General features: G+C 41.2%; 5 protein-coding genes and 1 non-coding gene across 8 annotated transcripts in view; 4 read left to right on the plus strand and 2 right to left on the minus strand.

Moving 5' to 3' along the window:
- prex2 (phosphatidylinositol-3,4,5-trisphosphate-dependent Rac exchange factor 2) overlaps nucleotides 1–18,288 on the minus strand; it is a 94,206-nt gene extending 75,918 nt beyond the window's left edge. Inside the window, exons 1-2 of the mRNA XM_039617481.1 lie at nucleotides 17,949–18,288; nucleotides 461–532 (exon numbers count right to left, since the gene is read on the minus strand). Of these exons, the coding sequence (XP_039473415.1) occupies nucleotides 461–532; nucleotides 17,949–18,086 (210 nt within the window). The 5' untranslated portion in view covers nucleotides 18,087–18,288. The remainder of the gene's footprint in view (nucleotides 1–460; nucleotides 533–17,948) is intronic.
- Nucleotides 18,289–27,464: 9,176 nt separating this feature from the next.
- cpa6 (carboxypeptidase A6) lies at nucleotides 27,465–44,622 on the plus strand. 2 transcript variants are annotated; one of them, XM_031739180.2, is made up of 11 exons: nucleotides 27,465–27,831; nucleotides 30,165–30,240; nucleotides 34,589–34,713; nucleotides 38,264–38,378; nucleotides 38,812–38,913; nucleotides 38,994–39,098; nucleotides 40,983–41,093; nucleotides 41,405–41,495; nucleotides 42,954–43,156; nucleotides 43,337–43,421; nucleotides 43,654–44,622. In XM_031739180.2, exons 1-11 carry the CDS (start codon nucleotides 27,716–27,718, stop codon nucleotides 43,866–43,868), a joined length of 1,344 nt encoding a protein of 447 aa, XP_031595040.1. In that variant the 5' UTR covers nucleotides 27,465–27,715; the 3' UTR covers nucleotides 43,869–44,622. The 2 variants fall into 2 exon arrangements, with proteins under 2 accessions (XP_031595040.1, XP_039472891.1); XM_039616957.1 differs by lacking the exons at nucleotides 27,465–27,831; nucleotides 30,165–30,240; nucleotides 34,589–34,713 and adding an exon at nucleotides 37,339–37,437 and having other exon boundaries at nucleotides 38,286–38,378.
- On the plus strand, nucleotides 36,983–37,055 carry trnaa-agc. The gene has a single exon. It is a non-coding gene; the product is annotated as a tRNA-Ala (tRNA).
- Nucleotides 44,623–46,591: 1,969 nt separating the features above from the next.
- arfgef1 (ADP-ribosylation factor guanine nucleotide-exchange factor 1 (brefeldin A-inhibited)) lies at nucleotides 46,592–97,742 on the plus strand. 2 transcript variants are annotated; one of them, XM_039617397.1, is made up of 40 exons: nucleotides 46,592–46,900; nucleotides 63,509–63,539; nucleotides 67,372–67,528; nucleotides 67,737–67,883; nucleotides 69,410–69,589; nucleotides 69,996–70,049; nucleotides 72,092–72,449; nucleotides 73,347–73,472; nucleotides 74,066–74,313; nucleotides 74,705–74,838; nucleotides 78,374–78,608; nucleotides 80,070–80,169; nucleotides 80,444–80,583; nucleotides 80,671–80,779; nucleotides 83,026–83,227; nucleotides 83,322–83,433; nucleotides 84,750–84,955; nucleotides 85,065–85,149; nucleotides 85,290–85,455; nucleotides 85,704–85,855; nucleotides 85,957–86,085; nucleotides 86,181–86,339; nucleotides 86,659–86,803; nucleotides 86,895–86,985; nucleotides 87,154–87,194; nucleotides 87,337–87,506; nucleotides 87,934–88,085; nucleotides 90,267–90,439; nucleotides 90,587–90,747; nucleotides 91,174–91,304; nucleotides 91,522–91,651; nucleotides 91,806–91,941; nucleotides 92,161–92,299; nucleotides 92,667–92,739; nucleotides 92,916–93,075; nucleotides 93,188–93,327; nucleotides 93,425–93,596; nucleotides 93,769–93,907; nucleotides 95,088–95,205; nucleotides 96,349–97,742. In XM_039617397.1, exons 1-40 carry the CDS (start codon nucleotides 46,777–46,779, stop codon nucleotides 96,559–96,561), a joined length of 5,838 nt encoding a protein of 1,945 aa, XP_039473331.1. In that variant the 5' UTR covers nucleotides 46,592–46,776; the 3' UTR covers nucleotides 96,562–97,742. The 2 variants fall into 2 exon arrangements, with proteins under 2 accessions (XP_039473331.1, XP_031595030.1); XM_031739170.2 differs by lacking the exon at nucleotides 69,996–70,049 and having other exon boundaries at nucleotides 96,349–96,561.
- Nucleotides 97,743–97,824: 82 nt separating this feature from the next.
- On the minus strand, nucleotides 97,825–111,558 carry LOC116319767 (centrosome and spindle pole-associated protein 1). Its single transcript, XM_039617273.1, has 30 exons — nucleotides 111,513–111,558; nucleotides 110,762–110,837; nucleotides 110,581–110,664; nucleotides 110,369–110,466; nucleotides 108,701–108,781; nucleotides 108,059–108,160; nucleotides 107,479–107,822; nucleotides 107,284–107,361; nucleotides 106,580–106,665; nucleotides 106,381–106,477; nucleotides 105,876–105,915; nucleotides 105,334–105,662; nucleotides 105,124–105,248; nucleotides 104,407–104,494; nucleotides 104,060–104,171; nucleotides 103,823–103,970; nucleotides 103,617–103,718; nucleotides 103,448–103,506; nucleotides 103,146–103,292; nucleotides 102,887–103,027; nucleotides 102,706–102,804; nucleotides 102,564–102,621; nucleotides 102,347–102,473; nucleotides 101,446–101,579; nucleotides 99,839–99,980; nucleotides 99,667–99,757; nucleotides 99,472–99,535; nucleotides 98,857–98,948; nucleotides 98,663–98,774; nucleotides 97,825–98,336 (listed from the first exon to the last, which is right to left on the minus strand). Exons 3-30 carry the CDS (start codon nucleotides 110,624–110,626, stop codon nucleotides 98,209–98,211), a joined length of 3,270 nt encoding a protein of 1,089 aa, XP_039473207.1. The 5' UTR covers nucleotides 110,627–110,664; nucleotides 110,762–110,837; nucleotides 111,513–111,558; the 3' UTR covers nucleotides 97,825–98,208.
- Nucleotides 111,559–111,771: 213 nt separating this feature from the next.
- Nucleotides 111,772–117,112, plus strand: cops5 (COP9 signalosome subunit 5). The gene is made up of 8 exons (XM_031739184.2): nucleotides 111,772–112,069; nucleotides 112,295–112,529; nucleotides 113,267–113,395; nucleotides 113,798–113,863; nucleotides 114,124–114,209; nucleotides 114,350–114,461; nucleotides 115,160–115,308; nucleotides 116,822–117,112. The coding sequence occupies exons 1-8, from the start codon at nucleotides 111,933–111,935 to the stop codon at nucleotides 116,910–116,912; spliced, it is 1,005 nt and encodes a 334-aa protein (XP_031595044.1). The 5' UTR covers nucleotides 111,772–111,932; the 3' UTR covers nucleotides 116,913–117,112.
- Nucleotides 117,113–119,102: the final 1,990 nt, after the last annotated feature.

Below are 119,102 nucleotides of genomic sequence, written 5' to 3' on the forward strand. Positions count from 1 at the left end.
AAAAGAAAAAACATCTGGGCAAATCCGATCGTTGCGTTTCCATTTTGGAGCACTTGGTGGCATCGCAGCTGTCGGCCTTTGCAGCGATGACCCTTTTCGTTATCTAAAACCCCCGTCAGCATGTTCCCAAACAAATCAGAACATGAGGGGACGCGTTCCAAAAACACAGGACATTCAGTAAATATCCAGTGAATGCATGTTTACCTTCAAAAGTAAGCAAACTCAGAGAAGAAACGCTCCCACTGTGAGAGAGCATCCTTTATTATCCTCCAGCTGGGATAATTTAAAAATAGAATATATTTACAGCTGCTTCCTGGATCGCCCACTGCTTCTTCTACAGTCCAGAACTTTATGCTGTTTCAGGTTGAAAGAACCCCCACCCCCCCTCCAAAAAAAGCTTAATTTTTAAATGAAACTTTTGCTGCTGAGTGGAGTGTCAGAGCAAAAGACTGCTTCTCACCTTCACCGTTTCCTCTGTGACGTTCTTTTCGATTTTGGTGGCTGCGTACTGATTGAGACGATGCAGGAACACCTGAAGCAGAGCAGAAAAGGAAAACAACAGTTAACACTGTGGAACCGGTCCCACGGTAAATTGCTTTTTGGCATTTGATCTCTTGAACCTTAAACGGGCAGAATAGAAGACAAGATTTGAGGCTTTCTGTGTGCAGCTGCAACTCTTCACAGCCACAGTAAATTGGTAACCTTCACAATGGACACCTGATATTGGCGAAATACAATCTTTACACTAGATGGGGGGAGGAAAAAAAAAAAATTGCAGCTCATGGTATTTCAAAGGCAGCGTTAAGTGGCTTTGGATGTGAATTGTAAAGGCCAACAGTGTGTGAACTGAGATGGATGGAAAGTGCTCTTAACTTTCTTCAGTCTCCGAGGACGCTGGTTCCCAGGCTGCTTTGCTGCATAAGCGCCCGACAACCCATTTAATGCTTCAGGGAACTTTCTGAGAATGGCAAATTAAGAAGGTGTGCTTCAAATGTAGTGCTAAAAGGGGACTAAGGAGAAATTAGTCATTTTCTGAACTCTGCCTAAGGGAGAGCTTTTAAAGACGAAGACATCCATCAGTGGGTACCGGGTGAGAATCTTTACGTTTACTGCATGTGTGCAGTGCTTGGGATAGGGTTTGGCAGAAAGCGATCCACCTTCAATTTGCTGCATCGTTTTCATTTTGATGGATGCTCGTATACAGCTTTACTCCAGGGAAGCTGTGATGAAATCAGAAGCAAGGCTGAAAAATCTAAACTTTTATAAAATATTAAGAAGATGTGAAATTACTGTCAATAGCTAAAAATGTTACTTTTTTTTTTTTCAAAACCAAACTTTTTCTTGCTGAAAACTTTAAGAGTTAATTAAGCAGCACTCAAGAAATGTCATTGTTACAAAAATCATGAAACTGTATTCAAGATTCAAAGAGTTTATTGTCATGTGTGCAAAGAAAAAAAGCATTTCTAATAATATAAAATAAATGGAGGCAAAAAAACTGAAGTATTAAATAGATTTATGTGCAAAAGAGCTGAGCTTAATATGCTGGTTTGATATTATTACTGTTAAAATAGGTCAGATGTTCAGAGTCTGATAGCAGTGGGGAAGAAGGAGTTGTTGATACAGTTATATCAACTGTATATAAAAAAAACAACTTAATGCATCTTCTAAATGGTATTTAAGGCAGAAAGAACAGCACAGAATGAAAATGTTTGGCCTCTATTATATAGAGGTGAACAGATTTATGGACTGAAAGTACCTGATGTCTGTATTTGTATAGGAATCTGCTTTTGTTTGCTAAAGCAAAATGTGTCAGGTAGAGCTGCGTGTAGAGCAACTCGTTAACAGTTTATTTGTACCGTTTTTCAGTAGAAGAGCAGCTAATTTTCAGTTGTTTAAGGGTGATTTGTGTTTCCACCTGGGATCAAACCAGGGATTTTTCACTTGTTAGGCAAATTTGTAAAACAGTACAAAGGGAAAAAAAAGGATCTATATCTGATTTTTTAAATCCTCAAATGTCACTATCAGTATTAAAAATCCTATATCAGTCAGGCTCTACTATTACGCCTATTAAACTGTGGTAAGATTCATGAACATGAAGTCAAATTTACAAAGATGAAAGAAAGCTGACGCAAAAACAATTTGTTGAACCAGATCCATTCAAACCACATCCGCCGTGACAATATGATGAATTATAACTCAATCAATGGCCTGTCACACCAGTCCGAGCCAATGCGACATGACAGACGTGAGACTGAAGTACAATACAACAGACTGACACTGACATTTCAGCAACCCATTCATTGGACAGAAAGCAGCAACAGCAGTTCTGTAAACATCAACGTGATCAAACTCCACACTGACGCGCAGTCACTTCAAGCAACAAAAACTTACATCTGTCTTTGCAGTTAACCCTAACCATGGGCATCCGCTTACTGCCCCACTGAGGGCCATAATGCCATCTGTCGCCCACTGCAGCCACACAGCAGGCAGCCTGACCTGAGCAAGCTAACATAATACAACCACAAAGCATGTTAATAGGTTACTTTAATGAGCACACAAGCCAAGAGTTATTCCTTGCCACTGAGATCTAAGTGAGCGGCTGTGACTATAGTAAGCTTACTGAACAGTTTCACTTGATTAATTGTGAACAGATGGAAAGCGGGTGGCGCTAGATTGGTGGTAAAATCTACATTTCAAGCTAATTACAAAGCCAATGTTCTGTTAACCGTTGTAAGAAAACAAGCCGACGTGAAAAAAATTACTGAAATCTTTTTAATCACATAGTACTGACGTCAAGCTGCACTTCAAAAGGAAATGCACAAGCAAATGTACGAATCTAGATTTGTGGTTGGAACAGAAAAAAAAAATGCAACGAGTGGGGCTTAAATAATCAGCCTCTTTGTTGTAGGCCAACTTCATGCTGATTACCATTCTGTAGCTGCCTTGCCTCGCAACTCTGCCACTCACTAGCATTAACATCTGATTAGCAATTCTAATATGTACAAACACTAAGCAGAACCCGTCAGGCCTTCGCAAAGGCCCGCCGGGGCTTATAGTGTATGACCTCAGCTGAGCAATTTTCATCAAAACAGTGCTTCCTATCACCAAAGACAGCCTTTACAGAGTATCACTTCTAATAATGAAAGGTCTACTCAACAGGAAATAATCTCTATATCTGCAACTCGCTAATTATCCTGCATATCTGCAGTTAAGTAGAGCTCTGCTGCAGAACGTCAGGATACACCTCGAGATGCTTATCAGATTAAAAAAGCATGAGACACAACGTGTTAAGAAGCGAGGACATGCACGGCCTGAAATCCTTTCATTTTCTCAAAAGTTGACTGCGCGCCTTTTGTATGAATTCTGGTTGTGGCTTGATGACCGCGAAACCGATTTTATGTGATACACAGCGCTCAGCAATCTGTCAATAAATGTTTTAGTTCGATTTGGTAAGCTACGGAGATGCACCGCTTGATGGAAGCATTAACCGAAAAAAACTATGTTACTTAAGGAAAAATGTTCAGAGACAAAAGGTTTTGTCACCAGTTGAAAGGCTGAAATCTGTGTTATTATGCTCAAAAAACAAAGAAAGCACAAAAAAAAAAGCATTAGTCTGAACAATTAATCTGAGACATTATGGACGTTATTCCTCAGGCTTGATTTGTGGAAACGAACACATCTCTTCCGAACCGACTGCCAAAAGTGCCTTGTTGTTGTTGTTAAAGAGACTAGTTCTGGAACAGCTCCACGGACAGTGAATGGGAATTCGACTGGCTGAATATATGGACACAGTAACAGTACCCAGGGTGACCATTGCAACACCTAACAGCATGTATCTAAATCGAGCACCTATGCCATCCAAATCCAGTCTCATTTGGTTAGTGGAGTGTCTCTTCACTGCATCATAGAACAGAGCATCTGTTTTATGGCTTAAAGCTTTGGTTGTAATATTATTAACAGTTCTTGCCAATATGATAATAATTAGTAGCGTGAAACAAAGTTCATTGAAAATGGATTTTATAATAATTTTTGAAGGTCATTTTCTTTAAACCTCAGGTATAATTTGATCTGAGTTCATTAAAACAAAAACAACAACAAAAAGAAAAACACCTTCTTACTAATCTCCTTCTTACTTGCTATTCTGTCCTTGTGACAAGTGAAATGCATTTTTTTGCAGTATGTGTTTTCTTGCAGCAATGCACTGTGTCTGGGCGCTGACCACTGCTGAATCGCAAGCAGACTTCAGTGGCTGCAGAGCTCAATGGGAGCTGTTCATGGTCAATGTCATGGCTTCTGAGACCAAAGATGTAAAGAAACAAGGATAAAATACTGAACAACAAGTTGTGTTTCATTTATGGAAGGTCTTTATGGTTTAAATACTCTCTTCAATCACTACCGGATTTCTAAAAGATACGTAATTACAATTTTTAATCATTTACCAACATTTTTCTTCCTCTTTCATGAAAATGAAGGAAAAAAGTGGCCTTCAATACTCTGAAGTATGTTAGAGTATTTACTACTGCTGTCAATGTAACATTTATAGACCAATTTTGAACTCCAACTAAACAAGTTAAGAACTCAAACACAACCACACCCTCAATAAGAGTATTGTAGAGCGTCCGGTTATGTTAATGAAAGTTATGCATCTGCTATATTCTCAGTCTCAACCTGCCAGCACTAAATCCCATTGCCACTTAGCGCTATTTGGTCAGCTGTGTCATTTAATTTCAATATTCATATGAAATAATGTCAGATTTCAGGAGCACAAAATGTCATCAATTAAAAAAGAAAAAAAAAATCAGTCTGCTTTTATTACAAAGCGTGTCACCCCTCTTTTAGCCATATGTGCAAATCCCCATATAGGGAAAAAAAACAACTGTTACATTTGGTGCGATCAGCAGGAGACTTTCAGAGTTTTAGAATTAATATATGAGCATGATTTGGTTTTATAATGTGCTTTATGCCATCATGCACCACGGGTTCTAACTGTGACGTAGTGAATGATGGTCAGGTTAGTGTTGCTTTTTTCAGGAGTGGACTGTTCCTCCCTATCAGCACATTAAAGCAGCTGCAACATCAGTTGCAAAACCATCAAACTGTGGGAGAGAAATATCTTCAGAGGTGCCCTTCATAGCAAGACTTTCTAAATACTGGAGCTACTGTGGCAGACAGAACCTGCACAAGTTTACCTTTGCAGGGAGTTCTGATGTCAACGATCAGGCAAGCGACTGACAAAAAGTATTTGTAGGATTTATTTGAGTCTCCTGATGCTCTGAATCCAGTTAAATATTCTACATTTAGTTAACAACAGTTCTCACACTGAAAAAGTGGTGCTTAGTGTCTTAACGACAACTTAAAAAGGAATAGATCCATCACCCCCTTGCTACTCATTTTCACCTCTAGTGTTACAGAATCTCGAGGGCTGAGAGTGAAACTCTGTTTCTGACATGATTGTTGATGCAGTGCTAAATCAGAGGAGGTTAAAAAAAAATAACATGTTAGCAGATACAGTGAAATACAGACCTGAGGGTGGGTGTGGTGGTCTTGGTTGGGGTGTGGGGGTGAAAAAAACTCTACTCCTGTCTCAAATCACAGACTTCGGTACTTTTACTTGTGCAAAAGTGTGTTCAAATCGAATACATGCAATGCACTACAGAGTACATGGATGGGATACTATGTATACTTAGCAAAGGGTAGGTTGGTTATTGTTCTGGAGGTTTTAGCAATCAGTTTTCCCCAGCGTTCGCCATCAACCCCCAGCAACCACTCTCAACTGGACGTGGAATACTCATTTTTCCTTCACACCTGAAGGTTGCAAGATGACCATGGACTGGTCTCTAAGCCAATGTGACTGGGGCCTTATTCACATGATCCTAGATAATCACCATGATTGGCAAACGCCCAAAATAGCTGAGAAGTTAATGTCACATGGTTGGTGGTCACATGTCTGAAAAACCTCAATAGAAGTCTAAGGGAAAAGCACTTTTTGTTTTGACCACTGATAAATGCTTTCTTGCTTTGTTTATGGGCTCAGTCACTCATTTTGGGTGATACTGAATAAAAAAAAAAAAGTCTACTGTATTAATCTTGGTCCTATGTTTTAAAATCAAGAATTATCAGTGGTTTGAAGTCCTCATCACATCCAGATTTTTGCAGCCAATGACAACAATGAAAATACTCATATTGACACTTTAAACAGGACTCGAGAAACCAACAGGTGATGTCATGGCAGCTAGGTCCATATTTTATACCATCGCTAATACTGGCACAGTTTTTTCCACTCATTGATGTAACAGATGTAGCATTGTTTGGTATTTATTTGTGTTAAGCTGTCACCTTCAGTGTATAATTATTCAGCATTAAATGTGTGGTTGGAAGCGGCATTCGGTTTGAGACAGCACTACGCAGTTCAAGAAAGTGCATAGTGTACTACACGGAAATGCACCAATAGAAATATATTCAAGCAAAGGTTGCTATTAGGACATACAGTACAATCTTTCCAATCCATGAATTTCCATCAGCAGCATCCAACAAGAAAACGCTTAGAAATTGTGTTCCCTCGGGCCCAGGTATAATCACCTGGAATGTCACTTTGATGGCTGAGGGTGGGGACAGCACATTAAAACCCCATTAAAGTTTTCATTATTCTGCAGAGCAGATGGGTGTGATGAATAGTTCGGTGCAATCGCTGCATGTGGCCCTACATGCTATTAATCAGCAAAGGCCTACATGCTGTGGGCCGCAAAGGCACGGTAATGTAAATCGTTGCTTTGCTCTTGCATACAGTGTTGCTCTTATTTGAGAAGTTAAATAATCTGACACTAGGATTAGGAATAAGAAGCTGACATCAGGTTAAGCAAATAACAGAACTAACAACTAGACACTTAGACATGAGTGACAACTCGCTCAATATCTGCAGGAGTCGTGCAGCTCAGATTACACCCTGCGTCCTCTGGACTTCAGTGTCATATACAAAAGTAGAACAGCAGACAGGCTAGCCAAAGGACCAAAGTAGTTCAGGACATTTTGTGAATGGATATTATGCAACGCTGTCCCCGCAGCACCTCTCCACCAGACTGGAAAGATACAATCGGCGGAACTGGCCCCTCCCCTTGTTTATGTTCATCTCTTCGTCAATGAAACATGTATCAAGCAAAGGAGTTTGTCAAAAACGGAGGTCACTTGCTTCCTCAAATAAGTAAGCTAGCTATGACATGATAGGAGGACAATGACAGACATTCCTGCGCTCCAAAATAAAGGATGTGCACATGAATGCTGTATGTGCCGAGCCAGAGCACATGCTCGTGTCAGAGGCTGCAAAGAATGTGAAGTGCACGGATGTTCGGCATGCCCAGCAGAATGCGGTGGCAGGGGAGGAACCACAGAGAGAGGGGGAAAAAAAAAAAAAGAGTGCTTAAAAATAACCAAAAAAAAGAGCGAGACAATGCAAACAAGCTGCTCTGATTAGAAAAGCTGAAAAAGCTATGTAGCTGCTTCGATGGTGCAAAAATGACTTTGAATTGAGTACAAAGCTAGCCTCAAACATCTGTTAATCCATTCAAGTTTGAGCCATTTAAAGAGTGGGCAGGAACACAGGGTGTGTTTGATGTATCAAATGGAAAACAACCATTTTAAGTCCTTGAGGATCAATTGGTGCAACTGTAGAACAACAAGCTCTTCCTAAAATTAAAGTGGTGACGCAGCTTTATTAAACAGAGTAAAAATATTATGTGAAGTAACACATCTGTCAGCAAAACTAGTGCTCTTAACAGTATTACACTGCTTTTGCTGTAATGTGGGATCTGTTGCTCACTACTGAAAAAGGTCCAATGGAAGTTCATTGGCAGTGGTTCTTCTGCAGCGCTCCAGAAGAACAAATAGGCCTTTCTATGAGCCTATTAGAGAAACTGCCCCTTTTGTCCATGGACAATTGGCTGATCTGCTTTGTTGTGGTGACTGATAAATAAACGTACACATAAACATCCTGTGTGCACCCCCCCCCTGAAAATTTATAGGGACATCTCTATGCACTTGTTTTCATTCCATCACAATCTGTGATCTAGGGTGTCTCATCAGCAAATAACAAAGATGAGACAAAAGCCATTCAAAGCTGGAGACAGACACACAAGCATGAAAAAGCCCACTGGAGTGAATCACTAGACTGTGACGCTTTGCTCATTAACATAACTGTGTTTTAGAGTACAGTGTGTGTGCTTGTGTATATATATTGGACATATATTTCTGTCTACCACGGCAGTAGTCTAAAAAGTAAAGCAGAGTAATAAAGGAGAGCCGGTAACAATGGTGTGAGCTGTTCAGCACCCCTGGGCAAGCTTTGAAAGCACCTGAGTGTGTGAAGGTGCTGCAGTGGTGAGAAGTGAAGGGCAAAGATGGAAGGAAAGGCAGGAAGAGGCATTGAAAAAAAAAAAGAAGGAGAGAGCCTCTTTGACCTTCTTTTTAACATAACAACTCTGTAGGGAGGATATGAGTATACTGTGTATGCTGCCTTTACCATTTTTCCTGTGCAGAACAACTGCTTTTGAATTAAAACAGTATTAAGGGCTAAATTCAGAGTAAATCACCTACACACATGTCTGTGACACACACACACACGTATCCACACACCCCAAATTCCTGGCAAGCAAAAACTGAATTTCCTTCAAATACTGACTAGAGACAAACAGTCTCTGGTGCAGAGATCCCACTGGCACACTGGGAGACATCCGAAAAGAGAGAAAAGGCTCTTTGTAGCAATTCCCGCAATAAGCCAGGTCCCTTCCTGGCTTCAACAGGTTCTGATGACACCTCCAAGAGGCATCCTGTGCTTCCCATCTCATTAGTCCTCTTTCCCAAGCTGACTTTTCCCCCCTCCACTGGGAATGTATACAGGAAACACACGCTATAAATACAACAGGGAATGTTAATAATTCCAACTTGGAAGCGGCTATTAAAGCTCATCTGCACAACTCAATAAAAGCCTCTGGTTTTAATTTACAGCAGAGTACACAGTGAGAATTCATTTTACATGATCTTCTGGTAAACAAAAGTCCTTTTATCTGTATAATATGCGTTATTTTGGGAAGCTGTGTGTATGAGAACTGAGAAACAATTAAAATACTGTAAAAGCAGGAATTTGACATTCTCACAACAGCATATAAAATACAGTGGTGTGAAATATTTGCCCCCTTTCTGATTTCTTATTTTTTGCATATTTGTCACATATAAATGTTTCACATCATCAACCAAGTTTTAATATTAGCCAAAGGCAGACAGAATAAATACAAAAATGCAGTTTTTAAATGATTATTTCATTTTTTATGGGCAAAAAAGTTGTCTAAACCCGCCTGGCCCTATAGGAAAAAGTAATTAGCCCTATAGAAAAGTTAAAAAACACCACGATCTAACACAAAGAAATACCTGAGAAACAATATCGTTGACATCTATCAGTCTGGTAAGGGTTACAAAGCAATTTCTAAGGCTTTGGCACTCCGGTGAACCAAGGTGAGAGGCATTATCCACAAATGCAGAAGACTTTGAACAGTGATGAATCTTCCCAGGAGTGGCCAGCCTACCAAAATGACTCCAAAAGTACAGTTGGTAATCTTTAATGGCCTCCTCATTCAGGAAGCCATAAAAGAACCCAGAACATGATCTGAAGAAATGCAGGCCTCACTTGTCTCAGATAAGGTCAGTGTTCATGATTCAACAATAAGAAAGAGACCAGGTAAAAACTGCGTCCATGGGAGAGGCCCTAGAAGAAAAAGAACTCAAAGGCTCATCTCACATTTGCCAAAAAAAAAACATCTTGATGATTCCCAAGACCTTTTGAAAGTATTCTGTGGAGTAACGAGACAAAAGTTGAACTTTTTGGAACATTGGTTTTCTGATACATTTGACATACAAAGAACATCATATCATCACTCCAACACGGTGGCGGTAGTGTGATGGTCTGTGGCGGTTTTGCTGTGTTAGGACCTGGACAACTCGTCATAACTGATGGAATCATGAAGTCTGCTCTCTATCAAAAAATCCTAAAGGAGAATGTCTGGCCATCAATTCATAACCTGAAGCTCAAGCGCACTTTGGTTATGCAGCAGGACAGTGATACAAAACACACCAACAAGTCCTCCTTTGCATGGCTCAAAAAAGTCAAACGAAGGTTTTGGAGTGTCTTACTCAGAGTTTGGACTTAAATCTGATTGAGCTGGCATGACCTTAAATGCTCAAAAACCATCCAATGTAGCTGAATTACAACAATCGTGCAAAAAAAGAGTGGGGAAAAATTTCTCAAAAGCAACGTGAAAGACTGCAAATGCCTGATTGCAGTTCATACTGCCAAGGGTGGCATAACCATTTATTAGGGTTAGGGGGCAATGACTTTTTCACAGCACTGTATGACCATGTCACAAAAAAGCCCAGAACAAAGTTCTGGCTTGGAAAGAAAGTTTAGACCAATAAGCAATGTGCTTTGAGGCATCTCTAAGAACTCCCAATTGTCTGTAAAAGTTAGAAAAATTCTCCACTTTGATGTTATTGCTGTCCTTTCACTGACCCTGGCACCAAGTACATTCATAAACAGCTGGAATGAAGCAATTTATCTAATGAATATGTCTGTGTCCAATGTCTCTGCCTGACTCGGCGAGCTGCTTTCACAATCGACACTGAAGCGAAATGAGCACATGAGCATAAAATGATCCTTGCGGTCATGTCCGCAGAGCTTAATACCTGACAAGTTGTGGGTCTGTTTAATTTCACCCATCGTTGTACTCCAAGTGGTTAGCAAGTTTAACATGTTAGGAAGATCGTTTCATTTGTGAAATTGGATATTAGGTGGGGAGACTTGCCTCCAGTAGATGAGAGTACGTTTCCAGAGAGCAGGACTACAATCTCTATGTGCAGTCAAGCAAACCATCACCCACTGATTGCTGGCGATTCCCAGCAGAGCCGCACACACAGCACACTGTATTGATCTCCGAGATGACTAAACAGAATTGTCAGCCTCCTAATCTGTGGCGCGCTCCCAAGCATGACTGTCTCACAGCCCGATTGTTCATTTGATTACCATTCAAACCATCTGCAGGAGGCCCCCCTGCCACCCATTTCAGCAGCACTGGCAGGAAAAATGAAACCTGCAGCGTCAGCCTCTCTCACACATGACAGAACTGGACATTTTGTCAAAGGAGAACTGAACAACTACCCTGCCAGTTTCTCCCCAACTCTCATTCTGCCCAACCACAACTACTGAGCGTATTCCCACCCAAATCCAACCCCCCCAGCTCATCATTGTTGCTTTTTGGACTGTTAATGACCAGATCAGAAAGCACCACACTGAAGGAACTCCATTATTTATCATTATTGTTCATAATGTGGTGAAAGTTTTCTTGTCAGTACAGATACCAAGACTCTAGCCTTGACTACAAAAGGACAGTTTAACATCAACATGTCTAATATCGGGGCTAATTCATCCTTCATACAAAGTCCAGCAATTTTACATCTTCAAGAAAAAGAAAGCCACAGAAAGGATGTCTGCAGACAGAACTTGTTTAGAAACAGAGAGACACTTGTCTTACAGCAAATCTTATTCAACTGCTTAATTAAATAATTGACGCTAAACTGGAAATTCCCATCACGTCTGGCTAACTCTGGTTATGTACAGAGTCAGAGCTCTGAAGTGCAGGACGGACAGAGACATGAATGACATGGAAAGTGTGAGTTTGAACCACAGAGGAAATATGGAAGCCTGTCTAGACATATTCAGCAAACACTCCATCAAAAAAGAAAAAGACAAAATCAGATTTGAGAGTGTAGCAGCAAAGAGCCATAGCGTTTGTGAGATAATTGAAGACATGAAAACACATGGCTGGCAATTACTTTTTTTTTTTTTTTGATGGCAATCGTTTAATCCGGCTAATGAGCAACATATGAATATTTTGTTTAGTTTAGAAACATGCTTTCATTTTTTCCAGGGGTGTTATCCAAAAGGATGGTAATGCTACGGGTAGGTTCACAGCACTGTGTCTACCTTAGTCTCGCCCTTTTCTACTTGTCGCATGCAGGCACCGTGTGACAACGCAGCTGGCACAGGTCAAATCACATCCTTCCTTCTCCTCTGGGCTGAGGGATAGCACCCCCCCTCTGCCTTCTGAGCAAAGCCTACTCTATGGATTCAGCACAAAGGTTAATGCAGCCCTGACGCCTATGCAGTTAAGCCTTCTGGTTGCTAAGAGGCCGCGTGTACAGTAGCACAACACTGCTTTCCATGGCCAGTGAAGGCATCGGTGGGGGGATTGTATGTGTGCGCATGTGCGTTTAAGCAGGAAACATGCAGCACAATGTAAAGATGGGAAGGTCCAAGAAGGAAGGAAATCCTGCCTGAAAAAAAATGGCCTGAGACAAAAAGCAAAAAGTGCTTTCTGCTGTGTTAAAATCTGCTAGTGGGACTTTACACCAGGTCCTTTTGGAGAACCACAGAAACTTTTTCATTTTTGGATCTGCACTAAAAAATCGTCGCATTTTGAGCCTTTTTGCAGCAGAAGAGAAACTCTGAGTGCCCTTTGCAGACTGTGGTAAGTATATATTGATTGGTCAAACACAAAAATAAAAAAAATCCAATAAAACAACTGTAAAGGATTAGCTTTTATGGTTAGCCTTTAAAAAATGGACCAAGATACACAAGAATGAGCTGACACTGGAACCCAGGCTTTATGAAGTGCATATTTCCCCTCAGCTTGCAACTAGGCATTACAAAGCAAAGTAGAACAGAACAGGAAGAGACTGAAACAGGATTACAAGACAATATAAGTCCGCAGCAAGCAGTGACATTGCATTCAATTGGGCAGCCATTGCGTCACTTTCGCATTTCCTATTAGCAGTGCAAATTTAACACAGAAAAAAAGGCTTGGGCATATGTGATTCCCCAGTGGGTACTTATCCACATGTAACTCTCAAAACTGTTTGGTGGACTAATGACAGAGAGAAGGGAAGAGCACAACTGCAAAGAGACTTATCGAACGATTTGCTAAATCTAGAATGGAAAGGTGAATGCATGAAATGCTGCAATGCTTGCCAAAGACACTGATGCTACTCAACACAGCATTGCTCAGTAAAGAGAAGGATAAACCTACTCAGTGTTTTAATTGATCCAGGACTCGAGGCTAATCTTGGCTGGCTAAAAGGCAGATTTAGATTTAAGATATGCCGCTTAACATAATATATTATAATAAATATATTGTTTATACCATATATTGTAAAAACAAAATTACAAAAGGCACAAAAGGTGCCAGCTTGGAGTAGTTTACAGCCAATCAGAAAGAGAATCACTTAAATTCAGGAAGAGAACCTATGAAATTGTTCAGTAATGTGAGAGGTACATCCTTGCAAACACAGCATAAAATGTAGGCCGCTTGTGTAGTGCCAGCAGTGTTGCAATTAAAATGCAAGTGAGCCGCTCCGTCAGTTTGGGGGCCTCACAAGGGGGACACAAGAGAGAAGCTGCCTGTATTCTTGGAGAGGACAGCCTGACCAAATCCAATTAAAAAGAGTCAAGGAGAACCACGTCTCACCTCTCCCTCGCTTCACTTCTGTCTTCTAGTTACTCTCTCACAAGCATACGCATGTGTGTCTGCAAACCTGGATCATAGCTAAATGAAGAAAGTCTGAAGTTTAAAATTCTGCTCAGTGACGAGGAAACATGTGGGTCTAGCCAAACAGCGATCCATAAGTGGAAAAAACAAAACAAAACCCAAATACACTTCTTTAAAGGCTATCCACGGGTGGAACATGTGCAGCCACCACCTGCTCTGGGAGCAACGTTGAAAAAAAGGAATAACAGGGATTTGTGACATATGAAAGGGCAGAGTGTATAAGAGGCAGGTGTGGAAGCCATAACATTATGAGGCTATCATCCGCTCTGGAGAAAAAAAAAAGGAAGTAATTAAGGAATAAAGAGGGGAGCAGTCGGGGGAGATACAGCAGACTGCCTCTCTGTGGAATCGCTTATCACACACCACAGCCTATTATAGAGACAAACTGATGTAAGCAACAGTAAATGGCTATTGGCAGGCTCTCTGCGTGAAACACTCAGCCCCAGTCTCATAACTATACAATCCCAGTCTACCAGCATCATGCTGAATATGCCCCGTCTTGTGTTATGTTTCATACACAACTTTTGCTTTTGCACTCTTTGATCCAGCGTCTCCAGCAAGACAACGGCTTTTAACATTTCTGGCTTCTGATCCCTACCACATGCACCAATTAGCTTTTTAATGTCAATAAAACGTTCATCCTTAGTATGTATTCAATAAATAATACGTCTGACTTCATCTATTATTTAACAAAAAAGAAATAAATAAAAGGAACTGCTTAATTTACCTGCAGACTTCCATTAGAGCAAAATATACATGGCATTTTAATTCTTAAACATGGCGGCACTGAACTCTCAAACGCACACGTATACACACACGAGATTGCGCTTTCTCTGTTTACACGTTTGCTTTCTCATCTGATCAGGATGCACTGATCGGATCAACAGAATCTTCTCTTCCTGTTTCCATCATGCACAAGAGAGAGCTGAATTCTCAAATGACATCTACAGATTATCAGACAGGAAAGGGATGGGAACAGGAGGCTGTGACCTTCGGGGGTCATCTGCTGACTGTCGAGAGGCGACCAACCTCCTCCTCATTCGGCTGGTTATATGTTGCAGGCAAAAAGAAAGGAAAAAAAAAAATTCCTGGCCCAGCGGCACATGCCAGAGCAACTATCCCAACCATGTAAATAAATCCAAACCCAGAGGGACCGCAGTGGAGCCTTCAAATACAAATACACAGACAGAGTTTACTTGAATACCTGGGTTTTCTAGGAGCTAACAGCATTTTCCATTAGGCTTCATTTTCTAACTTCCTGCAGGCGTATTCACATGGAAGACACAAGTGATTTAAAGTGCGGACCAAAAACTGCTGCACGTCAAGTCCAGAGAGCACAAGAATAACCTCTATGTTGCCAGTGCACACGCATGCAATGTGAGGTTTTTCTTGAATTTCTTCCCTTGCTGATCAACAGTATCTAAGATAAAGGCAAAGGTACGAATTCTACAGCATTGCACGGTCTAAAAACCACATCTGTTCAATTTCAAGTTATTCAAAGGATTAAAAATGTTTTAAACATTACACTCATATTACTCGGGCTTTTGTTGGGTAAGGAAGGCAGCAGCTAAGGGACCACTTAATGCACTGCAAAGCTCTTTGGAATATATTAAGTTAACTTGTGATCTCCCTCCAGAATTGGGACATGAAAGGTTTCCCCCATTGTAGCTTCTTGCATGCTTCTTCTCTTAAGTGCTTATCATGCAAGCAAATGGCTTTCAGTGTCTCTCCATCAATGGCAAACATTGGCAGACTCTAAGTATTTTGTTTGACAGTGTGGCTAAAAAACTGCAGACAAGCAAAGACCTCATTAGAGTCGCTGTTTACATTATGCCTTGATTTGTTCCTCCCATTGAGGCTTTTCTAAGAATGACTATCATTTTATTGGCTCGTAGCTGTCCAAGATAAACACCACTGTCCACCACCACCCACTATCTCTTGCTATAATTGTTCATTATATAAGATAGGAAAGACATATTACGGACAGCTTCCCTGAAGCCTTCCTCTCACTGTCGGAATACTGGGGACGTTTGGTACATTAGGTGGAAAAGGTGGTGTTTTAATCCAGAACAATGCCCAATTTAAACTTTCCCAGTGGCTTTAAGATATAATCTACATATTTTCCCACAAGACGTCGGGTAGATCCACACAATAGGCGCATACTATCCTGGGACAAATTGCTCTAATCATCCTTGTTCTCCGTGCTGTTTTCCACTACCTTAAAAATGAAGTATGTGTGAGGTGCATTGTGTTTAGGTCCCACAGATCGGCAGCAACAATCTTTGCTCCTCAGTTCAACTTTGCCTACCGACCGGAGCCTCATTGTTCTCCAGCATTTCCTAACCTCAGAGGAATTCCTCCTCCAGGAAATATGCTTTACAAGAGAAGGCACCAAGCCCAGTTACTCACAGAGACCACCCCCCTCTACCCTTCACCCTCCTGGCAACATCTGCCCTGTGATCCGCTGTACCCTTTTCCCTCTCAACCCTTTAGCGATATCGTGCGTACGCATCTTCAAGGCCTCCGATGCCGCACAAACAGGGCACATCCACCCTGACCCGAGACACTTAGACTCTTGGCAGTGGAGTAAGAAAAAGACAAGTATGTGTTTGTGTGATCAGATGAAAGTCTTCAATGTGACCCTTTCTCCACAGGAGGGCTGTCTTTGATCATCCTGAGCATTTCTGACGATGCCCTCCAGGATCTCCCAGAAGATAAAACCGCTGATAAGCGCGAATCTTTGTCTTCTTCTTATTCTCCTATTTTTTTAATCATTATCACTCCACTAAACCAACTTAACTCTCACTGTTAAGACTCCGGTCTGATGCTTCCAGCATGGCATTCCCAGCCAGAACAGAAAGGCCTTGTAGGGATCAGTCACCTCTGAAATCAATCCCAGTTCCAGCACTACAGGGGAGATAAAGAAGGGGAAGGGGGAGGCTACATTCCCCAACCCCCCATCTTCAGGACTGAGGACACGTTCCCCTCATGTAATCACCTCCTCAATTTCTCCACTGATGTGCCACTTCTAAGAAAGGCTCCATCCCCTCTCTGGCTCCTCTGTCCTCCATTGGAAACATCTGGGCGTTGGCGGCGGTGGTGATGGAGGGGTCGGGATGTACACATTCATACATGTGGTCTGGGAAACTGCAGACCACAAAGTGCCCCCTCAACCTCTCTTCACAGCAAATTTCCCACCACACTGGGAATGTAAAAATATGGTGAAAGGCAAAAGGGCACAGGGCATCGCATTAAAGTGTTCACCGCCAGGATTAACGTCCTCCACGGCCACTTGGGCAAATTAAAACACTCGATAAGCAGCAGTGCACAATGACGACTTTTCACAGCTTTTTGGTTTCAGCAAAGTCGCCACATCCTCCTGTCTTTGAAGTCAGGCGTCACTTCATGTAATGCCATTAAGTTGACAGCCATGACTCCGCCGTGCAGAAACCAAAAGTGTTATGCTTTAGTGCAAAACTGGAGTTGTGCTGCCAGCTGAGTGCTAACTCCAGCGGTTTGCATTTGAGTCCACCTGTGCTGTCTTTGGCAGAACTGACTCCTGCTGGATTTAATGAGAAGCTGGCAAAGACGGTGACTAAAATGCCCTCTTCTGTACTTCTTATGAAGTGTGTGGCAAATTGGGTAATTACTGGACTGAACAGATGCTGTAGAGGGCACAAAATATAAAAAAAAGAAAATAAAGAAAATACACACTGAGTAGAGATACAGATGCCATTTAAACAAGTTTCCTCCATGAATTGCACTTCAGTGACTCTGAAGATGGCAAATAAACTTTAAAGTAAAGCTGTACACAACATAGAATGATGTACCTAAATTAGCGGGGAAAAGTCCTGGAAACATTTATTTTTTTGTCTTGGTTGACCTGCCATTTATCCTAATGGTTTATGAGGGCCAGACTAACCACTGTGAGCTTAGAGGAGCCCATGAGCAGACTGCGAAAAGGATTAAACATCACAGTGGCTGTGCAGGAACTAAAGCTGTGCCATGCCTCTTTGTGACTGCTCTTCCAATTTCACACTTGCATTTTCAAAGGTAAATGTCTCCATCAGTAGGATGGCGTCACACAGTATTACAGACAACTTTATGGCTCATGCTATGCTCACAGCGCAGCAGCATGCAGGGTTTGTACAGGAGAACGCGCAACACTTCTTGCCCTGCAGGCTGATGCACCGTGCATACTAAACAGGCTGGCTGGTTTGTGTTTACTGAGAGGCTTGTTTTGTTTTTCCCCATTAAAGTATGCAATCTGAGGGTTCTCTGTTTAAAACCATTCTCATCACTCACCGAGAGAAACTCGAGCGTCCCGACATAGTCCCGCTCAGTCTTTAAAAGTTCATTTAGGACGCACACTCGCAACCGCAGCTGTTTCTCCAGGTCCTTCCCGCTTTCTGCTCTGTGCTCACTTCTGCCTTCCTCAGTCATTGTGAGTATATATAAAGTTATTTCCTTCAGGAGTTCACAGCTTCACATCACACAGCGAGTTTTAATGGCAGAAGTGTAAAGTTTGCAGCATGGTCAAAAAAAAAAAAAAGTCAAGGAGCGACCGGTGTCTGTACTCTAAAATCCACAAAATGTAGGAGAAAAAGAGCGAAACGCAGTGTAAGAAAAAAAAAAAAATAGTTAAAATAAAGATTTAAAAAAAAAAAAAAAAAAAAACGAACTTGTGAAGCAGCTTCCAACAAATTGTGTGACTGAGCGTTGTACAACAACTGGACACCACTTAGTGCACCGAATCCATGTGACTCCTTAAATCTTCATCCTAATCCAGCCTCCCAGCAGCTTTTTACACGGAGGACCAGTGTAAAGGCACCAGCAACACTGGTCCTCTTGGTGCTGATTTCAAAATAAAACCACGGGCTTTGAGAAGCAGCTAAACGCCAGATCAGATAAAAATGACCTCACGGTCATGAAGATGCCCTAAAGTTGATCTAACTGCCAGCCAGAACTGCGGAAAGGATACTCACTGTACACCCCGGTGCTTAGTGTGACTCTTTTCGTGCTTTTAATTTGAAAGAACGGTTAGTATTTTGAAGCTATCTCCAGGTAACTTGACAATCCTTGAAGCATATAATCAAATACACTTAAGATATATTAGATCATGAATCTAAGCTACTAAACTGCAACTTAGGAGAAATCTGCATAATAGTGTATTTTTTATAAAAGGTGAAGGAACACACTTTTATTCCAGTGAAATTTACTGAGTGAAAAATAGTTTACAAATCCTCAGAAACTTCATGCACCCCCTCTGATACTGCTTCAAGCCAGTGGTCACTTCAGAATGTAACCATGCAATATATAATCATATAGTATTATTTAAATTACTCTCATTTTTCTACTTGTGATACAGCTCAGTAGTTGTTTAATGGCGTAATGAATTTCAGTCATAACCCTTTGACTTGTATCATTAAGTTTCAAATGAGCTCATCACTACTATCTGTGAGCTAATAGGAAACGTATTGCACAGCCTGCGTACACCATCAGTTCTTTAAATCAGTGGTAGTTTTTGGTGGCAAGAAGGACAGAGCTGTAAAGAGCAGCTACGTGGGACATGATAGCCCTGCACGCGCCATGTGTTTTAATGCATTTACACATTTATTATTCTTTAAGCTTTCTGCTTGAGCACATTCAGTTTAAGATAAATGCTTTACACCCAGTCTGAAATGTCCCTCAACTCTTAACCTCTTTACACAGACTTGTCTAATTCGTGCCAGCTGACATGTAGGGCAACCAGCAGGCTCTGATATGTGTCTGTGTCCAGTCAGTTTCTCAGTGATGCTCCAGCTGTGACTGAGAATCTTGAGCTTTGTTTCATATTCTTTTTAACATTATTGCGTGCACAAATATGGCTCTCATAAATATGGCTGGATTAATAGATAAAAGGTGTCTTTTAGTTTGAGGGATTTATGAAGGAGCTGTACAAGTGAAGAAGATATTTAGAATTTATCTGCCAAAATATAAAAACAACAGTAAATTTCACTTATTAGAGGCGTAGCTCATCACTTAAAACACACCATATAATCTATCTATCAAACATGTGTATGGCTATTTTACGGAATGTATGGCTGACCAGAGGGCTGGAACTTTGGCTGACAGAAGCACCAAAATGAATCGAGAGACAGGCAGGAGCATTTACTGGGCTCAGATTTAGCCAAATATATCAAAACGTATTGAATAACAACTCATGATTTAGCAGGACAACAGTCCTACACAGACTACCGGAGGAACCAACCAAAAACCAGAGACCTTTTCAGGGTTACTGGCCAAAGTCAGTCACCTGATCTCAGGGCGACTGAGCAGCATTACACAGAAGAGCAGACTAAAAGAGGCCACAGTGAAGGCCTCGGAGTCTCTGTGGATGTTTGTGATAGAGAATGAAATACGATGCATCGATTCACTCCTGAAATTTGGGCACACTAAGATACAAAACTGCAGGCAATGATAAAATATTAAGAAAGTGAAAAAACAAACAAAATAACAACACCAATAATAAAGAAATTAAAAAAAGATGTGTGTCTTCAGAGAAAGACACGCTTCCCCTTTGCTTTCATTCTCACGGGGCTTCCTTGAGCACAAATTGAAAAAAACACTTAGTTTCAGTGAAAGTGAGGCACAGGTGGCAAGAGAGGCTGACAGGAAATGTATTATCATCTGTCTCTGGAATTCTCAAGGAGGCAGTCCACAAACACTTAAATTACAGGCGTCCCAAACACCACACGAAGCTCTTCTCTCCAAAACATCGTTTGTGTGAGAGGATTTCATCTGGAGCACAATCAACAATTGCGGTTGTAGTCAGGTTGTTACGCCTTGTGAACCATTCAACTCCCTAAATACATGTGCATGTGCATGTACACACAATACATGTTTTATACGGGCAAAAGCAAACTAGAATGTTATCCAGGAAACAACAGCATCAACGTGCCTTGCTCAAGTGCTCCTGTCAGATGTTTGGTAATATTTGAGTGAAGAATTTCCTCTTGATTAAAGCTCCTCCTGTTACATTACACTCAAGTTAAAAACATGGACCTAGAAAGATGCATTATCATATTTAATTAATCAGACTCTTTATAATTAGGTCAGAACTTCCTCCTACAGGCAGGTAAGATGCGTCACCCCTCCCCTCCCTGCTCGCTGCTAACACTAAATTCACTGAAAAAAAGGCCTCTTGAGAAGCTGGTTAAGTGTCTTTATATTAAATTAGACACAGTCAGAGTCATTTTGTGCCTGGGTAAATATGAACGCGATCAACACTAAACCCGGCTTCGTTTCACCAGCTTCAAGGTCTTTTGAGAGGATTTTAGAGGAGCCATTTGCAACCTACAATAATGATTTAGGGATTAACATCTCAACAAGTAAGGATTCACTTAGCTCCCTTCTGTGGTCTATTTATAACCTTTCTTCCATATCATTTTTTTCATGCATCTGCAAACCTAACCTGAAGAGTAGTCTGTGAAGTTTAGTGGCCCACATTCACTGCAAGAGAAAAGGAATTTAACTGATGAAAATTGCCCTAATTTGTCAGGACCAGAGGGAGTCTTCCTTTATCGAGCTGTTTTACGTCTCAATTACAGGTTAGTGTCAGTTTTGTGAGGTGAGTCGAGGACGTGAAGCTTAAATCTTGGTATTTACTCTCCTCTGGTGCTCAAATGCGGTACTGCATGCATTCAGTGTGTTTCCAGATAAAGAAAGGACATCCTGCACTGTTTTCTTGTTGTCACCAGAGAGCAGTGTTGTGTTTTGTTTTGTTTTAAAAAATGAATAATGATCCTGATAATAATCAAAAGACTTTTACCATTACACAGATTTAGGTCACGGCTCATAATAACGGGTCGATTTATTAGCAAAGTCCTTGAAATTCCCAGTCTGAAAAAAGCCAAAAACCACTAGCAACAGACCAACTTAATTATGGTTTTATACGGGCCCTTTCAGCATAGGTACATTTCCAGACCATCTGATTTTATTACCCATGGCTTTAGTCTGTGGAATTACCTTCTATTATTTGTTATCCAGAGCTGCTGGTGCCTTGCTGAGTGCTGCCAGGAAGTGTTCTGTTCTTTCTATTGGAAAAGGAGGGTCAGACTGATACGAGGGCTGCTTTTACTCTGATTATTTTCACCTAACACTGAGCACGAGTGTTGACAATACTGTTAATTGACTGATATTAACCTTTATTTCCACCTATTTCCTTCTAGTTCCCTTTTGTGGAAGCCAAAACCAACGCTTACATGTCCTCTGCAGTGGTGTCACTTTCCCTTTCTGCTCATATGATGGAAAACACAAAGAGACAGAGAAGATAATTAAAGTCAAGGCTGGGTGAATTTTGAAATCAGATTTTAAAACACTGGTTTGAGACCAGGCTGTAGGTGTGTGCGCATCTAGATGCAGCATTTTCTAATCAAATAAAATCTTTTTTTTTCTGGGAGAATTTTAATGCACTTATGCAGCATGTGAAAAAGGACGCTTTCACAGGACTCTCTGCAGTCCTGTTTGAAAGGCTTTGCAGCTATATGGTCCAGATAAAAAGAAAGCACGCCCTGTTTCATATAAAAAAATCATCTGGTCCTTACCAACAACAATCTCAGTGCATTCATATTATTTCTGTATCACAAACTTAGGCCAAAAACAGAAGCAGTGCACTTCATGATTCAATAGCTTGTAGTACCACTTCTTGCAGCGATAGCTTGAAGTAACTGTTTTCTGGATGACTTTCAGGCTCTCACATTGTTATGGAGGAATTTGTCTTTACAACACTGCTTCAGTCCATTTGTTTATGCGCAGGTCTGTTACAGTCCTTCCACAGGATGTCAGTCGGGTTAAGATCTGGACTTTGACTGGGTCATTTCAACAACTTGATTCTTCTGTTGTAGATTTGCTGCTGTGTTTTGGATCATCGTTCTGCCGTATGACCCAATTTCAGGCATGATTTAGCTGTCAGACAGATGGCTTGACATTTGAATCATGAAAGTGGTACACAGAGGAGTTTGTGTGCGACTCAGTGACTCCGAAGTGCCCAGGTCCTGTGGCTGTAAAACAAACCCAAATCATCACCCCTCCACCACCCTGCTTGATAGCTGGTACGAGGTGTTTTTGCTGATGTGCTGTGTTTGGTTTCTGCCAAATGTGGTGCTGTGCATTAACCATTTTCACTTTGTCGAGAGGACATTCTTCTTGTGGTCTTGTGGTCTCATCAGATCCCACTTTGCAAACCTAAGCTGTGCTGTCATGTTCTTTTTAGAGAAAGGAGACTTTCTCCTGGAAAACCTTCCAAACAAGCCACGCTTGTTCATTCTGTTTGTACTGTGGTGAACTTTAACATTTAACATGCTAACTGTGGCCCCTCTTCAGGTTTTTTGTTTCTTTGTTTCTTTGTTTTTAACAATTTTTCGAGCATTACACAGTCTGACCTTGGGGTGAATTTGCTGTGACCTCCACTCCTGAGAAGACACCTGAATGCTGCTGAATCCAAACTGCCAAAACCTCTGCATTTAATGGTGACCAGTTAATCAAGTACATTATATTAGCAGCACCTGGATTCTACTCAGCCTCCTAATTTCTCTGAAAGCAGCAAAGCTTAGTGCAAAAAGTCCTGTGAAAACTTTCTGTTTGACATAACTGTAAGATTAACAGTTTAGAAAAGGAAAACTAAACATTTACAAAGAAAAATAAAAGAATGTGTGAGCTACATGTTTGAGAATATAAATTCATGTCACAAAATACTCAAATTCCAGTTGGAGTGAGTCACAATCACGGCATTGCAGTTGATTTGCACAAAGTCTTAATGCAACAAAAGGTCAAGATAAGTTGTCTAATGAAGTCTTGGCGTGTTGCTAACACAAGCCTACTTGTCTGTTAAAGTTCTTCAGTTCATGTTTCACCCAGCAAGGTGGCTGAACTGAAAAACGCGAGTCATATTTTCTGAGCGTTATCACCGAAGTCCCCGCAGCTATTAAAAATCCAGTAACATGTAGTAATATGATGCCGGGATAAAAAATGGTCAGTTTCCACCAGACATATAGAGATAACAATATAGAATAACAAAGGGAGGAGCAGTATCTAAGATTTAGATTACAATCAAACCTTGTGAAGGAATGCCTTCATCTCACTCTATAAATTCTGTTGTCCCTTATATGAATCCATTTAAAAAAGCTAAATCACCGAGAATAGTTTCTGAGCTGAAGTGGAACAAATTCATAAATTGGATTAATTCTGTATTCGTCTAGAATCTGGTGTGAAACACAGTTTAAAGTTTGTCACTGACACTGAATTATACCTTTAATATTAAGCAAGTTCAATCCCCAAGTGTTTGTAATAAATGTAAGTCATGCACTGTCTGATGTGTGTGTGTGTGTGTGTGTGTGTTCGTGTGCTTTAATTACATTTCCCAAGACACCATGAATCTGCCTTTCCCCCACATTATTTATAAAAAAGGCAGACCTACATAAATCTGAACACAAACTTTTGAGGAAACTCGTGTTGCCAGCACAAAACAGTGCAGGAAAGCCGAAAAACAAAACAAAACAAAATGGAGAAATAAGATACACTGAGCCAAAAACACAGAAAGGTAATTCGTAACGCTCTTGACAGCCTTTCCATTTCCATGCCGTGTAATGTAAGCAGACTTGACGGCTGTACCAACAAGCAGCACTCTGCAGAAATCCTCTTCCACTTTATTGACTCATCTCATATTCTCTAACCACTACACTCCTCTGCCAAGGTCTCCTGTAACGCACACTGATTTCTATTACTGTGAGCGAGACTTTGTGCTTTGTAATCAAACAGATGGAGATCTGTGAGCTGCAGATGTCTGAGCAAAGATTAGTGCATGCTTCATCAATGCATTTCTCTCATCATGATGGATGATGTTCTTGCTTTTTGATCTGTACACTGGGATCATTAATTAAAAGCAAGTCGTCGTCACTGAGATGATGTTTTTGTGGTAAATTCTTTATTCATTATGTAAGTGACAAATTTTTCTGGCTGTTAAATGCCCCACTTTGTGCTGCCTCTCAGTGTCTGCACCATCTTCAACCCCTGCTAACCTCTCTCTTTCATTTCTCCCTTTGGGGTCAAATGGTCATAGATGTGCACTCACAGCTCTGCTCGGGGTCAGCTACCACCTTTCAGATCCTGCAGAGGCCCCGTGGTTTCACCAGACCCCCACTCAGCGCCACCAACCCAGCAGACTGCACGCCTATCAAAGGGTTCTTTCACGCCCCTCAGCACAGTTTCGGGACTCAGGGATGAAAATGGAGATTTACTGGCCCTGGATTCCATGCTAAGATTGTACAGCTTTAGACTTATGGCTCTGAAAAAGAAGCTTGAGCCTCCACCTTCAGTCAGACCACAGCGTAAAGGACTGCTACACACCCAGGTCTGTGTTCCTGAGTATTAAAAATAACACCAAATTGAGTCTTGGCGGTGCCCTCTGTACCAAACATGTCACGCTTAAATGACCGGCCAGTGTAACTGCCTTTACACACCAGTGTTTTCACTCTGCCTACAAATCCCTGAACATGATATACGTAAAAGGTAAAGCAAGCATTTTATGAATAATCCTCCTGTGTGCAGCTGTCATGGTGCTCAGGCACTTTCATGGATTTTATGTTATTTCTTTAAGAAAATTAAAATTAAAAAAGTAGCCCTGTCAGACAAACATCGTGCAAGTAGTTGATTTAGTTTGAGATGTGAGGAAATTTTCCAGTGAAGAGCAGGATTTTTACATGGCATGGATATTCTGACCAAGTGCTCCTCACATGGAGTAAAGGCAAAAACCTCAGCTGTTAAAAAGAAGGTCAAGCTCCGTCTTGATTGAAAATATGTTGCAGCTGCAGAGCAACGTGTCATTTTCTGTTTTTTACTTCTGAAACATGTTGTTAGTACAAAATCACAGAGTAGAATAGAATAGAATAGAATAGAATAGGAAAAAGTCAACAAAGTCCTACATGGTTGAGGTTCAGAATGGATGTGCATGAGTCTGTGGACAAAACAGGCACTATCTCAATAATAGCTGAAGTCAACACCTTTATAATGAGTATGCTAGGACTGATTTTTGCGTGATCATGGCAGGATACAAAGTTAACAGCTTTGTGCAGTTGTCTTGAGGCACCCCTATTTTTTTCTCTCCAAGCATCCAGGCTCTTTTTGTAATGTTTTAAAGTGGCCTTGAGCAACAGTTCGTTGGGGTTTCTGAAAGTCTTTTTTTTTTAACTCATTTTTCAGTCTAGTCCTTGTACCTGATCATTTTCAGAGGAAAGCTTTTTCTTCACTTTAGAGCTGACCTCTGAATCATTCAAGCATAAAAAGGCACCTAATTCAAGGGATAAACCAGTGTTGTGTCTACACATAACACACAACTTAGCAAAGAACCTATTTTAAATGACATCATTCGGCACTCTGTTACTAGCAGCCTGTCTCCAAAAACACATAATTTGTTCCCATTTTTTAGTTGAATAACTGAAAGGTTTAACACAGTTTGACAGACATAAAATACTATTTTTATGCCAACAAGGTGACTCTTAAAGCGCTATTAGCTTAAAAAGTCAGCATATCCCCGCATGGTGTGCAGTGTCCCCTTAAAAAATTTGAGGAAACTGGACAAAAGAAAAATTGGCAGAACTAAAATCCATCTATTCACGGTGGCTCAGGACGTCTGCACAGTAATGTATATATTGATGTTATTATATAAATGTAGGCACAACAAAGAGCCTTAAAACAGTAATTATCAACCTAGAGTTTGTAACAAGCCAAATCTGAGCTCTTGGCTCCTGAAAATACCTTTATCTGAATGGTACAACTAAAACTATCCCATTTTTTTATGTTATTCATTTATATCTTCCCTGCCTAAAGTGAGTGCACACTTTATTCCTGTGTGTGTGCGTGTGTGTGTGTGTGTGTGTGTGTGTGTGTGTGTGTGTGTGTGTGTGTGTGTGTGTGTGTGTGTGTCCGGGGGGTGAAAAAGACAAGGGTGTGTTTTGGAGACTGTTGTAGAGTAATTGGTGTAGAACAGGTGGCGCGCTGTTGACACTGGAAAAAAAGTATGTGAAAAATGTGCTGCTGCCATGCAATCACAAAAGGAAAAGGCTGGCGGTTGACTTAGACATTTAATCACCGTGCTGGGTGATAAGTAGTGGATCAAAGGGAGGCACGAAAAAAGCCTAGAACAAGGAGAGTCATCTACGTCTCATCAGAGGAATTCCTCCATGGTGGAGTCAGGCCAAGGCACTGACAGAAATGCTAGCTGGTTATTATGACACTGGCTTCGGAGTACAGAGATGTAAGTAAACAGGAAAGCAGAAGGTTTAGGATCTCAGAAGGCTCTTCGGGTCTGAATGAGAGTTCTCTCATGTTGTTTTCCGGATTCAGCATTTTCTTGTTCTTCTCCTGGCTGAGACTTCTCTTTTTCATACCAAGTTCCAACTAAAGGTGCAGACTGTGGCACTGTAACAGGATTCTCACTATAGAATATAGACTCATCACAGTGCTGATGAAAATTACTTGTGAGAAGAGCATGTGCATGCGGTAGGATGTTTAATCGGCACCAAAAAAAAGCTTCCAGTGAGCTGAACACACTGGAAGAAAGTTGCTCTTAAAGTTTAAAGGTGATTTCAATCAGAACTTTATGCATCACTTAAAAATTAAAAACATATATAAATCTCCTTAAAAAAATAACCTAAGGCGGACACAGGTTAACGGCTGGCATTAAAGCTCATTATCCTCTCAGAGCACATTACGCACCGGAGAGGGATCCAGTTACCGGCTTCGCCCACACCGGAGCCACGCGATTCAGGTCCTCCTCATTTTAAAAAGAGCTGCTACCCTGCAGTTCCCTCCAGAGCTTCAAAGAGGTGGTAAAAGTATCTCTCGTGTCAGCGGACTGACTTTTTGCACCTTTTCCGTCAGTGGAAGAACTGAACGAGAGTGCACGCCAATACGCGACTTTGCCAATCTGCTGCTGCTGTTGCTGATGGTGGTGGGCTGGACCGAGAATCATTTAAGTTTCCATTTTTCTTTTAGTTTATTTGCACCCTTCAGAGTGTCTCCGTCTTTGATCAGAAATGGAACTGGACCACAGGGGAGCATTTCGCGCATCGGTTTTACTGACTTGTGTGATAATCTGCAATAACGTGCTGTGTCCCGTCCTCGGCTATCTCTACAACAACCGCTACGCAGGGTGAGTGAAAGCCCCCTCATTCATTTCTGGGGCTACTGGGATTCCCATTCACGTAAACACCGAGAGGGAGACAGAAGTGTTTAGAGTGAAGGAAAGGCGCACTTTGACAAGTCGTCTGCAGACACTACCATTTATCTTATGAGAAACTGAACAAAGACAGCCTTTGTGCTAGCCATCTCCACAATCCATGTGGGACATGTTTCCCGTTTGAGACATAATACCATGTTTAAGTTTGCTCTAAATTTTTCCCAGAGTGTTCTTGTTGACTGATGGCATTTGTATAAGACTGTGTCTGTTGTGTCCAGATTACTCAAAATACAGCACAGATGACAGTGGGGATTCTTGAAGCTGCACTGGCTTCCAGCGCAATGTTTTTCTAGTACTAATGCTATGAGGTGTTTTTTAATCAAAGGTCTTGGTTTATCAGTCTGTCTGCAGGTTCATGTGACTGAATGCAGGCAAAGCACCCCACCGCCTAAATGACTAAAATCACTCTTTGACCCCAGATTAAAAATTTGGGGAGCACTTGGACAACTAGATATTTCCTCTAAGGCTTATGTTTTGGTATGATATAGAAAAGGGAGGTTATCCCAGCTGGAAGCCTCCTCTTCCAAACCTTTCAGTTAATATCATGTAATTCATCAACAGAGCATTATCAGACACTGAAATTTGGATTCTCCAAATGGAGGAAGGCTCAGGGTAGTTTGTTTAAATATAAAATACTACTGAGAGCTTTTCGGTTTAAGGGCCTGAGCGTCTTAAAAACAAATTGCTTCCATCCCAGAAAGGGTTCTGCTGTGAGAATCAACAGACTGACAACTTAAGGACAGCTTTAGCCCCGTAGCTGGTAGAAACAAAGCAAAATGTCTTTGCCAGTCCAGCTTTGTAACAAAAACAGGCTGTCAGCTTTGAGAATCATTAAAACATGAAGGAATGATTTGGCCTAAAAAGCATTGGGATGCTAAAGGCTGTCTTTGGTACAGTAATATAAGCATGGCGTAAACACGGTCCTGTGAACCTTCTTCTAAACGCATGTTACTCTGATGTTGCAGGAACTGTGTTTCAGTATGTCTTCTGTCATTGCCCTTTTCATGGAAACAGGCTGGGTTTTTTTTAGCAGCGTGAAATGGGGCGGTCACTCATGTGGGACACTCAGACGCCTTTGTTGCTCAGACCTTTAGAATGGCCTACTCCCACCTTTGTTTAGGGGGGGGGCCCTAAACACTTCCTGTGTGACAAACCATTAAAAGACTTTTGAAAGAAGTGAAAGACGAAGATGCTCAAAGAGAAGGTTGAAAAGTGTGAAAACCAGGCAAACAGACAGGTTTCTCTGCAGATAAAATAGAGCCTATTGTAAAGAGAATGTAATGAAAATACTGCCGGCATGTTAACTTTAAGGTAAAGTGAAGATGCTGTGATCTGCAGATTAAAAGCAACATGATGTAAGATTCACACTGAGGAAAAAGAGAGCCTTTGTTTTGCTGCCAGGCATAAAAATGTGGTTTGCAGACTGGGTTAGGAGCACTCACAGGGTTCGCGGGGTTACAGTTTTTTATTCAATTATCTGTGAACACGTCAAGAATTATATGGGGGTGTAATGATTGCTGTCTCAGTGGTGTAATTTTTCACTTCTTTGCAGTCAGATGAAAAATTTATTCTTGTTTCTTGAGTTCACTCAGGTTTTGTTTTAAATCTCACTGAGTCCATTAATTCTAGTAAGATAAATCTCATTGTTAAATATCTATCTGTAGTTTTATCTGTGTGGATTTATCTAAAATTACACAACTGGAAAAAGGGTTTAACTATATTTTTAAAAGTAGGCAAACGCATTAAACTAATTGGTACTTCTAATTTAGAAACAAAAGATCATTATACTATGCTTGAACGGTAAATACATGACATCAGTCCATATTTACACTATGTACTGATTTGCAGTATGAAAATGTGAAGCAGCTGCCGCTGCTACTGTATGAAGGCTGCCAGGGACTCGTTCCAGGTGCAACCTGCAGAGCTGGAAACGATGAAATATAATCCTTTAATGACACCTCAGACAGATTGTTTGGCTGGGGTCTGATCCTTGTCATCTATAGCACTCTGAAAAAGGAACCACCTATTTCCCCCCATCTAAAATCTATGCTGCTTTTAGAAGTGGCACAAAAGCCAGTTTCATTACCTGACACAATGGCCCAGATGTTTTTTAAATGATGTGTTTTTTCCAAAACAAAAAAAAAATGGATCAAAGACCTGTTACAGAGCCATAAAAAAACACTTTAGGGTATTTAAAAAAAAATCCAGTTATAACTCAGTGCTTACAAAAGCTTTTCTCTTCACAGTGATCAGGTCTTCAAGATCACCCCGAGTAATGAGGAGGAGGTCCGAAACCTAAAGGAAATTCTCGCACACATGAAGGTTGGCACTTTATTTTTTTCATGTAACCTTTTATATCCATTCCTAGGTGTTATATATTTATGTAATGCCTTTTTTAACATGTTAAAAGTTTAATATCTGTTATTATTCAGCCCACACGAATGTCTGACAGCTGAACATCGGCCACAGACAAGTAGTTAGCCCCGATGCCGCTGGGATGGTGGGGCGACAAGGCGATGTGACAGTTTCACTGAGGCAGAAAGCAATCGAGTGTGTTCATCTGTCACAGTCAGGACACATTTGCAGTCTGAGAGACTGAGATACTGTCAGCGAGACACTCAGCAATCATTTTTAATATGAAACACCAAAAGAAAATTGGATAAAATACAAAGGAGTTTGTCATATTGGGCCAAACGCCAGGATGTCTCACAGCTTAAGAACTAAAGGAACATGTGTTTCAAAGATACTGAAATTAGAGGGGGGAACCCCCGCAGGACATATTCATTTGGAAGTAATTACCCATCAGCCTCAGAAACAGCATGGCCTTCATTGTACATTGTTTTAGTTTGCTAATGCAAAGCTAAATTGTTTGCGAATTTTAATTCATATCAGGACTCTCTATTTTGTAAGATTAAGACTTACAAAGAGACATCCAGTGATCCAGTCATCCTCTGTGAGCAGGAACTTAAAGTGGATCTATTATCCTTTTCCTTATTTTTTGGATATATGGCATATAGCTTGTTAGAATGGTGGATCTTCATATTAAATATGGTTTCAAATAATGAGGTCAAAGTATTTGTAAGTCATATGTGAGCCAAATGTTCAGTTTCTTCAGTTTTTTCTTCTGTCTCTCGCTGATGTCAGTGAGAGTGGGTGTCGTTAATACGCCATCCTCGGGCACGGTTGGTGAGAGATTAGAAGAAAGTTAGTTTACAGCGAGAAGGCAGGCAGCTTGTTTCAGACAGTGGATCAACTGCATCAAGGTCCAGCATCTCTAACAGAGTCAAAGGTGGCAAATGTGGAGTTGGAAAGGAATAATAACACTTTGTCCCTTTTAACAGCTGTCAAAAGGCCAAAAATACACTTAAATTTTAAGACAGGAGACTGGGTGCACCTTTTTCCCATGGCTATTCATGTTCATATCCTTGGGCAAGACACTTCACCCGTTGCCTACTGGTGGTGGTCAGAGGGTCCGGTGGCGCCAGTGTCCGGCAGCCTCGCCTCTGTCAGTGCGCCCCAGGGTGGCTGTGGCTACAACGTAGTTTGCCATCACCAGTGTGTGAATGTGTGTATGAATGGGTGAATGACTGGATATGTAAAGCGCTTTGGGGTCCCTTGGGACTAGTAAAGCGCTATATAAATACAGGCCATTTACCATTTACCATATATTCACAGATGTACAATCTGTGGGTTATTTTGTTTGACAGGTTTGTTATTACAGAATAATTACCTTGAAAGTCTGCTTGTAGAAATAATACCTGTAGAGTTTATTATAAAAAATCCACCCTTGGTGGTTCTAAAATCCTGGTTTTCAGACAGTGTGGTCAGTTTTAGCTTTCTTTGGTATACCATTCACCGCAAGTGGTCCAGGAACGCCAGGCCAGTACGACCCAAAACAGAAAAAGGATTGAAGAGAGACAAAAAAAGAAGTACTTAGTAAATGCTTTTTCATTTGTAGGGAGCGACACTAGGAGAGAGCCAGGCTCCTGGTCGGGACTTGGCCTCAGTTTTATGTATGAATGGGCAGTGGACAGGGTGCTTCAAGGCCACCCAACCAAAGCAGCAGCAGCCACTGTTTGGACAGCTGTGGACATGTGTTTTCAGTAGCTTGTTCACACTGCCATGCCTCCAGTGTCAAGTCAAACTTTTCATTTTCAGGGTAGGCATGAGGCCGAATACACTACAGGGTGCAGGTGAGTCAGAAATCGGACGCATCACAGGCAAAATATCATAATTATTTAGAGATCTCCTTTTACCTGGGCTCCTCATTTTGGAAAAAGCTTGGCAGTGTCTTCAACTAAGGATTTCTTTCCTCCCTAAAAAAAAAAAAAAAAGAAATATATATATATATATATATATATGTAGAAAAAAAATCAAGAACAAGCTCTTAAAGTTAATACTCTCATATTGCTTTTGTCCTCGGACCAACTATTTAAAGCTCGAGAACATTTAGTTTATTTTTACATAAGAAAAAGCCGGAAACCCTTTAGAACTGAGGAGATGGAAATGGGTATTACACTTATGATAGCTTTGCATGAAAACACGGGCTTTACGTGGTTACTGATAGTTTTCCTTTCAAACAACGGATAGAGTAAACCGCTAACAGTTCCAGCTGTAACAGCCGAGACTAAACCGAGATAAACAGAAACATTCAGGGCCTTGATGGGAGCTACAAAAAAGAATTAGCCACGGTTTCTTTCGGGGCTCATGTTAGATTTGTTTGAGACATTCACAAGCTAATATGAAACCGATATTCCTGTCATATTGAAATAATTTTTTATGTTTGTAGAGAACTTTCAGCATTTTCCTATAGAAGACATCATCATAAGTGGAAAATCTCTTTTCCACAGCAGGAGAGACAGTCTTTGTTAACAGGCTGTTGCTGATTTTGAGGATAAAACTGTCACAATCCATGTGGGCCTTACAGGTTTTCAGCATAAATGTTGATTTGCTCCAGGTATGACTGACCTCCAAACAGATTTAAGGCATTTAAGACGATATAGCTTGTCTAATTCAACTTAGACAGCCCCGTTAGCACTGTTGGCATTCTTATATTAAATCTACCTTGGCCAACTTGATTTCATTTACTTGATTTCACCTCATCTGGCCTAAGGAGAGCCAGCTCCTTTTTTATTGAACCGTAACTTTTTCTTTCTTGTTCTGCCCGTGTCTGTGCTACATCAACCAAAACAAAACAAATCCAATTTATGGCTACGCTGCAAATAAACAATCAAGAAATAAAAGATTTATAAGGCAGACGAAGAATGCCTCTTTGAGGCACATAAATACAGCTATAAAATGTTAACTTAAGGAATTGTATTATCTGATCAGGGACATTTGAGTGCCTTCTGGCATATGTGTTTTGGATCTGTTTTGCTAACAGACGAGCGGTGTTGAAACATTTGGGGTGCTTAACCATTTGGAAACACCATAAAAGTGCAGGAATAGAGAGGGGTTCGCACTCAGGGGCACCAAGCATTCCAGCTGAGGGTATTTGACCCTTCTGGCTCTAAACGTAGTTAAATTAATCTGGTATGCATTCTGTAAAGCATTAAACCAATTGACACATTAACAAGCGTGTGCATGTTTTGCCCCCATGCAGAAAATGAAAGCCAGCTGAGGGCGTACACATCTGCAAACATAGAAACAGCAATCTCTTTACAGTGACTACAGTGCTTTTATTGGTAGATCAGTTCCTTCCTGTTTGTTTTAAATCCTTTTAAATTTTCGTCTTCTCCGCTTTTTTCCACTGTTTTACTACTATAGTTACTATGTGGTTTATTATTTGTTTATTTGGTTGGCAAGGATATCTGGCTATTAGGACTCTGGCTATCACATCGTGATAAGTACTGAAAGACCTTGTTATCAAGGATATTTGAGGCCAAGTGAGATTTATTTACTCTGGATTGTGCATCGGTTTTTGCTCCATTGAATCATTCCCCAATTTCGCTTGATCACAGAAGCAGGACTGGTTCAATGTTTGGTTCTTAATAAAACCATTTGGTCATCAAATGTTTGAGGCTATTCCAAGCATACCTACAAATGTGATAAAGGTCTTTCTTTGGGTTGATTTCTTGACATTAAATCCATTTTGTATAATAAATGTTTATGTTTTCACTATGTGTTGTGTAGATTTGGTCATAGCAAGCCTGCAAACATACCAACATGAAAACTGTGTGTTTGCATTTGATAGAAAGTGTTTAAAGGTATAGAATAAAGTACTGTATGAATGAGTGAATATGGTTTGTGGCAAAGTGCTTTGAATGATTAGTTAGGTTAGAAGAGCACAATATAACGAAGCCTGAATGTGGTCCAATACTGTGGTCCAATATTTGGGTAGACAGCATTACACACACAAAAAAAACATATTTGTTTTTATCAAAGCAATTAAAATAATCCCATTAAAGTTGGGTGATAATAACTGTGATAGCCGGCATACAGTATGCTCAACTATAGCAACCGGTCAGCTAACAGAGTTTGTTTACTCTTTAGCACTCCTGGCACCTTTCATGGGAAAGTTTCTATCGATAAGCAGGGCTAGTGCATGGAAAATTTTATGCATTAAATTTGATACTTTTTAAGATAAAACTGTCGTTTTAGTGAGGCTGTTTTTGCCCAAGAACACTTTCACTGTCACTGTAACCCTAATATGTTCACTGTGCTCCATTAGGTGGATTTCTGGCAGCCCAACAGTGCTTCTCTAATCTGTCACAATGCCACAGTGGATGTCCATGTGAAACGTAACGACACACAAGGTTTACACACACGCTTAAAGCAGGAAAATATTGATTATCAGTAAGTATAAAAGCATGGACACTCATATTTACTCTCATGCATGCACCCTTTGACACATCTGTTATCCAAAGGTTGTTGAATTTACTCAGCTTTCTCATAACAGAATATGTGATTTGCACATGCAGAATAGGCCATAGTTTGCACGCAAAGGCCCTCATATTTCCACAAAGCTGGGACACACACACACGTACATCAGAGACACTCTATCAATCTGCTCCAAAAAGCAACGCTTTCATCTCTCGACACCATCCCTCATCAAAATTAGCGCTGAAATGATGGAGTTTTATCAAAGCAGCCACAGCTAGAAAAAATTCCATTGTCATCTCAGTCCTCGGGGAGGAACTGAAGCGCAGAGGAGGATTTTTTTTTCCACTGTCTGTTGACTGATTGAGGATTTTTCACAAAATGGTTTACACGGCAGGGGGGACAGGCTTTGGTGGGTGGTTAGGGGTTTCATTTTGTTCATCTCAGTATATTCACAGAATAATGATCCAATTTTTAGCATCGTTAAAGGAGTTGTGGATAGAAACTGTTATAGAAGGACCTTGTATTTTAGTCTGGCTGCTCACATACCTGCTATAAAAAAAGCTTTAAAAAAGATCACATGATGTGCTTTAGACTCAGGTGGGAGGTGAAGAAGGATCGTGTGTGTACAGGTGATGATGCTTATAATTGTGGTTTAACCTCAATTACACCATATTTCGTAATTCATAAAGAGTAGTAGCATAACTGCTATGATTCTTCCTACCAGCAGGGAGATTGATGAGGTGGAAAACTGGTTTAGATGTTGCAAGAGATGAGAGAGGGTGACCTTAGTTATATGCATGGTCTCATCAATGAGTCAACAATAAATCCAGGAGTCCTGATTTACTGCCTCATCCCACCACCCCCAAATACCTGTGTGCTTCATTCACAGTGGTAGTGCAGTCAACAGGGACAAAATTTATCAGGTATTTGTATATACAAAGATATTATCTCTACAGGCAACAACACATGAGAGAAGCAAAATTAAAAGACAAACTCATACAGACCCGCTTATCATTATTTGCATTATTTCCAGATTTGAAATGTGTTTTCCTGCATCTACCAGATCAAAAATTACTTTTGTCACTAATCACCTGTGTTATTTGTTCCATGTACAGTCCAACCCCCTGACAAGCCAACAACAGACATGGTGCAAGATTTATACAGATTTAGTCTCTTCAGAGGCTTACATATCCACAACCATGTTCGTTGTGGATATGTAAGGTTCGTTTAGACTAGAAGAAATAACCAAAATCAGCCAGTCAGTACCAATATGTACAACCCCAATTAAAAAAAAAACATGTAGACATGTCAAATGTAAATAAAAACATAATGTAATTTACAAATCTGGTAAACACGTATTTTATTCACAATAAAAAACAGAAAACGTGTCAAATATTTAAACTCAAATGCACTATTTTAAAAAAACAGTAAGGTCATTTTGAGTTTGATGACAGCAACACATTTCAAAAGGTTGGGACAGGGCCATGTTTGCCACTTTGAAGCGTCCCCTTTTCTTTTAATAGCAGTCTGTAAATGTGGGGGACTGTGGGAACTGATGAGACCAGCTGCTGGACTTTGGGGAGACGAATGTTGTCCCATTGCTGTCTCATATGAGATCCTTGGATTCTAGCTGCTCAACAGTCTTCTGTCTTCTTTGTTGTATTTTTCATTTCGTGATCATTTCATGTGTCAATGTTTTCAGTTAGTAAATGGTCTGGACTGCAGGTAAGCCTAGTCAAACGGGACCATTCTCTTATGAAGCCATTCTGTTGTAATAGATGCAGTGTGCAATTTAGCATTGTAGATCTATCATCTCTATAAGATAAGATAAGATAAGATAAAACTTTATTGATCCCACGACGGGGAAATTTTTGCGTTACCTCAGCTCAGGTACAGATATCAGAAGGAAAAATACAAAAAAATACAAATAAAGTACAAATAAAAAATAAGTATGATAATACACTATATACAACGCTAGCAAGCACAGTATGTGATTATGGATATCTATCTATCGATCTTAAATGAGCCCAGAGTAGATGGATCACGTTTACATATGGCTTCCTTCCTGTATGATAGCGCTTTAACCCCCATTTGTGGATGTCACGGAAAACCGTGTGTACAGTGATATCTGGAAGTGTTCCTGATCTCATGCAGTGATTTCCATGACATATTAAGCACATCTGTTTTTAATGCAGTGCTGCCTGAGAAGCTGATATGACAGCGGAGTTAGCTCGAGCTTAGCGGGGAATTAGCTCAAATGGTAGAGCGCTCGCTTAGCATGCGAGAGGTAGCGGGATCGATGCCCGCATTCTCCAGTGACATTTTGGGGTGGCTGTAGCTCAGGAGGTCGAGCCAATCTATTGATCGGACCCCAAATATCCTTGGGCAAGATGTCTGTGAAGGTTCTCAGTCATCCAGTTCATCGTAGTCAAAGGAGTTTGCAAAGAAAAGCGTCTGGACTTCTTTAAGTTGCTTGAAGACGTTTCACCTCTCCTCTTCAAGCAACTTAAAGAAGTCCAGACGCTTTTCTTTGCAAACTCCTGGGCAAGATATTCAACCAGAGTTGCTCTCCGATTCATCCATCGCAGTTTGAATGGTAGTCAGTAATCACTTAAAAGCAGAGAAGACTGTGAATGGGAGAATGTGGTATGTTGTATAGAGCGCTTTGAGTACTCCAGGAGAGTAAAAATGCGCTATGTAAGTATCAGTCCATTTACCATATCATTTTTGGCTTTGTCTTTTAGAGAGATTTCTCCAAAATATATGATAATAATTTATCATCAACTGTAGATGATGAGATATTCACAGAGATATTCACTTGTGAGAAACTGCCTCTCTAAGATGTCTTTTTTGACCCAGTCATATTACCGATGCATTGATAATTAACCTAATTAGTTTCAAAATGTCCCTTCACTTGTTTCTTTTTAGCACCGCTGGTTTTGCCAGCCTTTTGTTTGCCCCACCACTCCAACTGTTTTGAGACCTGTTGCTGCCATCAAATTAAAATTATCTTATTTTTTCTTAAAATTGCATTTTATCAATAGAATATTTTGTATTTTTTCTGTGTTCTATTGTGAATAAATGTGGGTTTATAAGATTTACAGAGCATTGCATTCTGTTTACATGGCATTCCAACCTTTTTGGAATTGGGGCTTTTAAACTTTTGAGGTGAGCTCACGAGTTCTTTCCTGAAGTTCTCCCATTTTACAGAATTGCAATCTCTAAATCCCAGCCTCCTATTTGGACTGAATTTGGATGGAAATTTAAAGTGTAGTGACTCATCACTTACAGTAAAATGCTCCCCAGTGCTTCATGATATGAATCTTCACACATTAGCTGCACAATGAGACGTAAGGCAGCTCTGTTTCTGTATTCTTTAGATTACATTACTTATGTTTCCCTTTGGCTAGTTCACACCCTCATCTATCTTTGTATTAACTGTCTAATAAACCATACACAAACATGCTACAGTGATTATAATGTGTACCATGTTTGTCTGCTTCACTCTCTTTCATTCACACAGGGTATTTATCTCCAATCTACAGAAGGAAATTGAAAAGCAGTCGGGATATCGCTCCTCTCGCAAGCGGAGGTCAGAGGCTCAGTATGACTACGAGGTTTACCACTCTCTGGAAGAGGTAGACATGAAGCCCAACATCTACCTACCTATCTGTCATTCCCCTCTGCTCTCTAATCTATTGCACCCACAAGGTAAACAGAAAACCTCTCTAAGGGTGCTTTCTCTCAATTACACAGTTCCACATGTGTCTTTCCCACGGCCTCGCGCTTTCACACACCGAGACGTGCGCTCCACTTCAGACACTTCACAGCTTTAGAGTGTTTATTTTCCCAGGTTGATCAGGCTCCTGGTTTGCAAATCTTTCAAGCCCTATGAAGCAGCGTAGCTCGGAGGACAAATCTTTTGTCCTCTGAGCTTTTATCCTCTCCCTCACTGTACAACACACGTTTACAAAGCACACAGATGTGCAATAATACATAGTAATTACTTCTGAAAATTATGTAAACAAGTCTTTTAAGATCCACTTCCCTACATTATTTCCTGTCCCTCAGATCCAGAGCTGGATGTTTATGATGAACACAACCCACCCCAATTTGGTTGACATGTTCTCTGTTGGGAAGTCATATGAAGGAAGACCGCTTTATGTGCTTCAGGTAGGAGAGGAGGCACATTAAAACTAAGAAACGCACTGTCTTGTCCTGATCTAAAGCTAACAATGCTCGTGTCCCGTCAGCTAGGAAAGAAACGTCGTCTCCAGAAGAAAGCTGTGTGGATCGACTGTGGTGTTCACGCCAGAGAGTGGATAGGACCGGCCTTCTGCCAGTGGTTTGTCAAAGAGGTGCTTATGAAGTCTGCAGATTGCTTTTAATTTATACAATTTTTTTTCTTTGATGTATGCGCGAAAAGTGCCTCGACAGGAACACAATGTATATCCCGCCGATTGCCTGCTGTAGATCATCATTCAGGCTATCTGTGACATATGGGCTCTTCATCAAAGCGCCAACATCTGTTCACTTGTCATTTACAGCTATCCAAATACTTAAGAAAATACTTTATAGCTAAAATGTTGGAAATAACACAGGCAAGTTCCTTTGCACCCTTAAAGTCTCCGTGCTCTCTGAAGTGAGGACGGTACCAGACCAGAGCCAGACATTAACTGCAAGAACATTTAATGGCTCATTTTATAATGCTTAAATGCCAGATGAGTGGGATTTTCAACACGCTCCAACACAATAAGTGCCAGAAAGTAAAGAAAATTAAAGGAAAATCTGTTATCTGTAAAGCTAGAGCGCTGACTTCAAGTGAATTCCAAAGGATTGTTTTGGGTGTTTTTTGAGTGATAATGTTACCTGTGAGGTGCATTAAAACCAGCTGTTTTAAAATCCTCTTATTTTGAGGTGTAAATAACTGCTTAAACATCAGCTAGCAAAAAGTGTATTACACTGAACCTTAGTGTTCACAGAACAATGATTTGTTGCATTGACATTCTCCGGTATGATGGTTCAGTTCAAATTTCTAGAAAGGCAAAAGTCAAATACACGACTGTTTCACCTTAAATGGAGTCAGGATGAACAGAAATACAAATGTGCTGTGGTGTAGTGACAGAGGTAGGCCACTGGAGGTCAGGGTGCCATCTTTGTTCAAGCCTTAAGCACATTAACCTTGGCCTCAGTCTGGTTAAAAGGCAGCATTAGCCCAGTGCCCAAGTCTCATAGCTCCAATCCTCTTATGCTGTCAGACTCAGATTATCTCAGCTGTTTGAATGTACAATAGATATGCATTCCAACAACTGAGATAATGAGCCTGAATACGATATAAAAAAGATACACTGCTCAGAAATAATTAAAGGAACACTTGATCATCACAGTGTAACATAAAGTCATTTAAATTTCAGGGATATCAGTCTATGCAGTCAGGCTGCAGAAACCTTTGTGAATCAATTTCAGTTGCTTTCATGCAAATGAAAGTGACAACAGGTGCACCGGGCAGGCAAAAACAAAGAACACCCCCCAAAAAGAACGAGTTTGCAGGTGGTAGTCAGAGACATTTGCTGTCTCCTTATCCCTAATGACTGATTTTTCTCCATTCTTGCTTTTTGCTAGCGTCCCTGCCACTAATGGTAGCATGAGACAGTACCTGCAGCCCATTCTGCTTGCACAGGTAATCTGGCTCCTCCAGAATGGCGCATTCACAAAAGAGGATTAGGGTCACCGGGGAAAAAAAGTGACATCTTTTTTTTCCCAGAATTTTGGAAAAGAAAACACCCCAAAAAGAGAACGAGTTTGCAGGTGGTAAGCACAGCCAAGCAAACACAGACAAACTGAGGCATCTCTAAGATGTGCTCACTGTGAGGCTGCTCTGGCAAATGCCAATCAAGCATCCTTATAAGTTTCATGGAGTTTGAATCTCAAAATTTGGTCAGATACACGGACGTGGAAGTCATTTTGTGAGGCGTTGGCAGTGCTCCTCGCGGCCCAAAGGAGCAGTTACTAATCCTGATGCCCTTCCACGCCCCTGTCCGGCTCTCCTGGTATCTTCTCCACATTGACACTGTGCTGGGAGACACAGCAAATGTTCTTGTGATGGTACGTATGGATGTGTCGCCCTGAGTGAGCTGGGCTATCTGTGCAACCAGAATGGGCTGCAAGTACCGTCTGGGGCTGCCTCTCCAGTTGAGTATGTTTTATAATTACACTGGACTTACATTATATTATTATTACAGGCTATCAGCTCATACCAATATGACTCTGTGATGACAAGACTACTGAACCAGCTCAACTTCTACATCATGCCTGTCTTTAATGTGGATGGATATCGTTTCAGCTGGACTACGGTACTGTAGGCTTTTCTGCTGGTCTTTCTATATGTGCATTTTTGAGGGGAAGCTTTTCTTAGAGGGGAAGCACATTTTACATGTAAATTTTATTGCATTTTTTGGGATTGCTTGCTGAAAACAAGGCAAAGAAGGGAAGCTGGAAACATGTTTTTTCCACCTACAGATTGTGGAAAAATTTTAAAGAAAGAAAAAAATGTCTAAGTGAAAAAAGGAGAAATAATAAGGCGATTTATGTTATTACATGTTATTACATGTTAATTATGCTGCTTTTATTTATGTTTAATTTTTTTTTTTTTTTTTGCCTGCAGGATCGGTTCTGGAGGAAGACACGGTCCAAAAATAACAAGTTCCACTGCAGAGGAGTGGACGCAAACAGAAACTGGAAAGTAAAATGGTGTGGTAGGTATAATAACACCTGACAAATCTGACTAAAAGTATATATGTGTCCATATGTGCGTAGGAACAACTACATCCATTTGTTCTCATTTAGTCTCTAGAGGGTGAGGACATAGGTCTAAAAATAGAATAAAGTTTTTTTTGTGATGCATACAGACACACAGGAGTGGAAGATTCCTTTATACATGATGAAGAACATCTCTTCAAGGGAACGCTCAGTCATACCATACCATGAATTCACAGCATTTAGAGTCCTGGCATATGACAATTTGAGAATATGTGCAAAATATATGATAAAAGTCTGGAAATGGTGTGAGAAATGTACCATAATTAAATGAATTATAGTCTATTTGATTAGTCAGTAATAGACGGCTGTAAAAAGGCATGAAACAGGACAGAATGAGCCCAAAGATAGCATTCAGCCTGATTGAAATTCATGGTTTTTCATTTGCCTCTGCTATTTATAGATATATTTAAGAAGGACTTTCAAGTGTAAATGAAAATCACGATAATTGAGCCTTAGAAAAAGTATCCCTGAAGATGCTGGTCAAATTTGCTTTTTTTTCTCCCACAATTTCTAAAGTAACAACACATTTCAGACTAATACTAGTCACCTTAGAAGCCCTTTTTACTACATAGTTTTAAAAATACGGCTTTAATTAAAACCAGCATGTGTTCAGATGCTTTTCTGTTTGCTTTTTTGGGTCAAGGTGAGTGAAATAAGGTTGTCTGTAAAAGATTATAATGTGATCATATATCAGTCTGTCTTTATTAGTTTCCTTTCACGCTGGCATTTAGTTTTCTAGTCTTTTCCAGTCTTACTGACCGCACAAAGAGCTTTACACAACAAACCCCATTCATCCATTTACACACACATTCACACAGCACTTTATTCTGTGCTCCTAATGCTCTCTAAAGCTCTTTTTTTCCCTCTCACTTGGCCACACGTGTGGCCGATTTAGAATCACCTATCAGCCTAACACACTTATCTTTGAACTGTGGGAGGAATGCACACATGCTCCACGCAGCAACGCCGCAGGAAAGCTTGTGGCAACAACGCAAACTACTGCGCTACTTCCATTTCTTTACGCGATGCTTGGTCACTTTTGCTGGATTAAGGATGCCACTTAACCTCCTAAGACCCGAACTCTTCCACGACATGCATTTTTAATTTCTCTTTGATATTTGGGCATATTGGGGCCCAATGAATGTAAAAACAAAGAATTTCCAGATTTTTTTTTTTTACCTTATTTTTGTTTTTAAGAAAAATAAGAGCCACAAATGATATTCATTTAAAAATTTGGTCAGTATAATGTCCTCGTGTGGATTAAGGATGCAAAATTAAGTATTTTGGTCTAAATAACCCAAAATGTGACGCCAGGTCCTAGGAGGTTAAAGCATCCTGGTATGACTAGAAGATATGATGATGTGATTTCATCCTTTCTCCCTTTGCTTCCCCAGATGAAGGTGCCTCTTCTCATCCGTGCGATGACACGTATTGCGGTCCCTTCCCCGAATCTGAACCTGAAGTCAAAGCTGTCGCTAAGTTCCTGCGCAAGCACAAGAAGCGCGTGGAAGCATACATATCCATTCATGCCTATGCACAAATGCTGCTTTACCCATATTCCTACAAGTATGCCACAATCCCCAACTTCAACTGTGTGGTAAGATATCTATTGCTTAACACTCAATGAGTTTTATTTTTTTAATTAATCTGAGAGAGCTGCTTATGACCTATCCTTTAATAGTGTTAAAGAAATTAACCTGGTAAAGCTGATTAAATCTTATTGTGAGTAAATATACAGTATGTGAGATGAGCTGGCCTTCTGCTTTCATGCATCCAGGAGTCAGCAGCTCACAATGCAGTGACAGCCTTGTACTCTGCCTATGGCGTGAGGTACAGATACGGACCTGCCTCCACAACTCTGTGTGAGTTCCTCGAAACCTTCTCATATTGCGGTCTGGCAATGGAAATGAGCTGTTATTCATTTTAAACTTAAGAGAAAAATGCCAATTTTCTAATTATACAAGATCAATTCAGAGTTGACCTGCAGGTGGCACCGCAACAGAAATGAAACACTTGTAAAATCAAAGCTACTTAACTTAAGGTATTCCTGTTTTAAGCTTTCCTTACCCTTGTTTATTTTGCACTTCCTTACAGATGTCAGCTCAGGAAGCTCTATCGACTGGGCATACAGGAACGGGATCCCCTACGCATTTGCGTTTGAGTTGAGGGATACGGGATATTTTGGTTTCCTTCTGCCCGAATCACTAATAAAGCCAACCTGCACTGAAACTATGAGAGCCGTGAAAGCCATCGCATCAGGTCTGCTGAAGAAGTGCAAGACAGATAGGGAGAAATTTCCATATATATGACCGCACCCTCCGAGTTACCTATCTCAGCACCTAATATTTTCCTGAGATTTCATATTCCGCTCAGATGTTATCAGGTGACGAACCGACAAAGATCCTCGGAGCGTGAATTTGAATTTGTCGTTCATCTTATTCTCCTTTTTCTGATAAGAGCTGATGGTGATGGATTTTTGTGTGCAAAAAAACAAACACTAAAAAAACTTGAACCCTACAGGGTCTTTTAAGTAATGCATCTTTAAAAAAAAGGGGTTTATTTTTTACAGTGAATAGTGGTCATGTGATCACTTATTATGCTACAGCAGCACTTTTATGGTAAAGATAAAGCTAATTTTTTTATGTCTTCCAAAATGTGCTTTATTAAATACAAGATTAAAAAAAACAACATCTTTAAGCCTGTTTTTATTCTGGTTGTTTTTTTTTTCTAGGAAATATTCTTACCAAGTGCCACTCTAGATTTTCATAAAATGCATAAAAACCTTTATTACTAATAATAAATATGCTCAAAGTGGTTACAAACTAGCACAAAGCATATGTATAAATTTCAGTGTAGATCTTTTTGATACCATTTTTCTCTCTCTTTCATTTGGTTCAGACTGACATTTAGAAAGAATGACCTGTGACCTCAGCAGCTTACTGTGTCATTACTCAGGCATGGAAAAAGACAGTGTCTGAAATGTTTACTTGTGCTCGGCTATGTTCTTATCATGAGATCTTTTTAAGTGTCTGACCTGAATAAACGTTGTTTTATAAAACAAAACATATTTTTTGTAATTTAATTTCTGTCTTCTTTGCCTTTCTGCTTGTCCGCTTTTACAGATGTACATTTTGATTTGGGCTGTTTCCATTTATTTTGGCCTCTGGCTGCAACTGACATCATTAGAAATAATTCATTCCTAATGGCTTTCACGCAAACATCTACAACAAGGTTAAAGGTCACGCTTTCAGCCCTCATTTGTGTTCTGTCAGTGTTTTGCACACATACTCCTCGCCATGTTTGATGATAAACATCATTGTAGTCAGCAGATGTTTATAATGAATAACTTTCTGACCTTTTTTGATTTAACTAGTAGCATTTAATGATCGATTCAAACATCTGCCTCTTATTTTAGTTTCTTCGTAGCCAGTCTGCAGATTCTGCAGCTCTGCTCTTATTTATGGATTCAGAAACGGTGGGACTGACACGCGGGACAGTCCGATCCGAGTGAAAGTGAACTATACCGCCCACAACTGCCAAATCTGTGTTGTCAAATTGCCAGATTTCCTGTATGTGTTGCACTCTGCTAAAGGCTGTAAAATGCAGTGTAGCACCATCTAAACGTGTGGATATGCACAGTTATGTATGAGGTAAGGCAATAAGCAAAATACCATAAATATACCACGCACAGGTTTGCTGTAGATCGTGTTCATGTCATGTCAGAGGAAAGTTATGTTTTATTCAACAAAAGACAGCAAACTCTTCTGCTTGGTGGTTTAAGGCACTGCGGCAATATGTTACATATTACATACATATTACACATAGGTTTAATACGACCATGAAGGCTTATATGCAAAGACAGTTTTGCCTCTGTATACCACCACAGTGAATTTTAAAATCAAACTATCAATATGTGACTGAAGTGCATTAATTACAGACATTCCTATACATTTAATATAAAATTATTTGGACAAACTAATATCATTTTATATATGATGCTTTTAATACTTAATACTCTATACTTTGCAGCCAATGAGTGACTGAAGCCTGGACCATTAGTGCTGTGTTTCCTCTCAAGCTGCTGCTTGTTTGTGGTGGAAATTAAGTGACTGAATTGGCCTTTAAAGAATATCCCATTTCTTTGATTTGAGAAACTCCTGGGTTGCTTTTGCAGTATGCTTTGGGTCATTATTCACTTGCTCTGTGAAGTTCTGTCTGATCAGTTTTGCAGTATTTGGCTGAAGCAGAGCAGAGAGCGAGATAGAGAGCCTTTTACACTTCAATTCATCCTGCTGCTTCTATGAGCAGTCACAATAAACAGTAGTAGCCCGGTTCTACTGACAGCCATACACGCCAACACCATGTTTGATAGATAATGTTGGTATACTTTTCTTTTTCCATTATTCTGGTACAAGTTCATGTTTAATCTATTTAAAGATTTTTTTTTCTGGACTATGCACTCTATTTTAGATGTTTTCTGGGAAAGTCTAATCTAGTCTTCCTGTTTTTGAGAACAACCTTTGGTTTGAACCTTGGTGTAAACACTCTGTATTCCTATTTATGAAGGCTTCTCTTGACTGTACAGCGTGACACCGGATACACCTTCCTCCTTGAGAGAGTTCTTGACTTGGTTGGATCTTAAATTGTCGTCTGTGGTCTTTCCTGTCTCACTTATGGGTTTATTTAGGTTCCCAGTCCAATGATAACCTCCAATACCTGCGCTGTAATCTCTTTGGGCCTCAAATGTGAAATTCTAGTGAAACTTGGCAAATATTTTTTTAAAATTGCTATAATTCCTAAACATTTAATGCAGTTTTTGTGTAAAAGCCCTTTAAATGAAGTCTGCTCCTCAGTGGCGGTGCACAGAACCAAAAGTACAGAAAAACTGTGAATTGGTCTAACAAATCGTGGATCTCAGGTGTACATGAATGTGCAGAGAAAGCTCGGGTGTAGGGCCACTTTCATCTCCGTCCTCACTCCCTACTGCCTCACTGCGGCCGTTCTAAAACGTACGTGACGTCGTTTCCTCTCTCCAACATGGCGCAGGAGGCAGGTCGTTAATGGCAATCTGAGGGATTTACCCCACCTTCTGTGTTTATTTATGTTTGTCTGTTAGGGGCTCTGCGGCTGACATTACTAAAGGAATTATATCTCTGTTCGAGGAGGCTGCAGCCCCCCTTGGGACCAGGCACACCTCGCTCCAAATTCCGGTGCGACATGTTTGAGGGCAAAAAGACGAAAAACATGTTCCTTACACGAGCTTTGGAAAAGATCCTGGCCGACAAGGAGGTGAAAAAGGCTCACCATTCCCAATTGCGCAAAGCCTGCGAGGTGGCACTGGGTGAGTTGTGTTGTTTTAGCGTCACGTTGTTGCTGTCTTGGACTCATTGATTTAGACACGTCATGCACCCTTTCACTTATTAACCGGTTATCCTGCAACAATGTCGCAGTGTTTGGCAAGGCACCGTGTGCTTTTCGTTTATTACAAGCTGGCTCTTACTGCGGTCTTATTGCCCTGCGTAAGATTTCAGTAAAACCTATGCATTTAATTGACGTGGCACGGGCTCCGTGGAAATGATTCCGTATAAAACACGGAAATGGTGCAGGAGGGGTGGGTGTTTGCAACGCCGAAGCGATGCTGCGAAACTAGTAGCGATGAGAGCACAGGCCGGACATCACAGGGGAAACAAAGTTGTTTAAGGCTGTGTTTCTCTTAGTCATCACCCTGACACACAAGCACACTCCATATATTCGTCGAACGTAAACTGTGTTTCTCTAAACTACATGATTTCACCCCATTAAGGTGAGATGTTTGCGTCTCTTCCTGGTACAAAGTGGCCGTGCCCCGGTCAGTACAGGAAGGGCTGAAGCCTTTTTTTTAATTCTTATTTTATTACATCTGTTATTTATTAACCTTTTTACTCGGGTGGCCTCGTCTTCTCTGTAAAACTAGACAATGAAGTCGACTTGGCGAGAAGCTTGAGGTTGACAGTTGTCAGTAGCACCTTTATGCTAGGAATGGTGTCATTTCTAGGGGTGGAGAAAAGATAATTTCCGGTTAGTGCAAAAATAAAATTACAATCAGAAGGATTTAAACGAATCAAAAGGGAACATGGTTAAATACAGCCTATTAATGCTTAATACACGTTATAGATTGTACTTTCTGTTCTTATAAACGTGTTTTTTCGCAATAAACCCAAGATTGATCGGCTTGCTATCTAATTAACTGCGCTTTTATTTTGAAATGAACATCACTGCACGTCTGTTTGACCTTCTACTACAGGCGTGAGCTTCACCAACGTTTGCTAGCAGGTGTATCTTGGGAAACGTGACCTTAGGGGTGATAATTAGTGGTAAATGTAAATTTTGTAAAACATTATTTGCAACAAGGAAATTCACCCCGTAAAATATATTTTTTTTTCTCACGTTGGAGTTAAAAATCCTAGCCTGCATAGAGCTAATTTTTTTGTTTTGTTTTTTTCCTGGTGAGTAATATGACACAGCTAGAGAAACAAAGAGTCCTGTTGTGAAGCAGCCAAACATCCTACCTGTCCCAACAGTGCTGCCTTTATCAACACGTGCAGCTGCTGAATGCTTTTGTAGTGGCCTATAGGCAAAATACATGCAGCATATTTGTTTAGACTCTGCTGTGGTGTTTTGTGAAGCTAAACCACCCACATGAATTATATAGCTTTTTGTGCACAGAGCAGCAACATGGTGTTAATTCAGAATAGGAATCTCTATGTAGCATGGTCTTAAAGCAGATGTACACAATTTGCATGGTGCTGTTTCTGTTATTAGTGGACAGTCGGTGTTGTTTCTTCATGTGGGGGGCTTAGGGACTTGATCTGGTGATGTCATCAGTTGGTACTGATTGTCCTTTGCTTCTGATTTTCCTGCTTACCTCGAGGGTTTGATTAAAATGTAGACATTACAGCTGTGAGACAGAAAACAAGCATAAACCATGTGTAGTTTACACAGGCTATGTTTATTCATAAACCATCAAAGTCACCATGGTTACTGGCTGGCATATAGCATTTGTTCACTACAATATGTTGTCATTCTGATTTAAAAATCGCTGGTTAATACTGAATTCTACTTAGCAGTCAGTGGCGGTGAATCTTCTCTAAAAAAGAAAAAAAATTAATAAAACCTTTTAACATCCCAGTGAAGCCGTACACGGGCGCTATGAAATACGAATCTCTGCAATAAGCGCAGTTGTAGCGGCGATGCAGTAGTGTATCAAAAACAACTGGGTGACCCAGTATACTGCTTGACTTACATAATCCCCTTTAGCTCTTGGAGCTCTGAGACATCTCTGAGAAAGTGGCTGTGCCACACTCTCCTCTCTGCTGTCACTGAAAGTCTTCCTGTTTCACATGGTCTCTGTTAAATACCCGTTATTTTCAGCGTTTTTCCGTCTGCAACACAAGGTATCAGGAACAAGCTAAAAAGAAGCTACCTTCGCCAAACAGTTCACCCTCATAACTCCCAAAATAAAGTTCCTCCTGCGTTATCAGTGTCACTCGGCAGTTCACAAAAACTATATCATCTCAGTTTCTCACACTCTCCAAAGTGCCGCTTTAGCAGGGCCCTATTATCTTTGGATCTCACTGTCGGCTTCTTTGAGAGGAGCTGTCTGGTGGCAAAGAACAGTTAACTCAAAATATCAAAGGCCCTTAGACCGTATATGCACACTACCTCCTTGAATTCGGCTCAGGCTTTGGTTCATTATTGTCACAAGTTTCTATTTTCATGTGATTGGATCTGGTTGGTCTCATTGTTTTGTAAAGCAAGCCTCCTCTTTTCCTCGAGTAGCTCTTGTGGCCTTTTGGCTGGTGAAAGATTGGTAATGTGAATGTACACAGCAGTCTAAACCAGGGGGGCTCTCTTCACGCCTCACTGCTAAGAAGAGGGAGCACTTGTTTCCACCTGAGCAGTTGAGTCCCGCTGAGCACAGTGCTCATTATCTCTCCCCTTAGGGGTGTATGATCTGAGGGTCAGCTGCAGAGGTCACAGGAAACCTGTTGCTGATGAAGTCCTATGGAGTTACCTGCCAGCCAAGGATGAGTGAGACGGAAACACTGTGACTGAGTCAGGGATGTAATTTTTTTGTGTTGTTGTCAAATTTGATTGTAAAGTAATACACAAGTCACTCCTTACCACAAAATCTTAGTACATGGTTATACCAACAGTGGGAATAGATGAGAATAGTGAACTGTGTTTGAGTAGAGCTCGATCAGTACTGAACCTTTGAGGGGGAACTGATTTTTACATATTGACCCATATGCTTTACATTGGGGCAAAGTTAAAGCAACTTATGGTGAACACCCTGCCACTTACTTAGCCTTTTTCATTGTGATGCTATCCTACTACATGTGCTTCAGACAGTGCTGAGGGCAATCCATGTTATAATATGGATACAGTTGAGATGTATCTAACATGTTTTATATATGATATATATGTATATAAATAACTGTTGTCAGCTTGGTTTCTGTAAAGTACTGATTGTTTGGGTGATATTCATTAAATATGAATGCAATATGGGGTGGATACTAAACAAATAATCAATAAACCATCATCTAGGTGCTATATTTACTCAGCCTGCAGACTTATGGAGTGCTAAAATGGTAAGTCCTGTTTTCATTGGTTGGTTCGGTAGAGCCCATCTCCTCCCTGGATTTCATTAATTCTTTAATACAGCGGAATAAATGTTGGTGGTTTTTGTTCTGTGTTTTGTCACTCTAGCTTTTCTAGTAGGGCACTGATGTTGTGACTGGCCAACCTTTGGCTGAGTCCATTTAAAAGAAAATTAAAGATATTTGGTCAACTGGTTCAGTCATGTTAAAAATGATGGTTTCTCTGTTAATATGTACTATCACTGAGAAAGACTTCTCAAAGGTGCCTGTACTTTGCTTAACTGCTCCTCTGGCACATAGTGGTTAATAATCATTTAATAGTCAAAATCTTGCAAGAGAAGCTTGTTTAATATTTAGCCAAAGTCCTGTGTTACTTAAAGACATCTAACATATATCAATATTTTTATTACTCCAACAATGACTCGTGAAGTCAACATGATTAGGAAATGTTTCCTGCTTATTGACTGAAGTTTTGCTCCACTACAAGGTTTAATTCGGACCAAACAAAAAACACATTTCCAGCCAATGCCACTTCACTTTGAGATTTACTGTGGCAAATATTTTCCCTGTCCAAGGTCAAAAGAACCTTGAATGAAGCTGTAAACAGAGACAAAATCAGCAAGAGTTTGCAGGGTGTACTTTTGCACAGAGCTCAAGGCCGCCGCTTGCATGGACTACCTTCTCTTTAGAGCTGACCGGGAAGCCAACGGGACAAATGTACCTCTGATCATTAAGATTGGTGGGCACGTGCTCCTCCGCGATAAGCTGCACCGTAGTCGCCACATGCTCAACCATGATAAGCACAAGGTTACGAATGGTGCCGTCTGCTAATTGGGGTTTTTAACCACAATGCGCAAAGATCCCACACAGCCTTCCCTGGATGTGAAGGCTCAAGGCTGCTGTCGGGGGCAAGCCTTCAACGTCTGTACTCCTGCAAAATAACAAACACTAACTTGGATGCTTGACAACCTTTTACTGGCGTCTTTCATTCTCCTTGTGAAAATTTAGCAGAAGGCAGCCAGTTTCCTTTTGATTTCTATGCAGCTGAGGCACACCAAGTAACCTGCTGATGACTCCACCAGACATTTGGGGGCATTGAGGCGTTGAGAAAGTGTAAATGAGGGAAGCAACAGCAGCTGTCAGCCTCCTTTTTTATGTCACTTCTATTTGCCAAGGTACTGTAAATGTTCGGGGCGGTTTGATCCTAACTAGAATCTGATTATACAGGTGCAGTTCAGGTCAAATTCTTATAAGTAAGAAAGGCATCAGTCGAAAAATAATCCATCTTGGAGCTCTGAAAGGTTTGATTTGACCTCGAGACTTGCATATATTATTTTTTTTCTTATTAGAGTCAAAAAATACTTTTGTAAATCTGTTAGAAATTTCCAGAACTCATGGCGACACCTTCAGATTGCTTGTTTTGTCCAAGCAACACTTTAAAGTCCAAGCATATTCAATTCAGAGTTATATACTGTATATTTATATACTACTTAATTTTAGATTGTAGCATATGTTTAAAAAAGTACAATAAGTTTATTAGGATAAATTGTTCTCCAATCATGTTTTCTCTTCTGTTTTCTTAAGGAAAAGGTCCCACGTCTGGTTTCTGTCTCATTTCCACCCCTCCAGACCAAGTGCAGACACAAAAGCTGCTTGTAACCCCAAAGGTTGACTGGTGTTCAGATAGCGAGCAGTGGAGTAGTTAACATGGCGGAGCCTATTCTAGCTCTGAAAGCATAAGTAATCCTTTTATCTGTGCAGTGGAGACTGTTTAGAATGTAGAAAGGAGACTGTGTTTTTGTCCTCCTCACACTTTGTTATGCTTACACTGATATGTCCATACATAATACATCATTTCTTTCCACTGATGCCTCCTTCAGTCCTGGGACAGGTGATAAATTAATTATAGTCTACTGCAAACAGATGAGGCACATGATGAGAAACCCTCCTCCCTCTGTGTTGCTTTCAGTTTCATCTTGCAGGACTTTATTTATCGGGGTCATCTATCTTGTATTCGTCTATTAGCTGTATTAATTTGTGTAAATTTGCTACTGAGCAAATTATGTGGCGCAGTTATATTTTTTTTATTCAGTTGTGGGGGGTTTTGGGTGGGGAGGGTTTGTTTTTTTGTTTTTTTGTTTTTTTTTGCACTTTGGAGCAATATAAGTGTTTATAGGTACTTTAATATGGTTCAACTTATAAATAAGTCCAATGTCAGCAGACATGCAGGCTGTTAACCAGCTGTGTGCCATTGTTTATCGTCCTGAAAGTCTGCGATTTGAGCTGTGTATTAATCTGAGTCTTAATTTAGATCAGAATGTAATGAATATTATGGTATTCTGAGCTTGTAGAGCTGTCAATACTTCAGTAGTCACATAGTGGAGACTGTAGAGATTGACTAGGAACATGCTGTGGAACAAAGGTCCCTTAACTGGATGAACTGGATGAGCTTTAACAAAGTGGTAACAAAGTTGAAAAATGAATTCAACTCATACTCTCGTGGCTACTTGAAACAGACTCCATCAGCAGAAATAGAAATATGTGCGGCCTGGTACAAAAAACAGCTTTGCTTTCTGTATCTAACTCATGCTTTCATGACAGTTGTGCATAGAGGGAGTTTATTTATTTAGTTTTTAAAACAAGTCAACCATCAAATTTTTATTGAGGCTAAAAGTTTGGGCATGGCAAAAGGTAGAGGCAGACACAGCAACTGCTGCCGCTAGCAGGTTTGTGCTTCACCTTTGCTAATTCAAGATACTGCAAAAGGGCCTCTGTGTATTTTGGAGAATTTATCTTTTATATGTTTGACAAATAACATTTCCTTTGTGTGGATAATAATTGACTGTCTGTGGATAAACATTGCTAGCTGAGCTTGCTGTTGCTAGCTGTGGTGCAGCTGGAGCTCGTCTTGAAGTGACAGGAATGAAACGTATTCATTGTTGATGGTTAGTCTAGCTCACAAGCTAGCACTTTCTGAGTAGAGTAAAGGGACAGTTGTATTAAATTGCACTACGATATGTTTTTTTTTCTATGGTACATAAATGCTGCCAAATAACTATGGCTGCAGATAAAGTAGTAGTGCACAATAAAATGTGAAATAACAGCTTGTGTTGATGTGCCATTCTCAAATGTCACAGGGTAGATGTCAGAGAATTTGAAACTTCAGTTTTTTAACAAATGTCCAACTTCTGCATAATACTTACACTATCAGTGTCAAAATAACAAAAGTCTCACACAGTGCTTCCACTTAGAAACAAAATATCCCCTAAACATAAATCTTAGTTTGTGAACAGACAAAAAAATGACTTTTGTCAGTATTTAAACTGAGAACTTCCTTAGGCTTAGTGTTTGTCTCCAGATTCTGTAGCCTGCACGCTGTTTAATAAGCATGTCTTTAGCAAAGCTATGGCATTCGGTGTCGCTATGTTTAGCTTTTTGTCAATGGTAAGACGCTGGAGAAGCCGACTCAATTGACTGTTACATGAGGATTCTCCTAGTTGTTTTCATGATGAATTAGCGCAGTCTCACGGAACTTCTGGCCCTTCCTTTCGACAATCTCCGGCATTGGAACCGTCATCTGTTACATAATGTGTCCAACCACAGTGGAATTATTAAAGATGCATTAATTTCAATAACAAAGCCAACAGCTGAGTAATCGAGACCTTGTGGAGGCAGAGCACTTTGGGACTTTTTGGCTACAAAATTAGAGCCTCGATTCAGCCATGGGAGTGAGACTGGTGATTAGAAGGGCTTAATGGATTGGCTGTTCTTTTTTTTTTTTAAGAGTGGGAGAGGTGGGACATCACACAGTTGCACTCGAGAAAAGTTAAATAATACATATCACATATCGCCCAGCTCTAGGGACAGTTGTATTAAAACGCATAAGTGCACATGTGATTAGGTAGCCCAGACAACCTCTGACAGTCTTTCCTTCTTCCACACCAAATGTAATTACTGCTGTGCAACCTTTCCTTTCATCGTGAACAACAGAAATGTCAGAGGTCTGATTTTTCTCAGGCTTTCTTCGCGTTCCCCTAAACATGGCAGGGCAGGTAGACGCCGACAGGTGCCTACAACAACAGTTTATTCTCAGATTGGCCAAATGTTTGTGCAGTTTCTGTAGCCTGAGCCTCTGTTTTAAAAGTGTGTGGATATGCTACATAATGGGTCCAACCAGGTAAATGCTACATAATGTGGATTATTAAAGATGCATTAATTTCAATAACAAAGCCAACAGCTGAGTAATCGAGACCTTGTTTGCACTTTGGGACTTTTTGATTACAAAGTATACCTGAGATCCAATCATGAAGTCTGGATACCGGGGTTGGAGTTTGTCACTGGTTCGCGAGCTGTGATCATGATTGTTTTTGGGGTAAAAGCAGTCTGACTGAGATGAATGATTAGCTGATCATGACAGTCTTATGGTCTTCCACACCAAATGTAATTACTGTGCCAACCTTTCCAGGATCCATGCCAAATGCAGATGGGCTCTAAAGTCTTTGAAATGGAAATAGTGCTGCAGAAGGCGGATGCCCTTTGTCGCTCTCCAGCTCCTTTCTCAGGTGATGGAAACTGAGTCAGAGATTAACCTCTAACCTCTTGCATATGTATATGCATGTGCATGGGTAGCGATTGCTGCGGTCCCATTGTGAAGAAGTGTTGTTATCATAGTGCAGATTTTTTTTACTCAACCAAGGTCCAGGAATTGATCAGGCTGCAGTGAAATCCTTCACATTGTCTCTCTTTCTTATATGTCTTATTTCTTCTGTGTTATAGATGAACAAAAACATGTCTGATTACAGTCTAGAAATGATTACTGTCCTCCTGCACTGTGGTGGTAGCTTTACAAAAACAGCAACACAATGCTTCTATTGCACATACAAAAACTAAACCCCATAATCTTAGAGCTAATAAAAAGGCAGGTTTATTAAGCTTATTTTCTTTGGAAAATAGCCTCGTCCTTGCCTCTGCTTCCTCTCGCTTTCTCCCTTTTCTCTCCTCCCTCTGAGTCTGAACCCAGTGTCCCCTCCCAGCGAGCTGTTTTCTAGCTGCTTGTCTTGTGACGTGTTGCGGAGCATCTCCAGAGAGCTGCCTGTTTATCTCTCTCCCTCCCACCAGTGTAGCAGCCGTGTGCATGCTCTGCTGTGTCTTAATTGATGAAATGTTCGAGGTCTCATGAGATTTTTTTTCTTTCTTCTTCTGGTGTGGGCGCATGCGCGTTTTTGATTGCATTTGATTGTTATTCCGCGCATGAACTTTACGCTGGCTAAAAATGTCTACTTATTGAATTAGTGTTGATCCAGCAGCTTTAGTCAGCTAAGATATATTTGCCCAGGTGAACGCATCCTCACAGGGCTGCCATTGAGTGCATTTACCTGCTGTGCACGCTGTTGTTGCCGTCAGTGATAATGAGCGAATCCTGCAACAAGACGACCGGACTGCAACATTTTGGAGAAGAATTGCACGCTGGATGGGTTATAGTTTTATTTCAGTTTGTTTTTGCTCCAAGCTTTCTCTCACAGATGTCCATGTAGAGTTTACTGGTAGTAGCAAAACACAAATGTCAAACATATCCTAACGAAATTTTACATTTGGTCTCACTGAGACGGAAAAATAGAGAAACACCTACTGATTTGCATAGCAGTAAAGCTAAACTGGCAAACAGAAATCGACAATTTGCGAGTTTACTGAGTCGCCAAAAGTTATTGAAATTCCAAGCAGATGTCTTTTTGTGTGTACTTTGTTTGCACCACCTGCTGCACCCTTCTTCCTTCTGACACTAGGTTGGTACTTGACCTTCTCGAGATGGGCAGCTTCATTGCCTTACAGCCTTTTAGCCCTGTTTAGATTTAATCTACAGAAATAAGTGAAAACTTGTCCGATTCTCGTCACCATGTCTACTTGCAGCAAAAGTAACCAACGACATTGTGCTTGCTGTTACACAATGCAAATTACACATGCATAAACACACATGAGGAGGCCTTAGGATGTGTGAATCCAGGGTTTACGGTCCTGGCGAGTTATTCCTGTGGCAGACACTCCTCGCAGATTGCTGTTGAGGCTGAGGAATGCTTCGTCATGGCACTCGGGCAGGGTGGCACACGGGAAGGGGGGAGACTCAACTTGATCTGCAAGTAGCTCCCGGCAGCAGTGGGAGACGAGAGGGAGCAGGTTGTTTTTGCGATGCTGCGTCTTGAAGCGGGACTTTGATATGTTGTATGTATGATGAAAGCAGGCTGTTGTTCTTGTGCTAGCGGACGTGGCGTTTTCAATTCATCACCACGTGTAGCCGAGGCGTCTCATAAATGTAGTACACCCTTAGCCTCGGTACAGACTTCCATGAATATTCAAGCACATCTTTTATCAACGCTGTTTACAATCTCAGAAGACAAACACTCCTTTTTGAGGAACGGGGTGTGAACTGTAGTGGTCAACAGCATATTTCTCATTCAGTCATTGCTACATTTTCTTCTCTCAGGGTTTTAAACTGGCAACCCTCCCACAATCCCACTGCTAACCTTTTGCTCAGGGCTTCCAAATACTTCTTGCTGATTCATCAGCCTTATGTACTATGGCTGCCTATTGGAATGCTAAGTGGCTAACTACACTGTTGTGTACTTCATATCTAAGCCATGATCAGCTTTTGCTGTAGCTCAGTGTAAGTGTGATTGAAGGGGATCACTGATAAGCCCCTGTGAAACACATATTATATAAAGCACTACAGGAACCTGTCTCAGTTCACTGTCAGGTTCAGCGATTGAGTGTGATGTTGGTGTCTCTCTCTTCACATCAGGCTGTGCTTATCCTAGCATCTCAGTCAGGCACTGTCTCTTACACGTATGAGGTTTTTGTGCTTTCATCTGTCAGATCATTGGCTATTAGTTGCTCATACTGTTATATCTGTGTTGTATATGGCTCTAATAACAAATCATTGTGCCTTACGTGCTCTTTTCAGATAAGTGCATTGTTTTAGTAGTGCTGTCATGCTGTCAGGGGTGGGATTTGGTTGTTTTGTGTGAGCCGACTTCAGGCTGAGGCACTAAAACTCGGGTCTCTTCACCATGTCATCATCTCATGTATTTTTCACAGGCGGCACTGATGTGTAGGTGTCACATAGCAGACTTTAGTTCACAGGCAGGGACACGAGCAAAAAGAAGCCGTGATCCGCTGCGAAACGTAAATAAAAACGATGTGGGGATATATGCGGTTATGAGTGAGATATAAATTACATTGTGATGTTTGGTAGCGCTGACTCAGCAGCTTGCATAGGTGTTGTGATACATAAGCTGGCTGGGGTTGCAGAAGTGAATGTTTTCTGAATATGAGGAAGTTTTTGTTTTGTTTTTTTACTTACCCATCAGGAGGCTGTTAATATAGCAGGTGCTGCAGTATGATTTTATTGTGGGGAGGTGCTTGATTAGAATGTGTGTGTCTGTGCCTGTGTGCTTGAAAGTATTAATGAATGCCCATTTATAGTCTTGCCAGCACTCAGAGGCCACACTCTACCCACTCTTGCCTTTATACAGGTGTGGAGACTGCATTCACTCCAGAGCAGAGCAGAGCAATGATTAGCCAGCTTTTCACTGACCCTCTCTGCAGCTTAGAGACAGTTTTATTGGGAAGGGGGCACTTCAGTAAATGACAGCCTCAGGGTATGTGGGCTCGCCCTAAAGTATCTGGGCTAAACTTTTTATAGGACTGGCAGGGTTAGCTGGAGTGTGTGGACACAGGTGCTCAATCTAACAACTAGCAGCTCATTTTAAGAAGTAGTCCTGTGTGATTATACACCAGAGAAAGACATAGTTCTATACGTAGTTGACCCACTTGTCCTTGGATGATGAAAAAAACGTGTACTGTAGGCCTAAAAAGACTCTCTCCAAGGGGCTCAGATTGGATGTGCAGACATTATTGCTCATTTAAGTCGTAGTGTTGGGATCTGGGTCAAAGTCAGGGTAAGAGTGAGGAGACAGAAAGTTGGGGGAGCTTTACAAGACTTTTTGTTGCTTTGTGATGTGGGTGATGGCTGATGAGCAGGATGGCTCCCTGTAATGTATCCTGTGAGTGTATGTAAGCCATAAGACACCTATAACAGATGCATTAAGACACCTGTTATGGATTAATCGGAGCAGTTTCCTGTCCGCCAGTCATTTAGCTGTAATCCTGGCACAGCAAAATCAACCCTGTAAGTAAGAAAGAACTTCAAGCAATTGATTGATAATGTTTCTAGTAGTTCTGTTTTGTGACTTTAGACAAATGAGCCAAATTTATTGGGATTTTTGTTCATTTTGAGAAATCTCTGGCTATGGGGCAGTCTGATTTTTGAAGTTTTAGTTACAAAGTTTCAAAGTTTTACCAGTTGGCCCACAAAAGCCCCTTCAGTGGACCCCTGCTCTTTTCCAAGTGTACTCATCGGACTGAAAAGTGGTGAGCAAATTGGCTTCATCTGCATCACTGTCACCCCATGTGACAGCCGTGTGGAGGAGGTCTTCCTGTCTTCTCCTGTTATTTCCTCTTTTATACCACAAACAAGTGTGCAGAAAGCTTTAGTTATGCAGCACTAACACTAAATACCTTGGTACACCTTGGTTTCTTTGTTGCTGACCTTGAAGATAAAGTAAATCAAGAATGAGGCTTGGTAAATAAATCACAAAGGGTTGACTTCTATCACCTTGTGATAACAAACTAAAGTTTGGAGATATTTATGTGGGAAGGCTCTTTCAGATAGTTTGGTTTATTGGACAAATACAGCCCAGTTTGATCTCTAGTGGGATAGACCATTCAAACCATTAAATAACCAGTAATCTTTTTCTTTTCTTTCTTTCTTTATTTTGCTACAAAAACAAAACCCAAAAGATCCTAAATATGTTTACAGTGATTAAAAAGTTTCCTCTGCTAAGTAAGAATATAAAGCTGTTAAGGCACACTTTTCAAACAGCTCTTTATCTTCTGTCATCATAGAAACACTAGTGTTCTTCTGCGGGGTGGGGCCGGTTTCCTTGTCGGTAAGAAGGCTGTAAAACTGGCAGGGAAACTGAAAGATCAGATAAGCACTCTCATAACAACTTTAATTTTAAATGGAGTGGAAAGTTTAAAATGATGCCCTCCTACCCTGCAGTTTTCACACTTTGCAAAGCCATCCATTGGGTCTAGATTGGACCCTTTGGCATTTTTTTGGCGTGTGCTTTTCTTTATTTCTTCCACTACATTGAACTTTTTAGTCATGTCTTCTGGCCAAAACTGTGCCTGTGAGTTTTCTGATTGAGACCATAGATCGCACTTTGGTAGCTCATTTGTGCTTCCTTGTCTTGTTTGTGACAAGTGCAGTGTTTTGGCTTTTATATGCCAACGTAATTCAGCTCGGTATCCAAGGAAGGAAACAATGACATCATGACTCAGTAAAAGTGGAGACAAATTAATAAGTGTCTAGGTTTCTGTGTGTGTTAATGCTACTCTCTCATCTTTGCCCACTTCCTGCTTTGCCTCACAACTCTGCATATGTTTTGCTTTGAAAACCACAACTGGCAAAGCGGTCATAATTTGCCATAACTTTAACATCCATCTCCAGTGTCCAGCACTGCTCCTCCTTATCATTATTACAACAAGCCACCGTTGCTATGGTTTCAGTGTTCAAATCCTGAGGTGACAGTTTCTCATCGATGCACGGAGCTAATTACTTGATGCTTACTTACACAGTCAACGTGACAGTCCCCACCCCTCCTGTCAAAATGACTGGTTTTGTGCCGGCTGCCCGTCTGCTTGTTTGACTTCTCTGTGCATTTGCATAAATCTGATAGCGGCCCAAGCAATCGCTTGACGTGAAGCTAATGCTGATAGCGGAATAGCCAGGGGTCAGCATGATTATAGTTTCACACATCCCGTAATAGAGGCCTCTAGAGTCTTATTGGAATTTTAGTGTCATGCAATACCGACAGTAAGCAGAGCAGGAGAGATGCAATTTTACACCATGTTTTCTTTCATTGTAACATGCAGTGCCTGCAGTGATGTAGCACTGATGTTCGACTGGGTCTTTTTCTATCATGTTTGCTTTTTTCCTGTTAAACTGAAGGGATAGATCTGAAAGATCGGACTGTAATAATTATTCACTTTGGAGACGATTTCTTAGGAGCTAATTGGTCAAGGTTTGGTCAAAACTGAAATGGTGTTCACCAAACGAGGTATCAACATGACTAAATTAACTCTAAAACTGACCCATTCAGAGTTGACATTACAGCTTCGGGGTGCCGGCGTTTTAAGTGCTCGTGCACTCCAGTAGTGCTGTTGTGGAAGGAAAGCTTGCACAATTTTTTTTTCTGTGAACCGCTTTCTATTTTCTTCCTTCCTCCTGTTTTGCCATTCGCGAACCAAGTTTTTCTTCGTTAGTACTAACTAAAGTCTTGGCAGGCGATATAGGCGATACTGCCCCCATAGCTTCCTGTAGTGTACTGCAGTTACAAAAACACATTTGCGTGATTTTAGAGTATGACACGTTGAGAATTTTTATAGTGGACGTCATCGATTATGCCGACCAATCGTTTCAGCCCTAACTTACACTTACCAGACACCTAATTCGGCACACCTTGCTAATACCATATTGGCCTTGAGAACTGCCTTAATCCTTTTGTAGCACAGATTCAACATGGGTGCTGGAAGAATTCCTCAGAGATTTTGGTCCATATCGACATGACAGCATCACACAGTTGCTGCAAATTTATCAACTGCACATCTATGATGTGAATCTGCTGTTCCACCCCATCTCAGAGGTCCTTTATGGAGTACATTGGAGTACAATGAACTCACTGCTCATGCTCAAGAAACCAGTTTGAGAATATTTGAGACTTTTGCATCTAAAACAAAGCAGCAGGAACCGTTTGTTGACACTGTGCATTGGGTTACATACAACTCCTGCACAAACACACACAGAGTGACAACAAACCAGGTGAAAACGACTAGGTGTGGAAGAAAGCTCAATCAGCCACAATGTTAAAACCCCTTTCTTGATATATGTGAGTCCTCCTTGTGTATCCAGGAGTGGATCCTTTGGGCCTGCATGGAGGCCATGGATTATCCTGCAGATGCCCATTCAGATCAGAGTTAGAGCACTTTGAACACTTGGGTTTCTTTGTTGTGTCTCTTGACTCGTTCCTGTGCGGTTTTATATGTGGCAGAGAACTTAATGTTGTTCGGAGATGTGCCGATTTACAGTCTTCTGTCTGTTGTTAAGCAACATCATGATAATCACTGTAATATGATCCGTTATCTCTGAAGGCACACATGATTTCCCACTCCTATGTAACCTCGAAATTATGTAACCAATTCAGATAACATACGTTAATACTTAATCTCTGTCCTTCTGAAGCCACCCTCCATTTCAGGTCAAATATCATTTGTGTTTACCGATTACATGTTTCATATTCAGAGCATATACTAGAAATATATGTTGAAAAATGGATGCTAGGCATAAGGTGAGAAAGATCCTCTGATGTCCTGTTGCAGTCCCGAAGAAGTGAAAATATCTGCATTAGTATCAGCTCAGCTTCTACAATCATGCTTTTTAACTGAATCAAGAGAATGAGGGGAAAAACTGTCACAGCCTTGTTATTTATTAAAACAGATGATTTGGCCACAGGAGTCGCAATCCTGTTCTGTCTGCTGTAGAATAAAGATGTTAAAAGATGATAATTGTTTTGATCTTATGTCAGATTTGAATCCACATGAAAAAAAAATCCTGTGGGCCGGTTGTGACTGCATGTAAACGGATGTATAAATTAGCATCAGACAGTTCGGAAAATCGTCCTCTCCTGAGTTGTGCAGTCAAACACGGTTGAAACCAGCTTTAATTTACTTCCACAGAGTGTTAAGAGCTAAATATTCTCACCAAGTGGATTTCTTTGAAAGGACCCGTTAGCCTTCCAGCGGTGAAATAATTGAGCTGTCATTGCATTACTGGGGTTTTTCCCAATCATCGCTCGGCTCGTGCAATTCTGTGAGGACTCTGCCGATTGACACTGTGTTTTTTTTAAAAGCTTCCTCATTGAAGGCTCCCTTTAATGTCTAGTACCAATTGGCCTCTCTTCCGCTCTCTCTAGCTCTATTTCTGTCTCAGCTTCTCCATCTCTCTCTCTCATCCCTCCCTCTGTGTGTCTGCCTCTCTTGTTTTTCTGCTCTTCTGTGTCAGTGCTCAGCAAGTTCATACAACTGCTTTCATGCCTGGAGATCTGTGAAATAAACACAAATGTTGGCCTGGCTCGCGGACACGGCGCACACTGAATAATGATTACATTTTGGGGACTGAGTGCTGCAGCTGAGGCAATACACAAACCAGTCTCCTCTCTGGTTTGTGTATTAGGGACGCAAACAAGACCGTCACCATGACGAAACAAGTGCATTCAGGCGGAACCCCACCCCAACAAGCTGTACAGTGAACGCATCAACTTAAAGCATCTTAGATATTTTTAATACAGATGTGTTTGAAAATTCACTATGTTGATGCACTAAGACTGCAGATATGTTCGATGTGTGCAGCTGTATTGTAACTTGGGGGGGGTCCTCACTCTGAATCAGCCTTTGGGAGCCGTGAATGCACACATGAACAGGATTTGTTGGTGTCAGTAAAGGCACCATGTGTGTAAACTTTCCTTGGCAGAAACCGAAACGTTTTGCTGTCATTTATGAATATTTGCTAAACCATAAACATCTATTGTCCAGAAATTAATTAATTTTCCTTTGGCTCCGGCTAAAACCTTATTGAAGGGTGCCAACAGTTCCTCTGGGAAGGAAATTGGTGGCTGCACATAGACGTCAGTTTCCAGATTGGTTCTGAGTAACCCTTTGGTTTTTATTCTGATCATTCAAACTTAGAGCAGACCTGTTGTTCTAATTTCCAGTTCCATATTTTTATTCTTGGACTCTGCAAGAGTAATTTACCATGATACACAATTCAAAAAAATCCTTTTGTATCTTTTACTGGGCCTCTCTTCATCCTGAAACAGGCCTTTTAGCTCTTTTTCCTTGAAGGGCATTCTCTTTAAGCCAGCTTTCCTCTGATTGGCTACCACTTGTAAACAGAAGGTTTCAACAGTGTTAGCCTATTTTTGTTCATAGCCCATGTGGGGCTATATAAAATAATTAAAAACAGTGAAAACTGAGCACTTAGAGCAGTTTACTGCTTCTGCATACATTGACCTGATCATTTGAAACTTTTGGCCATGCATAATATGGGCTTTCAGTTATTAAAAAATATGTTAAATACTGCCCACAAATTCCTATATTTGACTCGTTTAACATGTTGTCCCTTTTTTTCTGTCTTTCAGAGGAAATCAAAGAAGAATCTGAAAAGTTAAGGTAAGCAGTTGATGAATGAAGTCACACAATAAGGCAGCAAAGGTCATTTCACGGGTTTTGTCACTCCATGCGTGTTCAGGCACTGTAAAATTCATGACTCACTTGCAAGTCTTTCTGCTGCTTTTGCCTGTTTGCCTGTGTTCAGGTGTGTGTGTGTGTGTGTGTGTGTGTGTGTGTGTGTGTGGATTAAAACTGTGTGTGTGTGTGTGTGTGTGTGTGTGTGTGTGTGTGTGTGTGTGTGTGTGTGTGCATGTCTCTGGTGTGTTTTTGTTTGTGGCTCTCTGCCTGGCTTGTTCCCAACAGTGCCTTGCCTTCTCATTAATGGATTTCTTTATGAAGCTCTGCCTAATGCCTGTGTGTGTGAATGTGTGGGGTGCTCATGAATGGGCTTCGAAGTAACATGGGCTTTGGAATGAAATGTAGCATGAATGCCACCTCGCCTCTTTCCCATCCTTTCTTCCTCACGCCAGCTCATTTTTATTTCCCACTTACATTTCTGTCCCTCATCATTTTCCCCTTCGCACACAATCCTTCCCTATTATTTCACTCACTTCTCTCCAAATTAGATTTACCAGTAACTTAAAATTCATCAGAATTTTAAGGTTAGGGATTCTGTGCAGCCAGCACCAGGCTTAAAGAAGTATTGCTGCTTGTGTTTTCACCTCAGGTGCTTCACAACTCTTTTTGGATAGATGCAATACTCTAGCTTTGCTACTTATGAATACAAACACCCTGGTTGAGCCTGCAGCCCAGTTTAAATAGGTTTTCTCTGTGCATTCATTCTGTAATGTAATTGCAATAGTAGGCATGGGCAGTGTCTAACTAAGTACATTTCAAATCACTGTTTAAAATCAAATCTTGTTACAATAGCTAAATGTATGCAAAGGAAACAGGTACTAAGCATTACTGGCTAATCTAATCACTGTGATATTTAAACAAAGCAGCCACATAAAGCTCATGTTGTATGAAAACCATTAATGGTGTTTTAGGGAATTATTCCAGAATCATTTCATAATCTTAAAAAAATGCTCTTATCAGTTAACCACAACACCACATAAAGGCATGAAAGATAAAACATTTAAGCTCTACAAAGCGACCTGCACTCAGTTTACATGAGTTTACATGAATTAGGTTTTCTCAGTTTTCTGGGACCAATAAACATTGAAACTTTCCAATATTCTCAGGACTTGTTCTGTATCTTGGTTTAAAATAAGTGACTTTAAAATTGCATTCTTGCCAAAAGTTAAAGCGTCGATAACGCACTAATCTGCAAGACTAGATCCAGCTTTTGGTCTTCCAATAAACCCGTCAGCTATACTTTGATAACATACACTGTAATGAGCCATCTACAGTTAACACCTCCAAGCTGCTCAGCCATGGTAACCCATGCTATGAAGCTCCCAGTACACAGCTTTTGTGCTGATGTTAATGTCAGAGGAGGACTGGAGCTCTGTGGGTATAGAGTCAGCAGGGGGTTGGCGACATTATGTGTCTCAGTACGCAGCGACCCAGCTTTGTAACTTTGAGCTGCTGTGTTCCTAATGCCTTTCACTTTGTAATAATACCACTTGCAGTTGAACTAGTCGGAAAGAAATTGCACAAACTGCCTTTTTGCAACAGTAGCATCCTGTTACACTAATGTGATCATTAGAGCGACCCATTCTTTACAAGTGCTTGTGAAGGCAGACTGCATGGCGAATTGCTTGATTGTTATTTTAATTTTTTTATAAACCTGTGGCAACGAGCTGTGTCCTAATACTTTTGTCTATATGGGGTAGCATCTAGAAACAACAACCAGCATTCTGACGCTTTAAGACTTCCTGTTTTGTGCACTGGTCATTCTTTAATAATGTCGATACATTTTTAAAAAAGCTCTTAAAGTTAAATTGTCATCAGGAAACGGACACTGGTTTGGAGTCGGTGTGAAAAGCAAAATGGGGATTGCGTTTGCCAAAACACAGACTGTTTACCTGCATACAGGCCAAAGCCTGCTGTATGATCGGCCAACACAACACGTAATGCAAACAGACTGAAAGCTTCCAGCAGCCGATTTTCTGTCCCTTGTCTGAGGACTGTGCTTATTTAAATGCTGATGTATCTTTGCAGAGATTAGCTCAGGATAAAGATGGAGGAAACGCTCTGGTTCTGTCCAAAGGTGACAGATTTGACCAACCGGCAGCCCTGAAGTCCTGAAGTAGTACACAATAAGATACATTCTATGGATTCTTTTTGTTTTCTTTGCAAGGAAATTAGATAAACTTTCTGTGAAACTAAAAGCAAAGTGCAACTGCTAATGAAAGCACACGATTGAGAGCTTGTAAGGAAACATGGCTCCAGTAAGGATTTTTAAGCGCTTGTTTCCAAGATAAAGATGAACCTTTGACTTCAGCATTTAATCTAATGCAGTATTCAGTTACATGTAATAACACTGATATTAAATCATGCTTTGCCACACACATTTGTTGTCTCTTGCCAGACCAGTTACATGCTGTTAGCTTCAGTCGATGCAGGATGTGCTGGCTGTGCTGTCTGACTAGAACTCAGTTTTATAGTGTTTATGTTTTATAAGCAGCCTGAGCCTGACATTGGGCTTATAATAAAGGGCTGAGCAGGCTAGGTGACATTAAGCAGGGAGTTCAGGAATAAACCAGCGGAGACGAGCTCCCTGCAGATCCACAACATAATAGCTGAGAGAGAAATGGAGACTGGGTCAGACCAGTAATAAGCTGACAGAGTGGATGCTCTTTGCTGAATCATAGCAAAGATCTTTTTAATCATTTTAATGTTGTTGTCCACAACGTTTTTGAAGAAGACTGTAAGCCTGGTAAACGGGTTCATGTTTTCCATTTTTATACTCGTATATTTGTAGCTCCTTCCCTGTCCAATCATCTTTAATTTGTGATAATTAATACCCATTTCCTCGGCTGCTTTCAGACAACTTATATTATATTTCTCTCCAGCCCTCTAAGCGTTCTCCCTTCTTCTGCTCCTCTCTGAGCACCCTCATTTTCCTGGTGAATTCATGCTGCTTGATGCCTCTTTCGTTTTTAACTGGCTCTGAATCATTTTTCCCCTCTTCTCTTCTTGTACAAGCAATCCATCCTCGCTTCTTTCGGTCTCTGATTGTGCCCTTCTTTGCTCGACGTGGTCGTCCTTCTAAAAAAAGAGCTGAACTCGTCCTTTTTCCGTTGCCAAGACATAAACAATGCAGCCCCCTCCACCGCTAGCCGTCTCCCTCCCTTTCTCTGTTCTTCTCCTCTTCCAGCTTGTGCAGTCTGGGTGTGGTGGTAGTGCTTAGGGATGCTGTAAAGACATGGCTGCTGAAAGCGATGGTCTATATTTTAAGGCTGTCTCCGGTCTTTTAAAAATTCCAAAAAAATAGCAGTGTAGTTACCAGTCGTGCAGGAGGAGATGCTTTGTCAGCATGGACCCATGGCAAAGCTTGAATTACAAAACCTCTGGGATTACTACCCCAGGCACTACATTAGATTCAGTGTAATAAAAAATGTTCTTACTATTCATTTCCCCCCTCAGGAACAGGATAAAGCACGGGGTATTCTTTGGTTTAGCTTGTTTGATGTCCTGCTCCAGCTGTGGAGCAAGCAGAGGTTGTTCTTTACAGTGAAGCACGCCATCCCCGGCGCTTTTTCGTGTTTGTTTCAGGCTTGGATGTCAACAAAAGTGTTAGTGTGTCATGCTGATTTTTCTGCCCCGTTTCTTTTCTTGTGACTCCAGATGACAGACAGGACCACAGAGTCACAGTGTTTATCTCACGGTCTCTGTCCCTTTCTTTCTCTTTTTAAAAATTTATTTATTTTCCTTCCCTCCCCAGTCCACCCGGTGGAGACGGCAAATCAGGTTCCAGCACTTTACCGCCAATCAAATCAAAGACCAACTTCATCGAAGCCGACAAGTACTTCTTGCCGTTTGAGCTGGCATGTCAATCCAAATGTCCCCGCATCGTCATCACCTCGCTCGACTGTTTACAGGTCAGTGGCGGGACAAGTCACACCGCAGACCCCCGAATGCTTGCACGAGTGTTACTTTATGGCAGCGACCTGTGTGCTGGGCTCTGCCTTTACTGTATCTTTGGATGTCTTTGAAGAAAAATAAGTTCTTTTAATTCCATGCTACCAGGTCGTTTCGTTGTGTTTTTGCATATGTGTGTTTACGTCTGCATATTCGTGTGACTTTTAGAAGCTGATAGCGTATGGCCACCTGACGGGCAGCGCCCCGGACAGCACGGCTCCGGGCAAGAAGCTCATCGACAGGATCATCGAGACCATCTGCGCTTGTTTTCAAGGACCTCAGACTGACGAGGGCGTGCAGCTACAGATTATTAAGGTGTGCTGCCTTCCCCGTCTTCTGACATATCGCAGCTTGTCGCAGACACGCTCAATACACACTTCAGAGAATTTAATTAGCCGACAGTCATTCCTTAAAAGACCACATCTGTGTCTTTATGTGGCTTTGATCTGCAGTAATCTTTAATGATACCTGCTGTTTGTGGCTGCAGCAGATAATCCTGCTGGACTGTTTAATAACACAAATATTATTTTACCTTATTAATATGTATGTCATTTGAAAAACAATCTGTAATTATATTGTAAATATGATTACTTGGATTTTTTTCGTTTTGTCTCGGAGACTTTTACCTGACAAAGTCAATGATAGTAGCAACTATTTAAGTTTCAATATTAGTTGTGAATCTGTTTTATATTTATTGTTAATAACTTGCTGTCCCTGCTTTGTGGTGTATTGTGTTGTTCTCCTGATAGACTATATAAAAATGGACAAAGCCACGGTGACTTTGCTTTTAAAGACTTTCACTTAGCTTCATGGCTGCTCCCCTTTTTTTACACCTGCGAGTGACCCTGTTTGGGTCTGTGAGCGGGGATTCCTCCCTCGTAGCTGTGAGGTTATGAGTTTATTTGAAGTTTGTGTATCAGAAAAAGTTCAATAAACTACATTTTCTAACATACTGTTGTAGGGCTGTTCGATATAACGATATATATCGGATGACGATATAAAAACGTCTATCGTTTCCTATCACGCTATCGTTTGTTTCGTGGTGTTGCAAAATAAACTGTTTACAGCAATATTTTTTCATCGTTTTGATCGTCACTGTAGTGGCTATATTAATTTCTTAAGGTTCTCTCTTTCTGTTATATTTAATGTAACCACACTACGGACAGACAAGCAGCTGTTTTTACGTGTTGTCGTTAGCAACAATGATGGTAAAACCATCGCGTGGCTCCGCTGTCCGCTTGTTTGTTTTCCACGTAAACCTTTCACAATAAAGCTCAAGATCCTGTTGAAACTTTTCAAAATAAACTGAATCATGTGAATGAGTACGCAGAGAGTTTACGGATGAGAAGCAAAACAGAGCCGTCAGGTGCTAAAAAATAAACCTTAGACTCAAACGTTAGAACAGGCTTTTCCCCGCAGCACGCCGTGAAATAAATACTCACAAAGAAAACGGCGGCCGTTACAACCTATGTCTAAAAATGTGTAGTTTCATTCATCGGTTAAAACATTCGACTCCAGGTACACGACGCCCAGCTGGAAACACTAAACGCAAGTCGAGCTGCCCGAGATTCACAGAATTTACAGAAAAATGTTTTTATTTTTGTGATTTATATCGTTGTCAGGACGATAAATGCTTATATGAGATTTTGGTCATATCGCACAGCCCTATACTTTTGAGAGATATTTGCATTTAAGATTTCAAATGCTGGAAGTTTGCTGAAATGTCCAGCTGTTCTTGACTGCATCAGTGTTTGGCTTTTGGTTTTTTGCGCAGCTGCGATTCTCGGCTTTTTCTCATCCTGCCTCAACAGTTAATGGTAGTTTTCGGTCTTTCCTTTCAGGCTCTCTTGACAGCGGTGACGTCTCAGCATATAGAAATCCACGAGGGTACTGTCCTGCAGGCCGTCCGCACCTGTTACAACATCTACCTGGCCAGCAAGAACCTCATCAATCAGACCACAGCCAAGGCCACGCTCACACAGATGCTCAACGTTATCTTCGCACGCATGGAGAACCAAGCAGTATGTTCGAAGCCTCTGTAAACACTGAATCGCACAGAATTCTGTTTATGTAGAGAAACCTATGACAGCTCATCTTTGGAGCGGCTGTCTGAATCACTAATGCTGTCACTAATGCATAAAAGCCAGTGAAGCTAATATGAGTATTAAATAAATTATAGCACTAGCCTAAACAAATCTATGCTGCAGTCAAATCTGGAGTCAGAGTGGATTGGAAATAATGTCTTTGCTTTCTGTGGCTGGTTTACTCCAGCCACCAGATTTAATTAAAATCTGTTTGCTTTGTGTCCAGAGGGACATTTTAGTTATTGGGAAAAAAAAAGCTTGCTCTAATGTCATCTTTTTCTTTTTGAATGACACTTTTTCCCCCTTCCTCACCTGCCTCCCTCCTTTCCTTTTGGACACATAGCTTACAAATCACAGGCTATCTTGGTCTCTGGCCTCCAGAAAGCGTGACCGCCAGGTAAAGCGTGCAGGACTGCCGTGACATGCCTGATCCGACCTCTTCTAAACTCTTCTCTGTGCATCTGTGTTTGCGCATTAGAGCTTTTTTTTTTTTCTTCCTTCCCTCACTCATCCATTCATGCACTCATCCGTTCTCTCCTCCTTTTTGCTCCTGCACCGCACAGGAGCAGGTATGCTGTGCATTTCTTCCACCGTATGCTTGCTGTGGCTTCTGTTGACTTGCCTACAAATCATCTCGCTTTCCTCCCGCACCAGTTTACATTTTAGTTTACAGTCGCACCTGGGCGCGGTAAACGCTGTACAGGCAGGTCAGCTGCGCCCGTCTCATTCCTGACGAGTTTTCTTATGCTTTGCTTCTTGAGAGGCCTTTCAGAACAATGAGCCATTGATACCGAGTCAGACGGAGAAATGCGAGGCAGGAGTCGGGAGACGAGGCAGACTTTGAGGCAGAGGCCTATTGTTGTGCTGTCACTGCCTGCGTAGTGTTGTGCTGCTGCTGCTGCTGCTGCTGCACAGGGAGAGCCACTTTGTGTGTCTGTGTGTAGAAGTACTCTGCACGCTGTGATCACAGGCACGCAAACGCGCTCATGTGCAGCCTTCACTATCCGACTGAGGTGGCATTTAAATAATGAGCTTAGTTTGTCCCAGTCGAGGCGCCTTCGTCCTGTCCCGTCATTCGTATTCAATACTAATCGTTTCATTCGCAATGCCGTGTCACTGAATCTATTCGATTACATTTAATGCGAGAAGATCAGCAGTCTGGTTTAATTGTCGAGTGTTGATTTGAGAGTAAGACACTACGAGTTTAATGAGAGGAGTCAGTTTTTGGTTTGCTTTGTAAGAATTCAAAAAAATCAAATGATTGAATGTCATAATACTGATAGTGTAATTATGTCTTATGGCTAGTAATGGATACGAGACAGGCTAATTAATTGAAACAAATTCATTTTGGCTCATTTGTTCTTCTAATTAAAGCTCTGAATTTGAAAGAGAGCCCGCCGTCGCTCGAAAGATCACCATTGTTTGGTAAATGTGTCACACTGTTTGTATTTTCATCTGTAACCCACCGTCCCCCCCCTTCAAGCTGCTGCGCCTCTCCTCTTTGACTCTTGAGTCTGTAATTTGCCTTTTAACCTTTATTGTCGGCAAATCTTCGCACGCACGCTCAGATGGCAAGATGCAGCGTTGGGTTGTTGTTAATTTAGCTCGGCTGAGAGAATCTCCGCTGCTCGTAGTTTTGTTTTTTTCCTCGTACGGATCGATGTTTGCTGTCAAGCAGTGAAGTGTTAAACTGTTTTTTTCCTTAAATATCTCTTTGTTTTCTCAGAAGCCTTTTCCAGGATGCAATCAGCACAACTTTCACAAACATGTAATGTTTTTTTTTATTACATTATGAGCATGTGCAAATGATTTATGACCCACTTTTGGCCTGTGCCCTGCCCGGCTAAAGCATGGCAACACTTTGCGGCGCTCCCCACAGAAGCAGCGGTTGCACATGTCAGCTGTGACATATCAGCCGGGACAGGCATTTTTCCACCAGAAATACTTTGCAGCACCGGCGGGTTAGAGTAGACCCCGTTCACACGGGCCAGCATGAACTGATTCCTCGAAGTTTGTCTCATTGCTGTTTTTTTTAATGGCATGTCTTTCTTCTTAGTGCGTGCATTTTCATGCGCATCTCCATATGAACACACATCTGATGTATGCTGGCAAACTGTACTGCTTTTTTTGTACTTAAAAAAAAAAACTACAATCTGTAGTCATCTTTTGTTCTCTGTTTTGACATCTGGGAGTGTTGTGGCTCAGTGAGTCCTCAGGGAATGTAGACAGGCTGATCAGACTTGTAATTGTTGATGAGTTTGTTTATATGCTTAACCTTTCCTTTTTTTCTGTGTGTCTGTGTGTTGCATGCGTCTGTCTTCTGTGATGCTTTTGCTGTTCTTTGCATGCTTTGTCTGTCTGTGTGTGCTTTGCTGCTTTGTTTTGTGTGTGTGTGTGCGTATGTGTGTGTGTGTGTGTGGGCCCCACCCCTGCTTACAGCTGCAAGAAGCAAAACAGCTGGAGAGAGAGCGGCACAGGCAGCACTCCCCAGTCACTCAGCACACCGAGCCAGACTCCGCCCAGCACCAGACCCACATTCACTCACCGGCGAAGGGTCCGACACGGGAGGCCAACGGGCCCCTCACCCCTCCGACTCCCAGCATCACCACCCCGTCCACCCCATCGACGCCCTCGACACCGGCCCCGGAGAGCAGCGGCAGGTCTGCCCCCAAAGAGCAGGAGGAGCAGAGGGAGCAGGAGGAGAAGGGAGAGAACCCAGACCCAGAAAACGGTTCAGAGTTCTGCGTGGCTGAAAGTGAACAAACCGAGGCAGACCAAGCCACTGCAGCGGCAGAAAGTAAGGCTGCACACAGAGGTTTTTTTTTTTTCCATTTCCTTTTTTTCTGTCAGTAGACACGGACAATCACAAAATATCTCTTCCCTGATTATGAACCCATTATCTTGCTTTTATGTTTTTTTTTTAAGTTTAATCTCTCCCTGTGCCACTAAATACCATGTTTGGCCACTAAAGCGATCAACTCTCTGACAGCTAAGTGCTGTTTAACTGCCGCTTTAAATATATCAGGCACACAGCGTAACGTTCAAGAGCACGTTGCATGTCGTTTGAGTTGTACCAACTTGCCCAGAGTCAACAGCACCTTGAATGCACACTGTAAAAGCCTCGTGCTTAAAATGCTTTGCAATTTGGTGTAATAATTTTAAAAAACTGCAAGAACCAGCCTGTTTTTGTTGCAGATATTTGATACTACAAACAGTGTTGCAGAAGCTCCTTTAAAGAGGGAACTACTGTAGAATCTGAAGAGGAGAATAAAAACTGTTTTTTAGTGACATTGTAACTTTTTGCATGCTGGCCCCTTTTACTGCACTCCACACGCAGTTTTAAAAGATCTCTAGGCAGTCCTGTGGCTGCCTATGATTTGGGTGCAGCAGCAAATCTACAACAAAATGACCGAAGAAGAAAAGAATCAAGGTGTCCAGACCTCAGCCTGACTCACATGCTGTGGTGAGACCTTCAGAGAGCTGTGCATAAACAAATTCCTGCAAACCTCCATAAACTGAAGCAATGTTGTTAAAAGAGTGGGCCAAATTCTTCCACAATACCGTGAGAGACTAATAAAGCCATTTTTTCCAGCCTCTAGCTTTTCACAGGACTCTATACAGAACTTTCTTTTTCACAGGACTGCATGTACAACGTATCAAGGCGTACACTCAGACTTTACATGTTTTTATTTAGGCGCAGCAGCCCAGAAGCATGCAGAGGCAGCTGAGGACGAGGACAGGGAGACCCCAAACTATGAGGAGAAAGCCCAGGAAATTGTCCAGAGTATTCTTCAAGAGGTGGTCAATACTGTTGCAGGAGGTAAGATTTCTTTTTCGCTTGTTTGCTTAAGTCGGTGTTTTATTTTTAAAGGCAGTGACTAATTACGTCATGAGAAAAATGGCTGACTGAAGAGTAAATTCAAGCACTGCAACCAGCTGCTCTTTATTCAGGCCGACTCCTGAAAGTAGATTTCAGTTTGCTGTCGGAGTAGGAGATCTTTAAATTCTCAAAAACCTGTGCAGATTTGCAGCCGTTATGCAAAGCTTACCTCAGACTTAGCGAGTAAGAAGAGTGTTATCTTATAATTTCTCCTCCCAACACTTCCACGGTTCATTCGTGGAGGTGTATGGAAAAAGCAAAGAGCTCTTTCTTTGTGGGCAAAAGCTTTAAAAACCTAAAAAAATTCTTTGAGCACAGAAGAATAGTTCTTTGCTTTGCTAACCTCAGATGAAAGATGGCGTTAATGTTCCAGAGCCGTCTTCTTCCTTTGTAATTCATCAGGTCGTCAAACTAAATCTAGAATGCTTTTCTCGTCATAAAAAACAAATTGTGTGCTTTTTGTAGATCATTTTAAGGTGTTTAAAGATTACAGATTAGTGTATCACCCCTGTCGATTCAACTCCACCCTGCAGGCCACTGCCTGGACCCAGCAAACCTGTGCTCTGACACCAAGGAGTCTGGTGGCGAGGGGGAGCCAGCAGAGTCAGAGCCTGCTGAAGCAGCAACAGAGGGCACCCAGAGCTCCCTGGAGGATGAGGGCACTGTGGGTAGCGACAGCGAGCACGTCCATGCCAACGGCATCCCCGGCACACCTATTTCTGCCAGCTTCACCCCCTCCCTGCCTGATGACAGACTCTCCGTCTCATCCAACGACACTCAGGTATCAGGAAACGCAGCTTGCTCACTTTATGTCAAATTAGCATCACCTGCAAATGATCTGAGCTTTGACTGTGAACCTTTATGTTACCCTATTTGAATCAAAAGCATGATGAAAGACATGTCACACACACTTTGAATACCTGTTTTGTTTTTTTTAATTAAGCTAAAATAGCTATTTTCTACAATTCTTATGTAGTTACAATTTTTCCATTCAGCTGTATGTGACCTCTGCAATTATGCAGGATTGCACTCCTCAGTGATTGCTGTTAAAGAAATCTAATAGATTTGGAAGCTCATAATCACACACAGTTTATGTTAAGCACTCAACAGGATATAAAGAGTGAAAGTGGCATTTTTTAAAAAGTATTTTTGTCTCTCTGGTTTGTCTGCAGGAATCAGGAGCAGCACCGGGCCAGCCGCCAGGTGCTAAATTCTCCCACATCCTCCAGAAAGATGCCTTTCTTGTCTTTCGCTCGCTCTGCAAGCTGTCAATGAAACCGCTATCAGATGGGCCACCTGATCCGAAGTAAGGATACAAATTAAACATAATGACTGCTCTTGTGTGTTATTTGGTTCGTCTGTTTCTGGTTAATATTTTCGACTCCTTTGACTTATGCAAAAAAAGTGAGAGAAATATGCTGTGTTAGGAGGGAAAGGTACGAAATAATGCTGAGTTTTAGACACAGCGGTAAAAAATACATAAAATGACTTCTGTTTGGTTTCATGCCTGTGAAAACCAATCAAGCAGACTCTCTTAAATTATGTCGAGAAGGCATTTGAGGTTTCACTTTCTTGAAGTCAGGTTTAATAACTGAGGATCGGCAAAGCGCTCCACCTCGGTCCACATAGCATCAAACCCCTTCAGCCCCTCCTGTCGGTTGGACGGCTGGGCCTTGTGGCACCGCACTTCCTAGGTGAGGTGTTTGGGGTATGTCCTGCCAGGAAGAGACCTCAGGACAGTATGGAAGCCCATTTCCGCCACTTAAAAAACAAAAACAAAAAAACAAGTATCCATAACTCGAAATTTCGAGTTATTTTTCTTGAAATTTCGAGTTAGCTCTGCCAATCAGTAATCTACGTGAATGAGATCACTTTCTTGTTACCTGGAAGCATATGGCGCAGAGTAACGCACACTCAAAACCGGATTGCAACAAATTGGCGCTTTCATGAGTACGTTTGCTGATAGTAACGCCATGTGATTCAGCTTATAACACAAGGATTTCATCATTTTTGAAGCCACGCTGAAAACACTCAGCAATCTGTGCATTCATGACTGGATGTAATACTGGTAGCTTAGCTGTAGCATTTCTACCTGAGGCCTTCAGCTTCCGGGTAACAAAGAAAGCGTCATTCAATGCCAATCGTAATTCACTTAGATTACTGATTCGAGTTACTTTTTCTCAAAATTTCGAGTTACTTTTTCTCAAAATTTCAAGTTACGGATCCTTTTTTTTTTTTCTCCATAGGACAGAGCCAGCACACTTGAGAGAATATCTTCGAGTTTAATAAGGTGGTCAGTTTGAGGAAAATTTTGGGTCTTTGTTAGACTTTGCATGGTGGATGGAACATATTACTGACATTTATTGACAAATGAATTATGAAAGTTTTTAACCTATGTTTATCTATCCCAAAGAATGTGGAAAATCTGTTTTATTTGTTTATCTAAAAGAATGTGGAAAATCTGTTTTATTTGGATGCTTTACAGCTGACATTCTCCTTCGAAAACCTTTGCTTGTTAATAAAATGAATTAGTGATGTATTGTGCTTCTAGTAAAGCCCCCAATGAAAAGCCTCGGTTTTTATTTTGTTTCATCTTTGGGATAGACATGCACAAACGTGAGTCATGGTTTAAAATGAGGATCGCTCCCATGATAAACTGCAGTGTTCTGATACATGATGATAGGGCAGACAATGAGCCATCACTCAGCATTTTCTGAATCACTTCCTGGTTTCATCCCATTTTAACTGCTTCCCTTTTTTAACAGCAGAAAAGTATAATTAGATTTGTGCCTTCATGTAATATTTCTTCTGACCCATCTCTGGTTTTCCAAAAAGAGGCATGTGTTTGGCTTGACCTGATGGCTATAGCTTTTGAGAAACTGGATTTCCCGCATCTGCTTTCTTTGTGAAACTCAATTCAGGCTCTGCTGGCTGGTTTGTTTACTGTTCCCTTTATTTAATCATCTGTCACTTTTATTTTACTTTAAACCGGTGAAATGAACTGCAATCTCAGTCCTTTGTTCAATAGCTTTTTAATGAAAATGTTGAAAATTCAGAAGAAAGACTGGTGTTTGTGTGTTTGTGCCCATTTGTGTGTGTGTGTCTAATGAAGGCCACGTCAGTTACCTCAGCACTGATGTGCCATGGCAGTGCCAGACAGAAACCTTTTACCTTCCTAGCAAGGCTGTTCTGCCTCATGAGTCACACTTTGTCACTCTGTCATGAGGGAGCACACAGGCGAAAGTGTTGCTTTATTATTATCATTATCACCATCGGAAACTACTTTATTATTTTGTAAATTTGAAGAAATACTTGATTTTTATTCTAGATTTGCTAACCACCAATGTGCTAACTACTCTTTTCTGGATATCCTAAGGGGGATAAACTTAAAATAAAGGCAGATGTAGTCTTTGGGTATGAAAAGGGAGGCCAGCTGTCTTAACCCTGCATTTTTTCAAATGGCCACCAGGGCGGGGCGACGCTTGTTGCCAAAAACGAGGTTACTTGAATAGAAGTCAGTGAGAAAAAAGATACAACTTCTCACTCGAGTTATGACCTCGGTAAATACTTTGCTCTTGAGTTAATAGTCTCAGTTGGTTACTTAAGGGCTTATTTCGAGTAAAGCAGATGCTAAAGCAGGGTAAGTATAAGGATGCAGGCCTCTGTTTCTCGAAAGATTAAGTCTCTTGAGCTCTGGCTTCAAAAAAATGACAAGATGACAACAGCTAAAAGGCTTCAGAGTTCAAGAAGCAATCACACACAAAAACCTGCCTACATCCATCTTTTATATACAGTTTATGTCAAAGAGCCTGATGTAAGCAAGTGTTTGCCAGCCAACCTGCTAAATCTGAGGACATCCAGTTGAAATTAAACCCTCTAAGACTGTCCCCTGATTATCTTTTTAATTTATCCCATTGAGATCAAACTCGTTATTTTGTTGTTTGTTTTGTTTCTGCTGTATTTCATCTGTTTCTTATTTTAATGCTTTTAATGTTGTAGTTTTCTTGCATTGTACACTAACATTGCATTTGTTTCTTCACAACAGTCTGGTTGGCGATAAAGCAGTATGTTTTCCTTTGCTCCATATTTTTTGGCTCTTGAAAAAGAAGTAGAGGCACCCTGTTGTTGTGCCACATAAATCCTAATTTGTCTGCTTGCCAGAGATGGAAGACATTGCACAGAAGCAGCCAAACCCAGAATATAAAGTAGCTGAAAGTGTGATTTTTGAGTCGTTTCGTCCTGCTGCTGCAGAATAACAGTTCAGACGGGCTGAGGCTATACGCGCAGGGGCTCTTTGATTTGGTTGCCCGAGCATTTCTTTGATGGCTGTTGAAGTTTTTAACTCTCTGATGCAGAGATACGGCATGATTTAGTTTTACTGTGCGTTACACTTTTCCCACTTTGTGGAATAACTTTGCTTGAAGGACAGATCATGTCACTTATAGGTACTTTGTTTTAGTGAGATTTTTTTTTCTATTGGTTGCCAAGAGCATTTTGTGACAAAAACATTTCATGGTTAAAAGCCTTGGGCAGATGATTAGATACATTTTTTGGTTGTTTTATGCAGCGCTGAGCCTTATTGCAGATTTGGATCTATAAAATGGTATATGGAGGTTAAGCTTCACACATCGATATGTGCACACAAACAAACCACTGCACAGCGTATCTTTCTGTGTTTTAATTTAAGCCCTCTTTTCTATTCAAAGGAGACAGTCAATTCATGATAACAAGCTTATGTTATTGTTGTGGATTAATTTGATTTTGTAACTTTCCGAAGGGGAATCAATTGTTCCCCTTGCTTTCATCAAACTTTAACTTCCTCTTTTCTCTCCTCGTCTCAGGTCCCACGAGTTGCGGTCGAAGGTCTTGTCTCTCCAGCTGCTGTTGTCCATCCTGCAAAACGCCGGGCCCATCTTTAAGACCAACGAGATGTTCATAAACGCCATCAAGCAGTACCTGTGTGTGGCTCTGTCCAAGAATGGGGTCTCCTCTGTGCCTGAGGTCTTCGAACTGTCTCTCTCCATTTTCCTCACTCTCCTCTCTCACTTCAAGACACACCTCAAGATGCAAATCGAGGTAAAGCATTTGCTTTAAGTTTGGACAATAGCGCTGGGTCTCCTACACAAGAGCTGTCGGCCTTAGAAACCCACGAAGCTCCCGGCACACAGTTCCTGTGCTGATGTTAATGCCAGAGGAGCTCTGCAGTTATTGAGTCAGCAGAGACGGCACTCGGGGACCTTTACATGGTCTGCCACTTCATGGCTGTGTTGCTGTGGTTCCTTTCTGTCACGGCATCAGTCGTATTCAGTTGTGTTTGTAAAGGCACACTGCATGGCTAACAGTAGGTGTGACCCAGTGCTTTTGTCCATATAGTTTATGAAAGTATTGACCATAAACTGTATATAAAAGGTGATTGTGGTAACACATATAAGTGACAGAAGAAGAGTTTTCAGTTGATATCTCCTTTCTTTGTTAGCAGGCTTCATCCATAGACCTTAGAGGTTCATCACAAAGACATACAGCCCCTCTTATTTGGGGTCTTACTTACTATTAAACTTGTAAGCTGCGTTATTGTCTGATAACTGTATTAAAAATGCAATCATGAAGTCCAGCTCAGTGATCCGAGGTAACATCTAGGAAGGCAGCGCCCTGTGTCGGCACACTTAAATCCTTATTAGGTGTAAATGTGTGAGTAATAAAAGAAATCCTCCTTGTACATTAGAGATGAAGGGAAAATTAGCTTTTAGAGACCCAAATCGTTTTGTGCCCGGCTATAAATGTTTATTTCTGCTTTAACATCTGTGAGCATTGTCTCACTTTTGGAGTTCAAAGAAGTGCCGTTTATAGCAAAAAGGTATCGACAGAAAGGATCGCCATAGAAGCAGCAGTTTCTGCGCTAACAGCCTCTGGAACGTAGTACAAAGAAATGTTTTGAACCCAGAAGTCATTCAATTTTTTTTCCCGTGGTGAGTAGAGCTAGGATTTTTTTTTCTCTTTTATTTTTACTTAGATGTGCAGGGAAAACCCGATGAACTAGTTGGCTAGTTCATCAGCCAACTAGTTCATCTGGCAGCTGGTTCACTGTGCAGGAAACACAGGAAATGAACAATTGAGGTGTTAAACGATGAGGGGAAACTAAGGACAAATATGTTTAATTGCGCCACATTTAAAAGAGAAAATGATTTTGGTCGACTTGTTTTTACAGTGAAGAACTGTCTGTATATATGTGTATCTTTCATGTTTAAATCTAGCATCTTTCAGTGGTACGAGATATTGACGGGCTGTTACCATATCTGCTGTAACGTTCTTCCTCCTCTGCCTGCAGTTTATTCTTCTGAGTGTAACTGTTGAACATTTGACATCCACCTGCTATATTTGTTGTATCCACTCGAGGGGAATCGTGTTTTGCTTCTGGAGGGTTGCATGTGGGCTTTCTTTCTTTTCTTTTTTTTGGTTATGCAGGCAACTGAAGGTTGTTTTTACCTCTCCTTGTGTGTGTGATTCATGTTTACACTGTCACATGAACTCTCTCAACAGGTGTTCTTCAAGGAGATTTTCCTGTATATTCTTGAGACGTCCACAAGCTCCTATGACCACAAATGGATGGTCATACAAACCCTCACTAGAATATGTGCAGGTTGGCTTCTCTCTCTATTTTCACTTCTCTTTGTGTCATTTAGAAAATAGAAAATAGAAGTACCTATATGGGGGCTTTAGATGTGGTGCAGATACATCTGCTATTTGTCAAATGAGTTTTTAGCTGTACAGAAATGCTTAATAATACCTCATATAAACTACTTTCTTTTTCATGTGACTGTCCTAGCAAAGTTCCAGTTTCATCTAATGATTAATTATTATTTTTATATGTATGCCTATTGATTTCTCCATCTGGCTCCCATCTGTCCCATCAGACGCCCAGAGTGTGGTGGACATCTACGTGAACTATGACTGTGACTTGAATGCTGCTAACATATTTGAACGGCTGGTCAACGACCTCTCGAAAATTGCACAAGGTCGTGGAGGCCATGAGCTTGGGATAACCCCCCAGCAGGTGATTTTATTTATTTATTTAATTTAAAGTTATTATTGCTATTATTCACAATCTTGGGCTGAAACATTTTTTGGGATGCTTTTCTAGGAGCTGACCCTGAGAAAGAAAGGCCTTGAGTGTCTAGTGTCAATCCTGAAGTGTATGGTGGAGTGGAGTAAAGACCAATACGTCAACCCCAATTCCCAGACCAGCCTCGGTGAGACACTCGTGTCTTCTATCAAAACTGTCTGGCAGTCATCAGACCTGATCTGAATACAAGGCTTAACCTTTCTCTTCATTGTTATTCCGCACACTGATCAGTGTTTGGCTGGTAGTTTGAAACAATCCAAGACAGGCTAGCTGTACACAAAGCTATGTGTTACTGCAGGGGAGGGTGTAGTAGTTCCTTAAAAATAACAGTGAAGACTGTTTGGTTAAATTGCAGAATACAGAACGTATAACACGAATGAATACATCAGGACACAAGATTGTAATATTACTGAAATTTTCAGAATGAGCTTTGAATGTATGATTAAAGCTTAAATAAAAGGAAGTGTATGGGTACCTTTATTTTATTTTTTGCCTTGTAGCCTCCATCTTTTTCAATCCTCCACCTGATGTAGGAAATATGATGCTAATTAAACACTCATATGCTAATTAATATTGAATATTTTTTATTTTGTTTGCCAGATGGTTTGATAAACGCTCCTATTTCCAAAATTTAGACATTTCTAGCAATTGTTTAATAGTTTGGGCTTTTAAAGGTTTTTACTGGTTTGCGATAAAGCTCCGTCAGCATAGTTGCAATCAGAGGCAGGGTGGACGGCTGGCATTCATCTGGGAGAGCTACAACTCTTAAGAAGAAATGCAAACGTTCGTCAGCTCGGTTCCCACCGCTCGAACCAGCGGGATAATGCCCAGAGGCCAGCGCAGACGGGCTAATCCAGGAGGTTTAATCCTGAAAAGAACGATACCTTAGGCCGAGCCATGATTGAGGCGGGGGGAACAAAAAAAACCCTCCATGACATACTGAGCATATCTTCAGTGTCAGACTGGCCCTTGGGTCTTCAGCGCATCGGAGGATTTCTGTTGTTTGCTCAAACTAAGGAAGAGTACAGCTGCGTGAAAGCACTGGAAAGATATCCCAGAAGCCCTCTGGAACAGCCCATAGGCTAGCCTCAGGCTGGGCTGTCAGGGCTAACCAGCATAGGCAGCTGTGTTCGCTCACAGTGGCGCTATTTCTATTTCAATCTATGCTATTGCAATCTAGCAGAAACTCATAGGTTAGTATTTGAATTTTGAATGTTAAGTTTGCCCTGCAGGCTGCCACTAAATTTCAGACAGAGAAGTTTTCACTGTTTTCTTTCTTTTTTTTTTACAATGTGGAATATGAATTGTGGTTACAAAGCATTGGATTGTGTAGTGTCATAGCAGTACAATATACACATCCACTGTTTTTAAACTGTCCCCTGTCTCTCCTTTGTGAACGACTTCAAAGCAAGAGCAGGTAACAGTAGAGCAGTATGGAGTGTTTGCTGGAACGTGTTTGTGTCGCTCGTTTTACACCCGTTGTGTCCGTGGGGAGTTTTCTACTAATGTTGCGTTACATAGCTTGTGTTTGAGAGTTTCCTGTTGCCCAGCTACACCCTAGATTTGTAACAGAAACCGTGTTTGAATTTAACCACAACTACTAATAGGTGAAAATGCTGCTGGTTAGTTTTGATGGAAACGTTATAAAGTAGTTCCCCGACACACAGCTTGTGTTCCCCCATTGTTTTCCCTCCGTTCTGTAAGCCAGGGAGTGGACACAGACTGCCAGCTCACATTACTGCGGCTTTGTCCTGAATGTTTTAAAGAGTTTCCGATAGGTAATCAGACCCCCTCCGTCTTACAGCGTGGTCTCGCTCCAGCAGCAGCAGCAGCAGATCCCTGAGCTTACTCCAGCAGGCTTAAGAAAGCAACCTCTGTTGGTGTCTAAGTTCTGGCTGCTTTCCCTTTGACGACCTGGAGCTTTTCAGATAACCCACCTTTTATAATACCCCTCCCCTCCCTCCTGCCTTGCACCTGCTCCGAATGTCAGTGTGAATAAATGTGTGTTTCTGGAATTCTTTAAGCTGCGATTGTGCACGCATGCGAGTAACGCTTGCATTCATACCCTCCCTGCCAAAAAAACCCCCATTAAGTAGACCTTGGAGTCATTTTCTTTGGTCCAGGTTTCCCCCTTTTAAACAACTGAAGTTTGTCTCCTGCAGTACTAGCTTTAAGTTAGCTCTTTTTTTAGCCTTGAGGCCATGCTTGTGCCAGAGTTTCAATTAAAGGCCTCACTTGTGTGATGTTTGCTGGGAGTTGCAACGATAGAGTCTGGTTTTTTTTTTCTGTTATTATCATATATTTCCACTTATCTGTCGTCCCTTCTGCGTTGTCTTATCTGGCGTATTTTTTTCGTTCTTTTTTGCTCCTCAGGCCAAGAGAAACCATCAGAACAAGAGAGCACAGAGTCCAAGGCTCCGGAGACCATAAACCGCTATGGGAGCATTAACTCTCTGGACTCCACAGCCTCATCCGGTATCGGAAGCTACAGCACGCAGATGTCTGGTACTGACAACCCAGAGCAGTTTGAAGTGCTCAAGCAGCAAAAGGAGATCATCGAGCAGGGCATCGACCTGTAAGGGGGGCAGCTTTCACGGAGTAATCATTTTATCCTCTGGATAACTGTGGCATTAGCTTCATTAAGTTGTCCTTCTCTGGGTCTTCCATAGGTTTAACAAGAAACCAAAGAGAGGAATCCAGTACCTTCAGGAGCAAGGCATGCTGGGTACAACCCCAGAGGACCTTGCTCAGTTTTTGCACCAGGAGGAGAGGCTCGATTCGGTAAGAAGTCATGTGGTTCCTACTTTCAGCTAAAACCGAGTACAGATCTGCTTCTGTGCTCACACCACAACACAAACTTGGGTCCAGACTTTTGGCATGTTGAAGTGAAGAAGCACAAACCGCACAGTGATCTCAGAGCAGGTGTAACGATTACAGGGTTATCCCAAGACCAGGTTAAGCGAATACGATACTCAGTCACCGACGGCTGATGGTGCCAGAACAGTTGCTGTATGTGTCAGACGGGGGTGTTATTAAAAATAGTACAAATGAGATTTACTCAAGCGAAGTTATAGCAGGGAGGAAAATGGCTCATTCTAGTAGCATGGAGTGAGTTCCCCACACAAACATCTGGGGATCAGAATCGTTAACAAAAGCTGAGATATGAAATTAAGAAATATGTCTAATATTGTAAATATGATTGCAACAGATGGCATATGAGATGGCATGCAGGGACTGTTTTTCTTCTGTTGCCTGCATCCGCCCGTCAGAACAAGGGTGCAGCAAGCTAACGCTACAGCCTGTCCTATGAAGCAGGAGTTGGCTAATCTATCTTAACTTCAGGATTAACCCTGAGTTTTCTGGACTATCAAGGTTGTTCACGTCTTGCTGGGTTACATCGCCATGGTAACATGTTGCCAACCTAACCTGCTCTGGAACATGATAGGTTTGAGATTAAAGATGAGCAGCTATGAAATCACCACTTACTGACCAATCAGATCAGCTACAGTAGGATACTATTAAAGTCTACATCCTGTCCTGCTGTCGCTAGCATGCGCCTCTGCAAAGTGATGCAATTGGCATTTGTAGCCCAGTAGAATGTCGTTTGCATAAAACTGGTCACACCCCCTTCTTTTTTGTGCAACCAGATCATTATTTCTGCAAAGAAATGTTGGTGCTGAGTTTGTCAGATGTATTTTTGGTGCTTCGTGCATCACAAGGGGAGTGCCATTTAGCTCCATTATATTCAAGAGCAGGCAGACGTTTCTGCAGCGCAAACTCCCACCAAATGCATCTAGCTTGATAAATAGCACTACAAAAGAACATGTATAGTTAATACAGTTAGACCTATAAGTTTTTGCACAGTTGCACATTTGTTGAAAAGCAATACAAACACATAGGGACCCCAGCTAATGACTAAGAAATTTCCCAGAGAAAGACAAACTTTGGCACATTTACGGTCATTCCATCTCATTAGAAAAGAAATCTCATCTCAGAACTTCACTCTATTTCAGACACTCTCCCACAGATATATGCTAAGTATGTGTTTTACGTTGCGGTACGTTTCACATAGCCTCTGCTTTCTTTTGCTCTGTCAGACTCAAGTGGGAGAATTCCTCGGGGATAATGACCGTTTCAATAAAGAGGTGATGTACGCCTACGTGGATCAAATGGACTTCCAGGGCAAAGACTTTGTCTCTGCGCTGAGGATGTTCCTGGAGGGCTTTCGGCTGCCCGGAGAGGCCCAGAAAATCGACCGGCTCATGGAGAAATTTGCGGCGAGATATCTTGAATGCAACCAGGGGTGAGTTTATGACTCTGGAAATGCTTGCGTTCGGTTCTCTGTGGTCAGTACACACCGTGCTGTTAAATTAATCTGCTCTCCTACCCTTGCTTTCCTGTCCATTTCCCAGGCAAACTCTCTTTGCCAGCGCTGACACTGCGTATGTCCTCGCCTACTCAATCATTATGTTGACAACAGACCTTCACAGTCCACAGGTGAGCGCTCCACCTCAGTGAGGCAGCGGCCTTCGGGGATGTGTTTAGACAGCAGTCCTTCCCTTAAATATCCGTTCAGCATAAATCACAGAAGTTAAATAAGCAGCTTTTGACCCGAATCCTTGTTGTTATCTGCAAAGGTTAAGAATAAAATGACAAAAGAGCAATACATCAAGATGAACCGGGGCATCAATGACAGCAAAGACCTACCTGAGGAATATCTCTCAGCTATCTACGACGAGATCGCGGGAAAAAAGATCGCCATGAAGGAGACAAAAGAGCTCACCATGAAATCCAACAAGCAAAGTGAGTCTCAGTGCTGGAAGAGTTCTCAAAGGTGTAAAGAAAAAGGAGATTGTAGATATTATCCAGAGTCATTTACTTGATATCTTTGTTGCTGGAATGGTTTTGGATGAGGCTTGGAGCTCTCAGAAATCAGTTATTCTATGAAAAACACTTCTGAGTTACACTTTGCGGCAGCTGCTAAAAGAAAAGCTGCAGTTGTTTTTAATCTCTGTTTAAAAAAAATAAACTGTCTGGGGTTTATTGCTCAGGTGTGGCCAGCGAGAAGCAGAGGCGCCTGCTGTACAACCTGGAGATGGAGCAGATGGCCAAGACGGCCAAAGCTCTGATGGAGGCCGTCAGCCACGTGCAGGCTCCCTTCACCAGTGCCACACATCTGGAGCATGTCAGACCCATGTTCAAGGTAATAACGCCAGCGCATCCGCACATGCTTCAGACACAGCTGGGCACAAACACAGCTGCAAACAAATCCTCCTTGTCGTTGTTGTTTGTTTGTGTCCTCAGCTGGCATGGACGCCCTTCCTGGCCGCCTTCAGCGTGGGGCTTCAGGACTGCGACGACACCGAGGTGGCCTCGCTGTGTCTTGAAGGAATCCGCTGTGCCATCAGGATCGCGTGCATCTTCTCCATACAGGTACTGCAGTCTGTTTTGGAGGATTAGTGCCTTACCGTATTACCGACCTGGCAGCGCGTTGACCCAAAGCATTGTTGTTATTTTGCCTCTCACAGTTGGAGAGGGATGCATATGTGCAGGCTCTGGCCAGGTTCACCCTGCTCACAGCCACCTCAGGCATTGCAGAAATGAAGCAGAAGAACATTGACACTATCAAGACCCTCATCACTGTGGCCCACACAGATGGAAACTATCTGGGAAACTCCTGGCTTGAGGTTCGCTCCACTTATGTCACATGAAACTGGCGTTTGTGTTGGCTCGCAGGAACCAATGTTGTTATAATTCATCTCATGTTTAAATGATCATCTTTCCCGAGCCTCAGATTCCTCTGGGATATCAATTTGTATATCTAGAACAGAGCAGAGACCTGTCTTTACTTTGTTTATAGCTCACATTTTGTAGAATTTTGGTGTTACCCTTTTCCCACTTTATTCTATATATGATAGTCTGCTGGGCTTGCTTGTTTTTTAACTTCTTTCTACATTTCTGCATCTGTTTTTTCCCCAAATATCTCACTGTTGTTTCTCTTTGCAGATCTTGAAGTGCATCAGTCAGCTGGAGCTGGCTCAGCTGATTGGTACCGGGGTCAAGGCACGCTACATCTCAGGGACGGTGCGAGGCAAAGAGGGCTTCATTGCGAGCACGAAGGAGCAGAGCAACGATGAGTACCTGGGTCTAGGTCAGCGATCATCATTTGAATGCATCGTGCACACAAAGACCAACGTTAAAGCCTAAATCAGCCTAACAACCATCTGTGTTTTGCTCTGCAGTTGGAGGGACTGTGGACCGTAAGCAGATTGCCAGCATTCAGGAGTCCATCGGAGAGACCAGCTCTCAGAGTGTGGTGGTGGCTGTGGACAGGTATGCACCTGCTGCTGTTGTTTGTTTATTTGTAGACTTTAACGTCCTTAAACTGAGCATGCAGTAAATGAACGTAGCAAGGATCACATCCTCTTATCTACCTTTATTTTGGACTAAAAAGAAATGAAAACACAGCGCAGCTCTTAAGTAATTTGTGTTTCTGTACAGGATATTCACAGGTTCTACCAGACTGGACGGTAATGCAATAGGTGAGTCCAGCTGATCCAGCAATATACATGTAATTTCCTTATTGCTTAGAAGCAGAGGTACATGCTAGCTATTTTTGATTGGCGTGAATCACAGCCTGCACAAACCGCTTTTCATTGCCAACGTTTTCTGTCCGTTCATCAGTTGATTTCGTGCGCTGGCTGTGCGCCGTGTCCATGGATGAGCTGGCCTCGCCCACACACCCACGTATGTTCAGCCTGCAGAAGATAGTGGAGATCTCCTACTACAACATGGGTCGCATCAGGCTGCAGTGGTCCAGGATCTGGGAGGTTATTGGAGACCACTTTAACAAGGTGAGCGAGAACTAGATAACTCAGATAACTTTTTGGAAGCTTTGGTCCTCCAGAAACTTGGTTTGAAAATCTATCCCAAAGGTCTGCAGGAACTGAGCTACAAAGGCTTGTTTTCCTTCTCTCTCCCACTTTCTGTTTTGCAATGATAAACACCGATTGTTGCCAAATTCTGGCATTTTGATATTCAAAGACTCGTCTCTCACCAAGATTCGAGTCTCACGGCGCTGCTACAACCTGGATTTTGGCGAAGGAGTGCCTGTTATGTGAAAAGTGTATGCAAGAAATGTTAGAGGCTTACTTCTCAGTTCCAAGCTTCACTAAAGGAACAGTGTGATCGCAGAGAGCCGCACATCATGCGCTGAACTTAGGAGAAAAATAAATGTGAAAAATAATACAGTGTTAACAATATTGTTCTGTCTTTGTGTAGGTTGGGTGCAATCCCAATGAAGATGTGGCCATTTTTGCGGTGGATTCTCTTCGGCAGCTGTCCATGAAGTTTTTGGAAAAGGGGGAGCTGGCTAACTTCAGATTCCAGAAAGACTTTCTGAGGCCTTTTGAGCACATCATGAAGAAGAACAGGTACAGAGGGAGGGCAATCATGTGTGAGTGAGTGCTCACGTTAACTCTGCAAGTGGAAATCTGTAGTTCCTGGTGGTGCAAAGACAAGTTGGGAATCACCCTTGTTCCTGGATGCCCACACAGAATGAAGTAACGCTCCCAATCCCCTCCCTTTAACCTCATCTGCAGCTCTGTTCCTCCCTTCCTTTCTCCCTTGCTCTCTGTGTCTTGCTTCCTCCCTGTAGCAGTGAGTTGGCATATTGTTTGCTTTCTCACGTGGGGACGAGTAGCAACCCAGCATTTCAGCTGACCCATTTCAGTCTCTTTGCATTACCCTTTCAGTGAATTCGCGTAAAAGCCTCTCTTTCCTCGTTTGCTCTGAATCGGTCTCGGCTGGAATTTAAGCAGCTATCATTTATAAATGAGACCGATTTTCCCGTAAAGGCTGCTGCGCGGCACGTCAAAGAGGAAAGCTATTTCGCTACAGCACACGTTTCATTGATATGAAATAGGAGTAGCAGTTTAAGTATAAATCCACCCACAGATTGAACAGCCTGAGAGCTTCAACAGAGAGGAGATGGCAGGCAGCCACGTAAACCCTGCAGCGCAGTGTGTCTCGCTCATGCTCGTTCATGCTGCCTTCCTCTGTGTTGGTGTGTGTAATGGTGAGTGGAGGCAGAGCTCCTCTCTCATTCATAGCCACGGAGCAATTAGGATTGCTCTTCACTGAGGCCACAACTCTAGCCAAAGCTGGAATAATCATTCTCTCTGAAAACAGGGCTGTGGATGTCATCAAGAGCCTTTAAAGCTAATTGAAATCAATGAAGGGATTCATTTTCTTCTCTGTAAAAGGGACAATTATGCAGGCACCAGCTCCATGTTTTTCTTCTTTGACTCTACTCGAGTAGCTTTACTGTGATGCACAGTTCAAAATAATGCTTATTTAGTTTATACTGTGCCTCGATGCATTCTGTCAGAAAGTCTCCTTATATTTCAGTTTCATTGTTATAGTTTGCTGGGTGATGATGTCACATGCTTTTACGACAGTCTGGCCGTAAGAGTCCGAGGAGCGCTAAGCACGGGGGAATAGCGATTTCCAGCCGTGTGCGTTCCTGCACAAACGGGATTCAGAACCTCTCTAGCTCTAAGGATCAATTCCCAAATTAAAAGGATGGATATAACTCTGCCGTTAATTTTGGGAAGTTGTTAGAAAGCTGTGGTATTATGTTGCTAAAGTATACATCGCCACTGAGGCTATCTAGGAGGAGACGGATCTATACTTTGACATATTGTTTACATCCTTCAGGGGTTTTAGGTTAGGAGGTAGCGCATTATAAGACATGTACCTGATATGGAGTATGTTAGGAGATTCCACTGATATTGGCAGAAGCATGTGACTTTCCACCGTAGCCTTTGACTCGGGTCGGATCGTGTATAGCAGTTATTTGGCCACTAGAGGGCTGTGATGGCCACCTAATTGCTGATCTTTACTAATATTGAGATATTAGGCCTTTCTGTTGTTTGGGATGTGCAGATATTCCTGCCAATGTGAGATTTCATTAAGCCAGAGCATTTAGTTATTGGTGTATGATGTTGAAAAGTAATGATTGTTATATTTGTCATGTAATTATTCTCCCTGTTTTCTTGTTATTTAGAACCACAGCAGGCCAGTTGCTGTACTACTGGCTTGCTGCTCAATCAGTTAATGTTCATTAAAGCACTCTCTGTGCCCCACTCTCTGACTGGAGTCCTTGTCCTGAGGGAGCTATCACACCGGCATCCCAGAGATAACTCTCTAACACATTCACTGCCTGAAACGAGCTATGTTGGCTTTTATTCCTTTAAGGCCATCCTCTCCTTAAGAGTGTTTCTTTATGGCGTGAATGTGATCCAACCAAACTATCACGTGCATCTTACAGGCTGAAGTTAAAAGTAGTCACATACTGTATGCTTAGCATTCTGGGATGCATCAGGGGTAGCATGTTCTCCAGCAGTCCAGAGCACAGCACCTTCTTCCTGTACTTTTGTTGCTCTCACCCCAGACACATCTGGCCAATACACTTCAAGTACATTTGTAGGTTTTTTGCGTGTGTATGTGTTAAGAAGCCAAACCAAAGAAAAGCTACAGGTTTATAAACTCTTTGTTTTGACCCCTTCTCCTTCTGCTTCATCACTCACCTCTTTACTCCGTCTCCCCTTCAGGTCTCCCACCATCCGAGACATGGTGGTGCGCTGTATCGCCCAGATGGTTAACTCCCAGGCAGCGAACATCCGTTCAGGATGGAAAAACATCTTCTCTGTCTTCCACCTGGCTGCCTCTGACCAAGATGAGAGCATCGTGGAGCTGGCCTTCCAGACCACTGGCCATATCGTCAGTAAGTCCAACAACCTCCCCAACTTATTTTATCGTTAACCACTTCCGTTTTCCTTGTAGTCAGCAGACTGATTTAATTTGTGTTTCCCTTGTACCCGCACCACTCTTCTAATTTTGCTTTAATCCCCATCCTCTTTCTGCCTCCTAGCGAATGTATTTGAAAAGCACTTTGCTGCTACAATCGACTCCTTCCAGGATGCCGTGAAGTGTCTGTCAGAGTTTGCCTGCAATGCCTCATTCCCGGACACCAGCATGGAAGCCATCCGCCTCATCCGACACTGCGCCAAATACGTCTCAGATAGGCCACAGGTCAATACGAGTCCTCGTCTTATACAGATCGCTTAATTTAATACTGTATGTGAGGCGTGTTGTGATTGATTATGATGCAAAATGCACCGACTTGTGCATCAGCTCAGATAGTCTGAATATAAATGGTTGGTTGAAGCAGCAAAAATTCAAGTCATATAAAAGACATGAATACAGAGACACTATTAAAGATAATGCATTTAAGATATATATTCATAATGCTAATGTCATGTATGAGTTCTGTAATCTATCCTACATTTACTACTGTCTGCAAAAAAACACCTTCTTCTTGTGCTTGACGTAATAACTGGAGAACATGTGCAGTGAGAACCAGGGGCATGAACAGTATGTATGGATGTGTGGGAGGATTAATTGTCTCCTGAGGCAGAAATGGTGCAGTGGTGAACATGGCTCTTATTTCTCTGGCAGGCCTTCAAAGACTACACCAGTGATGATATGAATGTGGCGCCTGAGGACCGTGTGTGGGTGCGGGGTTGGTTCCCTATTCTCTTTGAGCTCTCCTGCATCATCAACAGGTGTAAACTGGATGTCAGGACCAGGTAGGCGGGATTTACCTTTTAGCTTGCTGTTTAGAGGCTTATAGGGCGGGTATCTTTATGCACAAGTGTGCTTTTAAAACGCTTTCACATTTCAGCTGATTGGAAATAGAGAATTGCAGGGGTTCTGCATAGTCCTGCTGCACATCTGGAGTTAAAGACTTAAAAACACATCATCTATAGCAATAAGAAAAGTCAAATGTGTCTGCGTATTTCCCAGGGGGCTTACAGTGATGTTTGAAGTGATGAAGACCTATGGGCACACCTTTGAAAAACACTGGTGGCAGGATCTGTTCAGAATCGTCTTCAGGATCTTTGACAACATGAAGCTGCCCGAGCAACAGACTGAGGTACACGATAGCGCTTTCGTCCACAAACTCTGCTTCACATCCTGTGTTTGAACGGCTCAGCCAGATGCACTCGGAAAATGTCAGAACACAATCTTTAATCTCTCGGTATATTTGTTTTTGTTCTCGTGCTGAAACGTTCTCACTGCGCCCTCAGAAAGCAGAGTGGATGACGACTACCTGCAACCACGCACTTTACGCCATCTGCGATGTCTTCACCCAATACTTTGAGTCCCTCAATGGCGTCCTGCTGGATGACATCCTTGCTCAGCTCTACTGGTGTGTGCAGCAAGGTGAGTGCACATCCCTCTTTTTGGTTAATGTTTACAGGCAGAATTATCTAAAAAGGGGCAGAATAAAGGGGCAGAGAGGTGTACAGCTCACTTAGGTGGGCCAGACCAGTGAAAATCCCCTTTCTGTCAGTGTCAAGTAGTTTAGCTGCACAGTTAGTCCCTTAGGTATTGCAATATAAGGAAACATCTCTCTTCTCTCTTCTTCTTCTTCTTCTGCAGATAATGAGCAGCTTGCCCGTTCAGGCACCAACTGTCTAGAGAATGTGGTCATCCTTAATGGAGAGAAGTTTTCCCCAGAAACCTGGGACAAGACATGTAACTGCATGCTAGACATCTTCAAGACCACAATCCCACACGCGTAAGCTGCTGCCAAAAACACACCCATGCTTTTGAATGCAGCATTTAATCCCTGCGGTTATTCTTATAGCAGTGCTTAGTTGCAAAATTAAAGCGGCAGATCGAATTAAAGAATAAAAGTCTTAATTTTTCATTTTGTGCATCTAGATTTTAATGTTTCACTCTCAATTCAGTGTAATTACATTCTTTCAGATTATGTATAATTAAGTTAAAAATCATAATGGATTTTAAATTAAGACCTTGGTTGGTTTAATCAGCCGTCCGTCTCTGGTACTTTTCTATAATGAAAGCTGGATGTTGTTTATTACCCTGCATGAAAAGATGAATGTGTTGGGTTTTATTGAGTGACTAATTCTCCTGTCTCAAAGGCTTTTAACATGGAGACCAGCAGGGGCAGAGGGAGAGCACTTATCAACACAGAGCCTGCCTGATAAACAGCTGGTATTTTTCATTTATATCACTAATTATTTCTTTCCTGTGCTTGTTGCAGGTGATAAAATTGTTACATTTTTGCTTTCCTTTTTTGCACGAGAACACAAGTTAGATTTTCTGTAACTGATTGATTTACATGTACAGCTCTTGCATTATAGCAGTGCCTCTGTTTACTTTGCTCCCAGGACTCCGTTTCCCAGAAGTCATTGGACATCCAGTCCCGCTCTGATGACCAGCATTCCATCAGCAGCTCCGACAGAGCTGCGATGGAGAATCGTCGGCAGAGTCAGTACAGCTCGGGCTCAGGCGTGACCGAGGACGGTCCAAGGAGCAGGACCCAAACAAGTCAGTCCGCCGCTTCACTCGGAGATTTTTGACCCCTGTGTGTTTTTTGCCTGCGTACATTTTCTGATTAACTTCTTTTTTATTTTTATTTTCTTTCCTGCGTATCCCACAGAGATCCAGGAGCAGCGTTTATTCTCGGCTTTGCTCATAAAGTGCGTCGTGCAGCTGGAGCTGATCCAGACCATCGACAACATCGTCTTTTTCCCCGCCACCAGTAAGAAGGAAGATGCCGAGAACTTTGCAGCTGCTCAGGTACAAACAGCTGTTTTCTCCCACTCCCGCGTAGAAATGCGGCTGTGTTTTGTCTTTGTGTTACTCAGTAATGCATCATTCATTTGTCTTTTCGCAGCGGGATGCTGTGTGTTCAGCAGACGTCTCCGTGGAGACCCAGGACCAGGGAATGTATCGCTACCTGACCTCTGAGCAGCTTTTTAAGTTGCTGGATTGCCTGCTGGACTCGCACCACTTTGCCAAGGCTTTCAACTCCAACAACGAGCAAAGAACCTTGCTGTGGAAAGCAGGTAGGGCAAGAGGACATGTCCTCCATCTTTTCTCCTTTGCTTTTGATCATGTAGTCAAAAATTACAGTAACACCAAGTCGGTTGTGGAGTCTCTTTAGGTTTGACAGACAAAAACTCAAAAACTTTAATATGCTGAGCTGTAAACACTTGCTTGTGTGTGTTCATTTTGAAGGTTTCAAAGGAAAGTCGAAGCCAAATCTCCTGAAGCAGGAGACCAGCAGCCTGGCATGTGGGCTGCGCATCCTGTTTCGCATGTACACAGATGAGAGCCGCCGGGACGCCTGGGAGGAGGTCCAGAGACGACTGCTCAAGTAAGGACTGCATGCTGTGCATAGTGTATCACTGATGGGCAGCGGTAACGTTGCATCTACTGAGGCAGTCAGTGGAGCTGAGTGTAAACATCCCAAATCTTATTATTGGCTCAATATTATTATAGTAATCTATAAGAGACTGTAAGGAAAAGGACTGGCTTAACCCCTCGTCTAAGTGTATGTGAGTCTATTTGCATTTATTCTGTAGTTATAAACTATTTTATTGGTCAAATGAAGCCCAAGACGTCTGAAGGAAAGGGTTGTTCTGTTGTCGTTCTGTTGTCACTATGACATTAGGGAGGGTTGCTGAGATGTCGGTAACTGTAATTGGTTACTTGTGGCGAAGGCCCAGCATGTTAGCAGCTTTGAGGTTGTCTGAAGTGGATGCTGTGTGATGTTTGAATCCAAAGGAATCAGCGCATAAGATGTTTCATTGTTCAGTCAGCACTGCTGTCATCACACTGTCTTTATTCAACGGCTCACACACTGCTGTCATCCCATTTCTCTCCCTGCCTCGCCTTCATATTGATGATGATGTCAAGATGAAGCAGAATCATTGCTCGTCTCTCCTAGTTGCATTCATTATTAGAGAGGAGATAAGAAGGGATGCGGGTGGAGGAGGCTAGTGCCTGCATGCAGATCCTAATTCACTGAAATGCTGCTGTGTGTCATTTAAAACACCACATCAGCAGCACAGGCTTATTTGTGAACTCCACAGAAGCACTTTTTCTGTTTACCAGAGGCCACGCAGCACACATGCTAGTTTGATTAGCGCAGGGACCAAAGCAGATTTGGGTGGCGATTAGGCCACAGAGGCTGGAGAGCTGTGAGTATGAAGGAGGGAGGAGAGGAGGAAGAGGATGTTGTCAGGCAGCTGCAGGATCAGAGACGAAAGGTCAGAGGTGGCTTCAGTTTTCCTCGAGCTTAAACTGTGGAGAAAAACGTCCAATTGTTTTCATACCAGCCTCAGTCGGGGGCTTTAATTAGCAGTCGCTGAGCTAGAGCAACCTTCATCATCCTCACTGCAGCAATTTTTCATGTGACAAGTGAGGCGGGGATGCAGATGCTGCCTTGCTACAGTATGTTAGAAAACAACACGGGAATCAGAAGCACTTTTCTATGTTTGACTTCCAGGCTTGTTCTGTTCACTAATCCAGATTTCTTCTTCTCTTTCGTGTAGCGTGTGCAGCGAGGCTGTAGCATACTTCTTGGCCCTGACCTCAGAAAGCCACAGAGAGGCGTGGACCAACCTGCTGCTGCTCTTCCTCACCAAGGTGCTAAAGATCAGTGATGAAAGGGTAAGAAGCCAAAACACCCACTGATGCTCTTCCTCGCTGCTGCGCGCACACAGACAAGACCTTTTAAGGCTGTAGCTTAATACTTTAGACTGCATTTATAATTTTTTTTGTATTTTATTGGTGTCAGAGGCAAAACAAGCATATTTTTGGCCATGTGTGCTGCTACATATGCTTGCACATATCCTGTTAGGCATACAACATAGTGCAGAAGAGGAGGGACAAAACTGAGCAGGCTAAACCTTAATCCCACTACATTCATCATCATGTTTTCCTTGAGTATTATGGTATGGGAAAACAGTGGTTGAAGATAGCAGCAGCAAAATTATTACAATCGAGTGAAATGAACTCATCTTATTGCCTTTGAAATAGATGCTTCAAAGATGCAGTCAGTTGCTGTATTCAAAGCAACCTTGGTGCATCAAGATGATAATAAAATGAAAATGAGACAGAATTAGGTCTGTTTGCAAGTAAATGGGGTCAAATTGGTATTTACATGCAATGTGTTAGTGATAACTTGGCAATTAACTGTGATAAATCGGGGGAAAGATCTGTTGTCATCTTATGCTCAGTCCAACCAGAACCTCAGAAAGTCCTCCACAAAAATTGATGCAATTTGACTGCAAAAGAACACAAACACTTTGTAACCTTGCTTTCATATATAAATATATAACCAGATTACAACCAACTGGCAGCCAGTCAAGTCAAGTTCCCTAATGCAAAGAGATTGCAGACAAGTCGCATTCATCAGCAGCATGTTGGCAGTCTGTGCATTTATGAATGAGGCGGCATTTATTTACAAACCTTTGCAAATTTGTGAGTGATTATTTCTCTGCTGCCTCCCACAAGACAACCTGTCAAATCACCTTGTGAACAAAACTAGTCACTGAAAAAACCTGGAATTAGTCACCCAACGCAAAAAAATTAAATTCAGTCCCAGTGAGTTGTTTTTTTTATTTATTTATTTTTTCTAGTCACAGTGAGGTTGTCATCCTGTTTTCACTCTAGTGTGACTGGGCCATTACAGATTTCTCTTTGTAGATTTTTGTGTGCATCAAAAAGAATATGAGCATGTGCTTAAAGATCTAACTTCTCATTGTCTTCCTCTGTCTCTTCCCTGCTGTCTCATCTCACCTCCACTTGTAGTTCAAAGCTCATGCATCCAGATACTACCCTCTCCTGTGTGAGATCATGCAGTTCGACCTGATCCCCGAGCTCCGAGCTATCCTAAGAAAGTTTTACCTGCGTATCGGCATCGTGTTTAACATTGCACAGCTGCCTGAGCCAGAGCCTCAGCAGGCCCGTGAGCCAGAGACTGACATGGAGGTTGGGGAGGAGGCTGGGGAGGAGGCCCAGTGACACTGCACCGCAAACAGCCTGGAGCACGAAGCTCTACCGAGGCCTCCGTCGTAGATTTGCGTGGCCGTGCCGGTGCTCTGTGCTGCCTCAGGGGCCTCGGTGTGTTTTTATGCCGAACACTTGATTTAAAAAGGCTGATTGTCAGTCAGCTATCTGTTAACATCCACCCGCTCCCTTAACCCTGTCACCACACACACAGACACGCCTGTACACACAAACAGCCCAGACGGAGTCCTTGCTAACACTATAAAAACATGTCTTGTACCAGGTGTAGCGATGCCTCTACTGGATAAAACTACTGATAACCAACTGACAGTTATCCATATCTCTGATCTGCTCAGAAGGAAGATATAAAAAAAAAAAGTGTGCTTCTTACTGTATATTTAAAAGAAAGAATGAATGGTTTCAGCAACATGCAAAAAGACATTCTGCAACTATGACAGTGACGTTTGTCACACGTTGATAGTAATGATCTCTCTGTCTGCACTGCAGATGGCTAACATTAGTATGGATAGCCTCTTGGATGATACTAGTTGTACAGATCTGATCTGCCGCTGTGTAATATAATCTTATAACACTAAATTTCTTTTATTTTTGTTTAATTTTTTTTTTTCTCTGAATTTGCTGCACTTGATCTGTTTTGTTTTTGTTTTTCAAATGCACTGGAGATTTTACTTTTGTGATAATTTATTTGACTGTACCACCTCCTGCAGATTGTCCTAAACAGTACGATTTGTAATTAAACTAAGACCGCGGAAAGTGATGGGTTAAATTATTCCATTTTATATGTTATGAGGTTTTTAACCGAAATAGACGATAACGGGGCTTCTATAACTGGAAGACGACAGCAAACTGATTCTAGCTGCTTTTTTGAGTCACTAGTCTGTTTTCATGTGAGTTTAGTTTTCACTCTTGTGTACAAAAATCAGAAGTTAATAATATATTTAATGGTTTTTTTTCTTTGGTCTGGGGGAAAGATATATGTATAGAGAAAATGACAAATGTTAGCTGTGCTTTAAGTATGACTGGGGTGCATTCCTGCTCATGGATGTAGAAAACAAAATGTATATGATACAGCAATGTAAAGTTTTCTATGTTGCAAAAGAATATGTACAACTTTCTGTACAATACATCATCTGGCATTCTAATCAGGTTCTAGGTCAATAAAGTTTTTGAACTTGGTTGATTTGAAATGCTGAATCACTGAATTACAGTCGCTGCCAGCTGTTTAATAATGATCAGCCAGGACAACATTACAGTAACATTTTTATTGCTCAAAAACATCATGACTTTATTCATTAACTGAATCCCACCTTTACAAAATTTTAATGTGCTAAATGTAGAAGGTAAAGAGGAATTGGCCACAGTGAGTTTTGTATTAACTGTTTCTTCTGTGATCTAATAGTATTAATGTTTTTACAGACTCTGGTCTCCAATGAGAGCAAATAGAAACAGCACACAAGTAAAGTGTAAGTCCGTAAAGCACTGCACAGGGAGGACATCAGTTCTCATGAGAACCCCCACCTGCATTTGCAGAAAAGGTGGCTGTGCATTTCCAGTTTAGAGAGCCACCAATGGGAGCTGTGCAATGCAGTGTTTAAGTCTGTGTGGAGCTCCCATCCGGCTGTTTATCCTGTCGCTACAGCCTCACTGCTTTACAGCGTCTGACGTTCCGGGCCGCAGCCACAGTTCCGTGGCAACAGTGTCCACAGAGCTGCGCCTCCCCATGGCAGAGCCCAGCGACGACACGTCCGCTTCATCACCGGGCAGCCAGTCTGTAGAGTACAGGGGCCTATCCATCACATCTTTTTCTTTCTTTTTTTTAAGGATACTAAAAAACGCTTAAAATTTGGCGCATGTCCATTTTTGTTTATGTATTTTTATTTCTACATTTTGGTTTAGCACCGTCTCAATTTGGCTGAGGCAGCAAAGGTTTAGGTGGAGACTTCTACACATGTTGCTAAAAGCCAACAAGTATATAAAGTGGCACACTTTTTATGTGTCACTAATTTATAAGGTGTTTAAGATTAGCTCCCACTTGCTATACTAGTTATAAGCCTGATTATTTAAATGCTTCCTGTAGTGAATTCTTTCGTCTTACCTTTTATGCTGTGATCACCAGAGTGGGAGTCTGGCCTCGTAATCTGGCGTTTGTTCTGGTTGTTGAGACTGGGTACTGCTGGCAGATTATCACCCCCCTTGTCAGCCACCTCCTGTAAATATATGCAGAGCTTTGATATCTTAATGATGGTGATCCTTTTGATCTTAGTAAAACACGATGCATATCAGACATACATCATAGTTAAGTCTCCTCCTTGGGACCGTCCTCTCCTGGTGCTCTGCTGATGGTTGAGGGGATCTCTGCTCACGTGCCTCACCACTGTAATCTGACAAAAACCCAATAGCCATGTATCATTAATTGCAAATGTCCTTACAGCTAAACAGATGTTAGGGACCTAAACTTTATTCCGTTTATGCATGCATAATATGAAAATGGTGGGAAAACTCTGAGCTTGAGGAAAAGTATTCAAAAGCCATTAGGCTTTTTTTTTCTCTAATGTACCAATTCCCTGTGCTCTGGGAGTCTGCTATCACCACCCTGCAGCTGGCGTAGTCACCTTGCATCCAGCACTGGCACCAGCTGCAACACAGACAGCTGGCTGGCATGCACCACAGTTAGCCTGGCAGAGAAACCAAGAGCTAAATTGGCCTGGCACACAGAGTGTTGTAGAAAGGTATTATGAGGTTGTATGTAGTGGACTTCCCAAACCGTGTCACCTTTATGTAAAACATCTGGTGCTTTTGGGATTTTTTTTCAAAATCTATTGTGTCCCCAGTCATGTGAACACAAGAAGGGAAATAAATGAGAAAGACTGTTTTTACAGACAGACCATGTTCTGCCAAACTCACCAATAAAAGAACTCTCTGATGGCAATATGGGGTTTCTGTGAGTGGCACGTCCAGGGTTCTTGATCTGGGAGGAGACACAAATGCAGACAGAAAACAAAATCTCTACAATTAACAAAACTAAGCCATGCAAGACTGAATTATCTGCCAGGGTGAAAGTGCAGAATATAGTTACTGTGTAATGTGCTGATCACTTACAGGATAATAATGACCTAGTTGATGGCCCAAGAAGATCTCTACCCAAATTCTTCTGGGAGGAAGACGCGGTGACCGCGCGTTTGCTGGAGGTCTTATGGAGTTAGAGGACAAACATTTGAGGTGAAACTGAACTACTTTTATATCTTATGATTGTGGTTTTATAATTGCTCACTGACTACCATCTTCCGGTCTCTTCATTAGCCTGATTTTGTGCTGTTGTTCACGTAAAAGGGCCTGCTGCTGGATGTCCAGACTTTGCGCGTCAGCGGGAGGGTCAGGGTACAGGGTTCGAACCTCCTCACGAGATGTCGTATCTGCCGGATAAAAGCAAGCTACGTCACATCAGGGATTGTTACTATAGGGCAGCTCTAGGACAAGCAATTGACTAATAAATTAAATAATTGCATCAGTACAATAATAAACACAAAGCAAAAAAAAGTGTTTAGTGAAGCCAAAAAAACCCATCTAGTCCTTTAACTGTCCGTCACTGACCGATGCCTCTCATGAGATGAAAGTTTTGGTTTAGGTAAAGGGAGATAGAGCACCAATTAAAAGTCTAAACCATTTGGCATCCTCCACACTTATAAGAACACTGACTTCCTCTACGTAATTTAGTATTGAGCATAAAAGAAGCATTATTAGACGTATTTGTGCTTCTTCTTTCCGTTGCTCCCTTTAGAGGTCGCCACAGTGGATCTGCCTCGATCTCCCTATTTCTAGCATCCTCCTGTGTCACAGCAACCCCCTGCATGTCCTCCTTCACTTCATCCATGAATCTTTTCTGTGGTCGTCTGCAAACATCATCATCCACAGACTCTTGCCTGATCTCATCTGTCAGCCTCTCTGTCACCAGTGCAAACAAGAAGGGGCTCAGAGCCTATCTCTGATGTAATCTCACCCCCAACTGTCACTCCCACCGCACACTTCACCATTGTCTTGTTGTCCTATATGCCCTGCACCACCATCACATACTTCTCCGCCCTTCAGGACTTCCTCATGCAGCACCAGAGTTCCTGTCTTGGCACCCTATGATATCCACAAAGACAGTGCAACTCAATCTGACCTTCTCTACACTTCTCCATCTTATTCCTTTGTAGTTACTCTCTTCACATCAACCCCGTTCTTTAAAAGTGGTATGGTTACACTTCATCTCCATTCCTCAGAAATCCTCTCACTCTCCAAGATTGTGCTAAACACTCTGGTTCAAAAGTCTACAGCCCTCACTCCTAGACCTCTCGATGCCTCCCATCTCCTTCCTCTTCAGAGTTGCCCTCACTTTCTCCTTGCTGATTCTCTGCACTTCCTGATTCTCTAACTCCATTTTCATCCACATTCTGTCATTAACTTCATTCATGAGCTCCTCGAAGTACTTCTTCCATCTTTTCAACACACTCTCTTCACATTAGCACATTTCCATCTCTATACTTCATCACTCTAATCCGGTGGACATCTCTTCCAGCACAATTTCTCTGCCTAGTCATTCATTACAAGTCATTTTCTCCTTAGTGTCCAGCCTCACATACAACTGACTACAAGCCTTTTCCTTTACCAGGGTCACCTCTCTCTTTGCTGTGCACTTAGCCTTCCACTACTCTTTTCTTCAGCTCTCTGACTATCCCACTTTTTCTTTGCCAGCCTCTTCCCGTGAATACATTCCTGAATCTATTATTGTTTGTGCAATGAAAATTAAATCAGACTTACTGTAGGTTGGAACATTGTAAGAATGCCTGTGGTTCAAAGAAGCATTAAAAGCTGTGTCAAAGCCATGTCTTTTATTACCTCTGTGTTTAAGCTGGATGAACTCCCTGATGTTTTGCCTGTTAGCATGTGCGTCAGCTGGAGAAGGACTCCTAGCTGAAGACAGGACAGCTTCTCTATGTGCAGATTTAAGGGCATCCGCCCTTGGTCGTCTTCTACACATGAGCAAAGGAGGAAAATTCCAAATTAAACAGAACAACTACCTCTAATAACAAACAAATGTCTCTCTGAAAACTTGCCAGCAGTTCACTATGCAAAATGCTTTCTAGTTGTGCACAGTAACTATAACATTAGCTCCACCTGCTGCACTGTCCTGCAGTGACATAAATTAATTCAGCATTGCTATAAAACAATGAGGGCATTACACTTGACCCGTACTTGCTAATACATTCCAACGCTTTTATGTTCCCTAAAGCACTGGTCCTTCTGTGTGAGCAGTCTGTGACAAAAGAAAAGCCCAGAAACTGGCACCATTTCTCAGATGATTTGCTGTAAACTTGAATACAAGCACAGATTAACAAGTGGCTTGTAAAACATTCCTGTAATTTAGCAGGGAGGGATGCAGTTACTCGACATATCATGCTGGGCCTGGTAATAATGGGTTGAGAATATTATAAGTAGCAACATTGCTACTGTAGAGCTCCACAGCAATTCACTGAGCAAAGACATGGGTCACTTCATTTTTTCCGAGCACAGTAATACATATTTCACTACAAATATCAAATCAAGATCACACTTTAACAGCCCAGAGTTAGTATTGTGTACCTCACAACATCTGGGGGTTAATTGGGTTAAATTCAACATAGCAGCGTCTCTAAATGACTGATTGTAAGCCTGGCACAAAAATAGAAATCCCTGTTATTTTGGCTCTGTTGTACCTGCACACATCCCCCTGCTGTTCAGTGCTGCCTGACTGCAGTACCTGTTTACCAGATTGTAGTGGGTCTCGCGTGAATCTGTGCGACCCATCTGAACCTCCAGTTGTCGCTGCTCTTTCCTCAGATAACTACAGAGGGCTGACAGCTTTCTGATCACTTCCTGTTGATCATCTGAAGCACGACAGGGGAGTGAAGGCAGAGCAAGGATCGGAAAAATAAATGTTTATGATTTGCACGCACAGAGGTTAAGACAAATCTTACCCTGCTGGCTGGGAATTTTATCGGGTGGTCGGTGGTGCGGTGCTGACACCGAGCGATTCTGTGAATGCATTTTTTTTATTATAGAGTTATCATAAAGGGCAAAATGTGAACATATTTTCAGCCTTTGTGATGAGTTACTCACAGTTCTGGATGAGCGCTGGCTCAAAACAGAGGAGGGCCTAGATGGCGCAAGATTTGCCAGCTTTTTCTGCAAGGTTGGGACAGGCGGAGAGGGCTGCCTCTGCAGGACAACAAGTAAAATGTCATTCTTTGACAAAGACACAGCAAGCTAAAGCACTCCTGTCTTTTCGTGCTCACCGTACCTCATAATTCAACCGTGAGTCTTTCTCCACCCTGGTGGTCTGAGGTACCTTCTTAGTCTCTCTTTCCTGCCTCACCACCTTTTCTTGCTTCTCACGATGTGTTTCAGCTTCATGGATCCAGCCTTGGTTTTTCAGCTTATGCTGCAGAGAGTAGATAAAACTATTTCTCAAAGTCCACTCCATTGTAACGGAACCCACTCTTAACTATAAAGAAGGAGAAATGATGAAGGACTCTTTATAAAAGAAACAAGCTCGTCACCTCAGTCCTCCTTTTCTCTTTCCTTTGCTCCTCCTCATATTCCTCCTGTAAGCGTGCCCTCTCCATGGCCAGCCTCTTCTCTTCTTTCTCCTCCTCAATCCTAATCCGTTCTCTTTCCTCTTCCTGTTTTCTCTTGTTTCCTTCTATCTGTTTGAAATGCATAGTTACAGTTAATTTACAACTTTTTTTAAAAAGTGCTAAGGAATACAGGTTGTTGTAAGTCTAAAAGCATTTCATTTCATCCTGCAGTTGATCAGTACCCTCTTCTATCATCCATCTACAGACTGAGGGCCCGGGCCTACCTGCTGTTTCAGGGCTGCTCTGTAACTGTCCTGCTGTTGAAGTGTCTCATCCTTGAAACCTATAAAGGTGAAAAACAATTTAAAACAGAAAAGACAGAAAGCCATAAGCTATAGATCTACAAAGCATATAAAATGCACAGCCACTGAAATATGAGGAAGATAACATTACCTGTTAGTCGATGGGAAATGGGAGAACTAGTTTCAGTGCCAGGAGTGGGCACAGGATTCCTATATGATGCCTCATTGATCCTGTGCATCTGATTCAGGTCACCTAAAGGCAGCAAAACATTCATTAAAACATGTTACATTGATAGCCGTTGATCAAACATATTAAATTATCTTACCTCCAGTGAACACCATTACAATAAAACTTACTAACAAGGTTGCCTTTTTGGTCTCTAATCGGAGCGCCTCCTCCACTTCTCCCCCAGGGGTTGTATGCCTTCATCTCAGCCTCTATCTTGGCATTGAGTCGTGCTGCTTCTTCTTTCTCTATTCTTCTGTGCTCCTCTCTTTCTTTAATCTGGGCCCCAGACACAATTTTAAAAGGATGAAACCATGACACAGCTACAATAGAACATGTGCTCTCTTCATGGAGCTATAACAATGCACCTGCTGTCTGAGTGTCTCTTGGTAGCTCAGTACACTCTCTCTCCTCTGCTTTGACTTTTCTGCATGAAGTTCTCCAAAAACCAGAGCAGATGCTCCATGTTGATGAGTTTCTCTGGAAGCAGATAGAGTAGCAAATGGCAAGGAGATATAAGTACAGAAGGTAGTGATAGGCATTCAGTTTGTGAAGACCCTCTTCCGGAAGACAGAAAAGATCTACTGGGTTGCTCCTAACAGAGATGAGGGCATTTAACGCAGATTTACTGAATAAAATCTATATTAACATCAACATGCTGAAAAAAATTAACATGTTTTACAAAAAAAACAAAGGTGCTGGGAAGGTCACTGACTCATTGTGGCCACTGGATCTGAGAGGACGTGTTCTCTGAGACAGAATCTTGGAATTCTCAGACTGCCGATTCCCCCCGGGCAGACCATCTGATGTAGAAAGTACAAAAATATAAGATAAAGAATGCACACGATTCAAGAGCTTCATTAACTATCTGCTGCCACTGACTGCCACAAACAAAGCTCAAATAAAGGGCAGGAATTTGGCAGTAATATTAAAATAGAAAAGAAATAACTGTAACCAAAAACGCCACTCGTATATAGTATTATCATTAATGTTGCCTTAAGCCTTAGAAAAGGATAAACAGAAATGTTATATTTAACATTACTGTTTTCATGAATGTTGCTTTAAGCTTTTCTAAAGCTTAAAGCAACATTCTTGTGATTTGCAAGGAGGTGACAGTTGCGTTAAGTGCAGCAGGTCATCTATCACAGTAAATATAAGGGCTTATTTTAATTTTGTCAATAGGTTGTTGCAGTTTTTTTGTAATGCTGACTTCACACAAACTGGATAGCAACACGTTTTTCAACTCCAGCAATCTAAACATCACCACAGTGAAATCAAACCAGTCGTTGTCTGCTTTTTGTTGTATTTAAAAACTACAGCTTGCTTTAAAAACTGCTGGCAATAATCAACAACATAAGTCTAAAAAAAATGGGGAATAAAAACAAGAAACATTTAGTAAATACATATTTGTGAAAACAGATAGTTACATTACTTGGATTGTGAGGAAGATGAGGATCTAATGGATTCCTGGATCCATAGTAGTAATAATCTGCATCATATGGAGTCTTGTAATTGTGAGGTACAATGGGAGGTAAAGGAGGAGCAACACTCGGAACCCTGAAAAACAGAGTTACCAACACTCCAGTGAGTGTATAGCAGGGCTGCTAATTTTATTCATTTAATCGAAGCAAATGTGAGCTACCTTGGGATGGTCACCTCTCCTAGGATGTTTGAGAAGTCTCTGTGGTAGTCCTCACTAAAATAGTCCAGTGAGGGGACACCTTGCGGTAATTCCATCCCATTTGAAGGCACAGTCTTCCCAGGCAGTTGTGTGAGAGCTGTAATGAAGTCCACCTGGGACTTTCCTGGGGGGGCTCTCTCATCTGCATTCTCAGTGGGTTTGCTATTTTCAAGACTGGCATTTAGGTGCTTCCCTTCGGCCTCTAGATCTTTTCCTAGCTTGTGAAGAACATCCTGGCTCAGGCTGTTATAGTGACGATTCACAGACCCTAGCTGCTGTATCCAGTCAGGCTGGAACAGATTATGTGTGGTCCAGAACACAATCATCAAAAAAAAGACAACATATATATCGAGAATAAGATTAGGTGGCACTTTTTTCAAGAAATTTCTCCAAGACTCCACAAGCTATGAAAGTTATAATAACAAATCCAGACCTGACACAAACATTATGTTTCTGCTGTTTAAAGGTTTTGCTAGCCAGATCTTTTAATGCTATTCTCCTACCTCTTTCTCAGGGTCAACTCTCAGCTCAAGTCTTTTCTCCCTAAAGAAAAAAAAGGACAGAGAACAACGTCACAGGCTTGATGTTGTTTTCTATGTCTTCTGTTTTATTCAGCTGCTCCCTTAGGGGTCTTCACAACATGATCAACAGCCTCCATCTCACCCTATCCCTAGCATCCTCCTCTGTCACACCAACCCTCTGCATGTCCTCCTTCACGACAGCCATAAATCTTCTCTGTGGTCTTCCTCGTTTTCTCCTGCCTGGTAGCTTCATCTTCAACACCATTTGTCCAATATATCTACTATCCCTCCTCTCCACACATCTCATCCTTGCCCCCTCTAACTCTCATCACTTCTCTTCTTAACCTAGCTTCGACAGTTCTTTTCTAGGTTAAGGAGAGAGGTGACCAGCGATCAGTAGTAAGATTTCATGCTTTGTAGATCATAAGGGTTAAGCTAGTTGAAAAGACTCTGATGAAAATGATGATTTTTGAGAATAAATACTTACTCCATCTTCTTCCTCTGCTTTTCAGCAATTTGTCTCAGTAACTCCTGCCTGTATTGTTCTTTCCTCATCTGAGTGATCTCCTGCTCTTCTGTTGCTCCTGCATCAAGACGTAGAGTCATTAAAATACTGCTCAAGTTCTGAAATATGACTTTAATTGATAAATTGCATAAATTATCTGTGTAGTAAGAATGTTTTTTACCTATCAGGAGTCCAGTAGCAAAATCAGCCTTATCCTTCCTGACAGCAGATCTTGCGGCCATCTTCATGCTGGCTGGCACTTGAAGACTATTGAATACAGATACACAAACAGAATGGGGCTCTCCATAAGAGTCACCCAATTACTGACAGCATGTAAGGGTAACATCACTGCAATAACGTCCTCTTTAAGCCACACCCAGCTACGATTTTATGTCACACACTGGCTGCACAGCTTTGAGGTCTATAACTCAGAGACAGAGAGCAAAGGCTTGTGCTTCATCAATCCAGCTCTTCTAATAAACTCTAGGGTGAGCAATTGTTTGCCTGGAGAAGGGCCAAGGCTCACTCTCTATCACAGCACCACATGTTACCAGGTTACTGAGTGTAGTTCAGGAACAATGAAATGCAACAGCAGGCAAAAGAAGTGCTGAAGAGCAATAACTGAATATGGCAGCAGATACCAGTATAATTAATTATGGTACTGATGGTATTGATTCTGAAAATTTATGAGACTTTCCAGGGGGATGTTATTGGCTGCCCACGTCTGCACGTGAACACTGTTTCATCATTATAAATCACACTGCTGCAAAACCAGTCGCCCAGGGCAAAGCATCTGTAAGCTAACATTATTCCTAGTGTACAGTTAGGAGCTGAGATCATTAACAACTTTCTAGAAGCAGGGCTCAAAAAAATAAACTTGCTTACTCTGACTTCAAAATTGTATCATTGGTCTTCTGATCAGAAACTGTAGAAGCCGCTGTCTCCTTTATGTCCTGAGAAGCCCTGCCATAGAAACAGACAGGACAGTGAAATTTGGCAGAGGAGCAATCTGATCTCATTTATATGGTAATGGATGAAACTACCAGTAATTCAAATCATTTTCCAGAAAAAAATGGATACTTCTTCACTCTGCACTCTTGCGCTGTCATCTCCTCTTTGTACTCAGGCTCTTGAGTGTGCCTGTCCTTCCTCCTCCTGTATCTCAAATCAAACTCATCCCCTCTGTCAGTGTTTAGCTCGTCTTCAGAGCTGTAGGGCTCGGCTCTGTGGATTTGCCAGCGTCTTCGCCGCCTCTGAACTTGATTCCCGATTTCTCCATCGTTGAACACCTCGGTCAGAGTGGAAGCATCTTTCCTCTCGTTGTGAATGGGGACTATGTTTGTGTGGGTATGCTTGTGATGGGATGACAGGGGGGAGGCAGGGGGAGAAATTTTCAAGCCATCTGAAGCCTGAATCTGTCCACGCTGAGAATGAAAATGTGAGGAAGAAATTCAATGTGAAAAAAGATTTACTTTGTAACAGAGTGCTTTTCATTATTTATCTTTCAAGTACTCAGTGAGCTGTAGCTACCTGATAAATGGAGGCATTTCTAGTGATAGAGAATCCTTTAAAGTGTGCTATAAAAATTGCATGGATTATTGCACCAAACACACTAGTGTTATTGTGCACGATCTGCCTATTGAGTCATCAATCTTCTTACCTTGGGACTGACAGAAGATGTTCTCCTCTTTAGCGTTCTGATTTGAGCTTGTTCTTGGAGGAAGAGGTTGTATTCTTTATTTCTCTCCTCTCTCAGTTTTTCCTGCAAGAGAAAACAAAAAGTCAGAGACAAGCAGCCACACCGCTCAGTTAAGCTCATATGACACTTATAATTTAAGAAAATACAAAACTCAAACAATACCATCTTCTATCCAAAGAAGATACATATTCTGCATGCACACATTCAAGATGAAGATGAGGTTAAGGTTATATTATTTCTGAAGGAGCTGGGAATCAAAACAATAAACCTATAAATAATTTCCAATAGGCATTATCACTCAGACTAAGCACTCTCATGATAGCTTAGATGGATGCTTCAAAATCCTACAATAATGGAGTTTTGGGGATTTTTTATTTTGCCTCAATATTTCAAAAATGCTTGCATCAATACTGATTAACATTCAGCTTGTCGTGCACATATAGACACCTGAAATTGCTCTTAACTTTTGTTTGTAAGTTCACGGTTTTATACAAAGAAAATCAGCTGCCATGAAACGCGCAGCACTGTGCAGTCAGCAGTTTATATCAGTTCTAGCTGAAGAGCTAAAGCTCTACTTTGATGACCGAACGAATGCAGGCACACCTTTACAGATATCCTCTCATCAATCGGTAGTGACACTCCATGAAGTTGTTGTTGAGGCTGTCTACTTTTCAGATCCGTTTTCTGCAGGAAGAATAAGAGATTTGCTGTGTGTCAGCAAATGCAACACAGAGGCAACTTAGTTAAACACAGACATAAACTCACCAGCCACTTTGTTAGGTACACCTGTTCAGCTGCTCATTAATACAAATACCAAATCAGCCAATCACATGGCGGCAGCTCATTGCATTTGGGCATGTAGACACGGTGAAGACGATCACCTGAAGCTCAAATCAAGCATCAGAATGGGGAAGGAAGGTAATCTAAGCAACTTGGCATGGTTGCCGGTGCCAGATGGACTGGTCTGAGTATTTCAGAAACTGCTGATCTACTGGGATTTTCCCACACAACCATCTCTGGAATTACAGAGAACAGTCTGAATCCAGGGAACAGTAGTTCTCTGGGTGAAAATGTCTTGTTGATGCCAAAGGTGAGATAAGGGAAGAATAGCAATGATTGCTTCAAACTCATAGGAAACAAACAGTAACTCAAATAACCCTTTGTTACAACCAAGGTATGCAGGAGAGCATCTGTGAACCTTGAAGTGGATAAGCTAAAGCAGATAGTGGTGGTGTAATGGTGTATGAGATGTTTTCTTGGCAAACTTTGGGCCCTTTAGTACCAACTGATGATACTACATATATACAGCCTACATGATTATTGTTGCTGACCATGGCAATCGTTGTATGACCACAGTATATCCATCTTCCGATCGCTGATTTCAGCAGGAAAATACTCCACCATGTCATAAGCCAAAATCTTGTTCAATCTATGCCATTTAGATTGGCAAAATGGGTCTAATGTGGCGTTAGGAAGGTATACCTAATAAAGTGGCTGGTGAATGTATTTTCGTAACCATTTCTGATATGTCATTCCAGATAAAAACTTCTCGTGTTCCAGTCAATTTTAAGATTAACATTTAAGATTTATTAAGTCTTAAATGTAACACTAATGAAAAAGAAATGTCTAAAATGCACATTTAGGTGTTTTATTCCATTCTGTCAATTGGATATGTATGCAAATTAGCACGTGTTTAATCAGACACCAAATCTTTTAAATAATTCAGCACAGGCTTCAAAAAAATTGCAGTACATAAAATAATTATCTTTCTCATAATTTTCACTTCGGTGGCACTTACATTAAGCAAAGATTTCCAGTTTTATTTAACTTGATAGTCTGACTTTAGATTAATTATTTTTCATATACTGTTTAGTCTACTATTTAACAATTTATTACAACAGTGAATGAAAATAACTCAGTAAAAGGTTTTTATTCTAATGCCTTTGTGTGGTGCTCTGTTGTTTATTTCTGTTTTTTTATATTGAGATCGCTTGTTTTGTTTTGTTTTTTGTTTTTTTTTAACATTTTTTTTAATTGTACAACTTTTACCTCACTAAGCCAGTTTGTCTTGGCATGTTTTTTTTTTTTTTTTTTTTTTTAATTTTATTTTAATAAGCTATTCTGATTTATTTAAGACCTTTTCTTATAGGTTATATATAATATTATGCCTGATGTAACAGTAAATTCCTATTGTTTGGGCTAAATTAACTATATATTATTTTTATGTTCAGATTTTAATTTTATTTATTTATTTATTTTGCGTCATCACACCCTGGATATATAGTTTCTGTAGTCCAGCTGGAGCTCCCGCTGAAGTTTCTGCTTCTTCCTTTCATACTCGGTACCCAGCAGATGACTTAAGCCAATACCTGGGAAATACGGCATATATAGAGTAGACTGTGCAATAAAAACAGGAAACTATTCACTAAACACTACAGGCTTAAATAATGCAGCCAATTCACTACTACAGCCTTGTACAGTACCTCTGTCGGGATTGGGGTTTACTCCTAGAGCTGCTGCTGAAGTCATATTTACAGCATTGTGTAATTTGCACCATCTGACCGTGACTGTGGAGAAAAACTCGCTGAAACACCGATTTGTTTATTAACAAGCAACATGTGATTAAAAGAATTGCTTTTTTTTTCTTCTTTTTTTTTTACTCACCGGTTGATTAGTTTACGCCTATAAACGTTGCTTCGCAAGTCCTTGATCACATATGGCGGGGAGTTTTTTCTTCATGCTTCTCAAAAAAACGTCCCATCGTGATACACAATACACCCAATAAGGCAAACATTGGACTTATAATGGGGTATATAAACATGCGTGTCTATTTTAAGGCTCGGCTGTAACTCTGGCTAGACAAATAAGAAGCCCAAATAAGATGATATATATCAATAATTCTTAAATTTCCACACACAGCTCAAACCTATCCGACCGATCTTTGACAGCGAGCTAAGCCCAAAGCGTCATTCCGTTGCCATGGGCAACCATGACACAAACCTTCTCCTGGGAGAGGCTAGCAAACACATCTAACACAAACATTCAAGAAAATATATCTAATATAGTCCAAATATTAAGTCTTTAATAACTGCAATATTTAACACTAGGATCTGATTTGCTGTTTCTTTTTAATCGTCTTTAAACAACATAAAACCAGGCAAAGTTTATCAACAACATGTTAATAAACTTAACATACTGCTGTTGTCTAAAAATGATATCATCTAGCCTTAACCAGCAGCCCTTTCGGCTAATTAGTAGCTCTTTAACTTACTAGCTGCTGCCTTTTTCCAGAATAGTATTGCCTAATTAATGAATACTAGCTTTAGTTTTATTGACTCATTAAAAACCTCAGCTCCCAGTATAAGTACAATGCCGAGGCTCTAAGAAAAAAGCCCTCACAGATAGATGTAGGTACCTTTCTAAAAAGCGCCGCTAGATGTCAGTGCGTCCCCAGCGGTTAGTTTGACGTCGTCGCAGGACTAAACCATGGCTTCCGTCACAGGGGTAAATATATTCTAATAAGAGTAATAAATACGATAAAAATATGATCAGTGAATGTAATATCATCATATATCATTGTGTTGTAGTGTTAAGAGATGGCTTATAACAAATAAACGCATCAGTGGTAAATATGTGTAATATGAAGACGAACGTCCCCGTCGATTTCACTTTGTTGCGTTGGTATCGCTCACTGTCATGGCTCCTTGAGCGAGTGGCTATCTGCTCCTAAAACGATATCAAAATCTTTCGGGGAGAAATACAGCACTTCTTCCCTTATTTAAAGAAAAAATCGGGGGTTTTGACGGCTCGGGTTTTGCTTGGATACATTATTAACATGGCGGGGAGCAATACGGCTCAGAAAACATGGGAGCTGTCTAACAGCATGCAGGAAGTTCAGAGCATTGATGAAATTTACAAATATGACAAAAAGCAACAACAAGAAATCCTCGCTGCGAAGCCATGGACGAAAGAGTGGGTGCAAAACGACATTGTGGTATTTAGGTTTCTGTCTAAGTATTTAGGTGATTGCTGAGCTGCCGTATTCGTATTACATGTTGTTCGTTGGTAGCTACAAACTAGCAAACCGGTCTTTATGTCAGTAGCAGTACAGCAAACTGGATGTGTATCTACAATATACGCATTGCTTAATATTATCTAACATCAATGCAAATACATTTGTCATTGTTCACCCTTTAGTCACCACTACTTCAAGTACTGCAAAATCTCAGCTTTGGCCCTGTTGAAGATGGTAATGCATGCCAGGTCTGGAGGAAACCTGGAGGTGATGGGCCTCATGCTGGGAAAGGTGGACGGTGAAACCATGATCATCATGGACAGCTTTGCTTTGCCCGTGGAGGGCACAGAGACCAGAGTCAACGCCCAGGCGGCAGCCTATGAATACATGGCTGCCTATATTGAAAATGCCAAACAGGTGGGACATTGACTTCCACACACATGAAGAGCATCGTGTTAGAGTTATGACTTAGAAAGAAGGAACCGAACTATAGCCTAGATAAAATCAGACTTGATTTCGTTTGAGACATTAACTTAATACTTTCTGTGAATGTCACTGGTTTACAACCATTACTTTTTCTTTTTTTTTTTTACTTAAAGAAGAGTGTTTCAGCTGATTTAGAACTGTTTTTTTTTTTTTAACTTAATATCAATATGATATTTACAAACTATAAAGGGATTATTTGAAGCCATTACTGTCTTTTTATAGTATTAATATTTTGACAGCCGTATATAACCACATTTGTCTGCCTTTTCCCATGCTGGGTATACGATCACTTACCTCTAACTCATTTTCAAGCATGTTATTGTAGTTAATGTTGCAACCCAAGAAGCAGGAATACAGTATGAATATATTATAAGGCTAATATGATTTGCACTCTTTTATATTATCTAGAAATCATTGTAAAATTTTGTGTAAATTGTACTATGTAATGAGGTTTCTCCAGTCCCTGTTTAACATACTCTATCCAATACTCTAACGAATTCAAGTGACTATACAAATGTGGAGATTTTTCTTAAAAGAAAAAAGAAAGATAGGAAAATGCTACTTTAGATAAGGATAAAAACTGTAAACTGTGTCAAATACAATCATGTTATTGACATCTTACACTGTCATAAAGAAAATATGATTTTATATTATCTATAATTCCTCAGGTTGGCCGGCTGGAGAATGCGATAGGCTGGTACCACAGTCACCCGGGCTATGGATGCTGGCTCTCAGGCATAGATGTCAGCACGCAGATGCTCAACCAACAGTTTCAGGAGCCTTTTGTGGCTGTTGTGGTAAGATGGGAAATAGTAACCATTTTTATTTTGAAACTAATGGTTTTTGTATTTTTTTAACTGTGACTTCTATTTTCCCACTTTTCAAATGGAGCTTATCCCATATCCCACGTCCCATTAATGTGGGTGTAACTGAGAAGGGGGGAAGATTACTGATGGATGAGTTGTAGATTTGCACGTAGTACTGATGAATATTTTGCTATTACAACCACATATGCTATTTACACTTCATTTGGTTTAGCGGCGCTTAAATGCCAGGGGCGTCATGTAATTAAGTGTGTATTTTCAGCACACTGACAGCCCCAGTAAAAAGGCTCCTGGTGGCCACATTTGAGTAGTCCCCAGAGGTTTGTGTGACCCCTGACTCTGTTTTCCTGTTCTACTGTATCTTGCTTCCTATAGATTGATCCTACTAGGACTATTTCTGCAGGGAAAGTCAACCTCGGTGCCTTCAGAACCTACCCGAAGGTAAAGCAAAGACTTTATATAGCAGCAGTCCTCTTTGGTCTTTATTAAAATCATAAAATATCTGCTTTTTTATTCTTCTTGTGCATAGCTATATTTGCTTATTTTAGTAGTTTTTATATACTGATGTTATTTGTTGTTATTTGTTGATGTGTAGTTGTTAAGAATATATTTATAAATTTATTTTCAGTCACTCTGTATTCTTAATTCCTTATTACTGTAGTAATTGCTAGGTTCTTAGTATTTCCTTTTTGGATTTTCAGGGTTACAAACCCCCTGATGAGGGACCCTCAGAATATCAGACTATCCCCCTGAACAAGATTGAAGACTTTGGTGTACACTGTAAACAGTGAGTATTTATATTTGTTACAGTATTGTACCGGATCAAATACTTGTGTAGCATGTACTGTATCACACATTTTTCACTGTTTACTTTATTTTCAGTACTTGCATATGCGCTTCTTTTTTCTCGGTCTCTCTCCTTTTTAGGTATTACGCCTTGGAGGTTACTTACTTTAAGTCCTCCCTTGATAGAAAGCTCCTGGAACTCCTTTGGAATAAATATTGGGTTAATACCTTAAGTTCTTCAAGTCTCCTCACGGTATGTAGGGCATTTCAAAAATCAAAATGTTTGCTATTTGTTTGACATTTTGATTTATGGTTAATTATTACTCTATAACTCATTTAGACATGTGGTCACCAGCTTGTGATGTCATGATTTATTGCTGCTTATTAGCTAAGCGTCCGTGTTTGTTGATTTTAGTAATAAGCTGTACGTGAACTTTTTTCACAATGGAGATAAGTATTAAAGCTGGAGCCGACTCCATGATGCTCCTTTTCCCCCTTGCTGTTCGTTCGAAAGCCTGAAAGCCCCTCGTGTAAATTTGCATTGAGGCTGCAGGAACTCTGTCCTGAGCTTGACTAAACAGTCTAAATAGGCATCAGGCTTGTCCAAACAATTGGCTTTTTGGCGTTTTGGATGAAGATGAATTGACTAGATGTCAAGAACGGGCTGCTTTATGGGTGTCGGGCTTTGTCAGTTGCTACACTGTCACCCCAGCCAGGGGCCCCCCTTGTCATTGTGTTTTAATTACCTTTTCTACCATAAACACGGCCTCACCTTAAGCAAACCTTTCACTGACTTCTTTTCATTCACCACAACCCATAAAGTGTTCCTCTGGCTTTTTAGACATATTTGTTGCTATTCTGCAAAAAAAAGAAAAGAAAATCTGTTATCAAGCTTTTAGTGGCAAATTGTGCATGAGTCAGTTTCTGTGTGTTTGTGTGTTGGATGGTCAGAACTCGGACTACACCACGGGCCAGGTGTTCGACCTGTCAGAGAAGCTGGAGCAGTCGGAGGCCCAGCTGGGCAGAGGCTGCTTCATGCTCGGATTAGACACACACGACAGAAAGTCTGAGGACAAACTGGCCAAAGCAACACGAGACAGGTGGGTTTTATTTCCGATAGAATGCTTTAGTAAAATTAAACGTCAGCTTAATTTATTTTGGGCACTGTAACTTAAGTATGATATAATATGACTGTAAATGTATAAATAATATCCCACTAGATGAATAAAGTGGTCAGTGGTGTTGCTTTCAATTATGTAATCATATTTTCTAACTGTGTGATATATATTATTTTTCCCACTGACCTTATAACTGGCTTGTTTTCTTTAATTTCAAGCAGTATTTTTGTCACGTCCTCTAATTACATGTCAGTCTTTTTGAAATCAGGAATTGATTAGGTGTTAAGGACAGTAGTTTATTTTTGTGTTTGTTGCTAAATTAATCTAAAATTTGTAAGTTACTTTTTTATCAGTTATTATGCAAACTGACCCCGTTTGGCTATTTCAAATTTCTTGATTTAGTTTCTAATAGAATCCAAAACAGAACTGAAACTGAGCTCAGTAATCTCTTTATTAACTCTGCCAAGGAGGTCATGTTTTTGGGAGCATTTTCATGTGTGTCGTTCTTTCTGTGTGCAAACAGCTTCAAAATGTTTGAATTCATTTAGATAAACTTTGTCGGGGTGTAAGGTGGCATCATGTTAACAATCCATTAAGATTCGCCTTACATCCACTCAGGCCTTCAAGGTCAACTGAATGATTTATTGTCTGAAAATTGACAAAAAGCCTTATAACTTAGAAACTATGATTCTTACAAGTGTGGTATAGAAAGCACCATATAAGGATTTAAAATATCATGTCATATTTGACCTCTGACCTCTCCTTCAGGGTCAATAGATTGATCTGAAGGTCACAGTGATAATAATGCTATAGAGAGATATTTAAACCAGTTTCTTTCAGCAGTCGTTTGTATTGACAACATATAGGCATATTAGGAATGACATATAGTCTAAATATCACGTTACTATATTATGAATTTGTTATGCACATTACAATAATAGGTTATAACTGTTTAAATAGATAATTTGAATACATGTAGAATATGTTTGAATATGTTTTTTAAACAAACTTCTGCTGAAAAACTTTTTTTTTCACTTTTTTATTATTAAATATTTAAACTAAACAATGAAATAAATGCTACACATGTACTATATCCACATGAATTAAAAAAATGGGTTTCATCAGGGCAAAAAATGTTGATAGTGGTTTCAGTTTTATCTTTTAGTGTCTCTATAATGTAGTGGTTTAAACGTTCACCTGTCAAGCTAAACATCCCCGGTTTCAGGATAAGACACAGGAAGGCCAAATCACACACGCCGAGCTACCTGCTGTGGCAACCCCGCGTGAATACGAGTGCAGCCGAAAGTAGCTTTAGTTTCAGTGATATCTGATACATACACCCACTACGAATGTGTGCAAACAACAACGGTACTCTTTAAAAAGTCTGCTGACACCACTTTAAATGTCATATCCTTTTATGCTGCATCTGTTTTCCTTTTCTTTTTTCGCCCTGGATTAAATGCTGATCTTCATTTCTCTCTGTGGTTTATTTTAGCTGCAAGACAACCATAGAAGCGATTCATGGTCTGATGTCTCAAGTCATTAAGGACAAACTCTTCAATCAAATCAACACGTCTGGCAATTAAACCTCAGCCACAAGGCCATTTGAAATACACCTGGAAATGTGTTCTTGTGCATGCCCGGTGCTTACTGATTCATGGTGTATGTTTAACTGCTAAGAGTAGCATCATCTGTTATTTCTCTTGGGAGTGCTTTTCTATTCATTTTTCCTTCATGTAGGTAAGAATTAGAAGACACGTGCAAAAAATAAAACTTAAAAAAAGCAGCATTTTGTGGGGGTTTTTTTGTTTCTTTGTTTGTTTTATATAAGGCAAAGTGTAGCTGGGACAGTGATCGGTTTCAGTGGAAGGTGGATTAGATGTACACTGCTGTCCAAATGTTTACTTTTTAACGCATAATATTATATTCTCAATGCCCGAGGCACGGCGGCATCTTTTCGCACATAGCCCTGATTCAGCACAACATTTAAATAACACATCGGTGTGGTCACATTTAACGCTCAGTCTAACCTAGCACCAGTCAGTCATTCAAGTGGTGTAGCCTGTCATAGCATTACATAATGGAACAACAAACTACAGCTTCTGCTTAGGCTCAGCGGGAATCGACTGCCATGCGTGGGATGTCTCTGCGGAGTCGCTCCCAGCACAGTTTGGCCCTCGGTGGTACGTTGTGGCAGAGCGGCCAGCTCGTCAGGTTGTGGTGTGGCAGTGATGCAGTGCAGAAACAGAAGCCGTGCACACTGGGGTCCATTCACCCGACGCGCCTGCTCTCCATCGAAGCAGACGCTCGCCGAGTCTGCCTTTCTTTCTTTTCTTTTTTTTTTTCCCTGTTCCTTTGGCCTGGGGTTGTGTGATGTCTTTTTCTATGGTATTGTAATGGCTACATGTATATTTTTGATGTCATGTATTGCAGAGGAGAGAATCCCGGTGGGAGAGTGGAGGTGCCTGTTTTTTCTCATAAGCATGAGCTTTGGCACCACTTGCTATAATGATTTTACTTAACCATGATTTAACCCCTGTCTTAAAACTGAGAACTTTTGGTGTACTGGGTTACGAAGATGGAACTTATTAGATTAGATTTGATAAAGTTTAGGAATATGAAATCATTGAGTAAGGTTTTTGCACTCAGTCTACTGACTAGTTTGTATTTTCGCCAAATATTTAAATGTATTACATGGTTGACTGTCAGTGCTGAGGAGGTATTTAAAGTATGCACTTCTAAAATAGTTTAACCTAATGTTTGGTCTTTCATGATTTAAGAAACATGTTGAACTTGTTGGATATGTAAATATTGTGATTATCACCAGATGGACATTTGTATGCATGACTAAAGCTGCAATAAGAACATTTATGTAAATTCTAATCAAGTCAAATTGTGGGCAGCCAAAAAAAATTAAACGATCCTTTTCAGCAGATTTCTAATTCTGAAGTATGTTGCTGTTAGTACAAAAAGGTTTCAGCTTGCATGACTGTGAAAAAGAAACATCGTAAATAAAATTATTTAAGAAGCGTTTTTAATGTATATGGCACTATTTTGTAGTGCTTTGACAGATAGTTAAAAGCCTGCTGTTGTCCAATAGGCAGTATAGATCTAATGACCACACTAATCAGGAGATGGTAAGAGCAATTTTGCTGTGAGAAGGATTGATCCCACTTCCTCCCCACCAAGGGCTCCTGCATAAGCAGAGGCAAGTCACTCCTTCACAGGAAACCCAGGTCATGACATGATATAGATTAACAATGAATGGGTCACTGGGATTAATGGTACTCAGTCCTGACTTGGTATGCTGTACTAATAATATAGCATAAATGTTATCAAGTTTGAGTGTACATTTAGTTCAGTCAAAGTGTCAAAAGTCAGTTTTAACAAGGCTATTGTATTCAGTTATTTTTTTAATGGCTGAAAGCTTGCACTACAAAATATTTCAGTCATTTCTAATAAATTCCTGAATATGCTCAAGTTAGTTTTTTGTTTATGTAAATCAAGCTAAGGCCCATTTCATCATCTTGAAACACCTCTGGTCACTTATTTGAGTAGTTGGGGGGTCAATTCCAGAATTTTGGGTTATTATGTCAAAATTTCAATTTACTGACCAAGCATTTTAAAATTTCAAGATACTTCTGAGTAAGTTAAAATTTCGAGATACAAACACGAAATTTTGATATATGGACGACAAAAAAAATTGTTCTTCAGTAGTAGAAAGAAGCTCCCATAATGAAAGCTTGCTCAAAGTTTCAAAATTCCACTTTGCTGGG

This window comes from Oreochromis aureus, linkage group 9, assembly GCF_013358895.1.
Source record: "Oreochromis aureus strain Israel breed Guangdong linkage group 9, ZZ_aureus, whole genome shotgun sequence".
NCBI lineage: Eukaryota > Metazoa > Chordata > Actinopteri > Cichliformes > Cichlidae > Oreochromis > Oreochromis aureus.

Bases quoted from the DNA above. Each gene is read 5' to 3' on its own strand.
- cpa6 (XM_031739180.2), top strand. From the start codon at position 27,716: ATGGAACTGGACCACAGGGGAGCATTTCGCGCATCGGTTTTACTGACT. The intron at 38,914-38,993 runs GTAGGAGAGGAG...GTGTCCCGTCAG, and splicing joins GACCGCTTTATGTGCTTCAG to CTAGGAAAGAAACGTCGTCT. The intron at 41,496-42,953 runs GTAGGTATAATA...TTGCTTCCCCAG, and splicing joins CTGGAAAGTAAAATGGTGTG to ATGAAGGTGCCTCTTCTCAT.
- arfgef1 (XM_039617397.1), top strand. From the start codon at position 46,777: ATGTTTGAGGGCAAAAAGACGAAAAACATGTTCCTTACACGAGCTTTG. The intron at 91,652-91,805 runs GTACACGATAGC...CTGCGCCCTCAG, and splicing joins TGCCCGAGCAACAGACTGAG to AAAGCAGAGTGGATGACGAC. The intron at 93,908-95,087 runs GTAAGGACTGCA...TCTTTCGTGTAG, and splicing joins GTCCAGAGACGACTGCTCAA to CGTGTGCAGCGAGGCTGTAG.
- LOC116319767 (XM_039617273.1), bottom strand. From the start codon at position 110,626: ATGACTTCAGCAGCAGCTCTAGGAGTAAACCCCAATCCCGACAGAG. The intron at 105,663-105,875 runs GTAGGAGAATAG...AATCTGTTCCAG, and splicing joins GAGTTGACCCTGAGAAAGAG to CCTGACTGGATACAGCAGCT. The intron at 103,971-104,059 runs GTGCATTGTTAT...TCTGGGGCCCAG, and splicing joins AAGAGACACTCAGACAGCAG to ATTAAAGAAAGAGAGGAGCA.
- cops5 (XM_031739184.2), top strand. From the start codon at position 111,933: ATGGCGGGGAGCAATACGGCTCAGAAAACATGGGAGCTGTCTAACAGC. The intron at 114,462-115,159 runs GTATGTAGGGCA...TTGGATGGTCAG, and splicing joins GTTCTTCAAGTCTCCTCACG to AACTCGGACTACACCACGGG. The intron at 115,309-116,821 runs GTGGGTTTTATT...GGTTTATTTTAG, and splicing joins GCCAAAGCAACACGAGACAG to CTGCAAGACAACCATAGAAG.